Genomic DNA, 122,495 nt, shown 5'->3' on the forward strand with positions numbered 1-122,495 from the left:
ATTCCTGCTGATTTTGTTTGGGAGTACAACGTGGGAAGAGTGGGAATGATAACAGAGTTTGATGGGATGGAAATACTACTAAGGACAGAAAACAAAACTATTCGTGATGTTTCACATTCACTTATTGGAAACTGTATCTCATTAGCCATGAAAATAAATGACAGAAGAATCAGGCATTTGAATTTGATTAAGTAAAATGGTAAAGTTATATAACCCTGTCTATTGATGATGGTGAGGTGTGTGTGTGTGTGTGTGTGTGTGTGTGTGGTGTGTATTTTATGAAAACCATTTTCTGATATAATTTTAATGACAATCATTTTGGTTCTGAATGTAAAGCTCTTAATTGAGTAAGAAATGGTATCCATCTCAATTCTTGCTAAAATCAAGAAAGAAGCATTTGTCCATGCTTTAAAACTCCTTCTAATTTCCCTCATATAAAAACAATCAACAACCGCTATCATATCAATCATCGCTATCATTATTCTCTGGCAGAATTGCAAAGTAAACATAAAATTCTCTATCCAGATACTTTGGAAATGCAAAGTATTGTTCTTCCTGGCATAACCTCCTAAAATATGAATGGTGTTACTCTATCTGAAAGATTGCTTTCCTAATTTTAGACACTAGTTACCACTGCTATTTTCCCCTTAGGACTATCAATTTCTTTCTTTCTTTTCTATTTAGACTTGGAAAAGTAGAGGACAGTAATGGGAAATCACACACAAGTGACAGTGTTTATCCTGGCAGGTTTGACTGATGATCCACAATTGAAAGTTGTGCTATTTGTCTTCCTGCTTCTCACCTACCTGCTAAGTGTCACTGGCAATCTGCTCATCATCACACTCACCCTGGTGGATATCACCCTCAAGACCCCCATGTATTTTTTCCTTCGGAATTTTTCCTTCCTAGAAATTTCCTATACTACCACATGCATTCCCAAATTGTTGGTTGCTATGGCAACTGGAAACAAAACCATTTCCTTTAATTGTTGTGTTACTCAAGTGTTTTTTGCCTTCCTTCTTGGTGCATCTGAATTTTACTTGCTGGCAGCCATGTCCTATGACCGCTATGTTGCCATCTGTAAGCCCCTGCACTACACAACCATCATGAGCAGTAAGATCTGCATGCAACTTGTCTTCTGTTGTTGGCTTGCTGGGTTTTTTGTCATCTTTCCACCTCTCCTCTTAGGCATAAACCTTGACTTCTGTGCCTCCAACGTTGTTGATCATTTCTACTGTGATACAACTCCCCTGCTGCAGATCTCCTGCTCAGACACACAGCTCTTAGAGACCATGGGATTCATTTCTGCATCAGTGACACTTGTGGTCACGTTGGTAATGGTGATAATATCATACAGCTTTATTGCATTAACAATTCTAAACATCCCTTCAACTAATCAAAAGAAAAAGGCTTTTTCAACATGTTCCTCTCACATGATTGTGATATCTCTTTCTTACGGCAGCTGTATCTTCATGTACGTTAAGCCGTCAGTCAAACAAAGAATATCTTTTTCCAAGGGAATTGCAGTGCTCAATACCTCCATTGCCCCACTTTTAAATCCTTTCATTTACACTTTACGGAACCAGCAAGTGAAAAAAGCCTTCATGAACATGATACAAAGGGTTGTTTCTTTCTCAAGCAAATGAATATCCTGTTGCATACTGTATAATGCAAATGAACAAAGGAACCCCAATAATATCAATGAATCTAATTATAGCTTCCAATACATAGTTTCTTTCAATATTTTTTGCTTTCATGTCTTTGATATTCATCTTTATACCTTCTCAAGCTATATTTACAAAAAAAAAATCTTTGTTCCAAAGAAGATAATTTTATTGATAACCTTTAACAGATATTTTTTCTCATCTCACTTCCATTTCCTATAAATATCTGAAAGAAATGGAGTTGAGATTTTCAATCGGTCTCTGTTGTCTTTGAATGCTAGTCAAGGATCAAAATATCTTTTTATTTATATTATATTTGATGTAACATACAACGTAAAGTATTACACCTTTATTTATTTTAGTTGAACGTACTTACAACTAATATTCATTTATAGTTTTTGTAATACTACCAAATTATTGCTGCATACTCTAACAAAATGAGAGGAAAATTGTGGCAGAGATTAAAGATTAGTGTTGATGCTCAAATTAGAAAATGTTGTCTATTTAAAAATTGTTCATGTGTCTAAGTAGATCCCTTAGAATTTAGTTTTTTAGTTTCCATTAGAAAATTGTTAGCGTTTATAAGTGTATCAATTATAGGTGACAAAATGTGCTATTTCACTGCTATATTTTAAAAATTAATTATGAAATTCAAACTTATTTGGTGTTTCTATGCTCAAAAAATCTCTTAACAACATGGGATACTCTGGAGCTAATTGGAAACTATAAGGGTAATTCGGAAAAACAATGGTAACTCAGTGTATTTATTCTTTTCAGATTTTTATAGACATAGATATAAACATAGATAGTTATCCCAGTAAAATCAAAATAGAATTAAAGTAAAACTTTACTTACAGATTTTTGAACTGTAGGTCATAATTTAGAATTTCAGGGTTTCAAAACTTTTCTGTGTCATGGAAAAAATGTAAAACATTAAATATAATAAAAACATTTTCACAGTTACATATCACGTTTCATGTTTTCTAATAGAAATATATGTGCATTAGGCCTTTTTTTCATTTCTTTTTATCTTAACTATGGGTCTTGATTTGAATATTTTGAAAAATACTCTCTAAATACTTCTGAACAGTTCATTAATGAACTGGATCTTAAAAGATATTTGAGTCATGAATTATTTCAGGAATAATAGTTAATGAAACCATTGATTACATTTTTTCCATGATCATTTATGTATATACTTTTTTTAAGTTTATTTCTTTATTATGAGAGAGCACAAGTGAGCAGGAGAGGGGCAGAGAGACAGGAAGAGAGAGACTCCCAAGCAGACTCCATGCGGTCAGTGCAGAGCCAGACATGGGGCTCAAACTCTCAAACTGCAAGATCATGACTTGAGCTGAAATCAAGAGTTGGAGGCTTAACTGACAGAGACTCCCAGGCGTCCCTATACCTAAACTGTTTATATTTTGAGAAAGCCGATTTAATGATCCAGGAGCATTATCTAATTTTAGAAATTAAAAAAGCACAGAAAAATAATAAAAGATACATATGACATATTGAGACAATCTAATAGAGTGAAGCCTAAGATTCTCAATGGTGTTTGTTGTTGTTGTTGTTTTAATTCTTTCATGTATCAATCCAAATGAGTTTGTGTTAGACACACTGTCCAAGCTAAGGCATTAATTTATCATTGTGATTCTAAAATGCTTTATTTATATATTTTAATGTCTGTCAACTGCTAGTTATTTACCATAGAGGATATTAACATTATTTTTTTAATTATTTTTTTTATTTTAAAAATTTTTTTTCAGTATATGAAATTTATTATCAAATTGGTTTCCATACAACACCCAGTGCTCACCCCAAAAGGTGCCCTCCTCAATACCCATCACCCACCCTCCCCTCCCTCCCACCCCCATCAACCCTCAGTTCTCAGTTTTTAAGGGTCTCTTATGCTTTGGCTCTCTCCCACTCTAACCTCTCTCTCTTTTTTTTTTTCCTTCCCCTCCCCCATGGGTTTCTGTAAAGTTTCTCAGGATCCACATAAGAGTGAAAACATACGATATCTGTCTTTCTCTGTATGGCTTATTTCACTTAGCATCACACTCTCCAGTTCCATCCACGTTGCTACAAAGGGCCATATTTCATTCTTTCTCATTGCCCTGTAGTACTCCATTGTGTATATAAACCACAATTTCTTTATCCATTCATCAGTTGATGGACATTTAGGCTCTTTCCATAATTTGGCTATTGTTGAGAGTGCTGCTATAAACATTGGGGTACAAGTACCCCTGTGCATCAGCACTACTGTAGCCCTTGGGTAAATTCCTAGCAGTGCTATTGCTGGGTCATAGGGTAGGTCTATTTTTAATTTTTTGAGGAACCTCCACACTGTTTTCCAGAGTGGCTGCACCAATTTGCATTCCCACCGACAGTGCAAGAGGGTTCCCGTTTCTCCACATCCTCTCCAGTATCTATAGTCTCCTGATTTGTTCATTTTGGCCACTCTGACTGGCGTGAGGTGATATCTGAGTGTGGTTTTGAGTTGTATTTCCCTGATAAGGAGCGATGTTCAGCATCTTTTCATGTGCCTGTTGGCCATCGGATGTCTTCTTTAGAGAAGTGTCTACTCATGTTTTCTGCCCATTTCTTCAATGGGTTGTTTTTCAGGTGTGGAGTTTGGTGAGCTCTTTATAGATTTTGGATACTAGCCCTTTGTCTCATATGTCATTTGCAAATATCTTTTCCCATTCCGTTGGTTGTCTTTTAGTTTTGTTGGTTGTTTCCTTTCCTGTGCAGAAGCTTTTTATCTTCATAAGGTCCCAGTAATTCATTTTTGCTTTTAATTCCCTTGCCTTTGGGGATGTGTCAAGTAAGAGATTGCTACGGCTGAGGTCAGAGAGTTCTTTTCCTGCTTCTCCTCTAGGGTTTTGATGGTTTCCTGTCTCACATTCAGGTCCTTTATCCATTGTGAGTTTATTTTTGTGAATGGTGTGAGAAAGTGGTCTAGTTTCAACCTTCTGCATGTTGCTGTACAGCCCTCCCAGCACCACTTGTTAAAGAGACTGTCTTTTTTCCATTGGATGGTCTTTCCTGCTTTGTCGAGGATTAGTTGGCCATACTTTTGTGGGTCTAGTTCTGGGGTTTCTATGCTATTCCATTGGTCTATGTGTCTGTTTTTGTGCCAATACCATGCTGCTGTCTCGATGATTACAGCTTTGTAGTAGAGGCTAAAGTCTGGGATTGTGATGCCTCCTGCTTTGGTCTTCTTCAAAATTCCTTTGGCTATTCGGGGCCTTTTGTGGTTCCATATGAATTTTAGGATTGCTTGTTCTAGTTTCGAGAAGAATGCTGGTGCAATTTTGATTGGGATTGCATTGAATGTGTAGATAGCTTTGGGTAGTATTGACATTCTGACAATATTTATTCTTCCAATCCATGAGCAGGGAATGTCTTTCCATTTCTTTGTATCTTCTTCAATTACCTTCATAAGCTTTCTATAGTTTTCAGCATACAGATCTTGTACATCTTTGGTTAGATTTATTCCTAGGTATTTTATGCTTCTTGGTGCAATTGTGAATGGGATCAGTTTCTTTATTTGTCTTTCTGTTGCTTCATTGTTAGTGTATAAGAATGCAACTGATTTCTGTACATTGATTTTGTATCCTGCAACTTTGCTGAATTCCTGTATCAGTTCTAGCAGACTTTTGGTGGAGTCTATCGGATTTTCCATGTATAATATCATGTCATCTGCAAAAAGTGAAAGCTTGACTTCATCTTTGCCAATTTTGATGCCTTTGATTTCCTTTTGTTGTCTGATTGCTGATGCTAGAACTTCCAACACTATGTTAAACAACAGCGGTGAGAGTGGGCATCCCAGTTGTGTTCCTGATCTCAGGGAAAAAGCTCTCAGTTTTTCCCCATTGAGGATGATGTTAGCTGTGGGCTTTTCATAAATGGCTTTTATGATCTTTAAGTATGTTCCTTCTATCCCGACTTTCTTGAGGGTTTTTATTAAGAAAGGGTGCTGAATTTTGTCAAAGGCCTTTTCTGCATCGATTGACAGGATCATATGGTTCTTCTCTTTTCTTTTATTAATGTGATGTATCACATTGATTGATTTGCAAATGTTGAACGAGCCCTGCAGCCCAAGAATGAATCCCACTTGATCATGGTGAATAATTCTTTTTATATGTCGTTGAATTCGATTTGCTAGTATCTTATTGAGAATTTTTGCATCCATATTCATCAGGGATATTGGCCTGTAATTCTCTTTTTTTACTGGGTCTCTGTCTAGCTTAGGAATCAAAGTAATACTGGCTTCCTAGAATGAGTCTGGAAGTTTTCCTTCCCTTTCTATTTCTTGGAATAGCTTGAGAAGGATAGGTATTATCTCTGCTTTAAACGTCTGGTAGAACTCCCCTGGGAAGCCATCTGGTCCTGGACTCTTACTTGTTGGGAGATTTTTGATAACCAATTCAATTTCTGCGCTGGTTATGGGTCTGTTCAAGCTTTCTGTTTCCTCCTGATTGAGTTTTGGAAGAGTGTGGGTGTTCAGGAATTTGTCCATATCTTCCAGGTTGTCCAATTTGTTGGCATATAATTTTTCATAGTATTCCCTGATAATTGCTTGTATCTCTGAGGGATTGGTTATAATAATTCCATTTTCATTCATGATTTTATCTATTTGGGTCATCTCCCTTTTCTTTTTGAGAAGTCTGGCTAGAGGTTTATCAATTTTGTTTATTTTTTCAAAAAACCAACTCTTGGTTTCATTGATCTGCTCTACAGTTTTTTCAGATTCTATATTGTTTATTTCTGCTCTAATCTTTATTATTTCTCTTCTTCTGCTGGGTTTGGCCGTCTTTGCTGTTCTGCTTCTAGTTCCTTTAGGTGTGCTGTTAGATTTTGTATCTGGGATTTTTCTTGTTTCTTGAGATAGGCCTGACTTACAATGTATTTTCCTCTCAGGACTGCCTTTGCTGCATCCCAGGCGTTTGGATGGTTGTATTTTCATTTTCGTTTGTTTCCATATATTTTTTTATTTCTTCTCTAATTGCCTGGTTGACCCACTCATTCGTTAGTAGGGTGTTCTTTAACCTCCATGCTTTTGGAGGTTTTCCAGACTTTTTCCTGTGGTTGATTTCAAGCTTCATAGCATTGTGGTCTGAAAGTATGCATGGTATGATTTCAATTCTTGTATACTTATGAAGGGCTGTTTTGTGACCCAGTATATGATCTATCTTGGAGAATGTTCCATGTGCACTTGAGGAGAAAGTATATTCTGTTGTTTTGGGATGCAGAGTTCTAAATATATCTGTCAAGTCCATCTGATCCAATGTATCATTCAGGGCCCTTGTTTCTTTATTGACCGTGTGTCTAGATGATCTATCCATTTCTGTAAGTGGAGTGTTAAAGTCCCCTGCAATTACCACATTCTTATCAATAAGGTTGCTTATGTTTATGAGTAATTGTTTTATATATTTGGGGGCTCCGGTATTCGGCGCATAGACATTTATAATTGTTAGCTCTTCCTGGTGGATAGACCCTGTAATTATTATATAATGCCCTTCTTCATCTCTTGTTACAGCCTTTAATTTAAAGTCTAGTTTGTCTGATATAAGTATGGCTACTCCAGCTTTCTTTTGGCTTCCAGTAGCATGATAAATAGTTCTCCATCGCCTCACTCTCAATCTAAAGGTGTCCTCAGGTTTAAAATGAGTCTCTTGTAGACAGCAAATAGATGGGTCTTGTTTTTTATCCATTCTTATACCCTATGTCTTTTGGTTGGTGCATTTAGTCCATTTACATTCAGTGTTATTATAGAAAGATATGGGTTTAGAGTCATTGTGATGTCTGTATGTTTTATGCTTGTAGCGATGTCTTGGTACTTTGTCTCACAGGATCCCGCTTAGGATCTCTTGTAGGGCTGGTTTAGTGGTGATGAATTCCTTCAGTTTTTGTTTGTTTGGGAAGACCTTTATCCCTCCTTCTATTCTAAATGACAGACTTGCTGGATAAAGGATTCTTGGCTGCATATTTTTTCTGTTCATCACATTGAAGATCTCCTGCCATGCCTTTCTGGCCTGCCAAGTTTCAAAAGAGAGATCAGTCAGGAGTCTTATAGGTCTCCCTTTATATGTTAGGGCATGTTTATCCCTTGCTGCTTTCAGAATTTTCTCTTTATCCTTGTATTTTGCCAGTTTCACTATGATATGTCATGCAAAAGATCAATTCAAGTTATGTCTGAAGGGAGTTCTCTGTGCCTCTTGGATTTCAATGCCTTTTTCCTTCCCCAGTTCAGGGAAGTTCTCAGCTATGATTTCTTCAAGTACACCTTCAGCACCTTTCCCTCTCTCTTCCTCCTCTGGGATACCAATTATGCGTATATTATTTCTTTTTAGTGTATCACTTAGTTCTCTAATTTTCCCCTCATACTCCTGGATTTTTTTATCTTTCTTTTTCTCAGCTTCCTCTTTTTCCATAATTTTATCTTCTAGGTCACCTATTCTCTCCTCTGCCACTTCAATCCGAGCCGTGGTCATTTCCATTTTATTTTGCATGTGGTTTAAAGCGTTTTTCAACTCCTCCTGACTGTTCCTTAGTCCCTTGATCTCTGTAGCAAGAGATTCTCTGCTGTCCTCTATACTGTTTTCAAGCCCAGTGATTAATTTTATGACTATTATTCTAAATTCACTTTCTGTTATATTATTTAAATCCTTTTTGATCAGTTCATTAGCTGTTGTTATTTTCTGGAGATTCTTTTGAGGGTCATTCTTCCATTTGGTCATTTTGGATAGTCTCTGGGGTGGTGGGGACCTGCAGGGCACTTCCCCTGTGCTGTGGTGTATAACTGGAGTTGGTGGGCAGGGCCGCAGTCAGACCTGATGTCTGCCCCCAGCCCACCGCTGGGGCCATAGTCAGACTGGTGTGTGCCTTCTCTTCCCCTCCCCTAGTGGCGGGATTCACTGTGGGGTGGCGTGGCCCGTCTGGGTTACTTGCACACTGCCAGGCTCGGTGCTGGGAATCTGGCGTATTAGCTGGGGTGGGTAGGCAAGGTGCACGGGGGCAGGAGGGGCAGGCTTAGCTCGCTTCTCCTTAGGTGATCCACTTCAGGAGGGACACTGTGGCAGCGGGAGGGAGTCAGGCCCACTGCCGCGGGAGTGGTTCCGCAGAAGCACAGCGTTGGGTGTTTGCAGGGAGCAAGCAAGTTCCCTGGCAGGAACTGGTTCCCTTTGGGACTTTGGCTGGGGGATGGGCAAGGGAGATGGCGCTGGCGAGCGCCTTTGTTCCCTGCCAAACTGCGCTCTGTTGTCCCGGGGCTCAGCAACTCTCCCTCCCTTTGTCCTCCAGCCTTCCAGCTTTCTGAGCAGAGCTGTTAACTTATGACCTCCCAGATGCTAAGTCCCACTTGCTGTCGGAACACACTCCCGTCTGGCCCCTCCGCTTTTCAAGCCAGATTCGGGGTCCTGCTTAGCCAGAGGGCCCCTCCATCCCGGCTCCCTCCTGCCAGTCCGTGTAGTGCACACCGCCTCACTACCCTTCCTACCCTTTTCCGTGGGCCTCTCGTCTGCACTTGGCTCCAGAGACTCCATTCTGCTAGTCTTCTGGTGGTTTTCTGGGTTATTTAGGCAGGTGTAGGTAGAATCTAAGTGATCAGCAGGACGCACGGTGAGCCCAGCATCCTCCTATGCCGCCATCTTCCCAATTTCCCTCGGATATTAACATTATTATTAACATTATGCACAGTAGAAGCAATGGTCAGTGAGGCTAAAATTAGTTTGAGGGATACACAGCTAAAGAGATTAGTGAAAATTTAAACTCAGGAAGACTTAGTTTTCATTGGTCCAATTGAAGATCTTGAGATCTTCTAAACATGTATCTTTAGCCTAATCTCTGTACAGTCCTGAGTTGTGGTAGAGGACATTTCTTTACATTGTGAACACTCTGAAAACAAAGTAAGGGTATTACCAGTATTACTTTTGCTTGCAATCATCCTCACCTAAATTACTAAGGTTGTACCATTCCCTTTAAACATCCAATTTGAATAACACCTTTAAGAACATTTTGTCTTTTCAGATTATAGTTAATCACTTAGTTCTTTTTGCAACCCACCCTTAATAGTCTTTCGAGTATCTCAATGACATCTTTCCTACAAGATTACTGTAATTTGCCAGTTGATCTGCCCATAAATTTAGCAGTTTCAATTTTTCCAAAATAAATTATAATAAATATGGACTTCTCTATTTGATTATGGTCACAGTTTTGCTTGTGTTCATTTATCAAATTAGTCTTCCAGAATTTAAATAAAATACCCATGATTGAAAGACTCATATTTGTTATTCAAAAGAATCTATGGAAACTCCCACACTTTGTCTCAAGAAACGTCTCAATGTTTCTTGGTCAATTAAAAAATAATATAAAATCCTTTCTCTTCTAAAAAGGTTTTGTCATTGCCACTGTATGAATACAACATCCATATTTTGTTAGGTTAAACATTATTTAAGGTTAAGCCAATTTGGCATTAAACTATGACTAGACCTCTAAAAAGTACAGGTATGTCTCCCATAATAAGTTCTTTGCAGAAATTTGTTCTTGTCTAAATTATCTCAAATGTAATTTCCTAATTGTAGACTCTATTTCTCATTTTTAGTGCTCTTTTATCCAATATGACATAGTAATTTCAGGGGGATTGTCTAACAAATCTCTATTTTTAGTTAGTTGGTTATACTTTGAAATTTTTGGTAACAAATGCCCTCTTATTTATTAGGATTTAAAATTATTCATGATATTATTTACTAAACGCTGAATTAGTTTTTATATTGTGTTCAAATCCTTTGAAATATTCTATTCGTAGTAAATGTCTCCTTGCCTGTTCTGTAATCTGAATTTTAAAAAGCATCAACTTTAGCCTACATTTGGCTATTATTATCATCACTACTTTTTTACTTCACATTCTCTCCTCAACCCCCTTTCATTAGTTTAAAGCCTAACAACTCAGTAACCTGTGTCTTTCAAACTCTTAGTTTTCCAAAGACGTGAGTCTTCTTTTTACTGTTATCTTGCTCAATCTCAATAATATTTAGCACAATTGATCACTGTGAGCAATGTGAAACATGTGCTCAGAGTAACCTACTTCAGCAACCGAAGGCTGTCCCTGGGGTGCAGAGTGTTGGGGGAGCCCCATTTGAAAATATGATGGTGGACTTCATTGAGCTTCGCTGGGTCCAAGGCTATAAATATCTGTCGGTCCTTGTGTGCACTTTCTCAGACTGGGTGCAAGCCTTCCCTGCTCACACAGAAAAGGCACATGAAGTGGTCCATCTTCTTCTAAAAGAAATCATTCCTTGATTTGGGATCCCTATCACTATGGGATCAGATAACAGGCCAGCATTGTGGCTGAGGTGTTGCAGCTGGTGGTTAAGGGTTAAAGATCACCTGGAAGTTACACAGGCATACTGACCCCAGAGCTCCAGGAAGGTGGAAGGAATGAACTGAACCCTGAAGCTGCAATTGAGTAAACTTTCAGGAAACCCACCTACACTGGCACCAGGTGTTTCCAATCACTTTGTTGAAATTCAGATGTAGCCCCACAAAGCAGATGGGGTTCTCCCCTTATGAAATCTTTTATGGGAGCCCTCCCATCATTATCAAGGGCATAAATGGAGGGATCTAAATGAGATAGACCATCTAACGCTAAGGCAACAGATATGGGCCCTTGGCTCTACCCTAACTACCTTACACTGCTGGGTTAGGGAGCAATTACCTGTGAGTCTGACCACAGATTCTCACCCCTTTATATGAGGAGATGCTGTATGAGTGAAGCAGTGGAATGTCCAACTCCAAAAAACCCCTGTGGAGAAACCCATTCACTGTTATTTAGTCCACCCCTATTCCAGTAAAGATGGTAGGTCCCTGGATCCACCACGGCAGAGTGCAGCCAGCATCTTGAAACTGGTAGAGCATTCCTAATCCACCAACGCCATGCAAGCTGACCATACAAAGGAAGCAATCTGCAACTCCATAGGCTCTGGAAGACCGAAGCCCTGCTTTAGTCACTCCAGAAGCTGGCTAATCTATGCAAGGCAGAAGCTTGATGGGCCAGTGGAACAAATGGACTGTCCTTATTTTCTATATCTGTTTCCTTACTGTGATGCACTGTCACCCCTTGTTTCTCTCTATTAGTGTGATTCTTGCTCTACTTTTTGTGATAGGATTGGCAGAGGCCGCCTGGCCGGCTGGGAGTGTGGCAAGAGGTTTCTGTTAGCATTCACCTTCCTTTTGTGGATAGGATGCTTTGTAGGTATTGGTTGCTTCTAATCTGGACCCCTTCTGTAGACCTAGATTCCTCATCATGTGACCCATGTATTCACAGAACCAGGTCAGGCCAAGGAGTCTATATTTAAAATATAGTTTTAAAAAACCTACTTTTAACTGTGTCTCCTGTGAATTCAATACAGATTTCCATAATCTGTGTTTGCCCTTCCGCAGTCATTTTAATTAATTTATTTCCCATTTTTAATTTATTTTCCCATATTTAATAATTTACTTAATTAAATTAAATATTAAACATATTTACATATTTACATAAATATTAAACATATTTAATTAAATTTAATAATTTAATTATTTTAATTTCCCATATTTAATTTACTAATTTTTTTTAGTATAGCTGACACTGTCATGTCTCAAATACCAAATATATAGATAAGGACTTAAAGACAGGAAAAAAAGATAATTTTAGTTGGTACACACCTACGCATCTTCAGTTTCTTTTCTGATAGCTGTCTTTACCCAAATAGTCTTGTGATATGATCTAGTAGATCTTAAATTCATATTTCATAACACCCAAGAATTCTCCACTTCCTCTGTATTAATGGAATACTTATCTATGTCTATAGTCAGGCTCCCTTGCAACTTGTTGGGACCATATAACTAAATTTTGAGCAAAAGTTGTAAATGGAGATGTGTGCAATTTCCTTTGATTGTTCTTTGATGGAAGGGGTTTGCCCTCCTCTTCCTCTACTACCTTTTCTGAACAAATCTCTGTATATATCTTCTTTAAGAAAGGTGTTTGAGTTTTTAAATGCTTTTGGCAGAATTAGAAATGAAAAAGATGTAAAGAATTAGTATGTCTAAAATTTAAGAGAATATATTTCCTGTTGGTTATGTTTTGACCTCTTTTATTCTATTTTTATCGTTAATGTCTTATTTTTTCTAACCTTTTAATTTTTGGTATAGGGAAAATGGTGAAAGAAGACAAATGGAATATAAAAATGTAGTATTAAAAATCATTTACTTTTGGGGTGCCTGGGTGGCTCAGTCGGTTAAGCAGCCGACTTCGGCTCAGGTCATGATCTCGCGGTCTGTGAGTTCGAGCCCCGCGTCGGGCTCTGTGCTGACAGCTCAGAGCCTGGAGCCTGTTTCAGATTCTGTGTCTCCCTCTCTCTGACCCTCCCCCGTTCATACTCTGTCTCTCTCTGTCCCAAAAATAAATAAACGTTGAAAAAAAAATCATTTACTTTTAAAGGTTATCTTATATTCACAATATCTAACATGAATAAATAATACATTCATAGGCTTGACTTTTAATGGTTTTGTAATGTAAACTTTTTTAATTTTTATACAATGTGTGTAGGAGATAGTTGGTGTCTGTAACTCTGAAGTTGGACGAACCATGAGATCATGACCTGAGCCGAAGTTGGCCGCTTAACGGATTGACCATCCAGGTGCCCCTAAAACATATGTTATTACTAAAAAGGCATATGCATAAATAAAAACATATAAGGACAAATAAAAGTTGCTCCCAGTTATATGTAGAAATATTTATAGGAAAATTCTAAGAAAAAATGAGATTTATTGTCGAAATCATGTTAATAAGATAGACATATATAAATGAAAAGATTGCTTACCTGGACATTTCTTTTACATTCACATAATTGTGAAGCAGTCTATTATATATTATTCTTCATTTACACAAATTATTCCAATGGCAACAACTGTAGGAATGTATCCAAACCCCCTATATCAGAATGTTACCTCATCAAACCATTCCTCATCCAAATTCAGAGTTATACACACCAACTACAAACTTTGGAAATAATCACATAAATTTCATTTTGGCAAACAGGAACTATACAAGTTCATAAAGAGAGAATATCTCTCAGGTATGGTCATCTCTAAGCTGATCTGTTATATAACTTTATCGTTTCATGCAGGAAAAAAAAAAAACCTGCTCGTAGATCAGATTCTGAAAAAACTGTCTTTCTTTGATGTCGGCATTTTTAAAAACTCACCTTGTAATAACATTACAGTTTAGTAAGCTTAGTTTAACCATTTTTATTTGTGTAGTTTTGATAAGACACATAAAATTAGGGAAATAGCAATCAATAATGGAGACAGAGTTCATTTGGAATGGATTGACAGATGAAACTTCACTGCAAATTGTTATTTTTCCCTTTTGATTTCTAAGGTACAATGTTGAACATGATGTATAATGTATAATCCCTAGTTAAATATTTTAATGTATTTCTTCAGCCAAAATTTCTCCCTTTTTGGAAATCTCATTCACACTGATTTATATTTCTAAATTCCTGATAATTCCCGTGATTGAAGACTAAACATTTTCCTAGAGTGTTGGTACAACTCGATTATTTTTTTCTTCATCTTTTTGGAAGCTTCAGAATCGTATGTTCATATGTCCTATCACTAATTTGCTGTAGTCTGCAGCCCACTGCATCACCTGGTGATTATGCCCAGCAAAATGTGCTACCAACTTGTATCAACTTGTACTTAGTTCATGGGACCTGGATTAATCTCTTAGTATACTTGAGACACAGATTGAAGTTCATTTGATAGTATTTGGTTATCCAATTGTTTCAGCAGTAATTGCTGAATACTATCCTGTATCCACTGAATTACTAAAGAAGAATTATCTGAGACAGAAAACAGAAAACAATAGCAAAAACCAATGAAGACAAAAGTCAAATCTTTAGAAGATAAATATAATTGATATATCTCTAGTTAGATCAGGGAAAAATAGAAGGTACAAATTACTGATTTTAACATAAGATGACTTCAGTACTGATCCTATGGACTTTGAAAGAATAATGAACAAGTTTATGGCAAAAGTAGATCATTTATATGAAATGGATAAAATCCTTGTAAAACATAAACTTCCAAAGCACCCAGAAAAAATTTATAAATGGAGTACTATATAACTATTAAAGTAAATGATTTGTAGTTAGAAATGTTCCCAAAGGCAAAAACAGCCTAGGTTTAGATGGCTTCACTTTTGAATTCTACCAAAAATTTATAAAAATATCAACTATACACACAGTCTTCAAAAAATTGAAGAGGAGGGAATACTCAATTCATTCTTAAGCCATCATTACTATGACACAAAAACAAAGGCAAGGAATTAAAAGAAAAATAAATTCAAAAAATATTGCTTATGATTAGAGATACAGAAATTTGAAAATAACATATAAATATTCAATCCAATAACATACGAAAAATGATAGTATAACATGACCAAGTAGGGTTATTTTTTAAATGCATTGTTCATTTAACATTAAAAAACATACCAATATAATCTTTAACATATATATACCTAACAATGAAGCACCAAACAGTGCAAAGAAAAAATAATAGAATTGTGAAGAGAAATAGATGAACCCACTATCATAGTTAGAAACTTCAGCAACTCTATCCAAAATGGACAGATCCACCAAGCATAAAATCAGTAAGGACATAGTTAAACTCAACAACACCATCAATCAGCTGTACATAATTGACATCCATAGACTATTTTAACCAACAATAGCTAAATACCTTTTCTTCTCAAATTCACCAAGACAGATCACATTCTGGGCCATAAACTACACTTTAAAAATTTTGAAGACTACAAATGATACAATAACTGCTCTCAAACCACAATGGCATTAAATTAGAAATTTATAAAAAGGATGACTGAGAAATCCTAAGTTATGTGAAGATTAAATAACACTTCTAAATAATACATGGATCAAAGAAGAAATCTCAAGAGAAATTTAAAATTTTTTAACTAAATGAAAGTGAAATAGCACCTTGTTAAAGTTTGTGGGATACGGTGAAAGCAGTGCTTAGAGGGAAATTTATAGCATTAAGTGAATCTATGAGGAAAGAAGAAAAATCTATAATCAGTTATCTAAGTTTCCATAATATGACATGGACATTAAAAGGATAATAAGGAAACACTATGAACAATTCTATGATCATAAATTTGATAACCTAAATGAAAGTGACCATTCCTTGAAAGAAAGGATTTGCCAAAATTCATACAAGAGTAATCTGAAAAGGCTTATACCTATTAAAAACTCACTTAATAATTAATTATCTTCTAAAACAGAAAGCATCAGGCATTCCATGTTCATAGTTCATCAGACAAAATACTGTTAAGGTATCACCCAAAACAATTTACAGACTTAAATCAATCTCTATCAAATTCAGTAGCATTATTTTTTTTTCAAAAATGGAAAACTTGATTCTCAAATTGAAACAGAATTACAAGGAAACTTGAATACCTGAAACCATCCTGAAAAAGAAGAAAAAAGTGGGGACACTCACACTTCCCAACATCAAAGCATACCACAAAGCTACAGTAATCAAAAAAGTGTGATATTGACATAAGGACAGATATATAGAAACATGGAATAAAATGAGCCCAGAAATAAGTCTATGCACCTATCACTAATTTTTCACTAGGCTAACCAAGATCATTCAATGGAGAAAGAATAGCCTTTTCAACAAAGAGTGCTGGGATAACTAGATAATCACAGGTAGAAGAATAAAATTAAACCCCTGACCCACATACTACAAAATTATCTCCAAGTATATCTATTATCTAGATGTAAAAGCAAAACTATCCAACTCTTTTAAAAAGAGTGTATGTATCTTCATGACCTTGGATTTGGATTTGGAAATGAATTTTTAGATATGGTATAAGCAACAAAAGGATTAAATTTGGCTTCATCAAAATTAAATACTTTTTGTTCAGCTAAGGATATTACCAAGAAAGTGAAAATAAAACTTACAAAAAGGGAGAAAATTGTATATCTTATAAGGTTCTAAAATATATGAATCCAGAATATATGAAAAACTATTTCAAATCAGAAACATAAAGAACTAACCCAATCAGAAATGTGCAAGGATTTGAATACAAATTCTTTGAAATGGCCAATGAACACATACAATGATGCTCAACATCATTAGTCATTATGGAAATGCAAATAAAAACCATGAGATACCACTTCAAACCCACTAGAATGTCTATAGTTTTTTTTTTTTTAATGTGGATGTGGAGTAATTGGAACCCTTTTGCACTGTTAGTGGGAATTTAAAATTGTGTAGTTTGGCACAGTGTGTGGGCTAGAGATGTTTAGGTCAAGTTTGTGTTATTTCCATAGGTAGAGTCCACTGAAATCTGACTTCTAGAATAGCAAAGTCTATTACAAAGAGTAATAAACAGAAATATAGGGGTTTTTTTTGTGTTTCTCTTTGTGTTTATTTTTATGTGACTCTATTAATGCTATGGGTTATCCTTTAGGAAAGCCTAGATTGAAAGAAAAAAAATTCAGAGACTTTCATAGAATTAGTGAAATTTTGAGTAGAAATTATATGAATGAAATTTTAGAGGCTGTTAACTGCTGACTTATGATACTGAAGGAAGTTGGATGTCAGTAGCAATGTGTTTATGAGGATATTAAGATAGTAGGTATCTCTATAGTCTTTCCTCTTTAATTCTCCTTTTCCCCCCTCCTCTCTTCCTGCTCCTTCTTCTTCATAAAAGTCAGCTGTGAGAAACCACACAATGGTGACAGCCTTTATTCTTCTTGGACTGACCAATGATCCACAATTACAGGTGGCCATGTTTCTTTTCTCTCTCTTCTGAATAAGCCAACGAAGCTATGTTCCCATTTCAAGAAGGGAGCAAGAAAGTTAATCATTATCTGAGTTTTGTCCTAGGCCCAAACACCTGTTAACACCTAACAAGAGCCAAATTCAAACATGTTCCAGGACATTAGCTTCAAACAAACCTCAGTTGACACTGGCATCAATACCCCTAACTTTGGTAATTTATGGAATAACATTTATTGTTCACCTGGCATTTGCTTTTCTCTAGATTCCTGAATGAACGCATACTCTAGACCTTCTTCTAATATAAACCCCTAGCGCCCCCCCCTCAAAAAAAATAACAAATTGACTCATTCTCCTTTCCTTTCCAAGTCTCCCAGACACTCCATCTGCTATTCTTTGTGTGTCATTCACGCTATCCAATAAACTCTGTTGCTACTTTCCCTGGCTTTCATTTGATTTCTACCCTGAGGGAAGCCAAGGACCCTCTTGGCTGGTCCTGTAGGACCCTCCTCTGGAGTCTGCCTGCATCGATATGATCATTTCTTACAACAGTTGTGCAGAACAGCTATTTTATACTCGCTTGGGTTCAATACAACTTTTTCTCCTGTTTCCTTAGGCAAATGTTTGTCTTTGGACTAGTACTTCATGTACTCTGGGCAGACTTCCTTAAAGATCTCTGTAGTTAAACTATTTCAATAATGTGACCCTTATTAGTGAATGAAAGAATTCAGATAAGGTTACTCTTTTAATGATCTAAACAATAACCTTGTTTTCTGAGGGGTTGAAATTCCTAATTATAAAGCTTTCAGAAGAAATGGAAAATAGAATGATAAGAGTAGATCATTAGAAAAATATTTTTAATAGTCTTAGGAGATTCTTAGAATCATTACATGAAAGTAATAGTAATCATACTTTTAGTAGTAAATAAAAAAATAGTTTGCAAATGTGTAAGTCAAATGAGAATTTCCTGTTGCCTGTGAATTGCTAGTAAAGGACCAAAACCAAAGTTTTCTTGTATATCAGATTCTAAAAACAGCCACCAACAATTAGGGTCAGATGCATTTACACAGGGTTTATAAACAGATGGAAGTATTAACCTAATTACCATGAAACAAAAGGAATGAGATAGATGAAAGATATGGTTCTATCACCTCCCTAAATCAACAGTAAGGGACGGAACACCTACACAAAGGAAATGTATCCTTCCTGACTGGAAGTTTGCTGAATTTTTTAATATTAAGAGATACACTATTGTGGCCAAAGCGAAAGAATCTGTGCATTATTTCCTCAGGTCAGAATTCACTAACATAGTTTTGCTAGGTAGAAAAGAAACTGGAATTGACAGAAATATTTTGGCAAATAAACCTTATATCAGGTAACAACACTCTGTTATTATCAAACACACTGAATTTATTTCATAACAATTTTAGAAAACAGATGGATAACATAGCATATATTGGTTGTATTCCAGACATAGGGATGGTAGGGACAGGAATGATAACCTTAAATTATAAGACTACCAAAGTGATTCTTACACAAAACCTTTCAAAATTACTGATCTACCAGGTTTAAGTCCAAAATATAATTTTAGCATACAGGTCCCTCCAACTTCTCTAGACTTGTTACCTCTACCTTTATAACAGTATATTAAGCACTTGTTGGACCACATTCTTGAATTGTCCAAAATAAGCAATATCTTTTACTGAGTGCTAAATAGTTCTAATAGCATATATTTAATGAACTATGAGCTGTGGATTAAATTTCTCCTATTTTATATATGGAAATTATTAGGCACAAAATTTTTATGTATTCTTTGCAGTATTCTACATTGTGTATGTAAGGAAACATTTACTGAACCCAGGCTGAATATCTCACAAATCCTGTTTGAAATATTAGATATACCAATTCTCCAAATGCATGTAGTTATCTAATACCTCCATATTATCTGCATATATTTGTTATCTGCATATATTTGTACCTCATTCATCTTTCTCTATGTGTATTTTTAGTCTCAACATAATTATTACTTTCTCCTAAAAGGCCTCCCAGATCTCCAAAATTACTTAGAAGCCATACAATATGCTGTAAAGTATTTTAATATTCCTTTATTACAACACTAATTATACACTGTATAGCAATATTGGAGTTTTGTGTTTGTCTCCGTTAAGCAATGCAAGCTTCTTAAAGGTAAGGACTGAGCCCCTTGCAATGCCTGAAATAAGGGAGATACACAATATGTATTTAACTACCAAATGACATATAACAAGTTATACTTATAAAAGACATACTTTATTTAAAGTATGGTTTCTAGAGGCTAATATATAACAAATAAATGTTACTTAAAGCTTGTATTACAGACTTGAGGGAATAAGTTATTGTAGCAGGTGCTTTCATTAGGAAGAATAAAATGTATTGGTGGCACTGAGCTGCAAGATTCTTCAAGAGACTGTCCTATATGAGTGGTGCCTGGGTGTCTCAGTTGGTTATGTGTCAAATTCTTGATTTCTGCTCAGGTCATTAATCTCATGATTTGTGAGTTCAAGCCCTGTGAGGGCTCTGCACTAACAGTGCAGAGCCTTCTTGGGATTTTTCTCTCTCCCTCTCTCTCTGCCCTTCCCCTTCTTGCTCTCTCTCAAAAAATAAATAAACTTAAAAAAAAATTAAAGGCGAAACAAAGAGAATGTCCTATATAATAAGTAATGAGGTAGAAAAACATGTCACAAGAAGTGAATGAAACATTTTTTTGTTTTTATAAGATTATGATTTGTAGCATTTATTACAATTGTTTTTATGAAAAGCACATCTTTTGTAACATATCCCAGAAGACTTCTTTTACCTGCTGTTTCCTTAGGGTATAAATAAAGGGATTTAGTAAAGGGGCAACTGAGGTATACAGCAAAGCTACAGCTTTGGATAAAGTCACTCTTTCTTTGGCAAATGGTTTAATATACATAAAGATGCAACTCCCATAAGTCATGGAGACAACAATCATATGGGAAGTATAGGTGGAAAAAGCTTTGGTCCTTTGCTGTGCTGAAGGGAATTTAATAATGGTCTTAATAATGCAAGTGTAAGACAGAATCACCAACACCAATGTGATCATAAGTGTCACAACAGCAAAGATAAAAGACACCAATTCTAGGACATGTGTATCTGTGCAGGATATCTGCAGGATAGGAGGAGTTTCACACATAAAGTGATCAATTATTTTGGAAGCACAAAAATCCAGCTTGAGTCCCATGACCATTGGTGGAAAGATGATTAGGAATCCAGTTACCCAAGAGGAGAGTACAAGTTGATAGCACACTTTGCTGTTCATAATGATTGGGTAATGCAAGGGATTACAGATGGCAACATAGCGGTCATAGGACATAGCAGCCAAGGTAAAACTCCATAACCCCCAGTAAAAGAATAAAAAATAATTGAGCTGCACAATTGTTATATGAGATGGTTTTTTCTCTAGCCACAATGGTTATCAAGTATCTGGGAATACATACTGTTGTGAATATGATTTCCAAAAATGAGAAATTATGGAGAAAAAAATGCATTGGTGGCTTGAGGCGAGGATCTAGCAGGGTAAGGAGGATAATGATTAAGTTCCCCAACAAGCTCAATATGTAATTAAGAAATAGAAACATGAAAACCACAATTTGCAATTGTGGGTCATCTGTCAATCCTTGGAGAATGAAATCTATTTCCATCGATTGTTTTTTCATTTCTCTTTTATGAGACCTATCAAATGTACATAAGAAGACAAATCAACCTATATATATATATATATATATATATATATATATATATATATATATATATATAAAACATAAATATATATAAATTAGCCTAAGTGTATATAAATTAACTTAAATATATATAAGTTAACATAAATATATAAACTAAATATATATACTAAATCTATAGTGTAACTAAATATATATAAATTAACTAAATATTTATGTTTACCTAAAGCAGAAAAAAGTATATATTCTTTACCAATTTGCAAACGATTCCTCCAGTCTGAAATTGGAGATGCCACATAATTACATGCTACAGTCAATTCTAAATTCTTTCCCATCCATTAGTTCTCATTATATTTCTCACAACTTTTCTCTGGAACTTGGATATTTTCTTTGGTTAATACACATTTTTACCCATTCCCCCTGAGTGGACTCAACTCTGCATGCATAATTTAAATAAAAGAATATGAATTATTTTAAATGTATTTTTCTATCATTTTTATTCCACCTGTACAAATGCACTAGGCTGTTTTGTGTGTTAGAATGTGTATCATGGTGATTTTCAAAAGAAGGATTTAGAATTATATTACAATTCCTGTGGTAGCCAATGACTAAGCAGCACTGATTTACATTAATTAAAGTGAAATTTTTGTGCACTGAAAGTATATAATAATTATTATAAATTTTCTTGACTGGCTCTGCTATATTAAAATGTACAGTTGTTTTTTCAGGATATATAATAAAGAAAACAATGCAGCACATGACAAAAACAGACAACATATTTTAATAAGAAATATTGTGTCTTTTTTTCAATTTTTTTGAAGTGTATTCCTACATGTGTCTACATAATCTGGGTTGCGGTTTCTTTGTAAAATTGTTGAATAATCCAGAAATTATTATAGGGAAGTAAAATGTGCCACCTCAAAATTGTCTCTTTGGCTCGATGATTGATTTAAGCAGATTATTTTTAAGAAATGGAAGACTCACAATGTTTTTCTTTTTACCTCCTCTTCAAATGCCTAAAAGAATTTAGACAGAAGACCTGCTCCAAAAAGGGAACCATCACCATAGATAACTACAGTGTAATATGAGTTAGATGTGGTAGAGAGGGAGGAAGTTAGCAAAGTCTGTTTGATAAAATTCTTCTGTACGTCCCATTGTTTCTGTATGGGCCAGCAAACATTTTTTTACCAAATACTTACTCTTTTTCATTTTCCTTTGAATTGTCTTCCTTCTCTTCAAAGTCCCAGCCCCTGGTATACCCTTCTTCTTAGCTCAGAATGGCACATAAGCCTCAATTGCCTGACTGCTGATAATTCTCATATCCTTATGGAGCCACCCATAAATATGTAATTAATTTGATTTTCTCCTGTTAATCTGTCACATGTCAATTTCATTCTTAAATAAGCCAAAAGAATCTTGACTAGTAGAGTAAAATCCCCCTTTCCAACATGATATTACTACCTGTCCTTTCTATGTATAGCAATTCTACTTATTTCCATGTTATATTATCCCCTTTTATATTAAACATGCCAGTATATTTCATTATATGTATTACTTGCAGACCTTTAAAAGAAATGGTTTACTAAAGCATTTTTTACTAAAGCATGTTATTTTTATTCTTTTTTATTTGTCTTATTAATACTGCTATTTGTTTAATTAATTTTTCTTGTTTGGGGAAAAAATAAAACTAAGATGTTCCATGATTAATGTGATTTTCTAAAGCAGATATTAGGGAATAGCTTCAATATTTTTAACAGCAATTAAAGACTTGCAGTCTTTAGCTACTAAGTGATCACAAACTTTTATTGTAAAAAAATATACTTATCTCCTTGTTATAACTCCCATCTTTGCTCTATTTCTGACTTGAAAAGGTATGCTCACAGAGTTATTCATACAATTTCTATTACTGTATGGGTCTAACAGAATGTTCTAGAACTATATTATTTCAAATTTTAAAAAAGAATTGCTCAGTATTTTTTCCACATCACTTTACCCAGGGCAATAATTAATAAAGAGAAACAGAGAAAATGAAGGTTAGTTGCAACTATATATAAATAAAATAGATTACAACATTTGTTAATACACAACCATAAAATGACACTACTATTAAAAAAATTTGTAACTGTAGTAGTCATAAATGTAGTAGTCAAATTCAACTTCTTGAATTGGACTTGTGCATTTGACTTCATTTCTGATTTTGAAGTTAAGTTAAAATTGTAGTTGTCTTACCTCCTTGAATTTATTGTGTCTATTGTTCCTTTATGTATGCATGGCAGAAATGTATTTTAACATAATTAATTATGATTTTATTCTTTTTTATTTTTTAATGTTTATTTTTCAGAGAGAGAGAGAGCACAAGCAGAGGAGGGGCAGAGAGGGAAACACAGAATCTAAAGCAGACTCTAGGCTGTGAGCTGTCAGCACAGAGCCCTACCTGGGGCTTAAACCCACAAACCATGAGATCATGACCTGAGCCGAAGTTGGACACTTAACTGACTAAGCCACCCAGGTGCCCTATGACTTTACTCTTTTATGATCATAATTTATTATCTAATCTGGACAAATACTATTATCTATTTAGTATCATTGATTTTTGTGGGAGCGACCATGTACATATGACACTTCTGTAAAGAATTCCCACGTTCCCTCAAATTCATACTTACTTTGAAGGTCAGAACTCAGGTATTAACAGTTTTAATGGACATCCATCTTCTATTCCAGACAAGTTGCATTTTGCAAAATTTTGTTGTTATGACCGCTGTCATTCAAAACCTCAAAATAGGTACTTATACTTTAAAATAAAATAAAATATGGCAACTGAAACAACTCATGGCATCATTTAATGAAAGATAAGCAACTGTTCCAAGAAAGACTCCATATTGCTATCTGTACACTTATGATGCTGCAGTTTTATCGTTTTCTACTTACTACAGACTCAAGTGTTATATTGAAACAAAACAAAGTTGGGGGGAAACCTCTTCTTTGGGGATCAAGGTTCCAAAAGTACTAACTATTGTCAATAAAAGACACCATTGTATTCTACTTCAGATAAAAGCTGAAGTGAAAGTATCCCAGAGGAGTATCATAAGTGATTTAGAAAAATAAGTGAAAAATTTAACAGGATCATTAGCAGTTCACTGTCCTAGGGCAACCCTGAAAAATCCCAAGCTGTTTTATACAAGCCCAAGACATTGTCTTGTTTCGAATTAGCAACAGAAGCAATTTTAGACTTTATTGTAAATGATTTTATACTCTGGAACCTAGTGGTCTATTTATGAATAATAATTAAGCAAAATATATTCTCAGATTAATAAATTGAGAATTCAGTGGGATTTTTGGTGAAATTCTTTTGATCTTTCAAGTGAACTGAATTTTATCTATTAAATATATTGTATGTTAATGCTCAAACCTGGAGATTCCAATGTCTATCAACTAGTAAATGTTTTAACAAATTGTGGTATATACATACAATGGAATAAACTAGTTGTATGTAAAACAAAACAAAACAAAACACGATTGAATCTTAGAAATATTATGCTAAGTGAAAGAAGCCAAATATAATATTTAGATACTCTATGATTCTAGTTCTATAATTCTGGAAATATCTGACTTACAGAGACAGAAATCTGATCAGTGGGTTTAAGGGCTAATGGTGAGAAGTGACTGACTGCAAAATGTCAAGAGAAAACAATTTAGGATACTGGAAATATTTTATATCTTAATTGTAGTGGTAGCTGCATTGCTATATATGTTTGTCAAATTTATCAAACTATATACACCCCCAAAAAGTGACCATTTTTGTAGTTAAATTCTATTTCAGTAATCTATCAAATATATTTGGATGTAGCTTACCTTTTTTGTTGTTGTTGTTACATTACTAATAAGATTACTTAGGTCTGTACTATCCAATACAATACCCACTAGCTACATGGGGATATACACATTTAAATTTAAATTAATAAATATTAAATTAAAAATTAAATATTCAGTTCCTCAGCTACACTAGCCACATTTCAAGTGCTTGATAGCTATAGGTGATTAGTGACTATCATCTTGGACAGCACTGACTTAAATAATTTTTAGCTTTTGTCTTTTCTAAAGCATATATTTTATTATATAAATTTTCTATAAATTTTGATATGCTACATTTTATTATCATATAGTTTAAAATTTTTTCTAATTCCTTTCTGATTCCTTTTTTGACCAATTGGCTATATAAAAGTATATTGCTTAATTTCCAAGTATTTGGTCACTTTCTATTTGTCTGTTATTAATTTCTTGCTCATTTCCATAATAATTAGAAAGGATACTTTCAAGAATTTATCCTGTGAAAATTTCAGAAACTTTCTTTATGCTAAACTCATAGTCAACTTTGTAAATATTTCAATATTTTTGAGAATATTAAGTATTTTGAACTTGGATGCAGTCACCATTCTATATTTATGAGGGAGTAAAAAAGAACAGAGCTCAAGATTTTTGGTATTTTTGCAAAGACCAATCATTTTATAGCAATTTAGTTATTGTAATTTTCATCTCCATCATTTCTTTTTGCTTTCTTTTAGGTTTTCTATCTCAGTTTTGATATTTCCATCTTGTTCATACTTTGCTTTCTTGACTTCGCATCTTCCTTTAATTCTTTTAACACCTTTAGACAGTTGTTCTAAACTCTGTCTAGTGGATCCACCATTAAGTCTTTTTCAGGGAAAAATTCTGTTGATTTCTTTTGAATGCGCCATATTTTCTTGTTTCTTTTTATGACTTGTGATTTGTTGTTGTTGAACACTAGATACTTGAATCCAATAATGTGATAACTCTGGAATTCAGATTCTTCTCCTTCCCCAAGGCTGCTATTTTTTGTTATTGTTTCTGTTTTCATTTATTTTTTGATGGTTGTAGACCAGTGCAGACTCTGCCAACACTGCATCTCTGGTCCTGTGCGCTTCGCAGAGCCTCAGTCCCAGTGGTGCTGCTGAGCCCCTCCCGTGGAAGACCTGCACACACCTCATTAAAACTACACAACCCACCCCACCAGCCTGGTCCTAGTGGCAGTGACTTGTCTCTTGTCACTGGCACACAAACTTTGCAGGCACTGTGTGCCCCACTCCCTCCAAGATGTTCTTGGAGGCACAAACCAGGCACAAGCCTGACGGTGTGCAAACAGCCGCAACAGGGCCAGGACCACTTCAAAGTGCCCTGGGGCTAGAGGAAGTTTACCACACAGCAGTCCACTGTGGTCCCAGCAGTGGACTGGGGGAGGACATTTGGTCTGATTGCAGGCTCCACCCACCAAGGATAGCTTCTCAGGAGACCACACAGGAAAATCACCCTGTACTTGGGTGCCGCTGCATCTCTGGCAAATACCTGGTCTGACCAAATGCAGCCCAAAGCAGACACAGATTGATCCACTAACACCCCAGGGACACAAGGCTACCCACAACAGGCAAAGAGAGCCACTGCAGAAGATTGGAATGAAGGAAAAAGTGGCCAAGACTCAACAGCAGGGCACACGCAACACAATACACATAGGAGACACCCATGAAGCACCAGGTTCTAGTGAGCAGAGGGCATGCCACTGCAGGATACTACAGGACCTCTTCTTCAAAAAGCAATTACTTTCAAGAGCAGGAGACGCAGCTGACTTTCCTGACACAGAGAATTAGAAAAAATGAGACAGAGGAATATATCTCAAATGTAATAATAGGACAAAACCACAGAAAGAGACCTAAGTGAAATAGAGATAAGTAATATGCCTGATAGAGAAGTTAATGATCGTAAAGATACTCACTGGTCTTGAGAAAAGGGTGGAGGATCTCAGCGAGACCCTTAACAAAAAGATAAAAAGGAAACCATCAGAGATGAAGAACACAATAAATGACACTTTAAAAACCCTAAATGGAACAAATAGCAGACTAGAGAAAGTAGAACAACAAATCAGCAACCTTAAGGACAGAATAATGGGAAGTAATCAAGCTGAGAAGATGAGAGAAAAGAAATTATGCAACATGACAACAGATTTAGGGAATTCAGTGACTACATCAAGTTTAATAACATTCACATTATTGGGATCTCAGAAGGAAAAGAGAGAGAAAAGGAGGCAGAAAATTTATTTCAAGAAATAATAGTTGAAAACTTCCTGAATCTGGGGGAGGAAACAAAAATCCAGTTCCAGGAAGCAGAGATTCCCCAACAAAGTCAACCAAAGGAAGTTCACACCAAGACACATACTAATTAAAATGGCAAAATGTAGTGATAAAGAGAGAATTTTACAAGCAGAAAAGAAGATAGTTACATAGAAGGCAACACTTATAAGTCTATCAGCTGATGTTTCAGCAGAAAATTTGCAGGCCAGAAGTGAATGGCATGATATATTCAAAGTACTAAAAGGAAAAAAACCTTGCAGCCAAGAATACTGTATCCATCAAGGCTATCATTCAGAACAGAGGAGAGATAGAGTTCCCCCAGTAACAAACAAAAGTTAAAGGAGTTCATGACAACAAAACCAGCCCTAAAAACAGTCAAGAGATTCACAAGTAAAAGGGTATAAAGTATGACACCATATACCTAAAACATGGGGGGTTGAGGAGTAGAGAATGGGTTCAAACTTAAGCGACCATCAACTTAATATACACTGCTATATGCAGGAGATGTTATATACAAACCTAATGGTAACTACAAATCAAAAGCAGTAATAGATATACAAAAAATAAAGAGAAAGGAATACAAGTACATCACTAAAGAAAGCCAGAAAACTGAGAGAAGAGAGTAAGAGAATAAAGAAACAGAGAAGAGCTACAAAAAAAAACACAAACAGGTATCAAAATGGCAATAAATGCACACCTATTAATAATTACTTTGAATGTAAATGGACTAAATACTCTAATAAAAAAACACAGGGTGATGGAAACGTTAAAAACAAGGCCCATCTATATGCTGCCCACAAGAGACTCATTTCAGGCCTGAAGACACCTGCAGATTGAAAGTAAGGGGATGGAGAAACTTTGATCATGCAAATGGCTGTGAAAAAACTGCAGTAGCAATACTTATATCAGACAAAACAGACTTCAAAACAAAGACGTAATGAGACAAAGGATACTATGTAATCATAAGGAGAACAATCCAGCAAGAAGATATAACAATGTAATTATTTAAGCACCAAACATGAAAGCACCCAAATACATAAAGCAGCTAATAACACACATAAAAGAACTAATTGATACAATACAATAATACAATAATAGTAAAGGACTTTAACACCCTATTTACCTCAATGGCTAGATCATCCAAATAGAGAATCAATAAGGAAACTGGCTTTGATGACACATTGGATGAGATGGATTTTACAGATATATCAGAACATACAGATATATCTGTCCTACAACAGCAGAATACACATTCTTTTCAAGTGCACACTGAACATTCTCTAGAATAGATCATATGTTTGGCCACAAAACAAGTCTCAACAAATTCAAAAAGATCGGAGTCATGCCATGCATCTTTTCTGACCACAATGCTGTGAAAGTAGAAATCAACCACAAGAAAAAACCTGGAAAGAACATAAATGCATGAAGGTTAAATAGCATGATACTAAACTATAAATGAGTCAACCAAGATGCCACACAGGAAATCAAAAAATATATGGAAACAAATGAAAATGAAAACACAGTGGTTCAAACCTTTGAGATGCAGCAAAAGTGGTTCCAAAAGGGAAGTTTATAGCAATACAGGTCTATCTCAAGAAGCAAGAAAAAATCTCAAACAACAAATATTATATCAAAATAGGAATAAATAAGACATAAACCCAGTGGAAGAAAGAAAATAATACAGATTAGAGCAGAAATAAACAAAATAGAAACTAAAAAAATAGAGACTGGGTCTTTGAAAAGATCAATAAAATGGATAAACCTTCAGTTAGACTCAAAAAAAGAGGACTCAAATAAACAAAATCACAAAAGCAAGAGGAGAAAGAGCAACTGACACTACAGAAATACAAAGAATTATAAAAGAATATTATGAAAAATTATGTCAAAATATTGGACAACCTAGAATAAATGTATAAATTCTTAGAAACATATAAGCCACCAAAACTGAAACCAGAGGAAAATTTGAACTGATAAATTACCAGCAATGAAATTGAATTGATAATCAAAAAAACAAAAACAAAAACAAAAACAAAAAAAACAACAAACAAAAGTCAAGGACCAGATGGCTTCACAGGTGAATTCTACCAAACATTTAAAGAAGAGTTAATATGTATTCTCAAAATTTTCCAAGAAACAGAAGAGGAAAAAAAGCTTCCATATTCGTTCTATGAGGTCAGCATTACTCTGATACCAATACCAGATAAAGACATTAAAAAAAGAAAACTAGGCCAATATCTCTGATGAACATAGATGCAAAAATCCTTAACAAAATATTAGCAAACCAAACCCAAAAATACATTTAAATAATTATTCACCATGATCAAGTGGGATTTTTTCCCCTGAGATACAAGGGTAGTGCAAAGCAATCAATATGTTATATCACATTAACAAAAGAAAGGATAAAAATCATATAATCATTTTAATAAATGTAGAAAAAGCATCTATTTGACAAAGTATAATATTCATTCATGATAAAAACCCTCAACAAGGTAGGTGTGAAAGGAACATACCTCGATAAAATAAAGGTCATACATGAAAAACTCACAGCTAACATCATAGTCAATGGAGATAAACTGAGAGCTTTTCCCCTAAGGTCAGGAATAAGACAAGGATGTCCATTCTCACCACTTTTATTCAACATAGTACTAGCAGTCCTAGCCATAGCTATCAGACAAGAAAAAGGAATAAAAAGAATCTAAATTGGTAAAGAAGAAGCAAAACTCACTACTTGCAATGATGGCATACTATATAGAGAAAACCCTGAAGACTCCACCAAAAACCTACTAGAACTGATAAATGAATTCAGTAAGAAAACAGGATATAAAATCAATGCACAGAAATCTGTTGCATTTCTATACACCAATAATGAAGCAGTAGAAAGAGAAATTAAGAAAACAAACCCATTTAGGGGCACCTGGGTGGCTCAGTCAGTTGAGCATTGGACTTCAGCTCCGGTCATGATCTCACAGTTCATGGGTTTGAGCCCTGCATCAGGCTCTGTGCTGACAGCTTGCTCAGAGCCTGGAGCTTGCTTCAGATTCTGTGTCTCCTTCTCTCTCTGCCCCTCCCCCGCTCACACTTTGTCTCACTCTGTTACTCAAAAATAAATGTAAAAAAAGCATTAAAAGAAAAGAAAAGAAACTCATTTACAATTACACCAAAAATAAATAAATAAATAAAATACCTAGGAAAAAACTTAACCAAAGAGGTAAAAGACCTGTACTCTGAAAACTATAAAACAATGGTGAAAGAAATTGAAGATGACACAAATTCAAAGATATACCATGCTCATTGCCTGAAAGAACAAATATTGTTAAGATGTCTATAGTACCCAAAGCAATCTACACATTTAATGCAATACCTATCAAAATACCAACAGCATTTTTCACAAAACTAAAACAAGCAATCCTAAAATTTGTAAGGAACCACAAAAATAAAAAAACCCAAATAGCCAAAGAATCTTGAAAAAGAACAAAATCAGAGATATTACAATTCCAGACTTCAAGTTACATTAAAAAGCTAGCTACTAATCAAAACCATAGGGTACTGGAAGAAAAGTAGACACCTAGATCAATGGAACAGAATAAAGAGCCCAGAAATAAACACATGATTCAATAACTCTTTGACAAAAAGAAGCAAAAATATGCACTGGGAAAAAATGGGAAAAACTTCACCAATGGTGCTGGGAAAACTGGAAAGCTACATGCAAACCACTTTCTTACACCAAACACAAAGGTAAACTCAAAATAGATTAAAGACCTAAATGTAAGACATAAAACCATAAAGTTCCTAAAAGAGAGAACAGGTAATAACTTCTCTGGCATTGGTTGTAGCAACATTTTTCTAGATATGTCTCATGACATAAGAAAACAAAAGGAAAAATCATGTTAGGATGGCTAAAAACAAAAACTAAAGAAACAATAAGTACTGCTGCTGATGTGGAGAAAAAGGGACCTTCATGCGCTATTGGTGGAAATGCAAACTGGTGCAGCCACTGTCGAAGACAGTATATATGGAGGTTTCTTAAAAAATTCAAAGTTGTGGGGTGCTTGAGTGGCTCAGTCAGTTGACTCTTGATTTCGGCTTAGGTCATGATCCCAGGGTTGTAGGATTGAGCCCCACACACTCTGTACAGATACAAAGCCTGCTTGATATTCTCTCTCTCTCTCTCTCTCTCTCTCTCTTTCCTTCTGCCCGCCCCCATCTCTAAAAAAAATATATATATATTATATATATATTATATATATATATTATATATAAAAAATATATATATAAAATATATATATATATAACTACCATAAGATCCATTAGTTCCACTACTGGACATTGACCCAAAGAATATGAAAATACCAATTTGAAAAGATACATGCACCCCTATGTTTCTGAAGCATTATTTACAATAGCCAAAACGTAGGAGCAGCCCAAGTGTCCATGGATAGATGAATAAAGAAGGTGTATGTGTGTATATATATAAATATACATGTAATGAAATATTAGTTGGCCATAAAAGAGAATAAAGTCTTGCCATTTTCGTCAACATGGATGAGTCTAGAGAGTATAATGCTAAGCAAAATAAGTCAGTCAGAGAAAGACAAATACCATTTGATCTCACTCATGTGGAATTTAAGCAATAAAACCAATGAAGAAAGAAAGAAAAAAAAGACAAACCAAAAACAGACTCTTAACTATAGATAACAAAGTGATGGTTACCAGAGGGGAGGTGGGTGAGGGGATGAATGAAATAGATGAAGGGATCAAGAGTACATTTATCATGGTGAGCACTGAGTAATACATACAATTGTTGAATCAGGATATTGTACACCTGAAACAAATACAACATTGTATGTTAACTACACTGGATTAAAAATTTTTACGTGTGCTTATAGTCAATTTAAAGAAAAAACAAAGAAAAAGGAAAAAAAGAATTTGCAACCAACATTCTTGAAAGTGAAGGAAAGACAGGGACGCCTGGGTGGCTCAGTTGGTTAAGCATCTGACTTTGGCTCAGGTCATGATCTCTCAGTCTGTGGGTTTGAGCCCGGCGACCAGCTCTATACTGACAGCTCAGAGCCTGGAGCGTGCTTCGGATTCTGCGTCTCCCTCTCTTTCTTCCCCTTCCTTGCTTGCACTCTATCTCTCTCAAAAATAAATAAACATTGAAAAAAAAAACTTAAAAAAAAAGAAAATGAAAGAAAGACTAGGGAACTATTCCAAATTAAAGGAGACTAAAACATGGTAATTAAAGTAACATGTAATTCTAAATTGAATTTTTTTTGTATAAAGAAAATTTTTAGACAATTGGTGAAACTTAAATAGGATTGGAGAAGAACATGTTAATAATGTAGCAATGTTAATGTCCTGATAGCAATGGTTATATTGTACTTATCTAGTAGAACATATTCTTTTTTGTCATAAACACATACTACTCTACTGAGAGCAATGGAGGATCAAATGGTGCAGGAATAAAAGATCTTCATTGTGTATTTGTTCTTTTTATTTACGTTTATATTGTTTCAAAATTTAAAAATAAGGAAACATGTAGGTACTGCCGTACACCTTCAATTTGGGACATGTGTCATAAATTAATGAAATCCTAACATTGACTAGGAAGCAAGAGAGAGGTTTCTTTTTGGGGTAAACCCTCTTACATGTAGAATTGGTCATATTGTCCCAGGGAAGTGGAATATGTGAAATGCTTGTTGGCATCAACTTTAGAGTTTAAATTAGTTCTAGCTACCTTTTGGGGGGAATATCTGTTCTGTTTTACAGTCAAAGAAATTAAGTTTTTTAAATTTATTTATTTTTGACAGAGAGAGAGAGAGAGAGAGAGAGAGAGAGAGAGAGAGAGAGAGAGAAAGTGGGGGAGCAGCAGAGAGAGAGGGACAGAGAGGATCCCAAGGAGGCTCCACACTGTCATGAACTGTGAGATCATGACCTGAGCTGAAATCAAGAGTGGGATGCTTAACCAACTGAGTCATCCAGGTGTCCCAAAGAAATTCAGTTCTATGGTTAAAGCAATTCAAAGTTTTTATTTCCTTCCTTCTTTCTTTTGGTTGTTATTGTTTTTATTTTATATTTTACATACATGCCCCCTGACACTAGTCTTAGGGGGCATTATTTTTTTTTTGTAATTTTAATTAATCCCTGTGTGTCTCTTATGAGCAAAATGATAAAACTGTGGCTCTAATTGTTAGCACACAATTTGAAGCAAGAATTCTTTGTTACAAAATTCAGGTTCCTTTCATATGGGAAACTTCCTAAAACATCTTTCTATTTAGAGCATTGCATTTTCACTTAGAATTTTTATGGAGATATTCTCCTTCATTTTAATATATAAGAAAAGAAGACAGAAAATGAATCTTATCTGGCCTGAAAGAGGATTTTAACTGAATTATTTGTAATGTCTGGGTCATTTTAATGAGCGTGAGTGAAAGTGAAAGATATTAAAAGATGCAGATAATTTCCAGAATACATATCTGTTTTAGAATTCTTCTCCAGAAAACCTTTGGAATTAAATTTCCTCTTAAAATATTGAATTTTTTTATAATATTGTAAGAGAGAAAATACTCATCATTTATTTTTTACTCCTGTTTTTACCATATTCCCACAGGGAGAAAAGTATATCAATGTATCCAAGATATGGTAAGTCATTTATAATTAGCAATAAATATCTAGATCATATATAAAAAGCAATTCTGCAAGTACAAGTCAGATAAAATCCATTGACTTTAGAACTGTCATAGATTTTTCTATTTTCATGCAGATGCAATAGTCAAAATTTCCTGATTAAATGCAACTAATATGAGAAGACTGCTGTGTTTGAAACCAAAGAAAAATAATAAAGTGAAATGAGATGAAGGAACAATGGGGATGTACTACATCGGGACAAAATAATTAATGAATATTAATTATTAGAATATTTCAATCATATAAAAATATGTAATTGTCATTATTTCTATATTTCACATATTTTTTAAGTGTTCTAGTGAGCTAAGGACTTTTGAATAAACGCTGTAAGTTGACATTGGTACAATTTTCTAGATGTTATAAGTATTTTTTCAATAATTTATAAGATATACAAAGAAAATACATTTAAAGTCATACTTATGTTTATTTAGAACATTTAAACAGAATTCAGCTCATCTGGAGATGATCAGCTCAAATTTAAATTATCTTTCAATTGCAAATAGGGAAAAAGAAAAAATTCAATACTGTTATAACTGTGGCTCAAATGGAACAATCAGAGGCTGCATAGGTTGATCTATGCTATAATTTTAAGTATCATCTGTCTTGTTAAATTGGATCAACCTTTTAAACTTGTTTACATTTCTGACTATGTTTATCTTTCTGTTTGTAGTTTTTTAAAAAAAATTTCTTCTTTCCACTTTTGGGGCTGTTTTCCTATGTCTATTTCATAGGACTCAAATCTGAAATGAGGAATCAGTCAAGAGAGATGGAGTTCATTCTCCTAGGACTGACCGATGACCCACAACTGCAAATTGTGATTTTTGTATTTCTCTTTCTAAATTATGTGTTGAGTGTAATGGGGAACTTATCCATCATCCTTCTTACCTTGCTAGATCCCCGCCTCAAGACTCCCATGTATTTTTTCCTCCGAAATTTCTCCTTCTTGGAAGCTTCATTGACAACAGTCTGTATTCCCAGATTCCTGATAAGCATTGTGACTAAAAACAAAACAATATCCTATGATAGTTGTGCATCTCAGTTATTCTTTTTCCTCTTATTAGAAATTACAGAATTTTACCTACTGGCTGCCATGTCTTTTGACCGTTATGTAGCAATCTGCAAACCCCTACATTATCCAGTGATTATGAACAACAAAGTGTGTTACCAACTTCTATTCAGTTCATGGACATCAGGCTTTCTATTTACATTTCCACCATTGGCCTTGGGACTGACACTGGAATTCTGTGCTTCCAGAGTAATTGATCATTTCATGTGTGACATTTCCCCTGTGCTGCAGCTTTCTTGCACTGACACTCATTTCCTGGAATTATTTTCATTTGTCTTAGCTATTTTAACACTCCTAGTCACATTGCTGTTAGTGACTCTTTCTTACACATATATTATCAAGACCATTCTAAAAATCCCCTCTGCTCAGAAAAGAACAAAGGCTTTTTCTACTTGTTCTTCTCATATAATTGTGGTCTCCCTTACTTATGGTAGCTGTATCTTTAATTACATAAAACCAACAGCAAAGGAAAGGGTAACTTTATCCAAAGGTGTAACTGTTATCTATACCTCAGTTGCCCCTTTATTAAACCCTTTCATTTACACTCTAAGAAACCAGCAAGTGAAACAAGCCTTCAAAGATATACTCCAAAAGACTTTCTCTTTTTTCAAAAAATGAAAAGAAACTTTAATTTTTAAATCTTGGAGAAAAAAGTAAATAGAAATGTTTACTCATTTCATAAGTTAACTTAATCTGCCCTTCAATTAGTTAACCTGATAATATTTTAGACAGAGCTTTCAGCACAATACATCTATCCTTTCCTGTTTCTCTTTATGATTAGCATTCCTTTCTGTGCCTCAGCAGGAGTCCTCTCTTTAGTTAACAACACAAATGTCAAATTTCATTTACTTTACAAAACATGGTACTGACCTTCTCAAAAAAAAAACGTATTAGATATTCATCATAAGAATGTTATCAGTTATACAGACATCAATATAACAACATGTGCTACCACTGGGGCTCTAGGAAATTCTTCAAATGTCATTCCAATATTTTCAACAAGGCAAGAAAAAAAGGCAGGCTTCAAATCATAAAAGGCTCATACGTCCTAAAATGCACCAGGACTTTATCTGGTAGGTCTAGAGACCTAAAAATCTGGAGTGAATAAGAATCACACACCTGGTTAGCTTTTTTTAAACAAAGTCAATGTTCTTATCCCTAAAATGTCTTTTCAATTTGTCTGGATTGCTGTATAGAAACATGGACTGTAGCTGATTCTGATGCATGTGGCTCCAATGAGAGTTTTATTTCTTGGTTTTTTTTTAATGTTTATTTATTTTTGAGAGAGAGAGAGAGAGAGCAGAGGAGGGGCAGAAAGAGAGGGAGACAGGAGCCAAAGTGGCTCCATGCTGACAGCAGAGAGCTGGGGCATCCACAAACCCTAAGATCATGACCTGAGCTGGAGCCAGATGCTTAACTGACTGAGCCACCCAGGCACCCCGAGAGTTTTCTTTTTTAATATAAGAACCTATGCCAGTAGATTTTTATTTTTAAAGACTGCTATGTTAAACATATTGAGGATGGGTTTTTGGATGTTGGAGTCAGGAAGACAAGTTAGAGGGCTAATATTTTAAACGAAATGAGTTTTCTGAGAGTTGAAATCCAATAGAGTCATTGAATCTGAAGCTCCAGGTGATGGTTCCAGGGATATTTAGGAAAACAAACTGAGCCAAACTGTTGAACATTTGGATATATGGCATAAATGAAAACAGACTTTTTGTGTCTTCCTTGGACTTTCCTTCTGCCCACACCTGCATGTACTCACTCATATATTTAATTCTTTTAAAGAAGGGAGCATTACTGATACCCTGTCAGATTTTTTTAAAATGACCTTCAAAGAAATCCCTGAAATATATAGAGTCCCATATTGAATATAATTTTCCATCAGAGAAACATGAGTGAAAAAACCACTAAGGTATTTAATGCTGTAACTACTATGCATGTGGCCCTGAAAAGAAAAAAATTAAGTTCAGGTTTGTGTTCTGATTTATTTTACTATTTTAAGCCTGCACTGTTAATCATCTTCTTTTCTATGGCAATTAGAAGGAAATAAGCTCAAGTTATTATATTCTAGGCCCCCAAAGCTTTCTAATAAGCTCTTTAAAAACTACTAGGCTCTTATTAGATATGGTTTGTGAGTATTTTTTCAGTCATTGGGTTGTTGTTTCACTTTCTTGATAGTGTACTTTGGCCACAAAAGTTTTAATTTTGATGAAGTCAAATGTATTTATTTATTTATTTTATTTTGTTACTGGTGCTTTTGGTGTCATATTTGAAAAATCATTGCTTAATCCAAAGTTGCAAAGATGTATATTTATCATTTATTTTAAGAAATTTATAGTTTTAGATCTTATATGTAGGTCTTTGATTTCTATTGAGTTAATTTTTGTGTATGGTTTGAGGTACAGATTAAAGTCACATTTTGCATAAAAATGTTCAGTTATCATTAACATGATTTGTTGAAAAGGATATTATTTCCCCATTAATAATCTTGGCACCCTTGTGAAAAATCAATTAACCATCCATGTATGGGTCTAGTGTAGGATTCTCAGTTCTCTTCCTTTGAGCTATGTTTAATTGCTATTTCAGTATCTCACTGTCTTGATCAAGGTAGTTTTATATTCAGTTTTGAAATCAGAAAGTATTACTTTCAGTTTTGTTCCTCATTTTCAATACTGTTTTGATTTTTCAGGGTCCTTTGAAATTCCAGATGAATTTCAGGATTAGCTTGGCCGTTTATGCAAAAAGAGCAGTTGAAATTTTAATGAGGATTGCACTGATTCCATCGAGTAGATAAGTTTGGGCAATATTGCCATCTTAATTAACAATGTCAAATCTACTATCCAGTAACATGGGATGCCTTTATTTATTTAGGACTTCTAAAATTTTTTTGTTTTGTTATTTCTTTTGTACAAGTGTTGCACTCCTTGGTTAAATTCATATAAACTAACTTCTACAAGGGAACAATAAAAAAAAAAAAACTCAACAAAATATAGACAAAGGCCCTGAGTAGACATTTCTTCAAAGAAGATAGACAAATGGGACAAAATGACATGAAAAGATGCTCCAGAACAGTAGTCACTAGGAAAATGCAAGTCAAAACCACAATGACATACCATTTTGCAGTCACTGGGGCAGTTATAATACGTATGTGTGCTGTGTATATATATGTTGGTTATATACATCACAAAAAATAACAAGTGCTATTATACAGAATAACAAGTGATGATGTACAGAAATTGGAACGCTCATACATTGCTGGCGGGAATGTAAAATGTGCAGCCACTCAGAAAAGTCTGGCAGCTCATCAAAAAGTTACATATAGAGTTACCATATAACTCAGAAATTCTACTTCTAGGAATTGAAAACACACGCTCACACAAAAACTCTTACACACATTTCCATAGTAGCATCATGCATAAGGGCCAAAAAGTAGAAACAACCTAAGTAACCTTGAAATGATGAATGGACAAAAAAAAAAAAAAAGGTGGTACAAGAATATCTCATTTTATTGAGATATTGCTTTGCTTTATTGCACTTTGCATATATTGCATTCCTTACAAATTGAAATTTGTGGCAATCCTGCACCAAGCAAATGTAGTCACCATTTTTCCAACAGCATTGCTCATCTCCGTATCACATTGTGGTAATTCTCACAAGAGTTCAAGCTTTCTCATTATCATTATATTTGTTATGGTAATCTGTGACCTTTGATGTAGTAACATACAATAGTAATTGTAATTGTTTTAGAACACCATAAACAATGTCCATATAAGGCAGCAAATGTGATCAGTAAATGTCATGTGTGTTCTGACTGTTCCACTCACCAGCTGTTCCCCTTTCTCTCTCTCTCCTCTGGCCTCTCTATTCCTTGACACACACCAATATTAAAATGAGGCTAAATAATGACCCTACAGTGGTCTCTAAGTGTTCAAGTGAAAGGAAAAATCATTTGTCTCTCACTTTAAATCAAAGCTGGAAATGACTAAGCTTAATGAGGAAGACATGTCAACAGCCAGGACAGGCCAAAAGCTAGTTCTCTTGTGCTAATTATTAAGTTGTGAATTCAAAGAAAAAGTTCTTGAAGAAATTAAAAGTGCTACTCCAGCGAACACATGAGTGATAAGAAAGTGAGTCTTTTTTCTTTAAATTTTTTAACATTTATTTATTTTTGAGAGGCAGAGCGAGACAGAGCACGAGTGGGGGAGGGGCACGGGGGGAGACACAGAACCCAAAGCAGGCTCCAGGCTCTGAGCCGTCAGCACAGAGCCCGACAGGGAGCTTGAACTCACAGACCACGAGATCATGACCTGAGCTGATGAGCCACCTGAACTGACTGAGCCACCCAGGCACTCCAAAAGTGAAACAGTTTTATTGATGACATGGAGAAAGTTGTAATGGTCTGGATAGAAGATCAAACCAGCCACCACATTCCCATAAGCCAAAGCCTAATCCAGAGCAATTTCTTCAATTCTATGCAGATTGAGAGAGGTGAGGAAGCTACAGAAAAAAAAAAAGTCTGAAGCTAGCAGAGATTGGTTCATGAGATTTCATTTTTGTATTTTTGCTGTTTTTGTATTTTTTTATGCCAGTTAGTTAATATACAGTGTAATGCTTTCAGGAGTAGAACCCAAGTATTCATCACTTACATATAACACCCAGTGCTCATTCCAAGTGTCCTCCTTAATGCCCATCACCCACTAGCCCATCCCCCTACCCAATACCCCTCTAGTAACCCCGTTTGTTCTCTGTGTTTAAGAGTCTCTTATGGTTTGCCACCATCTCTGATTTAATCTTATTTTTCCTTCTCTTCCTCTATGTTCATCCATTGTGTTTCTTAAATTCCACATATGATTGAAGTCATATATTTGTGTTTCTCTGCCTGACTTATTTCACTGAGCATAATATGCTCTAGTTCCAATCACATTGTTGCTAACAGCAAGATTTCACTGTTTTTGATCACTGAGTAGTATCTATTTTGTGTGTGTGTGTGTGTGTGTGTGTGTATTTATGTATATGTATGTATGCATGTATACACACACACACACACACACACACACACACACACACCAATTGCACTACTAGGTATTTATCCAAAAAGGCTCATGAGATTTAAGGAAAGAAGCCATCTCCATAACATAAAATTACAAAATGAAGCAGGAAGTATCATGTAGTAGCTGCAGCAAGTTATCCAGAAGAGCTAGCTAATTAATGAAGGTAGCCTAAACACCAATTTTTTAAATGTAGATGAAAAAGACTTATAGTGGGAAAAGATGCCATATAGAACTTCTATAGCAAAGAAGAGTAGCCAATGCCTTGCTTCAAAGCTCCAAAGGATAGGCTGACTCTCTTGTTAGGGCTAATGCAGCTAGTAACTCTAAACTGAAACCAATGCTCATTGACTATTCTGAAAATCCTAGGGCTCTTAAGAATTATGCTAAACCGGGGTGCTTGGGTGGCTCAGTTAGTTAAGCATCCAACTTCAGCTGAGGTCATGATCTCACAGTCTGTGAGTTTGAGCCTCCCATTGGGCTCTATGCTGACAGCTCAGAGCCTGGAGCCTGCTTTGGATTCTATGTCTCCTTCTCGCTCTCTCTGCCCCTCCCCCACTCTGTCTCTGTCTCTCTCTCTGTCAAAAATAAACAAACAAAAAAAGAATTACGCTCTGTGCTCTGTAAATTGAATAACAAAGCCTAGATGACAGCACATCTGTTTAAAACATGGTTTACTAAATATTTTAAGCTCACTGTGGAGACTTTTCAGTAAAAGATTCCTTTTGAAATACTGCTTTTCACTGACAATGCGCCTGACCACTCAAGAGCTCTCATGGAGTCGTAATAAGATTGATGTTGTTTTCATGGCTGCTAACACAACTATTCTGCAGCCCATGGACCAAGAAATAATTTTGATTTTCAAGTCTTATAATCTAAGAAATACATTTCCCAAGGCTAGATTTGCCATAGATACTAATTCCTCTGATGGATCTGGGCAAAGTAAATCGAAAATTTTCTGGAAAGGATTTACCACTCTGATGCCATTAAGAACATTTGTGATTCATAGGAAGAGGCCAAAAAGTGCCAACATGAACAAGAGTTTGGAAGAAGTTGATTGCAGTATACAGTATTTATAAACATTATCAGTGTTCTGTGTAGAAATAATCAAACCCTGGACATTGGTCAAAATCACTATATTATGCAAATGATAGTGACCCTTGGAAGAAATTCAAGGTATAATTTTTTTATTTCTGTGTTTGGGGATCTTTCTATATTTTAAACCATTTGTAAATTAAAAATTCCTGATCCATTCTGGTTGTGTCAATGTAATCAAATTTATTAAGTATATCTTACATAAAAGCATATGCAATCATTTTTATCCCATAGATTTGGGCAAATATGGACAAAACATACAGAATATCTTCATTATACTAAATAATTCTCTTTGCCTCTTCAAAACCATTCCCTCTACTCTCCATGCCTGCCATTGAATTCAGGTGTCCACTGATGCCCTATGGTCACATACATTACTTTTGTTTTTTTCTGGAATTTCTTTTTTTTTCTTTTTTCTTTTTGGAATTTCTTATAAAAGAAATCACAAATTGTGAACTTTAAAGTTTAGTTTCTCTTGTTCAGTCATATTTTTTACGTTTACCCATTTTATTGCATGCATCCTTACTTTTTTCCTTTTTGCTAATGCAATTTAGCCAAATCTAATTTAGCATATTTGATTTAGAAAATTTAGATCTCTGGTGATCTTTTGTGATAGCCAGATTTCCCTCCCAATTCCCACACATTGGTGCCCATATTCTCTGAGGAATCTTTCCACAAGACTGAGTCATTTGCTTTGTAACAAATCAAGCACACACCATATACTGAAACATCAATCCCTAAAAGCCTGTATCCTCCCATAATGTCCTTCTGATAAGCGTCTGCCAAAGGGAAACTAATTGGAAGGAGTTATTCCCCCTATGCCTTGGTGAATCTACTACTCAATTCCCATTCTCCATGGCAGTTGGAGTTACAGAATTACAGGAATTATCTTTAGAGGAACATAAGAAGGACACATGTAGAGGAATACCATCACCATTTGTGGCTTTTTTGGCATCTCATCCCAACTCCTAATTAACATCTTCTATTCTCCTTCTAATGTAGCATGATGCAAAATTCTACCTACTTTTCTCCTTTGTGCTAGCAGCTCAGTTGATCTTTAGGAGGTGATACTCAAAAAGAGATGCTGAAGAATAATAGTACACTGTCTTACCTCCTGTCTTTGCTAACCTCTCATGAGTCAGCATATTTATTTGTTTTAGAGTTATACTGTCAGATATATATGAAATCACAAAATATTGTAATTATAGGAAATCACAAATTTGTAAATTCTTACAGCATGGGTCCTATTATTAGTCAGGGTTCATTTGAAGGTAGGATTTCTGTAACTACTCTGGAAATAAAGGAGATAATGGAGGAATTGTAGCTTTTAAAAATAATGAAATAGGGGTGCCTGCATGGCTCAGTCAGTTAGGCATCCAACTCTTTATCTCCGCTCAAGTCATTATTTCACTGTTCATGAGATCAAGCCCCACATCAGGCTCTATGCTCATAGTGTGGAGCCTTGTTGGTATTCTCTCTTCCCTTCTCTCTCTCAAAAATAAATAAAAATAAACTTTAAAAATAAAATAAATAAAACTGATGACAGAGATAGAGAAGGAAACATTTGAACACCAGATAGAATGTTGAGGAAAATAACCCCAAGTATCTCATGTTGAAGCCTTATAGAAAATGGGTCAAGAAAGCTTAATGGGAAATCATAGTGACTCTCAGTTATTTCTGAGAGAGCATCTACCAATAATCTTAACAATAAAGTGGGTAGGTAGTTCTCAAATACTTCCTGAAAATCCACTATGGAACTAGCCTCCACTCACCAGCCTGACTACAAACTGAACAATATCCTCTGCTTCCCTTCCAACTTCCAGATTTTGTACCAAGTCCTCTCATGGACAAAATATAAATTAGAACCATTCAGAGAAGGGAACTCTCAGAAATAGCATCCCAGTTTTTCCACTCCACTGAGAGAACAACTAAGAAAGTATTTGTAAGGTCAAGCTGGCAACAGACAATGCAGATACTTTAAAAATAACGAAAGACCTAGTCTCAGAAATTGCAAATTATTGCATGGCTTTGTCCATAGTGTGATATCAGTATTGGGAGCAAATTAGAAGAGATGAGACTCGTATTTCCCTGATGAGGAGTGGCATTGAGCATCTTTTCATGTGCCTGTTGGCCATCTGGATGTATTCTTTAGAGAAGTGTCTATTCATGTTTTCTGACCATTTCTTCACTGGATTATTTGTTTTTCAGGTGTGGAGTTTGGTGAGCTCTTTATAGATTTTGGATACTAGCCCTTTGTCCAATATGTCATTTGCAAATATCTTTTCCCATTCCGTTGGTTGCCTTTTAGTTTTGTTGGTTGTTTCCTTTGCTGTGTAGAAGCTTTTTATCTTCATAAGGTCCCAGTAGTTCATTTTTGCTTTTAATTCCCTTGCCTTTGGGGATGTGTCAAGTAAGAAACTGCTGCGGCTGAGGTCAGAGAGGTCTTTTCCTGCTTTCTCCTCTAGGGTTTTGATGGTTTCCTGTCTCACATTCAGGTCCTTCATCCATTTTGAGTTTATTTTTGTGAATGGTGTGAGAAAGTGGTCTAGTTTCAACCTTCTGCATGTTGCTGTCCAGTTCTCCCAGCACCATTTGTTAAAGAGACACACTCAGATATCACCTCACGCCAGTCAGAGTGGCCAAAATGAACGAATCAGGAGACTATAGATGCTGGAGAGGATGTGGAGAAACGGGAACCCTCTTGCACTGTTGGTGGGAATGCAAACTGGTGCAGCCTCTCTGGAAAACAGTGTGGAGGTTCCTCAAAAAATTAAAAATAGACCTACCCTATGACCCAGCAATAGCACTGCTAGGAATTTACACAAGGGATACAGGAGTACTGATGCATAAGGGGCACTTGTACCCCAATGTTTATAGCAGCACTCTCAACAATAGCCAAATTATGGAAAGAGCCTAAATGTCCATCAACTGATGAATGGATAAAGAAATTGTGGTTAATATACACAATGGAGTACTACGTGGCAATGAGAAAGAACGAAATATGGCCCTTTGTAGCAATGTGGATGGAACTGGAGAGTGTTATGCTAAGTGAAATAAGTCATACAGAGCAAGACAGATACCATATGTTTTCACTCTTATGTGGATTCTGAGAAACTTAACAGAAACCCATGGGGGAAGGGAAGAAGAAAAAAAAAAGAGGTTAGAGTGGGAGAGAGCCAAAGTATAAGAGACTCTTAAAAACTGAGAACAAACTGAGGTTGATGGGGGGGTGGGGGGGTGGGAGGGTGGGTGATGGGTATTGAGGAGGGCATCTTTTGGGATGAGCACTGGGTGTTATGTGGAAACTAATTTGACAATAAATTTCACATATTAAAAGAAGAAGAGATGAGACTCATTCTGCATCTTTTTGTTCAATTTATAGGACATTATTTCAAGATCCTGACACTATGAATATTTAATCCATGTAACCCACTCATATAAATTCCAATATCTTTTGCAACCTGGTTGAAAATTATATTTCTAATGTAATGGAGGGAAAAAATGAGGAAAAAAGAGTGATAAAAGCAGGGTAATGAATTATGTCACCACTAAAGTAGATTAATTTCCCATGAGGGTAGCACAAGTCTAAATATTAAGCTCTAGAATATCCCAGGGAGAGTAAGACCTCTGCAACAAGGTATTCTAAAATAAATTCTTTTTACTCAGTAAATCCTAGATCTTGAAAGGAGAAGTGTTTGTTCATTTATTCCTTAATAAATCAATTAACTTTTTTGATTGTTTATTTATTTTTAAATCTTTATTTAAATTCTAGTTAGTTAACATATAGTGTAATATTAGTTTCAGGTATACAACTCAGTGACCCAACACTTCCATACAACACCCAGTGCTATCACAAATGCCCTCCTTAATCCCCATTAACTATTTCACCCATCCTCCACCACCTCCCATCGGGTAACAGTTTGTTCTCTATAGTTAAGAGTCTATTTCTTAGTTTGCCTCCCTCTTTCTTTTTTTTTCCCTTTACTCATTTGTTTTGTTTCTGAAATTCCACATATGAGTGAAATCATACAGTATTTGTCTTTCTCTGACTGACTTATTTTGCTTAGCTTAATATTTCTTACCTCCATCCACATCATTGCAAATAGCAAGATTTCATTATTTTTCATGGCTAAGTAATATTCCATTATATATGCATATATATGTATACATATATTGGGGTGCATGTATCCCTTTGAATTTTTGTATCTTTCAGGTAAATATCTAGTAATGCAATTGCAGGATCATAGGGTAGTTCTATTTTTAACTTTTTGAGGAAACTCCATATTGTTTTCCACAGTGGCTGTACCATTTCGCATTGCCACCAACAGTGCAAAAGGGATCCCCTTTCTCCACATCCTTATGAAACTTGTTATTTCTTATATTGTCGATTTTAACCATTCTGACAGGTGTGAGGTGATACCTTATTGTAGTTTTGATTTGTATTTTCTTGAGGATCATTGATGCTAAGCATCTTTTCATGTGTCTATTTCATATCTGGATGTCTTCTTTGTAAAAAAATGTGTATTCATGTCTTCTGCCCATTTTTTAACTGGATTGTTTTTGGAGTGTTGAGTTTTATAATTTCTTTAAAATTTTTGGATACTAACCCTTTAGCAGATGTATCATTTGCAAATATCTTCTCCCATTCCATAGGTCGCCTTTTAGTTTTGTTGACTGCTTCCTTTGCTGTGTAGAAACTTTTTATTTTGGTGTAGTCTCAATAGTTTATTTTTGCTTTTGTTTCTCTTGCCTCAGGAGACATATCTAGAAAATAATTTCTACAGCTGATGTGAAAGGTTACTACCTGGACTCTCTTCAAGGATTTTTATGGTTTCAGCTCTCACATTTAATCAATTTTGAATTTATTTTTGTGTATGGTGTAAGAAACAAGTCCAGTTTCATTCTTTTGCATGTTGCTGTGCAACACCATTTTTTAAAGAGACTGTCTTTTTCCCATTGGATATTATTTCCTGTTTTGTTGTAAGTTAATTGACCATATAGTTGTAGGTTCATTTCTAGGTTTTCCATTCTGTTCTATGGATCTATGTGTCTCTTTTTGTGCTAATACCATACTGTTTTGATCACTACAGCTTTGTAATGTAACTTGAAGTCTGGAATTGTGATGCCTGCTTTGCTTTACTTTTTCAAGGTTGCTGTGTCTATTTGGGGTCTTTTTTGTTTCCATACAAATTTTTATGATTGTTCTAACTCTGTGAAAATTGCTGTTGGTATTTTAATAGGGATTGCATTTGTGTGGTATAGACATTTTAACAATATTTGTTTTTACAATCCAGGAACATGGAATGTTTTTCCATTTGCTTGTGTCATCTTCGATTTCTTTCATCAGTATAGTTTTATAGTTTTATAGTTTTCAGTATAGTTCTTTCACCATTTTGGTTAGGTTATTCCTATGTATCTTATTGTTTTGGTATAATTGTAAATGGGATTGTTGTTTTAATTTTTCTTTCTGCTGCTTCATCATTGGTGTATAGAAATGCAACAGATTTCTGTAGATTGATTTTGTATCTTGTGAGTTTACTGAATTCATTTTTCTGGTTTTGTTTTTTAAATTTATTTTTTCATTTTGAGAGAGAGAAGGGGGGGGAGGGAGGGAGGGAGAGAACAAGCTGGGGAGGAGCAGAGAGAAAGGGAGAGAAGGAATCCCAAGCAGGCTGGGCACTGTCTGCACAGATCCCAATGTGGGGCTGGATCTCACAAACCATGAGATGATGCATGACCTGAGCCAAAATCAAGAGTCAGATGTTTAACCAACTGAGAGCCACACAGGTGACTCTGGGTTTCCTATATATATAGTATCATGTCACCTCCAAATAGTGAAATTTTTACTTCCTCCTTGCACATTTCAAGGACTTCCAGTACTATGTTAAATACCAGTGGTGAAAATGTACATCCCGGTCTTGTTCCTGACTATAGAGGAAAAGCTCTCCATTTTTCTCCATTGAGGATGATATTAGCTGTGGGTTTTTCATATATGGGTTTTATTTTGCTGAGGTGTGTTCCCTCTAAACCTACTTTGTTGGATTCATACTTTAAATAACCACATGTGTAGCACACTGTGAAACTTATTCTAGGAAGGATGACACCTTGTTAACAATCAAAATATAATTACTACTACAAAGAGGTAGCACAGGGAATTACCAAAGTTTGAGAAAATCAAAGAATCAAGAAGACTACTATAAAGGGTAAAATTAAACTAGCATTAACAAAACAAAGGAATTAACAAACAGACAAAAAGCAGAAATAGACCATAAATAGACAGAACAAAATGATGGTTGCCAGAGGGGAGCAAGGGTACAAAATGGCTAAATAGGAGTGAGAGGTACAGGCTTCCATTATGGAATGAATGAGTCATAGGAATAAAACATGCTGCATGAGGAATACAGCCAATGTTATTGTAATAGCATTGTATGGTAACAGCATTGTATAGCTACACTTGTGGTAAAAGTAGCATAATGTATAAACTTGTAGAATCACTACTTTTCCACCTGAAGCTAATGTAATAATGTAACTAATGTACTAATATAACTAATAGTTTTGTGTCAACTATACTCAAATATAAGTAAATAAAGAGGTAAATTAACATTTATGAATGATTAGAAGTGAATTTAGATGCCAAAGAAACCAGTTCCAGTAGGGAAAATAACATATGTGAGGGTGAATGACTTTCATTCATTATTTCACTTAATTTTTTACAATATCCTATGAGTTAAGACTACTAGTCCTCCCATTTTATGAATAAAGAAATTGATATAAAGGATTAATACATTTTGTAAGTTAAATAAATTTTGCAATTTTACTAACATATTGGGTCACTTTAACCTCAAAATCTAGGAACTGTGATCTGATATATATGATACTATATCATTATGTGAATTATGGCTCCTTTTTTATCTCTCTTTTATAAAATGTATAAATGATTTTTAATACCTGTGATGGTTAGGATGAAATGAGAAGGACACATTCTTGTCTGTAGGAGTGAAATTTTGAAGTATCTATCAAGATTTGGTACTCATATATATTTTCAGGTAGCACTTGTATATATGCAAATGAGCATAAAAATGGACTTAGCATTGTAGCAAATGATGTAAAATCGATGGCAAGTTAATCCCCTGAATTTTAACAATGTAATTATTAAATTATTAGAAGTCTCTTTTGGTATTCCATGAACTCGTTATAAAAGGATGAGTCCCATGTAGAAAATTTATAAGGAATGATACCCATTGTATATTGTTAACTGAAAAAGAAAAAAAGAAAAATTGCAAAAATATTTTCTGTAGTAAAACTGCATTACTATATTTAAAAAATTGCCTCTGGGTGTGTGAATATGACTGTGTTTGTGAGTGAATATACAGAAAAAATCTCTGAAAGGATATACTATAAATATTTAATACTGGTTGATTTGAAGATGTGAGGGCAAATGGAGGATGAGTTAGAAAACATAAGGGCCATGCCATCTGACATCATATACCATTGATTTGATAATTGATTCTCTGACATTATTTCTCAAGGCATTAAGTCTATATAACTCTTAAAATTAAAAAATGAAAAAATGAGTTTAAAATACCTTTCTGATTTTTAAAAATATTACGGGGGCGCCTAGGCGGCTCAGTCGGTGAAGCATCTGACTTCAGCTCAGATCTGATCTCATCCTTCATGAGTTTGAGCTCCGCATCGGGCACTGTGCTGACAGTTCAGAACCTGCAGCCTGATTCGGATTCTGTGTCTCAGTCTCTCTCTGACCCTCTCCCACTCACACTCTCTCTCTCTCTCTCTCTCTCTCAAAAATAAAGAAACATAAAAAAAATTTTAATATTACAATTCTTTCTTGAGTAATTCATTCTTCTTTGTTCTGGTAGAGATGTATAAATGAATAAAACCTGAGTGCCACCCTCAATGAAGGGTTTACTGTGGTGGAGTTCAGCTCTATATTTAATGAACCACGAAGCAATTGAGAATAAATTATCTCCTGAGTATAGATTGAATGCCATGTGCATACTAGAAAAATTAAATACAGCCAAGGGGAAACCAGGTTGATTGTACACACTGGTAGGTACATTTTTGCTTTTAGTCTCACTGTGTTGCTTAGCTTTCTGGAAAGATGGATGTTATGACATCACTATACCACGTAAGACCATCTTGCCTGCATTCTGATTTTCTCTATTCTGGTCTCTCATACATTTATAAGAGTGACTAGAGAAAGTAAATTTGTTTTATCTTCGGATAGTATTAATCTTCATCATATCCAGTGAGCTTTGAAATGTTTTACCTTACAGTCAGGAAGCAGTATTCCCTGGAAATTTACTTAAAGCACTCTCAGGGTTACAATAGTAATTTCTTGAAATTTAGGTCACAACAATGTTTATGCTTATATGGAAAGATAAAAGAGATAAAGAAAAATTCCTTTCCTTTTAGCAGAGGCTATATAGCAATCAAGCCTGCATTTTCTCTGTGTGAAAATGCAATAGACAGAGCAAGGGTAAATGAAGGACAAAAAGTCTCCTGAAGTAGATTATGAATGCATTGCCTCCCATATTTTAAGCAAATTAAGAAAATCTGGGATTATATTTTTGTCTGGGATCATTAGACATATCAGAAATAAAGTATGTTTTGTATTTGTGAATACATGTATTTTTATCTTTCTCCCATTAATAAGGTTATTTATTGGAATACATTGCAGGGATCTCCAAATTACTACTTTAACATATTTACTATTTTTAATTTTATATTTTAATATTTCAGTTTGTTCAAAAACTATTAACAGTCTCTGTCTTTTGATATGCCAATTTTGCTGAAATGTGTCAAAAATGTGTCTTTTTAAAAAAATTGTTAATGTTTATTTATTTTTGAGAAACAGAGAGACAATGTGAATGGGGAAGGGCAGGCAGAGAGAGGGAGACACAGAATCTGAAGCAGGTTCCAGGCTCTGAGCTGTCAGCACAGGGCCCGATGTAGGGCTCGAACCCATGAACTATGAGATCATGACCTGAGCTGAAGTTGGAAGCTCAACCTGAGCCACCTAGGTGCCCCAAAAATGTGTCTTTTTCTAAAGGAAGACAATGCTGATTGTCAAGGAAATAACATAAAAGAAGGAAAATAAGGCACAATACAATCTTTGACATTTACCACCTACTGACTTCTCCAATTAATGCTATAAAAAGAAGTACAGACATAAAAAGGAGCTCTTTGAAATGTGACAATGCATAATAAGTGAATTTCATTCTAGTGTATAAAATGTGACATGTGAGAATTAATTACTGATACTAACTTGATTCACATTACATTGCCAGTGATTTTCATTTTTTAAAAAAGTACAATAAATAGCACAAATAAAAGCTGGTTGCTAAGATAAAGAGAGAACAACATAGACAGAAGTCATATAGACTACATTTTAGCAATTTGTGGTTTCTATAAAGTAAATCTTATAGAGAATTTTTTACTTAGTCTTCTAGAAAGAAGGCAATGAGATATTTTGTGATTAAAAAAAAAAACTCCTTTATGAGTCCCTTCTTGTACTCAAACAAGTTTAAGAGTGAAAAGACAAAGTGAATATAGTTACAAAACAAAGTCAATTTTTAATTTAAATGAGGAACATAAAAATGATATAAAGGGACTATATTACTGATATAGCTCTATCTATGTAAGTATGGATATCACTGGCTTCAAGTTTTTTTTCCCCATAAATTAAGAACTTTACTCTTATTACAGCTAAGACAATTCTAGTCCTATATTTTTATGATTAGAAATACATTTATCTAATGAGCATATTAAAAAGAATGTATATTAAGAATAAAAATAATGACAATTATTATTAATTAAGCTCAGGTTGTGTTTGAGTCATCAGTTTCCAACAAAGCTTTACAACAAACTAAAGTTTATACATGGCATAAATTAAAACTCAAAATTAGATATTTCAGTCCTAAAAGCATGCAGTCCTGGAAACCTGAAAACAATATCTCAATATCTAAATTACAGATATAATTACTAAATATTGTTGTAGAAATATATAAATAAGAGATGTATTGCACATATAGAAAATTTGGTTACAAGTACAGATGCTATATAAAGTCACTCGTGAGTGGACTTTTAATATAGACCTAAGAATACATTTTTCCTTTTCAACAGAGGATGTGCAAAATATTTCTACTTAATGGGATTGAGTGGATATTGCAAAAAGGCAAACAGGAAAAAAGTTCCATTGGCTTCATTTCATTGGAACTAATAGTGCAAACATTTGATCTTCAATTCCTTTACCATTCACAAACTCTGTTTTGTTTTTCACAGATTTTGCTTAAAGATGATAAAAATCAGTATGCGAAACCATACAATGATTAGAATTTGTTCTCTTGGGCATCTCAGATGACCCAAAGCTTTAGGCTATAATCTTTATCATTCTGCTTAAGGCTTATATATTAAGTGTCACTGGAAACCCAACCATCATCATCCTCACCTTGACAGACTGTCCTATGTATTTTCTTCCTGTGGAATTTCTCCTTAGAAATTACATTCACCAGTGTGTCTATCCCCAGATTTTGGGGGACAATCATTACTAAAGTCAAGACCATTTCCTATAACGATTGTTTAGCTCAGCTATTTTTCTTCATCTTCCTGGGTGTGTCTGAGTTTTTTCTTCTCACTGCCATGTCTTTTGATCGCTACGTTGCCATCTGCAGGCCTCTTCACTACACCACCATCATGAACAAGAAAATCTGCACCCTGCTGGTCTTTGGGTCATGGCTGGGGGGATTCCTTACCATTTTCCCACCACTCATGCTCATCCTCCAGCTAGATTTCTGTGCTGCCAATGTAATCGATCATTTCTCCTGTGACTATTTCCCCATTTTACAACTCTCGTGCTCAGATACATGGCTTTTAGAGATGATTGGCTTTTACTTTGCTTTTGTTACTCTGCTCTTCACGTTGGCATTCGTGATTCTTTCCTACATGTGCATTCTTAGCACCATTCTGAGAATCCCGTCTGCTGCTCAGAGGAAAAAGGCTTTCTCCACATGTTCATCTCACTTGATTGTCATTTCCATCTCTTATGGGAGCTGTATATTCATGTATGTCAAGCCTTCAGCAAAAGAAAGAGCATCACTGACCAAAGGGGTAGCTATTCTCAACACCTCAATTGCCCCCATGTTGAACCCTTTTATTTATACCCTGAGGAACCAGCAAGTAAAACAAGCTTTCAAAACTTTGCTTCATAAAGTAGTGTTTTCTAGAAACAAATGAAAGTATGTATTAAGAAGAAAGGATGCTATTGGGAAGATCCACTAAAGGAAAAACAAAATTTTGACTTCTACAATATGCTCCCATATCCAGCTCACAGATATTTGCAAGGTGCCAGAGTCCAACTCCAGCTTAAGGAACCTTATTTTCTTTCCCCAATGGTTCTTTTCCCAGGGGGCCTGTCAAGGGCAAGTTCCCAACAGACAACTCCCCAGGTACTTTGATTAAGGCCAAATTACATAAAAGCAGGAGTACAAGAAGTTTCACTGTTGATGGGCAGCCCTGCAGTCCCGATCCGTCCACCGCCTGGGCCCTGCCATCAGGCTGGTTGGATAGCTCAGCTTCCGGCAGCAAGACTGTGCTCATTTGCTTAAGCTTTCTTGTACACTGAAAGTAACTATGTTGTGTCTATCTTTCAAACTGTCTGTAGGTTCAATTTCCTCACTGATTTACAATTCTGAATATACCCAGTAGCTATAAAGTATAAATCATTTTCCTGATTGTTCCAAATAATAAAAAGGTTTTAAAAAGACTTGAGGAAACACTCTTTTAATTGATTTATCCTTAAATTTTATTTTCTGTTACTAATATCACATTTTCCTTCTTTTTTTTTTACATTTCCTTTTTAAAGCTATAAATAATATGAAACAAATTCGCTAACAATTATATTTTTTGCACAATATCTATAGTATCTGTCTAGTTCTTCTCACTCAGCTAATAGAGTTGAATGTCTATTTTACTGCTTATAAATTATTTAAAAGTCATATATCTTTTGCTTTCTAGTTATGCTCAGGGCATGTGTTATTTTTTTATATACTCCCCCTTGTTTATTTCTATTATATTTTATAATATGTAAAGACAAATATTTAGGCAGTCACTATTATATTTATGCCACATGAAAGTTTGATAGGAATTTATGAATAATACTATCTCTTCTTTAGAGAGAGGTTATTCTGTGCCATATGCTCAACTAGGTCTTTAATCTGCACAGCTATATGGCATCATAGACTAATTATATCTTTCTTACAAGTGGGCAAACTGATGTTCAGAAGGGCTGAGTAATTTGCCTTAGGTCTTGAGGCATAACAGCCAGTGTGATAACCTGACTTGAAAAACAAAACAAAGGCAAAAACTTGTGTTTATTTCACACACATTTAAGAATCTGTGGGAACTTGCAAATATCTATAGCTTTTACCTAGGACATGCACAATTTTATTGGTGTTTTACACTCACATTATACTACTTGGGCATGATTATATTATTATAGTCTAGTAGGAAAGTAGTAATTCCTAATATTATACTTGGCACATAAATTGGAACTGTAATCGTTCAAAACCAGAAACTCTTCAACTGCCATTACTGGTGAGAAACAGAGGGAGAAGGAAAAAAATCATGAAGTATTAGCCATATTATAATACCAAAAATTCTTACTGAAAGGCAGATTAAGTTATTGAAATGCAGATTAAAATATGGAGTAAAGAAAAGATTTAGTACTAGGCAGTAGATTATCAGCTTTTTAAAGATGGCACAGGTTAGAGATGCATTCAGTACAGCTATGTGTTATGAGCTAGGTTGTTAATCTCTGAAAAATACTGTGAGGGGACATGAACTTTCCCCTTAGTGTGGTTGTTTGCTTGCTTTTTTTTTTCCTGTCTCATCAGACACAGTCCCACAGCTTCCTTTTCTAATTTTAATACTAATGTGTATTATGCTTTATATTCCTTAGTGTTTTGTGTGTACTTCTGTTCTGGCAATTTGGATTCACTGAATTATCCCCCTTGAGGCAGCAGTGAAGACAATACATAAAACACGAAGTAGCTTATACTATACAGAATCTGTGTAGCAGCCATAGTGGATGGTTTTAAAACATCTTCCAATTTTTTTCCCCTTTTATACATGCATTCCTTTCTCATTCAAAGAAATATATTCCCTCTAGATAAAATGAAAACTTAAGACCAAAATATTAACATAGAAAGCAAAGGGGTTCACGGAGAGGACGTATGTCCAGGAACACTGGTTTCCTTGGATTACAACAATAGCAATTGCTAGTATTTTTTGTATCCAGCCATTCTGCGTGTTAGTGAGCCTGTATGAAAATGAGAGGTAAGTCAGACATATAGAAGGCAATGGAAGTCTCCCAAACCGTATCATTGATTCATCAATTATCAGTTCAACTTTTAATTAGATCAAATAGGGTATATTGGAGTTTTATTTTGTAACTGGATATATTTTTTAAAATGTAAAGATATGTTAGTATATTTTGCTCTGTTATATCAATTCATTCATTCTCTATTAAATAAAAAGCAGAAAATTACCATCTCTGTGCTTGTGTTTCTAATTGAATACAAGTTATATCATACTTTCTTTAAGAGAACAGACTTTAATTTAGAGAATCTGTGATTATATTTATCACTTGTCAGCTGTATAAATATATCTCATGTACAAAACCACACTGACCCTGGTGCTTCGTTTGGGAATAAAGATAAAAGTTCCAAAGATGTGTCATAAAGGCTAAATGAGATAGAATATAAAAGTCCTTAGAATTTCATTGGAATCAATAATGGCTTTGCTCAATCACAGATAGTATTAATAATGTTCCCAGACTTGGAAATCAATTTCAACTAAAAGAAAATAAAGTAAATACACCAGCTCTTCTTAAAGCATAGTAAGTGCCACATAGTTTATAGAGCACTTGCATTTATATTATTTCAGTTAGTTCCCAAAACACCCTTCAAATTTCAACTCCATGAGAAACAGAACTGATGCTTAGGGAAACTGAGTAAAGTCCAAACTCACACATCCATTAAGCAGCCCATTCGTATTTTTAACTCACGTTTCTCTGACTGCAGAGCCCACATACGCTCTGTGACAGTAATTTACCCTAGAGTGTCATGAATAAGCAATTAATAGTGTTTTGATACCATAATCATTATCAGTTTATGCACTTTCCCTCTTTTCTTTGCTTATTGACGTCTAAATAAAGAACTGAAAGCTTGAGGTTAGGAACCGGTATTTGCCACCAACTCCTACAGGTACAATCCTTCCAGTGGCTCACTAGGTTCTCCGCGGGAGACTTTGCTTTATTCAGTCCCAAAGAAGTTCTTAGAGAACACCTGTGTCATGGCCCAAAGCCCAAGACTGAACATTGCAAGTAAATTTAGAGTAATTATGAAGCAGAACTAGATGTTACCCATGACACTGAATTAAACAATTTTCTTTTCCTCTAATGTATGAGCCTAATCTCTGAACAACTCTTTACTCATGAGGTAAAAAAAAAGAAAAAAAAAAGAGTGATTTGATCATAAAGCACATTGCTTGGAAGCTATGATTTGTGAAGTTTTGCTAATGACCTCTAACGAAGTTTAACTTAGTAAACAGAAAAAGTTGAAACAATTAGATTCTCAAAGTTATTGCATTACTAAGGGATATGTCCATCCAGGGCAACTGAGACATTAACAACAACAACAACAACAACAAAATTCACCACAAATAAAATGGAATCAGTCTAAGACTCCTAGTTTCTCAAAAAAACATCCTTTTTGTCCGTAATGTATCCTTTAAAACAAATTCCCTTTCTCATCTTGGACATCAAAGAAGTTATCAGTATCTAGTTTATCTAAAGGCCCATTGTCTTTTTTTTTAATTTATTTATTTAAATTCAAGTTAGTCACAATACTAACAGGTCATTGTTAATACTAAATTGGTGGTTAACAACTTTGAAAGGGCTTATGCAGGGGTGCTTTCAGAATGAAACCTTGAAGGTACTTTGTGGCCATCTTATTCAACAAAAATGAAGTATTATTGTTAATTTTCATTTTGAATATGTCAAAGAGCCAGTCTCAGGGGTCCTTGAAGGGATTCTTGATTTTTACTAAACAGGTGGAAGATAATATAGAGGTTAACCTAAACCGTGTTCTTCCAGGGGGAAATATGGATCTGCCTTCAGAAACAATAAAGAGGAGTTAAATGCTTAGAGATATCCTTTATCCACTGCATGAATACATCCTTGGGATGGCCTCAGGCTTGAGGAATCATATGCACCTTGTTAAACACTGAAGTTTATTTCTCCCAAAAGGCTGCTGAATGAATGAAGGCATAACATGTATCAGGCTTAGTTGATGTTGGTAAATGAATATAATTCATTGAATTTTCATTAACATCTTTACATAAATAGTATAGCATATCTCCCCCAAGTCTGTGATAGTGGATCATCTCTTCTTACAGTTCTTTTTAAAAAAAAAATTTTTTATGTTTATTTTTGAGAGAGACTGAGACAGAGTGCGAGCAGGGAAGGGGCAGAGAGAGAGGGACACAGAATACAAAGCAGGCTCCAGGCTCTAAGCTGTCAGCATAGAGCCCAAAGCAGGGCTCAAAACCACCAACCGTGAGATCATGATCTGAACCAAAGTGGGACGATCAGATGACTGAGCCACCCAAATGCCCCTCTTTTGCAGTTCAAGTGTGTTCTCTGGTCCTACAAAATTGGCCTGTCAGTATTCACTTTCAGATGTTCACATGAAGTCTTCCTTATCTATTAATACCTTCCTTCACAGCTCTTTGTGCATTCCTACAAAGGGTTTAATCAGTAGCCAGAATGTGTAAGTCTGTCATGGTATTATTTTTCAAAAATGTTTTAAAATTGATAGGAATGTAAGAGGAAAAAAGAAAAAACAAACAAAAAAAAACCTTGAAATTGTGGTAAAAATACAGTGCACTGACACATTATGACCTATGGAAGAGTAATATACACTATTTTTATTCCTAGATCTGCAATGCCAGTAAAATAGTACAGAAATTTCAATTTTCAGAATGATATTTTCTATTGGATAAGAATGCCTTTTGGGACTTCCAGCTGTTAGGAAAAACTAGCACTTTCAATGAAAAGGAAACCCTGATCAAAGACAAGTGATGTTATTGAGCAGAAATGATCTTAATTAAAAGAACGAACGTTAAAGAAGTTTAATGAAAGTAATTTTATGTATTTAAAGATTATTTATTTTGAGAGAGAGAGAGAGAGAGAGAGAGAGAGAGAGTAAGTTGAGGAGGGGCAGAGAGAGGAACAGAGACAATCCCAAGCAGGCTCTGGTCTGGCAGCATGGGGCTTTGACCCCAAACCATGATCTCATGACCTGAGCCAAAACCAAGAGTTGGACACTCCACCAACAGAGCAACCCAGGCGCCCCTAAGGAAAGTAATTTTAAAATAATATTTTATGATATTTTCAAAATTATATATCCAAAAATATTGGGCTCCTTTACATGTCCTTTGTTATAAATTTACTCAGTACAGGGAATTTAGGTCCAATAGGTAAATACACTCTGAAAAGTAGATAAAGTAGGCAACTACACCTTGTAAAAGAAAGACACAACCTACATAATGCAGGTAGGAATTGGGCATACAATGGAGAATCTCACCTGTTGGTGTGATTCAACAACAAACTCAACATCACTTAATTAATGAATTAAACAAGTGTTTATTTTAAGCCTACTGTGACTCTTCTGGGCATTAGATTGTGTTACATGGTTTTGAAGGCAACACTGCATCCTAACTTTCAGACACGCACAATGTGGTGAGGAGTTCACAGGAGATGTCAGCACAGATGTTTGGTGGGCTGGGAAGAATAAGTCTAAGATTCTTAGGGGACTGACTCGTACTAAGGGTATTACACCTAGTGTTGTGAAGTTGGGAAGAAGGTGACTTGAGGTGTCATTGAAATCTGCTACCCACAAGGCTAGTTACATATACATATTTTATTTAAGGCAAGTTTCACAATCATTCTCAGAAAGATTACTGTTACTAAGGAGGGGCAGAGAAACTAAGCGGCCATTGGCAGCCATTCGTAGCAGTGTTGAAGTGCAGCAAATTTCTACATGTGGTGACTGTATCTTAGCTGATTGAGAGAAGTGAATTGTTGGAGGGCAGAGAGTGTGATGGAGTGCAGGAAGCAGATACACCATGGTGGCAAGAGGTCACCATGGTCATAAAGTGGAAAAACAAAGCTAAGATTTTCACAGGTACGATACATCCAGGTGATTCCACCTCATTTTTGTTGTTGTTATTGTTCCTATGTGATTCTCTCCATGTTCATTATTCATTACTATTTATTTTAGGTAAATCTTTTAAAAAAGGACACCATCTAATCCCAGAGGTTTTCAGCTCAGGGGTTAGAGAACATTTTCTCCACTGAGCAATCTTATTATGGCTTTTTTAAAATACTAAGCATTTTTCTAAACACTTCATATATATTAACTCATTTAATACTCATGATGACTTTGTAAGATAGGCCTGTATACAGAGAAATAAACTGTATTTATACAAGTAACACAGAGAGAACACATGGCTTCATACCTAATAAGTGGGTTGGAATCAAACCTAGATAGCGTCACTCTTCCTTACGGAAATAACTATGATAATATCATTTAAATTTTGTTTTAAAAAAAGAAATTAAAACTCACTATTTTGAAACCATATGCAAATAAAGAAATTAAACTATTTACCCCATTTTCTTGCAGAGCACTTATGTAACTCTTTAACTGAGGGAAATTCTTCAACAACAACAATAATATTTTAAATAGAAGGAAAAATCATTTGTATAGGAACATGGGTCATAATAATTACACATAGGCTGAAAAATTATAAAATATTGCCAGGGATTCAGATGTGATCAAGCTCAGTTCTAAGCTCTTCCAGCTTAAATTATTTTCTGCCTCTTTCTTGCCTGTAACTCTAACACCTAAGGTTGCTGGTAGTGATGACTGTAATATATCTGACTTTGTGAGGTACTAGGAAGAATTATAAAAGCTGAGCGTTAGCAAAAGTTGATCAATGGTGAAGGACAAAACACACTCTATATTAAAAAAATACAGTATCTTTCCATTTTTTAGGATTCTCAGTGTAATTAAGGTTTAAGTTACAGAGAAAAAGAAACTGGTGTACAATTGGAACAAAAGCACAAAGGTAGTTCTCACTGGAAAGAAACGTCATGGGCATGTCTCTGAAAGTTAAAAGGTAATATTTGGAGTCAGAAAAGCCTGGGAAAAAACCCTGCTCTAGCACTTCAAGTTTTGTGATATTGAATGTTTTCAAACCTGCCAAAACAAGAGTTTTCTCCTATAAAACAGAAGAAATGAACAGGCCATTGCTATTATCAATTCACTTAAAATTTCCCCTGCAGAGGAAATGACATACTATTTAAGCAAAATTCTGGCTTCACACTTGGACCTTTGTTAACCACTCTTCGAGTTTGTTCCTTGGGCTTTCTTCTGGAGGTTTGGAGCAAACAATAAGTAAGCAACTGAGGAATGAGAAACCACACAGAAATAACAGAGTTGATCCCCCTGGGATTGTCAGATGACCCACAGCTTCAGATGGTGATCTTTGTCTCTCTGCTCATCACCTACATGCTCAGCATCACTGGCAACCTGACCATTATCACCCTTACCCTGCTGGATTCCCACCTCCAGACCCCCATGTATTTCTTCCTCAGAAACTTCTCCTTATTAGAGGTTTCATTCACAACTGTCAGCATACCCAAGTTCCTGGGCACCATGATGACTGGAGATAAAACCATTTCCTTTAATGACTGCATTGCTCAGCTATTTTTTTTTCATTCTCTTGGGAGTCACTGAATTTTACCTTCTGGCCGCCATGTCCTATGACCGTTACATTGCCATCTGCAAACCTCTGCATTACATGACCATCCTGAATCACAGTCTGCATACTCCTTGTCTTCTCTTCGTGGCTAACGTCATTCTTAATCATATTCCCCGCACTCATGTTGCTCCTAAACCTTAATTACTGTAGGTCTAATGTTATTGACCATTTTACCTGTGATTATTTTCCCCTGCTGCAACTTTCCTGTTCAGACACAAAATTCTTAGAGGCGCTGGGGTTTTCCTGCGCTGTGTTCACTTTAATGTTCACTTTGGCCTTGATATTTCTGTCTTACACATATATCATCAGAACAATTTTAAGAATTCCTTCTACTAGTCAGAGGAAAAAGGCCTTTTCCACATGTTCATCCCATATGATTGTCATCTCCATCTCCTATGGCAGCTGCATTTTCATGTACATTAATCCATCAGCAAAAGACACAGTGTCTCTGAGCAAGGGAGTTGCTGTGCTAAACACCTCAGTGGCCCCCATGCTGAACCCCTTTATTTACAGCCTCAGGAATCAGCAAGTCAGGCAAGCCTTCCTGGACAAGGCAAGGAAGATAGTATTTTTCTCAAGCAAATGAAATGCTGTGGTGTCATAAATTAGACACACACTTGCACAGCAATTTAAAATATACAAACATGAAATTCAAGGAACTTCTTCAAATCACAGTGGCCTTCCTGTCATCCTTATACTTTTGTTCTCTGTTTTTAACAGCTTACAAGCACTATAATATATTTCCCATTCAATTGCAGTAATTTCATACGTCTTTCTAAAGGTTCCATTTTCTGAACACTTTGTTAGTTGCAACTTCTCGAGCAATAATTGTTTTATAAGATAAAGTTGTACTTTAAGTTTTGTTTAGGAAAACCATTATCACCAGGGATGGAGGGGACACTGTGTAAATATTGTTATGATATTTTACTTACTCTATACAGAAAACACAATTTTATTATTTCATTGATATTTGACAGAATTTTCCTTAAACATCTTGCCATTTCTCTAGGGAAAAAATTATTCAACTGCCGTATGATTTATGGAACATGTGAATGCTTTCATTTAAAAACCAAGAAATACTGCTCACTTAATGGAGTATGTGCATGTAATTTACCTATTGGCTAAAAGAAGTGTAGATCTTTAACAATATAAATACATCTTCATATTTCCAAATCCTGTACTCAGTAGATATAGGTAGATATACAGGTAAATATATATATGCATATACATGTGTACACATATTGTGTGACAATAGTGAAGCAATATCTGTTTTAGATATGTAAGATAAGTCACTTTCTCTAATTCCATGGAGGGTAAGCTCCATTTTCTGACTATGCTGAAATACATATGTATAGCTTCTTCTCTAGTTTTGGACAAGTTTCCAACAGGACATGTATCTAAATTATTTAATGCCTAAACAAAATCATTTAGGTTTCATAGAAAATAAAAGCTTCATAAGAAGAAAATTTATCTATTTCATATAAAATAAAATATCACCTGATAATATTCTTCCACTCACTCTATGTAAGGCATTAAGTGCCTAAAGTATTTTGGAAAGATGTGTATGTATGTGTGTGTGTGTGTGTGTGTGTGTGTGTGTGTACATTAAATAAGAATTGTGGAAACTTAAAATGTAATCTAAATTATATGAACTACTTTTTAGTAATAGAAAATATACTACAATCCTAATTAGTAGCCCAACATGCCTAATGATCACTATGCAATTTATTCAGTTGAGGAATACATCACAGGAGTTGTTGAGAAACAAACAAAATAAATTATAGAAAAATGAAGGAGACTCAAAATGTAAGGGAAAACCTATGCATGGTTTCTCAATTTCATCTTCTCTGAAGTATAATTTGTATGCTAAATAAGGCAAATAGTTGGCAAACTGAGGGTTTCTATAACCTCTCAACATATACTTCCCCATTGATAAGGCGGTGTCGGATAAATCTGGCATATATAATGTACTTAGGGATGGAAATGAACCTGTCAGGCATATAGTATAAACAGCTAACAATAAATAGCAGTGATTGTTATTGTTAATATTGGTCTTTATATCTAACCTCTATAGTTTGGAATCAGTACAAATTATATTTATTAAGTGGTGAGAATATTTAACACAAGATCTACCCTCTTATTTCTTAAAAGCACAATATAGTATTAACTGTAAGCAAATGTACTACAGCAAACAATGTTCTTCAACAATATTCATCTTCAACATTCTCAGAACTTATTCCTCTAACAGAACTTAACTTTTTCTTCTTAATGTGTATTTTTGAGTGAGTGAGTGAGAGAGAAAGAGAGAGAGAGACAGAGCATGAGTGGGGGAGGGGCAGAGAGAGAGGGAGACAAAGAATCCAAAGCAGGCTTCAGGCTCTGAGCTGTCAGCACAGAGCCTGACACAGGGCTTGAACTCATGGACCAAGATATCATGATGTGAGCCAAAGTCAGACACTTAACCAACTGAGCCACCCAGGAGCCCCACAGAATGGAACTTTATAGCAGCTACCATCAATTCCCCATTGGCCACTCCAACCTGTCCCAAGGCAGCCACCATCTATCCTCCATTTCTATGAGTTTGACCAATTTTAACACTTCATAAAAGTGGATTTATCCTTTTTTTGTTCTTCTGTCATGTGACTGACTTATTTCATCTAACCTAATGTTCTCCAGATCCATTAGCACTGTCACATATTGCTAAAAAAAGAGGAAAGAAAAGAGAAGGAAATGAACGAGCACAAAATGATCAGTTTGTCCTGCTGGGCCTTTATGATGATCCTGATCTTCTGATTGTGATTTTCATCTTTTTATTCATCACATACATATATGTGTCACTGGAAACCTGACTAATCATCACTCTAACCTGGTGATGATCTATGGATCTACACATGCCTATGTATTTCTTACCTGGAACTTCTCTTTCTTAGAACTCTCCTTCACAACTATATATATTCCTAGATTTCTGAGGGCAATTATTACCAAAGACAAAAACATTTCTCATAATAATTGTATAGCCCAAGAATTTTTCTTTCTTTTCATGGAGGTGGCTGAACTTCCCATCCTAATTGCCATGTCCCTTGACCACTATGTTGCCATTTGCAAACCCCTTCATTACACAACCATCAAAGACAGGAATCTCTGCAACCTGTTTACGCTCTGTGCATGACTGGGCATGTTTCTGGTCATTTATGCTACCCCTTATACTTCTGCTCCAGCCGGATAACTGTGCTTCTAATATCACTGACCACTTTGCATGTGACTATCTTTCCCTTGTACAACCATATTCTCAGATGCAAGGTTCCTAGAAGTAATTGGCCTTTACTTTGTTTGGATTACTTCGCTATTCACTTTGGCATTTGTGATTTTGTCCTACATGTATATCACATCTGTCAGTCAGACAAGAAAAAGTTTTTCTCCTCTTGTATTTCTCACATGATTGTTACCTCCATTTCCAAATATGCTAATTATTCTGCAGGAAAAAAGGCCATCATTGACAAAAGTAGTAGCTATCCTCAGTAACTCCTTTGTCCCCATGTTGAAACACTTCACGTACCCCTTAAGGAACCAGAAAGTACACAAACCTTCCAAGATATGGTCCTTAAATTACTGTTTCACACAAATACATCAAAATTTTGATTAAGATGAATTAATATTATCATGAATATTTAATAAGAAAAAATGAAATTTTAACCTTCTAATCTCCACTATCTTGCTATATACAGCTATAGGAAATCTTGAGTTCATTAGCTAAACATTCCAAGTTCCCATGTAAGTGATTTATGATTGTGAACATAAAACCAGTGGTTATGGAACACAAATCATTTTTCTTACTATTCTAAGTAATACAAATATTCAACTAAAAATACCAATTCCAAAAGATATATGCAGCCCTGCAGTTTTTGGAGCATTATTCACAAAAACCAAGATATGGAAGCAACCCAAAGTGTACACTCATAGATGAATGGATAAAGAAGACATTATACATGCACGCAGACACACACACACACACACATATACAATGAAACATTATTCAGCTATAAAAGAAGATGAGATCTTGCTATTTAAAACAACATCGATGGACATAAAGGAGATTATGCTACATAAAATATGCCAGACAGACAAAGACAAATACCACCTGATTTCACTTATATATAGAATCTAGAAAAAAAAAATTAACAAACAACCAAAGCTGAAACAAACTCGTTATTACAGACAACTAACTGATTTTTCAAGATGGGAGGGGTTGGGGTGATGGGCAAAACAGGCAAGAGGAGTGGGAGGTATAGGCTTCTAGTTAGGGAATAAATAGGTCATGAGAATAAAAGGTACAGAATAAGGAATACAGTCAATGCTTTTATAAATGTGTGGTATTGTGACAGGTGGTAGCTACTCTTACGGTGAACACAGCACAGTGTATGCACTTGCTGAACTGCAGTATTATAACCTGAAACTCGTGTAACTTTGTGTGTCATCAATACTCAAGTAAAAACAAAGAAATAAATATAAATAAAGAATCATTGATGAATGAGTAGAAGTGAACTGAAGTGCCAACGTTTTCCTCATTTCCAACAGGGTAAAGATCATATGTGACTGTGAATGCCCTGAAGGAGAAGAAAAAGTAAGATTATTACAACAAATACACAAAACCGCAGGTATTCTGGAGTGGAAAAAGTGAGGATGGATGGTAAGAAGTGAGTCTGAAATGGCAGAAAGGGGTCAAATATTACTGTGCCTTAGCCCTGTTAAATTTAGACATATATATATTGAGGGTACTAAGAAACCTTTTTTTCCCTGAAAAATGAGAAGTATGAGACCACATGAAAGGACACAGAAGGCATCATGTAAAGTGAAATGACTCAGACCAAGAAAGAAAAATGCCATATGATTCTCCTCATAAGTGGCTTGTTTAAAAAAAAAAAAAAAAAAAAAAAAAAGTAAACAAACCAAAAGCACAATCACATCTGTAAATACAGAGAAAAAACTAACAGTTGCCAGAGGGGGGGGCGGGGTAGGAAAATGGGGGAAGGGGAGAGGGAGATACAGACTTTTTTATGGAATGAATAAATCATGGGAGTAAAAGACACCAAAAGGATTACAGTCAATGATATTGTAATAGCAAGTAATGGGAGCTGGTAGCTATACTTGTGTGAACACAATGTAATGTATAAACTTGCCAAACACTAAGTTGTACACCTGAAACTAATGTAACAGTGTGTGTGCACTATAATCAAATTAAAAAAAAAAACTCTTAATAATAACTTGAAAAAGAGAGCATAAGTAAGTTTGTTGAGCACAGAACAGGCATTTTCAAGGCATAATGAGATCCACAGTTGGGTCACAAGGAGTACAGATGTAGTAAGTTGGTTGGGGCTGACAGGTGACAAGATGAAGGATTTCTGGGAAGATTTTTATATCTGGCAGAGGATTTCATCCAAATGTTTTTGGGAGAGGGTGGGCAAAAACCTAACACTCAAGTCAGAATGTTTTTATGTTTTATGATTTTTTATAACAAATTTGGTAACCATTGAGGACATTTTCATTTTAAAGTTAATAATAAAAATGCACAACAAAAATAAATGAAATAAGTTGTTCATGTATTCATTCTAATTTATACAAGTGGGGATGTATCAATTAATAAAGCTGGTGCCACCTTCAATGAAGAGTCCACTACCATGTGGCTCAGCTCTGTATTTAAAGAGTCCCAAAGGAACTGAGAATAAATTACCGCCCAAACGTAGACTAAGTGTCATGGGCATATTAGGAGAAGTAAGTACAGCCAAAGGGAAACCAGGGTGATTGTATATGCTAGCAGGTACACTTTTGCTTTTACCTCACTGTATCACTTAGCTTTCTGGAAAGACGTGTGTCATGGCATCACTACACATCTGAGTTTATCTGTCCTTGCACCTTTCCTTTCTTGACCGAGGTCTCTTGGGGGATTTATACAGTGACCAGGGAAGGTAAAATTGTTTTATCTTTGGATAGTGGTCAATCTTCCTCTTATCCAGGGAGCTTTGAAATGTTTTAACTTCCAGTCATAAAGCAGTATTCCCTGGAAATCATTTAAAGAACTCTCAGAACTTAAGAACTTAAGAACTTCATTAAGTTCAGGTCAGAACAATGTTTGTGGTTATATGGAAAGATAAAAGTGATAGAGAGAAATTCCTTCACTTAGAGCAGAGGCTATAGAAAGCTTGCGTGCACTCAAGCCTGCCTTTTTCTCAGTATGAGAGGCTTTTACATAACAGAGGCAAGGGAGAACTGATGACAAAGTATCCTGAAGTAGTTTATGAATGCATTCTCTCTCACATATTAAGTAAATAAGAAAATCTGGGGTTGTATTTATGACTGGAATCATTAGACATATCAAAACGTAAGTATGTTCCAGATTTGTCAATAAATGTGTTTATCTTTCTCCCATTCCAAAGGTTACTTTGTTGGAATAAAGCAGGGTGATCCCCAATTTATCACATAGGCATATTTACTAAAACAAATTTTATATGTTAGCATTCCAGTCATGTTTCAAAATACAATAATAGTCTCTACCTTTTGATCTGCCAATTTTGCCGGTATGTTACAACAAATATGTGTCTGTTTCCTAAAGGAAGAGAATGCTGATTGTCAGGAATAAAGTAAATAAAATAAAAAGACACAATACAAGCCTGACAGTCTCTCCTACAGACTTACCCAGTTCACCCCATAGGGAAAAAAAAATACAGCAAATATTATTGAGGACTTAGACCATAGATAAAATCTGATTGATTTTTAAGAATAAAAAGAGAAAAAGACAGGTAAAAGTCATATAGTTTACATTTCAGAAATTTGTGGTTTCTATAAAGTAAATTTTACAAAGAATTTTATTCATTCTACATATTTAGTCTCCTAGAAAGAAGACAATGAAAGGTTTTGTTAGCAAAAACACTTCCTTATCAGTTCCTGCTTGCCCTAAGACAAATTTGAGAGTTTTAAAAGATAAATAGTGGAAAAAGAAAAAAACATAAAACAGTTGTTAATTTAAATAAGGAACATAAAAATGACATAAGTGAAACAGTATGCTGTCAAAATATATTACTGATATAGCTCTACCTATGTGAGCATTAACTAATATCTCCGGCTTTAGTTTTCTTTCTCATAAATAGAGAACTTTACTCTTATCTATCACTAAGGAAATTCTAATATTTCCTGATAGACAACACATTTATTTCCTCTGCTCATATTTAAAAGAATATATATTAAGAATAACATTAATCATAGCTACTATTAAGTTCAGGAATTGTGATTTGGTCATCAGCTTCTACCCAATTTTATAAGACAATGAGGTTTGTAAATGGCATCAAAATTAAAACTCAAAATTGGACATTTTGGTCCTAAGAACACAGTCTTAGAAACTGGAAAACAATGTCTCAATATCTAAATTAGAAACAGAGTAAGTATTGTTGCAGAAACATATTTCCTTTGACTCAGGAGACATATCTAGTAAAATGTTGCTAAAGCTAATGTCAGAGACATTGCTGCCTGTGCCCTCCTCTAGAATTTTTATGGTTTCAGGTCTCCCATTTAAGTCTTTAATCCATTTGGAGTTTGTGTATGGTCTAAGAAAGGGGTGTATTTTCATTCTTTTGCATGTCCTGACCAGTTTTCCCAATACCATTTGTTGAAGAGACATTCTTTTTCCCATTAGATATTCTTTCCTGCTTTGTCAAGCCAAGAAACACACTCTGAACCATAGAGAACAAGATTACGGTTACCAGAGAGGAGGTTTGCAGAGGGATGGGTAAAATAGGTGATGGGGTTTAAGGAGTTCATTTGTCAGGATGAGCATTGGGTGATGTATGGAACTCTGGAATCACTATATTGTACACCTGAAATGAACATAACAGTGTATGTTAACTATACTGGAATTAAAATAAAATAAAAATGAATAGCTAAATATTAAAAGATGTAGTGCGCTATTAGAAATTTGGTTACAAATTTGCTCACAGGTATAGATGTGGTATACAGACACTCATGAGGGGACTTTTAACATAGATCTGTGAATAAATTTTTCCTTTTCAACAGGATGTGCAAAATGCTTCTGCTGTAATGGGACTGAGTGGATACTGTAAAAATGCAAACAGGAAAAAAGTTCCATTGGCTGCATTTCTTGGGGCTAATAATACAAACATTTAAATCTTCAATTCCTTTACTATGCACATTTTCTTTCCGTTTTGTTTTGCAACAGATTTTGCTTAAAGAAAATAAAAAGTCAGTATGAGAAACCATACAGTGATTACAGAATTTGTTCTCTTAGGCATCTCAGATGACCCAAAGCTTCAGATTATAATTTTTATCTTTCTGTTTATGGCTTATGTATTAAGTGTCACCGGAAACCTAACCATCATCATCCTCACCTTAACAGACTTTCATCTCAAGACTCCTATGTATTACTTCCTGAGGAATTTCTCCTTCTTAGAAATTATATTCACCAGTGTGTCTATTCCCAGATTTTTGGGGACAATCATTACTAAAGTCAAGACCATTTCCTATAACGATTGTTTAGCTCAGCTATTTTTCTTCATCTTCCTGGGTGTGTCTGAGTTTTTTCTTCTCACTGCCATGTCTTTTGATCGCTACGTTGCCATCTGCAGGCCTCTTCACTACACCACCATCATGAACAAGAAAATCTGCACCCTACTGGTCTTTGGGTCATGGCTGGGGGGATTCCTTACCATTTTCCCACCACTCATGCTCATCCTCCAGCTAGATTTCTGTGCTGCCAATGTAATCGATCATTTCTCCTGTGACTATTTCCCCATTTTACAACTCTCGTGCTCAGATACATGGCTTTTAGAGATGATTGGCTTTTACTTTGCTTTTGTTACTCTGCTCTTCACGTTGGCATTCGTGATTCTTTCCTACATGTGCATTCTTAGCACCATTCTGAGAATCCCATCTGCTACTCAGAGGAAAAAGGCTTTCTCCACATGTTCCTCTCACTTGATTGTCATTTCCATCTCTTATGGGAGCTGTATATTCATGTATGTCAAGCCTTCAGCAAAAGAAAGAGCATCACTGACCAAAGGGGTAGCTATTCTCAACACCTCAATTGCCCCCATGTTGAACCCTTTTATTTATACCCTGAGGAACCAGCAAGTAAAACAAGCTTTCAAAACTTTGCTTCATAAAGTAGTGTTTTCTAGAAACAAATGAAAGTATGTATTAAGAAGAAAGGATGTTACTGGGAAGATCCACCAAAGGAAAAACAAAATTTTGACTTCTACAATATGCTTCCATATCCATCTCACAGATACTTGCAAGGCTGTGCTCATTTGCTTAAGCTTTCTTGTACACTGAAAGTAACTATGTTGTGTCTTTCTTTCAAAGTGTGTATACGTTCCATTTCCTCATTGATTTACAATTCTGAATAGAAAGGCAGTGGATATAAAACATACCATTTTGCTGATTGCTCCAAATAGTAAAAATATTGTATACTATAATGGCTAATGGAGTAAAACGTTTTAAAAACATACTCTTTATATTTTATTTTCTTTTTTTTTTAACGTTTTTTTATTTATTTTTGGGACAGAGAGAGACAGAGCATGAACAGAGGAGGGGCAGAGAGAGAGGGAGACACAGAATTGGAAACAGGCTCCAGGCTCTGAGCTATCAGCCCAGAGCCTGACGCGGGGCTCGAACTCACGGACCGCGAGATCATGACCTGGCTGAAGTCGGATGCTTAACCGACTGCGCCACCCAGGCGCCCCTATATTTTATTTTCTTGTACTAATATCTAAGTTTCTTTCTTAAAGTTATAAAATATATGAAATACAATATCTATAACAACCGTATTTTTTGCATACTATCTGCAGTATCTAATTCTTTCCACTCTGATATAGGCTTGAGTGTTTATTTTGCTGTATATAAACTATTTGAAAGTCATATGTCTTTTATTTTCTACTTATGCTTAAGGCATACATTGTCTTATTTTATATGCTCTCCTTGTTTATCTGTATTATATTGAAACATATGAGATTGATAAATATTAGGCAGTCACCAAGACATGGCACCTGGAAGTTTGATAGGAAATTCACAAATAATAGTATCTCTTCTGTAGAGAATATTTACTCTATGCCATTTGCTCAACTAGATATATCCTAAATCATATCATATTTAGCTGTCACAGCTATATGGCAAATTTTAGTGATTATCTATTTTTCACACGTGTAAATTCTAAGCTTGAGGAACTTGCCCAAGGTGTTGAGCTATCACAGTCAATGTGATAACCTGATTTGAAAAATGAAACAAAATGACAAAAACTTGTGTTTGCTCTATTGTGTACATTTTTCAAATCTAGAGACCTGCATATTTTGCATAGCTTTTACTAAGGACCTGCACAATTTTATTGGTGTTTCGCACTCACATTATCTCATTTGGCCATGATCATATGATTATAGTCTGGTCAGGGAAGGTACTCATCCCTAATATTGTCGTTGGCATATACTTTGGAACACTGATCAATCAAAAGAAGAAACGCTTCAACTGCCATTGCTGGTGCCACCAGAGTGACAAGGACAAAATATAAAGTACTAGCAGTATTATAGTCCCAAAATTCTCTGTGGAAGGCACATTAAAGTTAATGGAGCCAATGAATGACTTAATACAATGTGGTAGATTCTCAGTTTTTAAAAATGGCATGGAGGAGAGATGCATTTGGTAGAGAGCTGATGTAAGAATTAAGATACTTTATAGTAATCTCTGTCTGGAAAATAATCTGTTGGTCTCCGTTTCTCATGAGAAACAAATCACACTACAAGGTTGTTATTTTTTTCTGTCTCATCGGACACTGTCCCCCAAGCTTCCTTTTCAAATTTCTGTACAAATGTGTTATGTTTTATATTCCTTAGTGTTTTGTGTCTAGTCCTGTCCTGGCAATTTGATTCACTGAATTATTCCCCTTGAGCCCGTGGCAGAGAATAGATAAAACATTAAGTAGCTTATGCTACATAAAATCCATGTAGGAACTGTACCAGACAGTTTTAAAACACCTTCTGAAATTTTTCTCTTTCATATATTTGCTCCTTTCTCACCCTCTGTACTCAAAGAAATCTATTCCCTCTAGATAAAATGGAAAATTTAAGTAAAAAACATTAACAGTAGAGAGCAAATGTGTTCAGTGAGAGGAACTGTGTTCAGGACACTGATTTCCCTGGATTACAACAATGGAAACCACTAATATTTTTTATATTTCAGCCATTCTGCATATCAGTGAGACTGTATGAAATCAAGGTAAGTAGGACATAGGGGAGGGAATGGTAGTTTCTCAAACCTTATCATTGATTCATTACTTATCAGCTCAAAGTTTAAGCAGATTCAATAGGGTATATTGGAGTAGTATTTTGCAACTGGATAGATTTATAAATTAAAGAGATCTTAGCATATTTTATTATATAAATTTATTCCTTTTCTTAAATAAAAAGCAAGAAATTACCACTCTATGCCTGTGTTTCTAATTTAATATAGACTATGTAGTGCTATCTTTAAGAGAACAGACTTTAATTTTAGGTATTCTCTGATTAAACACTTGTTAACTATACGAATATATCTAAGGTACAAAAACACACTGACCCTAATGCTTCATTGGGAATAAAGATAAAATTTCCATAGGTGTGTCCTAATGGCTATATAAGATAGAATATAAATGTCCTTAGAATTTCATTGGAATAATGGTTTTGGTCAATTACAGTTAACTATGAATATTCTGCCCAAAGTTGGAAATCAATTACAACCAAAAGAAAATAAATACACCAGTTCTTCTTAAAGCATAGAAGTGCCACATGGTTTATAGAGCACTTGCATATATATTATTAAATTCATTCTGAAGATGCCCTTGAAATTTTAACTCCATGATAAACAGAAAAAACTGATGCTTAGGGAATTTAAGAAACTGCCAAAGTCACACTTCCATTTGTATCTTCAAATCACATTCTCTCATTGCAGAACCCATATACTTTCTGTGATAGTAATTTACCCCAGACTGTCATGAATAAGACTAAGACATTAAGTGGTTTTTTTTTAATGTTTATTTATTTTTGAAAGAAAGAGAGAGAGAGTGAGTGGGGAAGGGCAGAGAGAGAGACACACACACAGAATCTGAAGTGGGCTCCAGGCTCTGAGCTGTCAGCACAGAGCCCAATACAGGGCTCCAACCCACAAACCACGAGATCATAACCTGAGCCAAAGTTGGATGCTTAACCAGCTGAGCCACCCAGGCACTCCAAAAATTAATAGTGTTTTGATATCATAATCTTATTATCACTTTATGTACTCTTCCTCTTTGCTTATTTTTGCCTAAATAAAGAACTGGAAGTTTGAGGTTAGGAGTTGGTATTTGCCAATAATTCCTACAGGTACAATCCTTCCATTGGTTTCTCCAGGGGAGTCTTAGCTTTATTCAGACCAAAAGAAGTTCTCAGTGAACACTTGTGCCATGGCCCAAAGCCCAGCAAGATTGAACATTGAAAGTAAATTTAGAGTAATTATGAAGCCAACCTAGATGTTACCCACAACACTGAATTAAACAATTTTCCTTTCCTCTAACGTATCAGCCAAAATGCTGAAGAACTCTTTACTCATAAAGTAAAAAAAAAAAAAAAAAAAAAAAAAAAAAAAAAAAAAGAGCGATGTGATCATAAAGCACAATGCTTGGAAGCCATGATTCATGAAGTTTCTCTAATGATCTCTAATAAGGTTTAACTGAAGAGTGAATTTAGTAAACATAGAAAAAGTTGAAACAATTAGCCTCTCAAAGTTATTGTATTACTAAGGGATATGTCTACCCAGTGCAACTAGGACATTATTAACAACAACAAAATGCACCGCAAATAAAATGGAATCAGTCTAAGGCTCTTAATCTCTTAAAGGAACATCCTTTTGGTTCTTCACATATCCTTTAATACAGAGTCCCTTTCTCATCTTGGGCATCAAAGAAGTTATCAGTTTCTACTTTATCTAATGGGTTATTGTTAATACTAAATTGATGGTAAAAAATTTGAAAGGGCATTAACTAGGGGTGCTTTCAGAATGAAACCTTGAAGGTACTTTGTGGCCATCTTATTCAACAAATATGAAGTATTATTGTTAACTTTCATTTTGAATATGTCAAAGAGCCTGTCTCAGGGGTCCTTGAAGGGATTCTTGATTTTGACTAAAAGGGTAGAAGATAATATAGAGGTTAAACTAAACCGTGTTCTTCCGGGGGGAAATATGGATCTGCCTTCAGAAACAATAAAGAGGAAGTTCCTCAAAAAATTAAAAATAGATCTACCCTATGACCCAGCAATAGCACTGCTAGGAATTTACCCAAGGGATACAGGAGTACTGATGCATAGGGGCACTTGTACCCCAATGTTTATAGCAGCACTCTCAACAATAGCCAAATTATGGAAAGAGCCGAAATGTCCATCAACTGATGGATACAGAAATTGTGGTTTATATACACAATGGAGTACTACGCGGCAATGAGAAAGAATGAAATATGGCCCTTTGTAGTAACGTGGATGGAACTGGAGAGTGTGATGCTAAGTGAAATAAGCCATACAGAGAAAGACAGATACCATATGTTTTCACTCTTATGTGGATCCTGAGAAACTTAACAGAAACCCATGGGGAAGGAAAAAGAAAAAAAGAGGTTAGAGTGGGAGAGAGCCAAAGCATAAGAGACTCTTAAAAACTGAGAACAAACTGAGGGTTGATGGGGGAGTGGGAGGGGGGGGTGGGTGATGGGTATTGAGGAGGGCATCTTTTGGGATGAGCACTGGGTGTTGTATGGAAACCAATTTGACAATAAATTTCATATATTGGGGAAAAAAAGAAACAATAAAGAGGAGTTAAATGCTTAGAGATATCCTTTATCCTCTGCATGAATACATCCTTGGGATGGTCTCAGACTTGAGGAATCATATGCACCTTGTTAAACACTGAAGTTTATTTCTCCCAAAAGGCTGCTGAATGAATGAAGGCATAACATGCATCAGGCTTAGTTGTTGCTGGTAAATGAATACAATTCATTGAATTTTCATTAACATCTTTACAAAAATAGTATAGTATACCTTCCCCAAGACTGTGATATTGATCATCTCCCCCTACAGTTTCTTTAAGCATGTTCTCTGACCCTACAAAACTGGGGTATCAGTACTCATTTTCAGTCATGTTCACATGAACCCTTCCTTACCTATTGTAACTTCCTTCATAGCTTTTCATACATTCCCTCAAAGGTTTCATCAGTAGCTAGAGTATGAAAGTCAATCATGGTATTATTTTTCAGAAAAGTCTTAAAATTGAAAGGAAACATGGGAGAAAAAAACTATGCAAAAATTTTAAATAAGGGTAAAAATACAGTGCACTGATACATTATTAACTATGGAATAGCAATAATAGATTTTTTTAAGCTGGCTCTCCAATGCCAGCTAAATAGAACAGAAATTTCAATCTTGAGATTGAAACCAAATATTGTCTATTTGATGAGAATGCATTTGGGGATTTCTAGGTGTTATGAAAAACTCGCGCTTTCAAAAAAGCAACCCCTGATGAAGGAAGACTGATGTTACTGAACAGGAATAAAGTTAATTGAAGGAATGAATTCTAAAGAAATTTAATGAAAGTAACTTTAAAATAATGTTTTATGAAGTTTTCTTTTTTAAATTGCATATTCAGGGGCACCTGAGTGGGTTATGCATCCAATTTTTGGTTTTGGTTCAGGTCATGATCTACGGCTTCGTGGGTCTGAGCCCCATATAGACCTCCTCGCTGGCAGTGTGGAGTCTGCTGGGGATTCTCTCTCACTCTCTCTCTGCCCCTTCCACTTGTGCTGTCTCTCTCTCACACAAAATAAATAAATAAACACTAAAAACTTTTAAAAAACTAAATTGTATATCCAAAAATTGGGGTTTCTTTTACATATCTTTGTTATATATTTACTTGATTTAGGGAATTTAGGCCTAGTAGATACATACATCTTGAAAAGTAGATAAACTAAAAAAAAAAAAAAAAAAAAATAGCTTTTGCAAAACTAAGACCCAGCCTGTGTGATCTGCAGCCTGGAATTTGAAATACAATAGAGAACTTCACCTCATGGGTGTGTTTGATTCAACAACAAACTCAACATCACTTAATTAATGAATGAGACATGTGTTTATTTTAAGCCTTCTATGACTCTTCTAGGCACTGGATTGGGTTGCAATGGCTTTGAGGGTAAGAATCTGTGCTAACTTTCAGACAGGCACAATGTAGTGGAGGAGCTCACGGGAGTTTTCAGCACAGATGTTTAGTGTGCTGAGAAAAATAAATCAAAGACTCTTAAACTTTCCCCTGTAGGTGAAATGACATACTATTTCAGCAAAACTCTGGCTCCACACTTAAACTTCTGTTAATCTGCATTCAAAATTTGTTCCTTGGGCTTTCTCCTAGAGATCTGGCTGGAGGACAAAATAAGCAACTGAGAAATGAGAAACCACACAGAAATAACAGAGTTTATCCTCCTGGGATTGTCAGATGACCCACAGCTTCAGGTGGTGATCTTTGTCTCTCTGCTCATCACCTACATGCTCAGCATCACTGGCAACCTGACCATTATCACCCTTACCCTGCTGGATTCCCACCTCCAGACCCCCATGTATTTCTTCCTCAGAAACTTCTCCTTATTAGAGGTTTCATTCACAACTGTCAGCATACCCAAGTTCCTGGGCACCATGATGACTGGAGATAAAACCATTTCCTTTAATGACTGCATTGCTCAGCTATTTTTTTTCATTCTCTTGGGAGTCACTGAATTTTACCTTCTGGCCGCCATGTCCTATGACCGTTACATTGCCATCTGCAAACCTCTGCATTACATGACCATCATGAATCACAGAGTCTGCATACTCCTTGTCTTCTCTTCGTGGCTAACGTCATTCTTAATCATATTCCCCGCACTCATGTTGCTCCTAAACCTTAATTACTGTAGGTCTAATGTTATTGACCATTTTACCTGTGATTATTTTCCCCTGCTGCAACTTTCCTGTTCAGACACAAAATTCTTAGAGGCGCTGGGGTTTTCCTGCGCTGTGTTCACTTTAATGTTCACTTTGGCCTTGATATTTCTGTCTTACACATATATCATCAGAACAATTTTAAGAATTCCTTCTACTAGTCAGAGGAAAAAGGCCTTTTCCACATGTTCATCCCATATGATTGTCATCTCCATCTCCTATGGCAGCTGCATTTTCATGTACATTAATCCATCAGCAAAAGACACAGTGTCTCTGAGCAAGGGAGTTGCTGTGCTAAACACCTCAGTGGCCCCCATGCTGAACCCCTTTATTTACAGCCTAAGGAATCAGCAAGTCAGGCGAGCCTTCATGGACAGGGCAAGGAAGATTGTATTTTTCTCCAGATAACGAAAGGCTGTGGTGTCATGAATTAGCCACATACCACATGGCAATTTAAAATATACAAACATGAAATTCAAGGAATTCTTCAGGTCACAATGGCCTTCCTGTTTCCTTATTCATTCTTTGTTTGTTTCTAACAATTTAGAAGCACCTTTAATATATTTCCCATTCAATTATAATAACTTCATATGTCTTTCTAGTTCCCAGTCTTCTGAACACATTGTTAGTTGCAACTTCTTGAGCAACTATTGTTTTATACAGTATCATAGTTTGAGTTTTGTTTAGGAAAACCATTATCACCAGGAATGGAGAGGCTCTGTAAATATTGATATATTTTACTTAATCTATACAGAAAATATAATTATATGATTTTCATGGACAGGAATTACCTCACCATCTTGTCATTTTTCTAGGAAAAAAAATTCTTCAAATGCCATATGATTTACAGAAAAAAATGTGAAAGTTTTCATTTAAAAAACACATTTAAAAAACAAGAAACATTGCACACTTAATAGGTATGTCCATACAAATTATCTATTGGTTAAAAAAAAGCAATCTCTAATAATATATACTTTTGTATTCATGTTGCCAAATAGATCTCCATATTTACAAATTCCATAATTACTCAGTAGATATAGGTATACAGGTAGATACATATATACAAACATGTATGCATACATATATACTATAGAATATATATAGCATAGTATACTATATATACTATATATAGTAAGCATACATTTGCACATACTGTAGAAAATTATGAAGTAATAGCTGTTTTAGATATGTAGGATCAGTTTATTTTCTCTAATTTCATAGAATGTAAGCTCCACTTTTCTAACTATGCTGAAATATTAATTATACTTCTTTCTCTACTTTTGGACACGTTTGAAACAAGACATGTGTCTGAATTGTTTAATGCCTAGACAAAATCTTTTAGGTTTTATAGAAACTTTGTAAAAGCTTTATAGCAGAGCAAAATTTTATATTTATATAAATTTATATTTATATTATATAAATTTATAGCAGAGCAAAAAAAAATCTATAAAACTAGAATTTCACCTGTTAAAATACTCTTCCACTCATTCTACTTAAGGTATTAAATGACTAAAGTATTTTAGAAAGATGTAGAGATGTGTGTGTGAGAGAGAAAGAGAGCGAGAGAGACAGAGAGAGAGTAAAATAAGAATTATGGGTACAAAAAAAGTATTCTAAATTATATAAATTACTTTTTAGTAATAGAAAATATAATATAATCCTAATTAGTGGTGCAACATTCCTAAGGATCTCTATGCAATTTATTCAATTGACAAATACAGGAGTTGTTAGAGAACAAAAAACAAAATAAATAATAGAAGACTGAAGGAGATTCAAAATGTAGGAGAAAACTTTTAAATGGTTTCTCAATTTCATCTTCTCTGAAGTATAATTTGTGTGTTAAATAAGACAAATAGCTGGCAAACAGGGTTCTATAACCTCTTAACATATACTTCCCCACTGATAAGGCCAGTGTCCAATAAATCTGGTATGTATGATGCACTATAGGGATGGAAATGAACCTGTCATAGAGAATAATTAGCTATCAGGAAAAAGTAGGGATTGTTATTAATATTGGTCTCTATATCTAACTGCTACAGTTGAAAATCAGTACAAATTATATTTATAAAGTGATGAGAACATTTAATATGAGATCTACCCACTTATATTTTAAGGCCACAATACAGTATTGTTAACTGTAGGTAAAAATGTACCATAGCAAACAATATTCTTCAATAATATTCATCTTCAACATTTTCAGAACTTGCTCCTTTTACAGAACTGAACTTTGTAGTGTCATAGACTTTGGGTCTGGAGTTCTCTCTTGTCTAGCAAGAGAGCGGGACACAGGATTGAAAATGTGAGAGAAGCTAATGTCCGGGAAGAGACAAGAGCCCTGAGTAAGGGTCCTTGCTCCATTTTTATTAGGATCAGAAGGCTTACAAGAGTGAATGATGTGCATAGAGAGACAATGAAACCATGAACATTAAGTCATGGGCATGGGGAAAAGGGGGTTTTGGGGATATGTGGTGTTAGGGATTTGGGTCAATACAAAACAAGATTCTGGTGCTGGGTGGAAGGTTGTTTACAGCAAACATGAGGACCCACCTCTGTTTACCTAAACTGGCCTAGGGGACAAGAAAGACAGAGCATGCTACCTCAGGTTCAACAAGGCGCTTTCTTTTGCTAATTAGCTCCACTCTGGGCAACTCTGCACTGCTGTGGTCTATAGCCCTATTTGCCTGTTTACCTAATTTGGTCCTTCCTTCCTGTGAAACCATCTTTCTGCTATTGTCCCATATCTTTGTCCTAAACTGGGGGCCTTTGCCCCATTTACCTAATCTTATTTACCTAATCTTGTTTACCCAAACTTGGGTGTGTTCATCCTATGGCTTTCTAATTCTTTATGCCTTGCTAACCCATCAGTGCAGGCTCAGAGAATTCCTAAGCTTATTCCCCACATATAGCAACTATCATCAATTCCCCATTGCCCACCCCAACCTGTCCCAAGGCAGCCACCATCTATTCTCCATTTCTATGAGTCAGACTAATTTTAATACCTCATAAAAGTGGATTTATCCAGTTTTTGTTCTTTTGTGACTGACTTATTTCATCTAATGTCTTCCAGATTCATCAATGTTGTCACATATCTTTAAATGAAATAAAAATGAAAGAGAAAGAAATACCTATATATTTCTTAGCTGGAACCTCTCTTAGAAATCTCATTTACACTGTATGTATTCCTAGATATCTGGAGACAATTATCACCAGGGATAATATCATTTCCTATAACAGCTGTGCAGCCCAACTGTTTTTCTTTGTGTTCATGGGAGTGGCTGAATTTCAATTTGAATTTCCATGTCCTTTGGCTACTATGCTGTCATTTGCAAGCCCCTTCATTATACAACCATTATGAGCAGGAAACTCTGTACCCTGTTTATGCTATGTGCATGGCCAGGTATGTTTTTGACCATTTTCCCACCCCTTATACTTCTCCTCCAGCTGGATAACTGTGTTTCCATTGTCACTGATCATTTTACATGTGGCTATCTTTCCCTTTTACAACTGTCTTATTTAGATACATAGCTCCTAGCAGTAATTGGTTTCCACTTTGCTTTCATTACTTTACTATTCACTTTGGCATTTGTGATTTTGTCCTACATATATATCATATCTGCTAGTCAGAGAAAAAAGTTTTTTTCTGCTTGTTCTACTTACATGAATGCCTTTTCTGTTTTCATATATGCTAATTCATCTGCAAAATAAAAAGTATCATTGACAAAGGCAGTAGCTATTCTTAAGCAGGCTGAACCCCTTTACACCCTAAGGGGCCAGAAAATATACAAACCTTCAAATATTTGGTCCTTAAGGTATGTTTCATACAAGCAAATCCAAATTTGGGGTAGTATGAATGAATGTTATCATAAAGATTTGATAAAGGAAAATGAAATTTTAAACTAATTTGTACTATCTTCCTATATCTATGTCACAGCTACAGGAAATGCTGAGCTCATTTGTTAAGCATTGGTCATAACATAGATGCGGATGGGTTGTGTCTTCCTTTAAAACTATCTGTAAGGGTGCCTGGGTAGCTCAGTTCGTTAAGCATCCAACTTCGGCTCAGGTCATGACCTCACAGCTTGTGAGTTCAAGTCTCACACTGGGCTTGTGCTGACAGCTCGGAACATGGAGCCCACTTTGGATTCTGTGTCTCCCACTCTCTCTCTTCCCCTCCCCCACTCATGCTCTATTTCTCTGTCTCTCAAAAAACAAATAAACATTAAAAAAAATTTTAACTATCTGTAGGTTCCATGTCAGTGATTTATGATTGTGATTTATGATTGTGAATATAAAACCAGTAGTTATGAAACATAACTCATTTTAATGACTATTCTTATTAATCAAAATGTTTTATCAAAAACACTAATTCCAAAAAAAAAATACGAAATCCCTGTGGTTTTTGCCACATTATTCACAATAGCCAAGATATGGAGGCAACGCAAGTGTGCATTGATAGATGGAAGGATAAAGAAGATGTGATATATCCACAATGGAATATTGCTCAGCCATACAAAAGGATGTTTTGCAACAACATGGATGGACGTAGAGGGTATTTTGCTAAATGTAAAAAATCAGACCGAGAAAGGCAAATACCATTTGATTTCACTTGTATGTGGAATCTCGAAAACAAAACAAAGCAATGAACAAACAAATAAAGCAGAAACAGATCCATAAATAGAGAACAAACTGATGGTTGTCAGAAGGAGAGGATTGAGCGATAGGTAAAATGTGCGAAGGAGAGTGGGATGTACAGACTGTCAATTGTGGAATAAGTCACAGAAACAGAAGTTACGGCGTAAGGAGTATAGTCAACACTATTTTAATAGCTCTGTAGGTGGCAGCTACACTGTGGTGAGCACATCATAATGTATAGACTGATTGAAATGTTATGTTGTACAACTGAAACTAATATAACATTGTGTGTTAGCCACATTTCAATAAAAAATGTTTTCTACTTTAATGACTTGAAGTAACAACTGATTTTAAATATCTCTTTCTCTTGATATAAAAATATCTTTCCTTTTAAAAGTTACATGAATCATGAAATAAATATCTACAGCACCATTGTTTTTTCATACTACCTGTAGTGTCTGTCCAATTCTTCCCATTCAGTTAATAAAACTGGGTGTATATTTTACTACTTTCAAATTATCTGAAGGCCCTGTGTACCCTGTTTTCTGTATATGCTGAAGTCATGTGTTCTTTTATGAACTCTTCTTATTTTCTGCATTATTGCTTCTAAAAAAAATGTAACACAAATATTTAGGCAGCCACTGCCTCTTATGCTACATAAAAGTTTGATAGGAATTTCATAAACAATACCTCTTCCATACAGAGCATACATTCTGTGTCATATATAAGCCAGGTATGTTCTACACCATATCATAATTAATCTTCAGAGCTATATAACAAATTAGGCATAGTTATCCCTCTTTACCAATGTGTAAATTGATGCTTCTAAGTTTTGAGTGACTTGCCTAAGATCTTGAGCTATAACAGCCAATATAATAGCCTAATTTGAAAATAAAAACAACAAAACAAAGAAAAACTTGTGTTTGCTCTCTTTTACACATCTTTGAAACTCTTCAAGGAACTGCAAATTTGGCATCGATTTTACCACAAGCACAATTTTACTGGTGCTTTTAACACACCTCCTTTGTGCATAATTATATTACTATTATAGAGTTCTATTTATATTATTATAGTCTAGTCAGGGAAGGTACTAACTCTTAATACTCGGCATATAAATGAGAACTTCAATCAATCAAAACAGGAAACTTCAACCGCCATTACTGGTGAGCAATACAGTGAGCAGGAAAAAGAGTCTTATGTATTATGTATAAGGGGTATTATGATACCAAAAATTCTTCCAGGAGGCAGATTAAAAATAATGGAGTCAAAGAATGGACTTAGCACAATGTGGTAGATTACCAGTTTAAAAATAAATGGCACGGTGTAGAGATGCATTCAGTAGAGATCTACATTAGAATTTAAGACATTTGGTTGCTAATCTGTGTGAAAAACAATGTCAAGGAAAGCAAACAATCACACTAAGTGTGATTGTTTGCTTGTTTTGGGATTTTTCTTTTCATTTCTCATGGACACTATCCCACAGGATTTCTTTTCATGTCAGTATTTTATATGTTAGTAGTTTATGTACACTCCTGTTCTGACAATTTTGATTCACTGAATTACTCCCCTTGAGTCAGTGGCAGAGAGAATAGATACAATAGTAAGTAGTTGTACCAGTTAAATCTGTGTAGAAACCATGTCAAAGAGTTAAAACACACTCTGATATTTTTTTCTCATTTGTATATTTGGTCCTTTCTTACTGTCTACACATAAATAAGTATATTCCTCCCGGGAAAAAATGGCAACGATAAAACAAAATGTTGATAACAGAAAATATACTTGTTCAATGGCAAAGGGAAGTCTATCAGAAATGCTGGTTTTCCTAGAGGACAATGATCAGATTTGTTTATCTTTTACCATTCTAGCCATTCTGACTGTTTGTGAACCTTTAGGAAAAGCACAGTTGTCAGGCATATTAGAAGGCAGTGAAAGTCTCTCAGACCTAATCATTGGTTCATTACTTAGGTCAATCTGTAATCAAATTAAATGGAATGTAGTGGGGTTATACTTTGCAATTTGTATATACCAAAAAGTATAAAAAACAAGATAGCATATATTTTCTTTTTTCTTTTCAACGTCTACTTATTTTTGGGACAGAGAGAGACAGGCAAGTCAATATTAATTGTGATAAAAGGAATGGAATAAAATGTGTATCTTAGTAGCATAAGCCATTAACACTTAACTGGAATAAATGTAATTAAGTGCATTTTTAGTTGGTGAGATAACCACATGAAGCCAAATTATTCCAAGAGATTTTTAAATGCTGTAATTGGACCATATATCCAAGTGGGATTTAATCCAGGGACAAAAAGAATAGCTTAAAATATCTGAAGTTGTTCTTAGGTAGGAATAATATTGTGGATGGTAGGCTATCACTGTTATTCTAATAATGCTGTATGTGCAATGTGAGGAAAAGCAAATGAAGATTAACATGATATTACAATTTTATCTAATGCTATTCATAGCCAGGGCTCTAATCATGAGATAAAGGAAATATAAAGTTATAAAAGATAAAAGGGGGTTCTTAAAAATATTGTAGTCCTAAGTTTGAATGATACACTTGTATTGCACTAATAAATGTGCCTGTGTGGCTCAGTTAAGTGTCCAACTTCAGCTCAGATCATGGTCTTGCAGTTCATGAGTTTGAGTCCCATGTGCTGATAGCTCAGAGTCTGGAGCCTGCTTCAGATTCTGTGTCTCTTTTTCTCTGTCCCTCCCCAACTTGTGCTCTCTGTCCCTCTCTCTCAAAAATGGACAAATAAACATTTTTTTCAACGTTTTTATTTATTTTTGGGACAGAGAGAGACAGAGCATGAACGGGGGAGGGGCAGAGAGAGAGGGAGACACAGAATCGGAAACAGGCTCCAGGCTCCTAGCCATCAGCCCAGAGCCTGACGCGGGGCTCGAACTCCCAGACCGCGAGATCGTGACCTGGCTGAAATCGGACGCTTAACCGACTGCGCCACCCAGGCGCCCCAATAAACATTTTAAAAAATTAAAGAAAATAAAAATAAACTGCACTCATAGACCTTTTATTTGAAAAAAAAAAAAAAGTGTTTGCTGGTCCTGTCCACTGAAAATACCTAGAAAGGATGATTGAACTCATAGTAATTATCACAGCTAGTGTCCAGATTCTTAACTAGATTTACCATTTCCTAATCAATGGAAGAGGGACTCTTTAGAGAAATGACTCAGTCCAGTTCTCATACAGAAAAGTATAGCATGAGCCTGGGAACACTTGTCATCCAAGATGGGAAGCAAGCAATCAAAGAGGAAAAGTGTACTGCCCAAAAGGAAGAGTTTTCTCACTGGCTGAAAAAGATACTAGAGAACCAACTCTGACTATGCAATAGAAATAAAATAGGCATTCATCTGGGCTTTTCAGTATAAACTGTACCAATGAATGAGCAAAGAAAATGACAGATTAAGAACAGAACCATCTTGCAGTACATAATGAATTAATGGGCCCAAACATTGATCAACAATGGCTGCTAAGAATAAAAAAATAATAGCAAGACAATTGAACAAGTATTTCCTGTTAAAGTTTAAATACCATCTCTAGATTACTCTTGCAAATAAAGAACCCAAACCTAAACCTGGATTAAGCCTCTAAATCTAATTAGCAACTAGAGGAAGTCATGAAGATGAGCTTGCAATCAAGTGAAGCATGACTGCACATTGCCCTCCATGAATAATAATAGATTTTCTTGTTGCCTATTAGCTGGGCTTTTAGGATAAAAACATAATATCATTTCATTATTGCAACAAAATTGATCTATAAGATATTATATACTTGAAAGTTGCTGAGTAAACCTTAAATGTTCTCATCACAAAAAAGAAATGGTAAATATATAAGTGATAGACCTGTTAGGTAACTCCACCATAGTAATCATTTCACAATATACAACCGTATAAAGTCAACACATAGTACACTTTAAACTTACACAGTGTTATGTGTCAACTGTGCCTTAATAAAGCTGAAAAAAATAAATGAAATGAACAAGGGTATCACTCTATATGATACAGAGACACATCTGCCAAGAAGGCTTCTTTACTAAGTGCTCCATTACTAGGTTAAATACACACTCATAAATTTGAGTTATGCCTACCTTTTTCTTCCATTTTTTTTTCCACACTCTAACTCCACTCTTTCAGTAACTAATTCCCAAATAAACATGCATTCCAGCTGTGATTTACTTCTGCAACGGTAACTCTACCATTATCTGATTATACAAACTATCGTATTTTTTATGTTAAATATATGGCTTGTTATTTTAGACATATGACACTTATTTAATTTTAACTAGTTATTATATAATATGTATTATATGTTTATACAATTATAGAAATATGCCTTATTAACTGCTTACATGTAATAAAGGTTTATTACCAAATATTAGAGAAACATAAAAACAACAATAAAGAAAATAATCAACAATAATTCACTACCCAGAATTTCAAATAAACAAAACATTACTACTTGGTGATATTTCTCATTAGAATATTAAATGTATGATAAGTAATAAACATAAAGGCTAAGATGAAAAATAAGATGGGTAAATTGGTATTATAAGTAAATATTGCTATATGTACTCAGGATTAAATTAATTAACCTATGTAATTAACATTAAAATGTGAACATAATCTGTGCATTGTAATAGTTATTATTTAATTTAGAATTATGAAATGGCCTGAGTTCTCAGTGCCTCACCACTAACAAAGCCTAAGGATAAACAATAACGAAAAGGGTATATGTTAAAAACTTTGTATTTCCAGAAGCTTAAATATAAATTAGATTCTCAATTTTATTTTTGTAAGAAAGTCAGTTTCACAACTGTTTTTATTACTCACAAAATATTAGGTAATTGTGATTAATGGAAGTAATTATTTTATAGAAGACAACATTTCAGGTTCTCTGTGGGATACGAAGGTGAACATAACCATTCTCAAGGGAGATTCACCATAGAGAAGAGCTAAAAGGCTACTGAGAAATGCAAGGCTTCCAGAAATCCCTCATGGTCTCCCATATAGCACAGATCTGACGTGGACTTGGCCTTGTTCTCAGGAGATCAATGAACAAAACCCTCTTTTGAGGTCAAAAACAAGTAGACTTGGAAAATTTGAGCTATAAGTGAAACTAGAGGGAAGTCAATCTTAAGAATCTGTCCTCAGCATCACCATATATGATGCTATATCCCACTCAGTTCTCTAATTATTGCTTTCTTAAGTTTTTATATCAACATTGCTGAAGAGGATTGTCATATTATTTCTACATTGTTTTAAGGTTTCTGACATTCCATTTTTATATCCTGAAGTATTTCCTTTGAGCCATCATAAAATGGAGACAAAGCAAATCAAATTTGATTTTAGTGAACTTTGCTACAGTCTGACAGAGAAGCAGTGAGGTGCATTCTACTCTTCACAGCACAAATTTGTTTAAAATTTAAAGGAGGTAACTGTCATAATTTGGGGAAACAAAATCTACAGCATAGCATATCCAGCACAGCTGAGAATTAACTGAATAGTTTAGTATGAATAAAAGACATTTTCCTATATTTTTCTGAGATATACTTATAGATCAATGGTCTCATGTAAAAGATAAGTGTGGCGCAGAATTACAAAAGAATCAAACATTTTTTCATAAAGCTAATATCTAAGAAAAAGGATGTTCAAATGGAAAATGCACTGGGTAACAATCTCAGAGACAGAGCTTTAAGATCTGAAGCAATTAGTTACTTTCCCGATTTGTGCTTCCGTGTAAAATAAAAACTAGATAAATACTGTATGTCCCTTTAAGCTCAAAAAAAAAAGTTCAATATGTACATTATTGGCATATAGCAGAAGATGTCAAACATTGATGATTTTGATGAAATTACAAGGCTAACCAATAAGTAAGTGAATATGTTCCCTATTTGTTATATAAAATAATAGGCTATTTACTCTCATATAGAAAACATACATAATATACTACTATATAATATGTATACAACATTCCCTATTATGTTGATAGCTATCTCCCAAAATATTAACATCTAAAAATTAATAATTAAATAACTTATGCTAAGAAAGTCACTAATTCATTTCTTATATCATAAAAAGTATAATGGTTGTTATTTTAGTCTTCTAAATTTCACTTTTACCTTGTGATGGAATTAAGGGCATTCATTTCCGTTTTTAAGGGATGGTATATCTAATAAATACATAACAGAAAAGAAAGAAAATTCATATTTAAAATTTTTAACAAAAATGTAATGATTTGCATAAATTGGACAAAGCAAGGAGCACTGATATCATTTATCATCTCTCAATGATGTGAGTTATTGTATGAAGATTTCCAAACTTCCCCTGCTCCATTTCAAATAAGAACTCTAGTAAATAAAGCAGAACTCACAAATGTGTATGAAAACAAAATGCAAACAAGAGAGTTCAATAGAAAATAATATCATACATGGATTATAGAATATATTTTAGAATTATATCAATAATGGTGATATTGATCATCATGAATTATACTTTTCATCTCCTCCCTTTAATACTCTTGCCACCTAAATATCTTTAAGAGAAGAAAAAGGAGAAACAGAGAGGAGAAATGAACCACACAGTAATCACAGAGTTTGTCCTACTTGGCCTTTCTGATGATCCTGACCTTCAGATTGTGATTTTCCTCTTCTTATTTATCACATACATATTAAGTGTCACTGGAAACCTGACTATCATCACTCTAACCTTGGTGGACCCTCATCTACAGACACCAATGTATTTCTTCCCCCGAAACTTCTCTTTCTTAGAAATCTCATTTACAACTGTCTGTATTCCTAGATTTCTAGGAGCAATTATCACCAGGGATAAGACTATTTCCTATAACAATTGTGCAGCCCAACTCTTTTTCCTTATTTTCATGGAGGTGACAGAATTTTACATTCTCACTGCCATGTTCTATGACTACTACGTTGCTATCTGCAAGCCTCTGCATTACGCCGCCATCATGAACAGGAAACTCTGCACCTGGCTTGTGCTCTGTACGTGGCTAGAGGGTTCCTGACCATTTTCCCACCCCTCATGCTTCTGCTCCAGCTGGATTACTGTGCTTCCAATGTCATTGATCACTTTGCATGTGACTATTTTCCCCTTTTACGACTGTCTTGTTCAGATACATGGTTTCTAGAAGTCATCGGTTTTTACTTTGCGTTGGTTGCTTTGCTATTCACTCTGGCATTGGTGATTTTATCTTACATGTATATTATCAGAACTATTTTGAGAATCCCATCTGCCAGTCAGAGAAAAAAGGCTTTCTCCACATGTTCCTCTCATATGATTGTCATCTCCATCTCTTATGGAAGCTGTATATTCATGTACGCTAATCCCTCTGCAAAAGAAAGGGCATCATTGACCAAGGGAGTAGCTATTCTCAATACCTCTGTTGCCCCCATGCTGCACCCCTTCATTTATACTCTGAGAAACCAGCAAGTGAAGCAAGCCTTCAAAGATTTGGTCCATACAGTAGTATTTTCTTCAAATAAATATTTATTTGGCAAAAAAAGGACACTCTACAGTGTAACTAGGTAAAATCTTGAATACTATTTAAAGATATCAGGTCCTTGATAGATATTTGTTCAACAAAAGAAATAGTGCTTGAGTCAACAGACTTTTTTTTTGTCGTTTCTAAAATGAGACTGAAAGAAATCCGAATTGTAAAATCGTGTCTGATCTTGTTTATGCTTCTATTAATTACTGGATTAAACACTGCACATCTTTCAAATGGAAAGAGACCTTCTGGATAGTAGATCCTTCTCAAGAATTAAGAACTCTTAATAGTAAGAATTAATTACTATTATGGGAGAGTAACTTCAAGTGATTTTTTGAAAAGGTTGAAGAGTTCAATGAATATTTAAATCCATACTTTTTTCATGCCTTTCAATGGGAACCCAGTGAGCACTGAACTATATCCCACTCTTTTTATTGCTCTATAATTTTTATTGTTCTATATTATTTTTTCTGAATAATTATTAAATTATTAATTATTAAAAATAAATTATTATTTCTGAATAAATTTGATACTCACTTGGAGAGCCACTTTTATGAAGACATTTTAGTATATGATAAAAATGTAATGTTTTCATGTAACATTAAGTTGTCTCAGCATTTCACCCAGCAAGAAAAGTAGTGGGAGCATATTTTTTCAGAGAAATTCTGATCTAGGAAATTCAGGAAACCTCTCCAAAAGCTTTGTACATTGTACATTTTCTTATTTATATAGTATGCAAAATATTCCATATGTTTCTGGCTTATTTCTTATGCCCGTCCTATGTCTTTGGGCATTATCTCAAAAGTTTCCTATTCTAATAGTGGTACAAATGTTGATAACATTTGTATAATCCTTAGTGTATTTTCTCTAGGCCTTTGTTGGCACATGTGATTCCCTGGAGTATTTGCTGGGAGACATGGACATACGTGATAAAACATGTGCCTTATGCAGATGAAAATCCATATAGAATCCTTGTCCAGAAAGGCCCAAAGTAACTCCAAACCTAGCTTCTCTTCACTAATTTTGCCCCCATGGCTACAATGGGAAATGTGTAAAAGATTATTAGCTATAAAGTAATTCCAATATATTGAGAAAGATTGATTTTAAAACTACTGAATCTCTTGACCTAAAACTGAAATAGTTGTTAATACGCTTTCTTAAAAAAATCATTTCGGCCAGTTGATGTGGTGCATTTGTATGACAAAGGTAAGATTGTAAAGTGAGGACAATGAAAAATTTCCTTTGGTTCACACCGATTCATTAATACTTAAGTTTTCATCAAAAGCCATAGAATAATTTGGGGCTGTTATGTCGTCTGTATTTATCAAGGATAATGAACAATGAGGATGTTACATTTCTTGTTTGTCATAATAATATATTCTTTTATTAATTTTCTGAAAATTATTCTCTGAATTTGATTTTCCTTATTGAATACAGGTTTAATAAGTAGTACATGCTCCAGTTTCAGGCACAAAGAGTTAGGAATTCCAATTCTACCATGAACAAGTGTCTGATCTTGTTTATGTTACTTAAGCTGTTTCATTGTCAGATTCTTCAAAGGAACATAAGATTATCATATTGAGTAAATGAGATAAGAGCCTAAAACTTTTCATTGTCTCTTAAATGAGGGCGCTCTAACATGGTTTTTGGTATTTTACAATGGGGCAATATTCCCCAAATATGTTACTGATTTTATTTTGGGGAAAATAAAGATAATAGTAACCACTGTCTGGGAGTACATTTTATTAAAATTTTGTATATTTTGTATAATTTTACTTTTCATTTAAATTGGGCTTCACAATTATTCTGTGAGGTACTATTGGCATTTATTAAAATTAAGGAAACCACAACTCATGTTAAGTAACTTGTTCAAAGTCACAATACTATAATGTGACTGAGTTGCATTATTGATCCATTTCTCTTTGAATGCAAAGCCCACAAGTTGCCCCAGTAATACCGTTCATTATAAATAAATATTAAGTTCCGATGCCATACATTTTTTAAGAATTCATTTCCTTTTTTAAGTTAAAAATTATCCTCAATATATATATAAATAGCTAACAAACTAAGACATTCAGGTTATAAGTAGAACATCTCTATAAAAACTTAAGGATTTTTCCTTCATTATTCTATTCATACTGGTTGGTGCTTTGATCTTACTTGGGATTCAAACTTTCCCTTTCTATAGAATTAGGAGAAAAGAAAGCTCTTTTTTTTTTTTTTTCCAGAGGACTCAGGGAAACAGGATTCTGAATTAATTTGAGGAATATTCTGAGGCATTACTAAAGTCATAATCTGAAAAACATTAAATAGGTTCTTCTTATGAGATTTTTTGCGTTCAGTAACGATGAAGCTTTTGCATGACATTAGATGTCAACAAACACAGGAATGGAAAAAATCATTCCAGGAAAAAAAAATAGTGGTTGTTACAAAACCCAACTGTTACTCAAGATACCACATTAAACCAATATTTTGTTCTCTTCTCTGACAAATTGGCCCAACATGTACACCTAACACCAACAGTGTCAAGTGAGAGAAAGATAGAGAGAGAGTTAGAAAACTGTACTAACCTTGTGGATGCAAATTGCCTTGAATATATGTCACAACTTTAAGGAGTTTTAACTTAAGAGGAGAGAATTCAGCACAGATAGTGCATAATGATAAAGTTAGTTTCCAATTATATTGTGGAATTTAATCTTCTAAATATTACAAAAATAAAGAAAAACAATCTCTTAATCTTTCAAAGGCCTTTAAAAATCGCCGTTTCTTTAAATTGGACAATTTGAGGAATACTATTGTGGGTTTTTTTTATCCCAAATTTATATAGAATGGTAGTGTCCTTAAAGTAATTTCCAGCTATTTATTTAACACAATAACAAGTAGCTGTTTATAGAATAGGTTAATTTCTACTTTCAATGAATGACACACTTGATTCAACAATGACATTATCTATGACAGAGCCAAATTCATCCATTGAAAAGAAAGGAACAAAGGGGAATACAAAGCTTCGGACAAAAGTTACGTGTAGCTGGGTAAAAGAAACATGGATGAGTAGTTAGGAAGGAAAGCTTGAAATGATGTCTTGGAACCTTGGGTTTATTTTTCATAACTCTACCAAACATATCACAGAAATAATTTATAGACCAAAGACTGTACACACAGCTGTTAATTACAGAGGATTATTCATTGAGAACAATGACTTTTATGATTGAAATATCCATCATACACTTGAATCACCATTCATTTGTTTACAAAATATGTCATTGTGATGTTTGCTTCTCTTGTAAGTGCTCTTTAGCCTGTTTTCTTCAGTCCCTGAGAAATAGCAAAAGAAATGTTCATTTCCTGTGAATCTCACATGCTTTCCTAGTAACATTACCACTATCCATCTCAGTTGGAATTTGCCTTAAATTATCAATGGCAATATTTTTTGCTAAACAGTAAAGTGAGTGGAAAGAGAACTCAGGTACATAAGAAAAAACAAGGAAGAAATTTCACAGTATTATGATGCATTATATACCAAAAATCAACAATCCTATATCTTGAAACTAAATATTCTATTGTAAAACTTCTCTCAGGACACTGAATTGAATACTTTACTATTTAATGACAATGAACACAATGTGGGATATGATAATAGACTGGTTTGATTTACTGAAGAAAATTTAGCTTCACTTTAAAATGCATTGTTATTATTACTATTATTATGATTAATTATTTAGGAAAAGAAAATAAGGAGGTTTTATGTGCTGTTTCATAGATTACTCCAAGGCATTGACAAAATAAAGCTTCTATAACTCATGTAGATAAAAGGAAATGCTCATGTAGATAAATGCTCATGTAGATAAAAGGAAAAATAGAAACAGTATAATATGGAATAGAAAGCAGAATTCATATATAGAGAGATAATACTAACAACATTTAAATAGAAGAAACTCTGAAGGAAGAAATTTCTGTAAAAGATAATTTTAGTATTCATACAGTTCGGTTTCTTTAGTCTGTGACTATGTGGATCCAACCTACTAAATTTCTATCCTGCCTTCTCTCCACTCTGTACTCTCTAAAATCTGAGGATATCATGTCAAAGAATTCATTACCTCTGGCTTCAGATGAGGAGTTGGAGGCTGCAAAAGAATGTGAACCGGAGTGAAAACTTAGGAATTTTGTCACATTGTTAAAAATTGAACTTCAATGACTTTCAAATTTTGGTGCATTCACATTTGAGTGACCTTTCTCCCAACACATCATCTTTTCTACGTTATACTAGTAAGTAATAATACGGGGAATTAGGTGACAGAAATGAGGAAATGAGTCACTTTTATTGGGGTTGGAAAAAGGACAAGGAGTTTCCCGATGGGAAGAAAACCCTTCAGGGAAGTGTTTTTAAAAAGTCAACGGGTAGCACTTCTATTCCAGTTATCAAACATTCAGGAAAACCTAGGTTAAAATCCCTGTTTTCTCATTCAGGTATATGATTTTGACAAGATTTTTAAAAATCTTTTTAGATTCAGTTTCCAATCTGTGAAATAAGGACTTTAAGAAAAATCATTCTATGTAAAACACAGAGTTTGGTATGTAGTAAAACCTTACTTTAAAACATTTTATCTATTTTTATTAAGTTGTCTTAAAGACCTCTATATTAAATTAAATTTGTTTCTTGGCAGAGACAAATTTCAGCACTATCTATCTGTGTAACCGTCTTTTCTTTAATCCTTCTATTTGTGTTTTCTACTCTAGATTATACAAGAGAAGAAAAATATGAGAAACCACACAGAAATAACAGAGTTTATCCTCCTGGGATTGTCAGATGACCCACAGCTTCAGGTGGTGATCTTTGTCTCTCTGCTCATCACCTACATGCTCAGCATCACTGGCAACCTGACCATTATCACCCTTACCCTGCTGGATTCCCACCTCCAGACCCCCATGTACTTCTTCCTCAGAAACTTCTCCTTATTAGAGGTTTCATTCACAACTGTCAGCATACCCAAGTTCCTGGGCACCATGATGACTGGAGATAAAACCATTTCCTTTAATGATTGTATGATTCAGTTATTTTTTTTCATTCTCTTGGGAGTCACTGAATTTTACCTTTTGGCCGCCATGTCCTATGACCGTTACATTGCCATCTGCAAACCTCTGCATTACATGACCATCATGAATCACAGAGTCTGCATACTCCTTGTCTTTGCTTCATGGCTGGCTTCATTCTTAATCATATTCCCATCACTTATGCTGTTCATACAACTTGATTACTGTAAGTCCAATGTTATAGACCATTTTACCTGTGATTATTTTCCCTTACTACACCTTTCTTGTTCAGACACAAAATTCCTAGAGATAGTGGGTTTTTCCTGCGCTGTGTTTACTCTAATGTTCACTTTGGCGTTAATAGTTCTGTCCTACATATATATCATCAGAACAATTTTGAGGATTCCTTCTGCTAGTCAGAGGACAAAGGCCTTTTCCACCTGTTCTTCCCACATGATCGTCATCTCCATCTCCTATGGCAGCTGCATTTTCATGTACATTAATCCATCAGCAAAAGACAGAGTGTCTCTGAGCAAGGGAGTTGCTGTGCTAAACACCTCAGTGGCCCCCATGCTGAACCCCTTTATTTACAGCCTAAGGAATCAACAAGTCAAGCAAGCCTTCATGGACAGGGCAAAAAAGATTGTATCTTTCTCAAAAAAAATGAAGAAATAAAAGTGTTATTATAATTAAAGGCACATGATGAGCAATTAAACAAAAGTAGGGCCCTTCCAAAGTTTATTAATATCTACACAGCCTCACTGGAGTTATTTTTTCTTAATTAAACTTTTATTACCAGCAGTTTACTGAGGAGACATATATATATACATGTTTTTTTCTATTTAAATTCCAATCCATCTTTCATGCATTTCCCTTCCTTTGAGCTAGTCTTCCCACTCTGTAACCATGAGACTGGCCTCATTTCTTATAAATATTTTTAAATACCAATTCTTTCAAAATCATACTTAGAAAATCAAAGAAATGCAAAGAGAGACCCAAGATCAATGAGTTAAAATTGTTTTATGATTTTACCAGGAAACACTCTTTCAAAGAATTCAGAAAATATTGTCATGTTTAACATTCTTTTTAATTTACTATATAAGTATCATAAATATAACTTAGTCTTATTAGAATGTTATAGAGACTATCCTCTCCATTTTATAGCACAGTTAGTAACTATGCGAAAAAAGTGCAATTAAAAAAATAACAATTATTTTTTTGAGAACTCTAAAAGTATTTCTCAAGTACTGAGTTTAACTTTTCTGTGCCATAATTAATTGAAAACACAATTATAAATATACACTTACTTAGGAAAAACTTGAAGCAGCCCCTATTTTTGGAACTCCATAATTACCATATACACCATATCAGCTCTTTTAAAAGCCTAAAGAAATAAATATTCCTAGATACAGATCGAGTACATATACTGTGTTTCAGTAGTGTATTTAAATGCTTGATGTTAAACAGCTCTTTTTGAAAATCAGTTAAGTTATAAGTTTCTTATACCTTTTGTGGCTGTTTTGATATGAAAGCTTACACATACAATTCATTTAAGTGCAAAAGATGCAAAACCTTATTTGTTTCATAATATACTTTGTTAATAGAAAAATCATTTTAAGGGTGCCTGGGTGGCTCAGTCAGTTGAACATGCAACTCTTGATTTAGGTTGTGGGATTGAGCCCCACATCGGGCTCCGCTCTGAGCGTGGAGCCTGCTTGAGATTCTCTCTCTCTCTCTCTCTCTCTCTCTCTCTCTCTCTCTCTCTGTCTCTCTCTCATGCACACACACATGCTCACACCAAAAAAAAAAAAAGTAATTTTAACAAAAATAAGTTACATACCCACTCTCACTGCTTTTATTCATTACTCTACTAGAGGTTCTATCCAGGGCATTAGCACAAGAATACTAAATACATTTAAAACTACTGGAAAAGAAGAAACAAATAAATCTTTCTTTGCAACGAACATTATTTTCCTCCTATGGCCTTACTGCATTTACACTAAATGTTTCTTAACCCTGACATACTCCCCTCCCAGATATCTGCATGGGATAAGCCAGACATCCACATGTCCCCTCAATAAGGCCCACCCCAATGATACTACTTGAAATTTAGTGGCTCCCCACTTCCAAGATTTTTAAATTTCCTCTTCCTTTACAAAACATTAATTTACAAAAGACCATATAATGTACTAATCAATCATGTCCATTGTTTATTGTCTGTCTTATACCCCTCACCTCATGAAAGCAGGGATCTCTGTCCACTTTGTAGACACAATGATGTGTTCCAGCAGTGCTGTGCTGGGACCTGCCTATACACTTCCCAACAGCCAACTGTGCTTGTGTCTCCTCAATTCTGCATTCAGAAAGGCCACATCACCTGCCAGGGTGCAAGACTTTACATCTTAAAAATTGATAAACTCTACCGATGGGCTCCTCACCTCTACTCACTGAGAGGCAGTTGTTAAACATTTACTGGAAGTCACTATTCCTCCTCATTTAGAACATGTGTCTGCCATGTAGTGGGTATTCAATAAATATTTTCTGAATAATGAATAAGTTTAAATAATGTAGACTGGCTCCAGTGTCCTAGCAATCAGAGCCCTGACTAAATATTTTGTCCTACAGAACCACATACTATTTATATAATAATGCACATGACATTTAGCTTTTAAAAAAATGTTCAAATAAAATGTGTGTTTCATAACTAGACAACTTTGAATGACAAAGAAATAATTAACTGAATATTTCTAATGCATTTGGTGCTCATTTTTTCTTTTATTTTACATTAGGACACTTGACAACTATGTAAAAATCTATTTCCTTGATTTTTCATGAAATCAGTTACAACATTTCTAGTTAAGGTTTTCCTAATGAGCTTTCTAATGGTAGCAATGGATGCTCTAATGGATGCAAACCCTTGTTTTTCTCATAGAAAAATTCTTACAACTATTTGGGCTACACTTAATAATACATGAGATCCAACATCATCTGTCAATTGATAAACTTCTGAGATTATAGATTTAATTTGTAGAATAATAGCTCAATTAAATGGTGGTGCTCAGTAAGTAGGAGGCCAATCAGACATCCTGAGAGGTGGGAGGGGACTTACCTATAAAGGATGATAATGTATCACTGAAATTAATTAGTAATATGCACTGGAATTATTTAGTAATATGATGTCAGTTAAGGTTTTCAGAGAAAGTCTTTAATAATTTTTTTATTTATTTTAGAGATAGAGCATGAGCGGGGGAGAAGGGTAGAAGGAGAGAATCCCAAGCAGGCTCTATGCTCATCACGGAGCCTGGCCTTAGATCTCTTTACCCTGAGATCATGGATCCAGACGAAATCAAGAGTCTCAACTGACTGATTGTTTTACTGGTTCATAAATATTCTCACAATGAAAAGATGTCATATGCACAAATATAAACAAGGATTTAATGGAAGTAAATAACATAATGAAAGAAAGTAGTCAAAAGGCAATAAAAGCCACATTAGCAGGAGCTTTGGGAAGGGTTTCCCTAAATTCAAAGGGCCAATACAGGGATAAACCTTCTCATGTCTTTAATTGGTTGTCCATTTCAGAAGGCAATCAAGTCACACTAGAAATCCATAGCAGCATTTTCTACCATTTCATTCTGCTAAAGAATTCTTCTCGGGGTTGCCAGAATTCAAAAGATATAAGGACACCAATTCTACTGAGGAAAAGTCCAGAGTTTCTGGGAGAAAATGTGAATTCCTTGTATAATCAGAAGGGTGAATTCCAAGTCCAGCTCCCACACACTCATTATCACTCTGTTTATGTATTTGCCTATTTACCTCATAAATTTGCTTTTATACTTCTTAATCAATGTTTATAAAAATGATTCACCTGTATCTTTAATGATTCTTCTCCTTGGCACTCAGTTTACTTAATGAATTCCCCTGGGCCAACAAAAAGACATAGTTAAATAGGTCCAGTTCCATTTGTATGGCATACATTGAAAGGAACATTCCTTATTTTCTATTTTTCAAAGAAGCATTTGCAGCAAAATATAGCAGTCCCTGAACCTAGGGAAAATACTACTTAGATTTTATAGATGTATAATCAGAATTACAAATTATTGATTTCAAATGTTTACATGAATAGAAAGAAAAATGATTTGATAAATCAGTGTGTTGTACTATATGAAAAGAGGCAAATGGGAGAGTACTTTACTAGCCAATCCAGGTGTAACTGAATTAGTACATGGAGCTTGATAAGAGATGAAAAGCCAGAATGCGTTGTACTACAATAAAATGTTTTCAGAAATTCATAGTATCAGTAATGAAGGATATCATGAGTCACATATAATTAATCTACCAACAAAGAGAATTATGATCCTTAAGAACTTGAAAAAGCTAAAACAACAAACTTCTTTTGAGAGCACAATAGAAACCAAGTCTTTTGCTAACTCAATTTAGCAGTTCTGAAATTATGTAAGTATTTAAGCAAATCAGATGACACAATTTGAGATTAAATCATCCAGAAGAACCAGAGTAAGTAAATTTTTCATTCAATATATATGTCTTCATTTTATACCAATATCTTCAAAAAATGTTATTTGTATATGTTTGGGGATTTATAAACTTTTCATTATGAAAAATTAAATAACTGTTTACTACCAAGAGACTATTAATACAATGTTAAAGGAGGAACACAGAAATAAATCTTGGATTGTCCATTTCTTTCTAACTTGAAATCATATTCTGTTATAAAAGTAGGGTTTTTAAAAAAATTCCCAGGGCACATGGGTGGCTCAGTCAGTTAAGCAGCCATCTTGGGCTCAGGTCATGATCTCACAGTCCATGAGTTGGATAGAGTCCTGCGTCAGACTCTGTGCTGACAGCTCAGAGCCTGGAGCCTGCCTCAGATTCTGTGTCTCCCTCTCTCTCTGCCCCTTCCCTCCCCCTCTGCTCATACTCTGTCTCTCAAAAATAAACATTAAAAAATGATAATAAATTTTTTTAAAATTCCCTACTGGAAAGGGTGTCTGTTATTTTGATTATCTACATGTTTATCTTCCATGACAATATTGTAAAAAAAAAAAAAAAATGTTAGGCATTATATGAATTAAACTATTTCCAGGATATTATTTATTTTAGTAATAGAAGGAATAGAAGGGTACCTTCTAGGCTGTTTGGCCTTTTATCAGAAAAGGAAACAAATGATAAGAGAGAGATAACATCAATCAAACCCTTAAGAAAGTAATTTATGAGATGAGGCGCCTGAGTGGCTCGGTCAGTTAAGTCTCCCACTTTGACTCAGGTCATAATCTCACAGCTTCTGCGTCCTAGCCCCATGTTGGGCTCTGTGCTGACAGCTCAGAGCCTGGAGCCTGCTTCAGATTCTCTGTCTCCCTCTCTCTCTGCCCATCCCCACTTGGCCGTTCTGTCTGTCTGTCTCTCTCTCTTAAAAGAAAAAAATTTTTAAAAATTTTATTAAAAAAGTGATTTATGAGAGAATGTGAACAAAACATTCCCATGGATAAACATGTATGTTCTAAGTGAGATGATTACTATAGTGACAAGTTGTTTAATCTTGTGAAAGTTCCCTCAACTATGTAGTTTCAAAATATAAAATGTGAGGGCAGCCTAAATCACTCCTATAAGATTTCAAACCCTATATTTAGATTATCCATAATCCAGACTAGTTTTTATAATATTGAGGTAAAGGAAAAATCATTAGAATATTTTTATGTTTTTATAAAAAAGAGAATAGTTACAAGCTTAATCTTGAAACATTAGAAGAAATAGCTTCTGCTTAAATGTTACCAAAAGACATTTTTTATAATCCATGGCCTGTGATTGTATATACTCAATAATAAAAGATCAATCTTTAACTTCAGATCATGTTATTACTTGAATGTAAGGTCCAGTAGAAATTGGACACAGTTGCTGAAGGGGAACATGTGTTTTTGGCTTTCATAGATTATTCACCATCATGGACATTTTAAGATTTTATATTCTATCCTCAATCTTCTTTTAACTCTTTTATTTTCTATAGGGGAACATACAGTCACTGTTCGAAAGTGGGGAAAAATGATCAGCGATGAAAAATCACACAGTACCCAAAGAATTCATTCTTCTAGGGATATCTGATGACCCAGAGCTCCAGACTGTGATTTTTCTCTTTTTAATTACCACATATATATTAAGTGTCACTGGAAATCTGACCATCATCACTCTCACTTTGGTGGATTCCCATCTACAGACCCCTATGTATTTCTTCCTCAGGAACTTCTCTGTATTAGAAATATCCTTTACAACTGTCTGTATTCCTAGGTTTCTGGGCACAATTATCACCAGAGACAAATCTATTTCATACAATAATTGCACTGCTCAGTTGTTTTTCCTCATCTTCATGGGTATAACTGAGTTTTATCTTCTCACTGCCATGTCCTATGATCGCTATGTAGCCATCTGTAAACCCCTACATTATGCAACCATCATGAACAAAAGAGTCTGCATTTTACTTGTCTTTTGTGCTTGGCTGGCAGGATTCTTAAATATCTTCCCACCAGTTATTCTTTTTCTCCAGTTAGATTACTGTGGCTCCAATGTCATCGATCACTTTGTTTGTGACTATTTTCCCCTCTTGCAGTTATCTTGCTCAGACACATGGCTCCTAGAAGTGATTGGCTTTTACTCTGCAATAGTCATACTGCTTTTCACTTTGGCATTAATAATTCTATCCTACATGTTCATCATGAGAACAATTCTGAAACTGCCTTCCGCCAGTCAGAGAAAAAAGGCATTTTCTACGTGTTCCTCTCACATGATTGTCATTTCCATCTCTTATGGAAGCTGCATATTCATGTATGCCAACCCTTCTGCAAAACAGAAGGCATCATTGACCAAAGGAGTAGCTATTCTGAATACCTCTGTGGCTCCTATGATGAATCCATTTATATATACCCTGAGGAACCAGCAAGTAAAGCAAGCCTTTAAGGATACTGTCCAAAAGGTTTTGTTTTTCTCCAGTAATTGAAGGCATTAGTAGCATTACAAGAATGAAGTGCTTGGAAATGCTTTCTACTATTCACACTTTCTCAAAACTCCCTTTCCTTTACTCGAGTTATGTGTTTTCCCCTTTTTGTCCATCCCCCTATTACAATTTCCCAATCATGGAACTCAATAAATTTGATAATGTGAATATCGTGTCAGAATTTTCTGTACATTCAAAAGTTTTATTCAAATGTATTTGAATGAAGTAATAAAATTGGGTTGATGATTATGATTTTGAATGGGAGTGGTTTGATTTTGAAGAGACATGGGCTTTAGGTTGATGGTAAGTGTGTAAGAGTACATGCAGATTTCTGAACTTTTCATTCTTACTAATAGAAATGAATGTCATTAGAAAATTTTGATTCTATTTGTCACTTCCATGAAATCAATTAAACATAATCATCAGGGGATTGGGAATAAAATATTTATTTAAAGGTTTTAAAAGATTAGAAACTCATACATGTTAAAAATCTTTAACTACTAATAATTAAGATGCTAATGAGGAAGGGGAGAAGCAAGAGAGACAGGGGTAGAAGATAACATAAAATTTTCCAGCAATTCCTACACTCCAGATCTATTGTTTTCTTTGTATTGAAACATCTAATCCTGACAACAACTTTATGAGGTACTTTTAATTACTATTCTTTTCGGGGATGTCTGGGTGGCTCAGCCAGTTAAGCATCCACCTTTGGCTCAGGTCATGATCTCGCAGTTCATAAGTTCTCCAGTAATTGAAGGCATTAATAGCATTAGAAAATGAAGCCCGGTGTCGGGCTCTGTGCTGACAGCTTGGAGTCTACAGCCTGCTTCAGATTCTGTGTCTCCCTCTCTGTCTGCCCCGTCCCCGCTCAACCTCTGTCTCTCTCTCTAAAAATAAACATTAAAAAAAATTTTAATTACTATTCGTTTTTAGTCAGAGGTATTTTTCGTTAGGTAGATCACATACCTCCAGAAATTAAAAAATACTTTCCTCATGTAAATATATTTTAAACTATGTTAAACATTTAATCTACCTCTCTAAGACTTTAACAATCCCCTCAATTGGGTATGTTTTTCTCCTCCTTTTAAAGAAAGAAACATAGGGGCGCCTGGGTGGCGCAGTCGGTTAAGCGTCCGACTTCAGCCAGGTCACGATCTCGCGGTCCGGGAGTTCGAGCCCCGCGTCGGGCTCTGGGCTGATGGCTCAGAGCCTGGAGCCTGTTTCCGATTCTGTGTCTCCCTCTCTCTCTGCCCCTCCCCCGTTCGTGCTCTGTCTCTCTCTGTCCCAAAAATAAATAAACGTTGAAAAAAAATTAAAAAAAAAATAAAGAATGAAACATAGAAATTCATGGTAAATAAATAATATATATGGCCAATACACATTAGAGCGAGGATTCAGATCAAAGCTATGCCCCCCAATTAAGCCATTGTACCAATTCCTGGGGGAAGAGAGATAGTTTACAATATAAACATTACAAGAAAACTTACAATTTAAGAATAGGATGCTATTCCTTTCACAAAGTACTTGCTTTCACAAGAGTACCAAATAAGTCCACCAAAATGCCACACTTGGCTTATGGGGATTTCTCTCCAAAATAACATCGCTCAGAAATTAACAATTCAGAAGACAAGCACCTCTTGGAATTAAAGTTAGATCCCTACACCTAAAACCAGAAAATTGCTTTAACCCAAGAAACTCACACTCCCAAACTTTTCCATTGGTAATCTCAGATATAACATATAACTGTATGATAATGAATGTAGTATCTCATTGGCAAGGCTCTTGTCATTTTTGTTTGAGCACTGAGTTATCCTCATCAACAACCACAGACATAATCATAAATTATGTGACTGACGATTTATTATCTCATTCATAGATATTATTTAGTCATTCTCCATTATTCTGAATTGAGTCAGAGTAAACCTTTGTATTCTTAAATATCAGAACTTTGCAGTGTTCATCATGCCTTACATCTCTCTCTGAGGGTAGATCTCCAGTGCTAAAATTCTCATGTTCACATTGCCTTTTTATCGCCATCTATAAAATTGGACGTATATTGCAATAATTTACAATCATATGGAATCACATGAGCCTCCCTGTACAGTATGGTTATCAATATGGTTAGAAGTTTTCACAATATACTAGAATTTCATTTTTCTTGACTATATTAACAGACTATGAGCATTTTTCTAGCAAAAGGAATACTTGTTCATTATTGCCTACCAAAGGGCTTATTGTAGTGTAGTCATTTACTCAAATATTTGTTATAATTTAACAAATCAACCAATGGATGAAAGTGTCAAAACGCCTACTTCCTATCTAAACTATTGATATCTCCTGCCTTGAAATTCTCATTCTTCTGCTCTGATATCTTATTTGAATAAGCTTCTCTGTCTGGGTTTTCTAGGACTCCTTGTTTTCCAGACCCATAGAAATCGCTATAACCTTTTAAATAATATCAGCACCCATTAAATGCCTTCCTCAACACACAGGACCTATCTTTTCTTTATAGGACTACCTCCTAGGATCTCCACTGTGGACATATTTAGGGCAAAATCCTATCTTTTATTCATTAAGATACAAGATGGAACCCTATGACTCCCATGGGTATCACATTTTTAACTTGAGATGTTTTCATATAGTTGAAATATAACAATGGTACTCAACAACATCATTTACTTAGTATATATCAGTGGCTCCTTGAGGCAGATTTTTAAGGTCATCGTAGCAGTTCACCTACTCTATCATTCATTGTATATAGTCCCCAGAAATACAATTCCACTTGTGCGGCCTTGGAAATATTAGCTAAACTCTCATGAGTCAGTTTCCTAATATAAAAATTAGGGAGAATAATAGGAATTTCATCATGTGGTAGCTGTAAATATTTACTTAGACAAGGTTTACAAAAGAATTACAAACATGCCTGTTACCTTCCAAGTGTCTAATTGTTAAAACTGTTACTGTTATCTTCAATAATGTCAATTTAATTAAATGTCCTATAGCACATGCAATTTTATCCAAAGTAATTTGGCTTTATGCATCACAACAGTGTCTGCAGGATAAGTGTCCTTCTACAGTGCATTGTGTGGTACTCCCTCATCTGTAACTTAGGGATTACAATAATGTTTACTTGATTTATTGCTGTAATAATTTAGACTTCTTATTTGAATATCCCCACTGTGAAACATTTTAATGAACTTACATGTTTTGATTTTCCACATTCTGTCAAACATATCTATGTCTATGCAAGGACTGCAAAAATTATATTTTCATTTGTCTTCGAAGCTAGGATTTTAAATGTAATTTTAGTTCTGCCAATCAGGAATATTCATAAAAGATACAAATTTTAAATTTATTGTAGTTAAGCATCTACACTGCTGATACAGATCATAGCAGAGTCAAATGACCCAATTTTGTAGCAATAGTTCTAGATTACAGAGGAGCAGACCCTGTGAAGACTCAATATTGTGAAAAAGTTTTGAGGTTTCCAGGCTAAAATCTGCCTACAGGTCTCTTCAATAATTCCTTAAGCCATATACTACTCTATTGTAAACAGATTCATTTTTAACGAGTTACAATAAATTCTGCGGTCTGCAACTAACTGCACTGGATGTATAGAGCGCAAGCATATCCAGGTAACATACCCTCAAAGCAGTAAGAATCTGAAATCAATTTATTAATCTGGTTGGGTCTGAAATCAGCAATGATTCTATCAAACAATGAAACACTGGTAGTCCACATTGACACATTAACAAGAGCTCACCTAGAAGTAAATGCCTACTAAAAGCAAGGATGAATAAAATTGGTAGGAGGATTGATGCAGGAGCTGGCTGCTTCCAAATTCATCAGACAGCTTAAAGAAAGGAAATGCAATGTTAATGTTTCAAGTATCTCATAACTGTAGAGATGACACAGCTAATATTAAATCCTACAGATTCCCTTAATTATCAAGTTGATTTAATTCACAGCCTCTCCACATGTCTTATGTGTATGCTAGGGCACTGATTGGGAAAAATCAATCAATTGGGAGCTGATCACTGGAATGAAGGCATCTCTGAGGATTCAGATAACTCTCCATTCCTGAATGTGAAAGTACCACCAAGACTCCCTTGTCAACAGAAGGAACCACCTTCCTCGACTTCACGAAGGTGACCATGCATCACTTAGAACCTCTATGATTACCTCACCGGAAGGAGTTAGCTTCAAATTTTTTCTATGTGTACATTCACCACTCCTAGACCATTTTCTGGCCTATAATATGTATCAGAATCTAGTATTACCCAGGAGATGGTAAGCAGGTACAAACCCAAAAGGAAAAGGCATATTACATATTGAAAATTTTTACCTGTTTTGGACAGCTTATTTTAAGATAAACTTGGGAACTTATGTTTGGATGGATTTTCTTGGCACATATCCAAGAAAGAAGAGACATAAGACTGCATTGTGCTGAACTTTGAAATGAGTGCATCCATCAGAAATTCTGGGTTTGCTACGCCACCTTAGATAGATAGGAAAGTTCCACTAGATTCTCATGTGACTACTGAATTCATGGTTCAAAGTTAACCTGTAACAAAAAACTGAAATGCCATACATTCCTTAATATGAAGTTTACAATCAATAGACTGATGATGCAGATAGTTTGGAAAGCATTCATCATGCTCAAGCTACTCATTAGCCTCTAAACTCTATTCCCTAAGACACCAAGAGTTGAAACAAATACAATGACCTTTTCCTTTTTTAAAAACAAGGAACAGGGGCGCCTGGGTGGTGCAGTCGGTCAAGCGTCCGATTCCAACCAGGTCACGATCTCGCGGTCCGTGAGTTTGAGCCCCGCGTCAGGCTCTGGGCTGATGGCTCAGAGACTGGAGCCTGTTTCCGATTCTGTGTCTCCCTCTCTCTCTGCCCCTCTCCCGTTCATGCTGTGTCTCTCTCTGTCCCAAAAATAAATAAACGTTGAAAAAAAAAAATTTTTTTAAACAAGGAACAGAGGAAGAGGGGTTAATGATTAAAGTGGGAGATGTTGTTATTAAAGCATCCCTTAAATATCGCCACTAATGTCTCCTTTCAGTCTTCAAATGATGAGAGCAAGTTATTACACAATATTGAAGCATGTGTAGAGTGGCAAAGAAAATGACCATCCACCAAAATTTGCTTTGTTTTAGGAGATTCAACATAGAAGTCTAGGACAGAATTAAAATGGCCAGCCCACTGAGGTGATTCTTACTCATTAACAACAGCAGCAGCAACCACAATAATCATAATGTTTTATTATGGAAGCCTGACTTGAATCATCATGAGGAATCACAAACTTTCATCCAAGGCAGATTCAAATCAGTTTCTAGAAAAACGCCATCCTCTGTGAAGCAGAAAGTATTCTGTTACACTTTAAGAGTGACTCTACATTCCAATTGGTTAACATATAGTCTAATATTACCATCAGGAGTAGAATTTAGTGATTCATCACATGTTAACGAACTGGAATTTAAAAACTTAAAACTACAAAAAAAAAAAAAGAATATATGCATCTTTAGAAACAGAAATTAGACAGTGATCACCTATGGCTGACTGGACTGAGAAGAATGGAGATGACTGATAATGGGTATGGAGTTTCTTTATAGGTATACAAATTCTCTAAAATTGATTGTGGTAATCGTTCTACAACTCTCTGAATGTACTAACAAATACTTCAAATGAGTGAATTGTAGGGGCACCCGGGTTCCTCAGTCGGTTGAGCATCCGACTTCGGCTCAGGTCATGATCTCGCGGCTCGTGAATTCGAGCCCCGCATCAGGCCTGGAGCCTGCTTCGAATTCTGTGTCTCCCTCTCTCTCTGCTCCTCCCCCTCTCATGCCCTGTCTCTCTTTCTCTCTCCTTCAAAAATACATAAAAAAAACATTTAAAAATTTTTTAAATGAGTGAGTTGTATGATGCATGATTTATTTTTAAAAATTAACAAGTACATCACAAGAAAAACAAACAAACAAAAAGAATGACCCTACAGGTTTATGACATGCATACAGTGAATTTCATGGTTAATTTAAAGTGGCTAGTTACTAGAGGAAGAAAAACTGAGCCTGCTTCACAGATAGTTCTACCTCATATAATATAATTGCTACAGATAATCTGCTGGGTCAATGAATCCCATTTAGGAATGGCCCTAAACCACAGTTAGGTACAATGTTTTTCCAGTGGGAAAATTCAAGGGGTATATCTTGTCCTTGTTTCTAAGAAGTTTACAGCTAGTTAGATGTAAGATGTTACACTGTTTCATGAACATTAGTCAATGATGTGTTGGACAGCAAGGGGCTTAGAAATATCAGAGTATCAATAACAAAGAGAATTAGGAAAGTGGTACTTGAATGAGCCTCTCATAGTGGAACCAGAATATGGTTTGTGGCCCATGTGACTTTCCAACAAATACTCATCTGAAAAGAGATTTATAGTAATCAAGAGGATAAGATGCCCCATTTTATGAAAGCTATGCAGTTTTCCTTAACCATTTACTTCAATATTTGATTAGTAGGCTCATGGATCAGAATATTTAGGGGAGGCTGGGTGGCTCAGTCTGTTAAGCATCTGACTTCAGCTCAGATCATGATCTCGTGGTTGGTAGGTTCAAGCCACGTGTAGGGCTCTGCCCAGAGCCTGCCTTAGATTCTGTGTCTCCCTCTCTCTCTGCCCCTCCCCAACTCGGCTTGCTCTCTGTTGCTCTCTCTCTCTCTCTCTCTCTCTGTCTCTCAAAAATAAACAAACATTAAAAAAATGTTTTTATTGTATTTTTACTGTATTTATTTTTGACAGAGAGAGCAAGCAGGGGAGGGGCAAAAACAGAAGACGACACAGAATCTGAAGCAAACTCCAGGCTCTGAGCTGTCAGCATAGAGCTCAACACAGGCCTCAAACTCATGAACTGCGGGATCATGACCTGAACAGAAGTTGGACACTTAACCCACCAGGCACCTCACATTAAAAAAATTATTTAAGATTATTTAGGTGTTTGTGTCCCAAGTGACTTATTAACAAATACTCATCTGAAACGAGGATAACATGACCCATTTTGTGAAAGCTATTCAGTTTTCTGAAACCATTTACTTCAACATTTGATTAGCAGGCTCATGGAAAATATGGCTGTGGGGCAGTGATTACATTTATGTGTACGTTACCTGGATGTCAAACCTGTTAGTACTTGACACCAATGTTGAGCTTTTGATATTGCTCAAATGCTAGAGGCAATAATCAACTACCTTACAGAAAACTAGTAAGTTTAGACTCCTTTCTTCATGGAGGGGACTACAATGTGCCCTTCAGAAGAGATATTTATTCTAAATATACATTTGTTTTTGCTTTGCACAGGATTCCTTCCAGCAATACAATCTGTAGGTACCTATTTGTTTTATCGAGTCATGATGACCTAAAAAAAATTTATTCTGAAAATGGAACTCATTTGACAGTAAAAGAAGTGAGACAACACATTGATTTGTCTTACTATGTACTATGTCATCCAGAAATAACAAACATAAAAGTAGCTATGATGATAAATTTGGGGAAATATAAGAAATATGAGTACTAATTTAATAATTGGGGCTTGTAGGAAAAGTCTACATGCCAAATATCCCCAGGGATCTTATTACAATCACTTATTAGAATCACTGTTTAACTGCTATATGAGAATGGAACATACATGAGAGACAGATCAAGTATACCTTTATGCAAGAATATTTTGTTTCCTCAAAAATGAGGTTTAGGTCATCATGCCAATAACTAAGTAAGGTGCTGACAGGAAAAAAATATATATATATATATGTATGTATGTTATATATATATATATATATATATATATATGTACACACATATATACATATATATACATGTATATATATACATATGTATACATACATATTCATATATATATGTATATATGAATATGTAATAAAAGGATATGCATCAAGAATATATAAAAAAGAAGTCTCTAGATGCAACAATAAAACAAAGCTTAAACAATGGATAAATATCTAAATATAAGTGTTTTCAAAGATAATATACAAATGTCAAGTTAGCACAAAGATACTCAACACTTTGGTCATTAGGAAAATAAAAATTAAAACCCTAATGGGGTATTGCCATTTATCTATTACAATGAGTATTTTAGTCATTTAGCAAACTGTCTTTTTTTCAAAGACAATATCAAATGCTTGAGGCAAAACTACAGAACTTTCCAAACTGTGGATGGATTACAAAATGGTGCAGTCACTTTAGAAAGCAGTATAAGTTGCTGATAACATCCAACATACAATTAACAAAAAGCCCAGCAATCCCACTTCTAGTTATTTTACTCAAGTGTTTTGAAGTAATTTCACACAAAGCATCATTATTCATAGTCACCATAAATTGGAGACCACCCACATGTTCTTCAGTATGTAAATACATACACTAACTGTGATGTAGCCATCTAAGAGAATACTCCTTGGACTAGAAAGGAACCACATCCTGATTGAGCAATAAATATGGATGAAACATAACTTCAGTTTATGTGAAATAATCCTGATCCAGAGACTACATATTAGATAGTTCTATTTGTATGACATTCTGGAATGGCAAATCCGTGAGGACAGAAAGCAAATCCGTTGTTGTCAGGGTTGAGAGAGACAAAGGGTTGACTACAAAGGTGCATCATGAGGGGATTCGTGAGATAATGCACCAATCCCATGTGGTTCTATGGGGTGGACACATGACCCTATGCAATTTTAAACACCCATAGAACCTAAAACAGCCCTAAGTGTGTGCGTTTCCTAAATGCAAATTACAAATAATCATCTAGGATGTTGGTGGGACTCAAGAGGAGCACACACTGTGATATAACTCTCACAATCTTACAAAGAATAAACTCTAGACTAGAGGACTGAGTTGGAAGTATCAGGAACTTATGTTCATTTTATATAAATTTGTTCCTCATTACTCACAGAGTCCTTATTTACACATTTGTTTACTCTCTAGCATGTATTTATAAACCCTAAATCAATTCAAGGGACACTTTTTTGAACTAGTCCAGGACATGGGCAGAGCAACAAAGGTTTTGAGTTACCCATCACACCTGTTGCCAGCTAAGTTTAAACAAGGTGATGCTCTGCCTTCTTGTTTCAGTTCTTGTACCTTAGGCAGAGTCCTTTTCATGGCCAATATGATGCCATACTTTTCACAGCTTTCTGTTTTAATGATGGTTATTTCACTGCTTCTAATGGCCCCAAAGCACAGTACTATACCACTCAGTGTTGAGAGCAAGAAGGGTGTGATGTGACTTACAGAGAAAATACCTATTGGGTGAGTTTGGGCCAGGCGTGAGTTCTACGGTGTTTGGCTTGATGTTAATGAATCAACAACATACTACATTCAGAAAAAGAAAGAGGAAATTTCTTTCTCTGTATGTGAGGCCTCTCCTAAAAGTTCTAAAGTAAAAGCTTTACTGTGTTATGAAGCCATAAAGAAGATGGAAAGCAGATAAATTTGTAGATTCATAACATGAAAACAGATTTTTTTTTGGCGATAATGACAGGGGTGCCTAGGTGGCTCAGTCAGTTGAGCATCTGACTCTTGATTTCAGCTCAGGTCACGGATCTCGCAATTCGTGGGACTGAGCTCCGTGTCTGGCTCTATGCTAACAGCATGGAGCCTGCCTGGACTCTCTCTGCCACCTTCTCTTTCAAAAGAAATAAATAAACTTTTAAAAAGTCATAATGACAGCATTATTGTCAACTGGAATAAGCCAAAGATATTTATGGTCCTGTTACCCATGGTTAGGAAATGGGAAAATTCTCAAAGAGTGACAAAGTGTGAAAAAATATTAAACTTACAAGTGAGGCAAGTTAGCAGATCAAGAGGCTGTGAAAGTATTTATTAAATATATCCAAGATGTTATTGAGGGTTGGATTATGTAAAAGAGCAAGGTTTTAGTGCTGATGAGACTCGTCTGTTTTATAAGGACGTTGGAAAACTAAGCCATATAGCACAAACTACATATGTAATAACAAATAGTTTTTGTTGGTGGAGATGTCGTGACAGAGGCTTGAAGGAATTTAACTTCCTATTTCCCCTAGGAACAAAAATTCAATATTGCTAATTCATTGTTGTGGCAAATTTATGGACCATAAGCACCTGGAATAATGAGAATCCACACTCTCTACAAATGTACTTGTGTAGACACAGATATATGGATATAAACCTATGTAGATGTGCATACATAGATTAGTTCATACAAAGGTCTCCCATAACTGTCTACTGACAGACACTAGGAAAACCTCAAAAATTTTTTTTACAGATGGAATCAGGTTGAATGGACCCAGGAGCCAATTGAAAGGGTATCCAATAGCCAAAACTGGAAACTATGAAAAACAAAAGAAAGAATGTAGTATTGAATTACAACCTAAAGAATAAAAATCATATTCATTACTGCATACTGAAATAAATAAATGTATAATTAAATGGAAGTGGAAAGGGTTAATTTTTTCTTACACAAGAATGACAATTAGTAAACAGAAAAAAATAAAACAACATACAAAACCACTGTCTTAAAATTGTTAGATGAGGTAGTTAATTAGGTTCTAACAGGATGCCTGGAAACCAGCAAAGAGGAAGACATGGACAACTCTGAAGAAGTCAGAGGCCCGTCTTGGCAGCACTCCAATACAAAATCACAAGGAACCAGATCAAACCAGACAGGCCCAAGATGGTTGACATACCAGGCCAAAGTTTACAGTATTCCTTCATTATACCACATTGCCATACTAAAATCTTCTACCTAACGGTGCCATGAACAAATGAGGAAGAAAAAGCACATACAACCAACATTCCTGAAGAGACCACCCTGCCTCCAAGAAATCCTTGCCTCAAGTAATGAATATCCCAACCCCTTGTTAACAACTGTCAATAAAAGATAGAGACCCAAACCCAGGGATGTAGCTCTCCTTTGACCTCTCCTGCTTTCACATCTCAAGAGTGTACTATTTAAAAATTTTTTTTAATCTTTATTTATTTTTGAGAGAGAGAGACAGCATGTGAGCAGGGGAAGAGCAGAGAGAGAGGGGAGATACAGAATCCAAAGCAGGCTCCAGGCTCTGCGCTGTCAGCACAGAGCCCAATGCGGGGTTCGAACTCATGAACCGTGAGATCATGACCTGAGCCAAAGTCGAAGGCTTAACTGACTGAGCCACCTAGGTGCTCTGTCAAGAGTGTACTCTCACTTTAATAAACTTTCCTGCTTGTACTGCTAATGAGCTATGTTGTGTCTGTCCTTGAATTTTCTTTTTTTTTTAATTTTTTTAATGTTTATTCATTTTTGAGAGAGCGCGTGCACGTGCGCATGCACGCGAGCATGAGTTGGGGAGTGGGGGAGGGGCAGAGACAGAGAGGGAGACACCGAATGGGAAGCAGGCTCCAGGTTCTGAGCTATCAGCACCAAACCCGTTGGGGGGCTCGAACCCACAGACTGTGAGATCATGACCTGAGCCGAAGTTGGCCGCTTAACCAACTGAGCCATGCAGGCGCCCCTGTCCTTGAATTCTTTCTCATGATGAGACCAAGAGCTTCTGGTGGCATCTTTTGGATGGACTGGGTAAAGGCCTTAGGACCCAAGGTGTCCTCATTTCTCACCAGGAACAAAATCACAATAATAGTTCTGAAGCAAGATCACTGTCAAATGTTAAAATTAGGAAAATATTTTATAAGACATTTGATCTGATTGAGGAAAAGCCCTTAAGATGTGCTACAAAGCATGGCTTTGTTTATGACAGAAGATAAAATGAACTTTTTATGAACATTTTATGAGAGCCACACAAGCAGAAAGGAGTGTATTAATCATATGCCATATATAAATTTTGCTTGTTTTTTTTTTCAGTTTTCATTTGTTCCTTTATAATTTTACATATATTTATTATTTTCCATTTGTATTTCTTTTGTGTAAAGGAGTGTATTAATCATATGCCATATATAAATTTTGCTTGTTTTTTTTTTCAGTTTTCATTTGTTCCTTTATAATTTTACATATATTTATTATTTTCCATTTGTATTTCTTTTGTAAAATGAAGGCAAACACTAAATATTCCCTTTTTTTCTTTTTTTTTTTTTGGTCTGCATACTGGATAACCAACTGATGAATAGTAACTTTCAATCACTAGGGGAAAATACGGTCTCAGGTGTGAATTTCAAAGTCAACTAAAGCTAAAATACAAACATGCGGGTCCTATCACGAGTAAAGTGATATCACATACCAAAAGTTTAACAGTCTTCAATCTTTAATGGATTTATTTTTAACGAATAAAACATTAAGTTACTTGTTTATTTGGTTATTCTTAATTAACAGATTTATTATGTATATTCCATCAATCTTTATGCACGTTGCAATCTGTTACTATTGAAAAAGATCATTGTAGAGAGCAAATGGGGTCACTCATGTCAAGCAGTGACCCATGTCAAGCAATGACAAAGCATCCGAGGACACTGTAGCCGATACCAGACATCACTGACACCAGCACCGACTGACAACACCCAGAAACGAAAGCCAGCAGAACCAGAAGAGGCCTACAAAACCCCAAGACTGATTAAAGTCCTTTAAAAGGGCAAGACTTTTGCAGGGAACTGTCAGACTCTCCAGACGCTGACCCTCTTATGTCTGACCACACTGAAAATGCAACCGCCGTCAGAGTTTCTGCCAACTGAAACCTGAACATAATAGATATGCTCCACTGCTTGAATTGTGCCTAGAGCTGACCTGGCCCAGACCAAGGCCTCATCTCAACTGCACGTTCATGGACTGACTTTGCATTTTGGTTCCTCTATTTATTACCCCTTGTTGTATATACTGTTTGTTTTATGACTTTGTATTGTGCTTTGCTTTGGGTGACTTGTATGAAGCCAAGTTAAATGTGTACTGAAATGTCATTGAGTTTGGAATCCGAAACCTGCTTTAACCTTGCTGTATGATTGAATAAAGCTGGTATTATGGAAAACACAATCACGTAAACACCTTTATAGTGTGCTGGCATCATTGACATGAAAACAGATTCTGCTAAAAGTTTTGAAAGCACATAAATTGTTATGCTAACTGGAGATGTATTATTGTTTAAAAGTGTATTTCTTCTGGGAAAAAAGTGTATTTCTTTTGGAAACTGTACTTTGCATAGTGCCCTTCAGAAATCCATGCACACCTGGAACCTATACATAGGGCGTTATTTGGAAACAGGGTCTTTGCAGAGATAACTGACAGAGAGCAGACTATACCACCCCAAAACATGTCTCTCTTGTGTAGGATTATTTTGAGCTTTTTCTTTTTTAAGAAATAGCAAAAGTAAAGCTCTGAAAACTGAGAAGTCAATTTTTCTAAGACATCTACATTTATAAGGGAAATCTCTATTTGTAAGGGTGTCTCTGTACCTTTCTGTATCAGAAAGTGGGGGATGATCAAATCTCTGGAAATTCTTATCAAACGAGAAGGTGGCAATTCAAATCTACATAACAACCATACCCTCTATTATCCTGCTTTGCCTAGTCCCTCTCCACTCCAGAACATCATCTTCTGTCTTTAACTGAAGAAGTTAGTTAAAGTGGTGTCATTGGGCCATTCTAAAGAGTCATTTAGTTTTCCTGAATCTCTCCCATGTATTCAGGTGGTATACATGTTATTAAATTTGTTTGTTTTTCTTCTGTTAACCTGTCTTTTATTACAACATGGTCTCAGCCAAGAATCTAGAAGAGTAGAGGGAAAAGTATCTTTCCACCCCTACATAATCAAGTTAAGATGAGGTCATATACATTAAAGCAATTTTCCATGGATCTTAATGTAATAACAGTTTCCCAATAATATATAATTTGAAATAATATTTTGGCCTACATGTAAACATCATATAAATATTGCGACAATGTTTGTAATCAAACGAGCATATTTATGGCACATCCTTCAAGTTCTTGACTTTTATCATTAATAGATTACTATACTTTGAGCTTAAAATAGCCGGTCTCTTTGAACAGTGTCTTCCTACAGTGTGTGCATTCAGTACTACTTAGTCACATACCTTAAAAAACCTCACGTTTCCCAAAGAAACAGTAAAAATATTGTAAAATTTTTCTTCAGAATCTCTAGCAATAAGATTATAAATAACCCTAATTTCCATTTAATTTTAACTATTTATATGACTTATGGAACTCCAGAACTAAGTAGCAAAGGAGGACTTCAACTACTTCTACTTTAACTTCAAACTTTCTAACTGATGAAATTCTTCTTTCCAGCTTATCTCTTAACTCACACAAAGGCCCTGTGGGCGAAGCAGTCTTGAGGGGAACCAAAACTAACCCCTCAAGCAATAAGAACTGCCCTGAGCCAGCACTACTCTGCATGAATGGCCCCAAGACAATGATTGATTTCAATTGACTGCTTACCTGCACTTGCCCACATTTCCCTGGCATAAATCTAGAAGTATTTTTGGCACTTTGGAGACAGACTAGTGGATGCTAGTCCACTATCTTCCTGATGTTGGGCTCGGTGAAATAAATTTATTTCTTGTTTCACCACTACTCACTTGTTTGCTTTTGGATTTTGTCAGTGGTGAGTGGTCAAACTTGGTCTGTTTGGGAGCCCTGGAGCCAGTTGCCCATGTACCCTTGCACTCTGGCTGCACTAGAAACTAAAGAGAAGTCTCAAAGAACCAATATAAATGGAATATTATAGATGTCTTTTCAGATCAATGCAATGAACAACAAGATGATGTGTAGGGTGAAGTCTATTGCTTATACTTGACGTGAGAAAAAAAATCTAAGATTTCTGAGATAATATAGAATTCCCACCCATGCTGTAAGAAGTGAAAATTATGCACACATACAGAGACTTTGTCTCTGTATTTTCAAAACCTAAGCTTGAGACCAACACATAATAAACATCTATAAAGTTATTACTGAATGAATAAATGATAATGATTCTAATCATGGTCAGGTTTTCTATGTCATCATTCGGTCGAAAGATGTAAAACCTTAAAGACAAGCCTGACATCTCTTACAGTGTAGAATAATAAAGACTTCAGCTCCAGTCTAAAACATTGCAATTCTTTTTTTTTCAATATATGAAGTTTATTGTCAAATTGGTTTCCATACAACACCCAGTGCTCATCCCAAAAGGTGCCCTCCTCAATATCCATCACCCACCCTCCTTTCCCTCCCACCCCCCATCAACCCTCAGTTTGTTCTCAGTTTTTAAGAGTCTCTTATGCTTTGGCTCTCTCCCACTCTAACCGCCTTTTTTTTTTCCTTCCCCTCCCCCATGGGTTTCTGTTAAGTTTCTCAGGATCCACATAAGAGTGAAACCATATGGTATCTGTCTTTCTCTGTATGGCTTATTTCACTTAGCATCACACTCTCCAGTTCCATCCATGTTGCTACAAAGGGCCATATTTCATTCTTTCTCATTGCCACGTAGTACTCCATTGTGTATATAAACCACAATTTCTTTATCCATTCATCAGTTGATGGACATTTAGGCTCTTTCCATAATTTGGCTATTGTTGAGAGTGCTGCTATAAACATTGGGGTACAAGTGCCCCTGTGCATCAGTACTCCTGTATCCCTTGGGTAAATTCCTAGCAGTGCTATGGCTGGGTCATAGGGTAGGTCTATTTTTAATTATCTGAGGAACCTCCACACTGTTTTCCAGAGTGGCTGCACCAATTTGCATTCCCAGTAACAGTGCAAGAGGGTTCCAGTTTCTCCACATCCTCGCCAGCATCTATAGTCTCCTGATTTGTTCATTTTGGCCACTCTGACTGGCGTGAGGTGATATCTGAGTGTGGTTTTGATTTGCATTTCCCTGATGAGGGGCGACGTTCAGCATCTTTTCATATGCCTGTTGGCCATCCGGATGTTCTCTTTAGAGAGGTGTCTACTCATGTTTTCTGCCCATTTCTTCACTGGGTTATTTGTTTTTCGGATGTGGAGTTTGGTGAGCTCTTTACAGATTGTGGATACAAGCCTTTTGTCCAATATGTCATTTGCAAATATCTTTTCCCATTCCTAAAACATTGCAATTCTTAATAGTTTCGTCAGATTAGAGAAAAAAGTCACCCGTTCACAATTTAATCTGTTGCCATTATGAAACTGCTACTCTCTGTTACTTGATTATGTTTCTTCTCCTTGTGCAGTTATGGATTATTATAAACATTTCAGGCTATTATCACTGAAATATTCTATTCTAAATTTTATACTATTTGAACTATTGTTTAATGCTGGTGTCTTGAGGACACCAAACTCCATGGTACTTTTCATTTATTCATTCAACGAATCCCCCAACTCCATTGTGAAGACAGCAGATAAAATTATGACTAGCCTGAATAACATTCCCAAGATCATATCATATTGTCCACCAGTTTGTAAAGACATTACATGAGCCTTCATTTTAACATAACATTTCATTTCAAATGTTAAGATAATATTTCTTTTTTTTTTTATTTTTTTTTTCAATGTTTTTATTTATTTTTGGGACAGAGAGAGACCGAGCATGAATGGGGGAGGGGCAGAGAGAGAGGGAGACATAGAATCTGAAACAGGCTCCAGGCTCTGAGCTGTCTGCACAGAGCCTGATGCGGGGCTCGAACTCACGGACCGCGAGATCGTGACCTGGCTGAAGTCGGGCGCTTAACCGACTGCGCCACCCAGGCACCCCAAGATAATATTTCTTTAGGTAGCAATACACAAGTTATCTTGGGGCTTCAGATCCTTAGAGAAATGTGAGTTGATATATAGAAATTAGTTGATGTATGTCCTTTTTGTAAAAATTGTACAGTGGATCCCAGAATTATTCTTTATTATCAGTATTTTGTGTATTTGCTTACAAATAGAAGATGACATACAGGAAACAGTTTGCAAAGACCTTTGAAAAATACCAAAATACTTACATTTAAACAAATTAAAGAAGCTATTAGAAATGGCATTGTCTAGGGGCACCTGGGTGGCTCAGTTGGTTAAGCAACTGACTTTGGCTCAGGTCATGATCTCATGGTTCGTGGGTTCCAGCCCTGCGATGGGCTCTGTGCTGACAGCTCAAAGCCTGGAGCCTGCTTTGGAGTCTGTGTCTCCCTCTCTCTCTGCCCCTCCCCCACTTGTGCTCTGTCTCTCTCTCTCTCAAAAATAAATAAAATGCAAAAAAAAAAAAAAAATTTAAAGAAATGGCATTGTCCAAACCAGGCATATTTACCATACTTATCATAAACGTAAGTATGTCTTTAATATTTTCTCTCAGGAATACAATTTTACTTTAATAAGATAAATTTATGCTTTGTACAAGTAATGTCAATTATGCATAATGCTATATATGAATAAAATTAAACCACACAAATTAATAGGCAATATAAAATTGAAGAACATTTTTTAAAAAGTTATTTATTTATTTTGAGAGAGAGACAGGCAAACAGACCATGAGCAGGGGAGGGGCCTGACTCGGGGCTCCATCCCAGGAACTGTGAGATCATGATCTGAGCTGAACAAAGAGTCAGACACTCACCCAACTGAGCCACCTCCGTGCCCCTAAAAGGAAAACATTTTTAAAATGCTACAATTTGAGAGTTTTGTGTGACATTATATTGTGTTCATTATAACATAAATATTTTGTGACTGACAGGACTACATGATGTTTTGTGTTCTTATATAGAAATCTTTTAATAACTATTTTCATATAGTCTATATCAGACACCAAGTAATCATTTTTGTACAAGATTCAAAATAATTTATTTCATGTGTTAACACTAAACAGATATATTTTATGTTTTACTTTTGCACAATGTGAATTTTATATAGTGAAGGTTAGCATCTATTACACAAAGGCAGAAGCCAAAAACATATGTATCTGTGACCACAACGAGGATAGATGATGGAAAGTAGAAATAATTCCCTCCCAGCAATTTTGTAGGTAAAGCACTATAGTAATATCATTAACATATTAAATTAATTGGTAATCGTGAGTAAATATCGATCCTCTTAACAGCTCTGAAACCTCTGATGGATATAGAAAACAAAGGAGACATTACAGACTTAACCAAACTGTCTGGGCAGTTAAGCCTTTCTTTTTTTTTTTTTTTTTTTTTTTTTTTGAATGTTTGTTTATTTTTGAGAGAGAGACAGAGTGTGAGTGGGGGAGGGGCAGAGAGAGAGGGAGACACAGAATCTGAAGCAGGCTCCAGGCTCCAAGTTGTCAGCACAGAGCCCGATGCGGGGCTCGAACTCACAAACTGTGAGATCACGACCTGAGCCGAAGTCGGACACACAACCAACTGAGCCACCCAGGCACCCCCAGTTAAACTTTTCTTAAGATGATCTTAGAGGATAGCATCAGTCCCAGAATGGAAAGACCCCTTCCCTGAGGAGAAGCACAGGTCCCATCACACCAGGTCCCTGAAGTTTGGAGTTTTAAAAGGCAGCAGGCCCAGCTAGTGTAGAGCTCAAGGTGTACCGCATTGCTCCAGGCAGGCAAGTGACCCAGATACAGTGTGAATTCAGCGATCTAAAAAATGCCTGGGACGCCACAGAGGAAACAATTCACTCCTCTGAAACTGCAAGCAGTTTCACTGCTTAATAATTCACTCCCTGAGAGCAGCAAGCATGGACTCCCTTCACTAGGAACAAAGGAGCAGGCTGGTGCCAGTTCCCTCCCCCACCCCTCAGCAAAACCCAACTTCAGTAAACAGCACAGCACCAATACTGGCAACTCAACCTGCTTACACCAAGTCCCAAGTCACTGTGATCCACCAGGACCGCTTTTCTAGGCCCAGTCTGCCTTAGGACGAGCACAGCAGGCCCCTCCACAAGAAAACCAGCACAGGGGCGCCTGGGTGGCTCAGTCGGTTAAGCGTCTAACTTCGGCTCAGGTCATGATCTCACGGTTTGTGAGTTTGAGCCCCGCGTCGGGCTCTGTGCTGACAGCTCGGAGCCTGGAGCCTGCTTCGGATCCTGTGTCTCCCTCTCTCTCTGCCCCTCCCCAACTCATGCTCTGTCTCTCTCTGTCTCAGAAATAAATAAACATTAAAAAAAAAAAAAAAGAAAACCAGCACAAACCACCACATCGCCACATCTACTGACCACAGAGTTGTGCAAAGTTTCAGCTTTAGTGGAAATACTGTGAGGTCTCTTTTAGCAAGCAGATCAGAGCACACCTACTTAAAACTCACCACACTCTGGCCAAGGTCCAAATACTTCCCACTGCACGCAAGGAGAAACTCTGCAGAGAACTGACCTGAGGGATAGAGGAGCCATAACACAACAGCAGAGTGCACGAAGCATACACCAGAGACACTTCCTGAAGGATCAGGCCTGGGCAATATATGACATCTTCTTCATAAAACCATTCCTCTCAGGAGAAGGAAACATAAAAAGGCTTTTCTAACTCATAGAAGAAGACATGTGCCTAAAGAAAATGCCAAGACTGACGAATTCCTCCAAAAAGAAAGAACAACAAAAGGTCATGGCCACGGATGAAATTGAAACAGATATAAGTAATATATCACATCCAGAATTTACAACAACAAGGATAAGGGTACTCGCTGTCCTTCAGAAAAGCATAGAAGACACCAGGGAATCCCTTACCACAGAGATAAAAAAAAGCTAAAGACTAATTAGGCCAAAATGAAAAATGCAATAACTGAGATTCAAAACCAGCTGAATGTGATGGAGAAGTAGAGAAATGAATAAGTGATATAGAAGATAGAATTATGGAAAATAATGAGCTTCACAAAAGGGGGAAACAAAAATTTGGATAACTAAAGTAGACTTAGGGAGCTCAGTGATACCATCAAGGGTAATAACATTCATATTATAGCAGTCCCAGAAGAATAAGAGAGGGAAAAGGGGGCAGAACATTTACTAGAGGAAATTATAGCTGAAACCTTCCCTCATCTGGGGAGGGTAACAAATATCCAAATCCAGGAGGCATGGAGAATTCCCATCAAAATCAACAAAATCAGGCCAACACCAAGACATACTGTAAATTTGCAAAATATAGAGATAAAGAAAAAGTCTTAAAAACAGTAAGACAGAAGTCCCTATCTTATAAGGGAAGACCCATAAGGTTAGCAGTAGACCTCTCCACAGAAACATGGCAGGCTGGAAGGGAGTGGCATGATATATTCAAAGTGCTGAATGGGAAAAAAAAAATCTACAGCCAAGAATACTCTATCCAGCAAGACCATTATTCAGAATAGAAGGAGAGATAGTTTCCCAGACAAAAATAAATAAATAAATAAATAACACTAAAGGAGTTCATGACCACTACACCAGTTCTGCAAGAAATACTAAAGGGGACACTGAGAGGAAAAGAAAGACCAAAAGCAACAAGGACTATAAAGGAACAAAGAAAACCTCCAGAAACAATGACAAAACAAATAACAAAATGGCACTAAATTCGTATCTATCAATAATCCCTCTGAATGTGGGAGCCCTGGGTGGCTCAGTTGGTTAAGTGTCTGCCTTCCTACGAGGTCTTGATCTCAACAGTTTCTGAGTTCGAGCCCCACATTGGGCTCTCTGCTGTGCACAGTCCGCTTCGGCTTCAGATCCTCTACCCACCTCTCTACCTCTCCCCTGCTCTCTTTCTCTCTCTCAAAAAAAAAAAAAAAAAGATCACTCTGAATGCAAATGGACTAACTGCTCCAATCAAAAGACTTAGGGTCAGAGTAGATTAAAAAACAAGACCCATCTATATGCTGCCTACAAGAGATTCATTTTAGATCTAAGGACACCTGCAGATTGAAAGGGAGGGGACAGAGAAACATTTATCATGCAAACAGATATAAAAAGGAAACCAGGGTAGTCATATGTATATCACATAAACTAGATTATAAACCAAAGACTAACAAGAGATGACGCAGGGCACTATAATAAAGGGGTCTATCTAACAAGAAGATCTAATGATTTTAAATATTTATGCTCCCAAATTGGAACACCCGAATATATAAACCAATTCATAACAAACATAAAGGAACTAATTGATAATAATACAATAATAGTAGAGGACTTTAATACCCCAATTACATCAATGGGCAGATCATCTAGATAGAAAATCAACAGGGAAAGAATGGCTTTGAACGACACACCAGACCAGATGGACTGAACACATATATTCAGAACATTTCATTCTAAAGCAGCAGAATATACATTCTCTTCAAGTGCACATGGGACATTGTCCAGAATAGATCACATACTGGGTCGCAAATCAGGTCTCAATTAGTACAAAAAGATATATATATATATATAATATATATATATATTATATAGTTATTATATATATATATTATATATATAATACCATGCATATTTTCAGACCACAATGCTGTGAAACTTGAAGTCAACCACAAGAAAGAAATTGGAAAGACCACAAATACATGGAGGTTAAAGAACATTCTACTAAAGAATAAAGGGGTCGGGGTGCCTGGCTGGCTCAGTCACTTGAATATCTGACTCTTTTGAGAGACAGAGACAGAGTGTGAGCAGGGGAGGGGCAGAGAGAGAGAGAAAGACACAGAATCTGAAGAGGCTCCAGGCTGAGCTTTCAGCACAGAGCCCGACACAGTGTTCAAACTCATAAGCCATGAGATCATGACCTGAGCTGAAGTCGGATGCTTAACCGGCTGAGCCACCCAGGAGCCCTATATCTGACTCTTAATATTGGCTCAGGTCATGATTTCATAGTTCATTAGATCAAGCCTCCATGCTGACAGAGCAGAGCTTCATTGGGATTCTCTCTCCCTCTTTCTCTGCTTCTCTGTCTCCCTCAAAATTAATAAATAATCTTTAAAAGAATGAATGGGCCAGCCAAGAAATTAGAGAAGAAATGTTAAAAATAAATGGAAACAAATGAAAATGAAAACATGACAGGCCAAAACCTTTGAGATGCAGCAAAAGTGGTCCTAAGAGGGAAGTATATGGCAATACAGGTCTTCCTCAAGAAGGAGAAAAATCTCAAACAAGCAACCTAACCTTACACCTATGAGAGATAGAAAATAAACAACCAATGAAGCCTGAAGCCAGCAGCTGAAAGGAAATAATAAATATTAAACCAGAAAAAAAGATATAGAAAAAA

General features: G+C 35.5%; 7 protein-coding genes, 1 long non-coding RNA gene and 5 pseudogenes across 8 annotated transcripts in view; 12 read left to right on the top strand and 1 right to left on the bottom strand.

Moving 5' to 3' along the window:
• Positions 1-1,646, top strand: part of LOC101085987 (olfactory receptor 6C74-like) — a 1,655-nt gene extending 9 nt beyond the window's left edge. The window contains exon 1 of the mRNA XM_003988841.3: positions 1-1,646. This exon is cut by the window's left edge and continues 9 nt beyond it. Coding sequence (XP_003988890.1) covers positions 708-1,646 — 939 coding nt within the window. The 5' untranslated portion in view covers positions 1-707.
• Positions 1,647-20,156: 18,510 nt separating this feature from the next.
• Positions 20,157-21,235, bottom strand: LOC101101234 (olfactory receptor 6C6). Its single transcript, XM_023257761.2, is given in 2 exon segments — positions 20,157-20,902; positions 20,904-21,235. Coding segments are annotated over 2 exon segments (927 nt in total). The 3' UTR covers positions 20,157-20,307.
• Positions 21,236-34,003: 12,768 nt separating this feature from the next.
• Positions 34,004-34,418, top strand: LOC123386831. Its single transcript, XR_006601274.1, has 2 exons — positions 34,004-34,038; positions 34,160-34,418. It is a non-coding gene; the product is annotated as an uncharacterized LOC123386831 (long non-coding RNA).
• Positions 34,419-34,766: 348 nt separating this feature from the next.
• Positions 34,767-36,053, top strand: LOC101101485 (olfactory receptor 6C6-like). Its single transcript, XM_011284062.3, has one exon. The coding sequence runs from the start codon at positions 34,829-34,831 to the stop codon at positions 35,765-35,767; it is 939 nt and encodes a 312-aa protein (XP_011282364.1). The 5' UTR covers positions 34,767-34,828; the 3' UTR covers positions 35,768-36,053.
• A 15,298-nt stretch (positions 36,054-51,351) lies between these two features.
• LOC105260755 lies at positions 51,352-53,121 on the top strand (annotated as a pseudogene).
• Positions 53,122-59,547: 6,426 nt separating this feature from the next.
• On the top strand, positions 59,548-60,784 carry LOC101086239 (annotated as a pseudogene).
• A 2,305-nt stretch (positions 60,785-63,089) lies between these two features.
• LOC111561456 lies at positions 63,090-63,841 on the top strand (annotated as a pseudogene).
• Positions 63,842-68,445: 4,604 nt separating this feature from the next.
• On the top strand, positions 68,446-69,773 carry LOC105260754 (olfactory receptor 6C3-like). The gene has a single exon (XM_023257123.2). It carries the CDS (start codon positions 68,452-68,454, stop codon positions 69,388-69,390), a length of 939 nt encoding a protein of 312 aa, XP_023112891.1. The 5' UTR covers positions 68,446-68,451; the 3' UTR covers positions 69,391-69,773.
• A 5,907-nt stretch (positions 69,774-75,680) lies between these two features.
• On the top strand, positions 75,681-76,742 carry LOC111561371 (olfactory receptor 6C1). The gene has a single exon (XM_023257125.2). The coding sequence runs from the start codon at positions 75,681-75,683 to the stop codon at positions 76,614-76,616; it is 936 nt and encodes a 311-aa protein (XP_023112893.1). The 3' UTR covers positions 76,617-76,742.
• A 2,084-nt stretch (positions 76,743-78,826) lies between these two features.
• Positions 78,827-80,298, top strand: LOC111561457 (annotated as a pseudogene).
• Positions 80,299-87,373: 7,075 nt separating this feature from the next.
• On the top strand, positions 87,374-88,406 carry LOC111561458 (annotated as a pseudogene).
• Positions 88,407-93,036: 4,630 nt separating this feature from the next.
• On the top strand, positions 93,037-94,803 carry LOC111561369 (olfactory receptor 6C1-like). Its single transcript, XM_023257121.2, has one exon. The coding sequence runs from the start codon at positions 93,124-93,126 to the stop codon at positions 94,069-94,071; it is 948 nt and encodes a 315-aa protein (XP_023112889.1). The 5' UTR covers positions 93,037-93,123; the 3' UTR covers positions 94,072-94,803.
• On the top strand, positions 93,101-100,651 carry LOC105260753 (olfactory receptor 6C3-like). The gene is made up of 2 exons (XM_023257122.2): positions 93,101-93,189; positions 99,419-100,651. Exon 2 carries the CDS (start codon positions 99,464-99,466, stop codon positions 100,400-100,402), a length of 939 nt encoding a protein of 312 aa, XP_023112890.1. The 5' UTR covers positions 93,101-93,189; positions 99,419-99,463; the 3' UTR covers positions 100,403-100,651.
• Positions 100,652-122,495: the final 21,844 nt, after the last annotated feature.

The sequence above is a fragment of the Felis catus genome, chromosome B4, assembly GCF_018350175.1.
Source record: "Felis catus isolate Fca126 chromosome B4, F.catus_Fca126_mat1.0, whole genome shotgun sequence".
NCBI lineage: Eukaryota > Metazoa > Chordata > Mammalia > Carnivora > Felidae > Felis > Felis catus.

Coding starts and splice junctions, on each gene's coding strand:
- LOC111561369 (XM_023257121.2), top strand. CDS start 93,124: ATGAGAAACCACACAGAAATAACAGAGTTTATCCTCCTGGGATTGTCA.
- LOC105260753 (XM_023257122.2), top strand. CDS start 99,464: ATGAAAAATCACACAGTACCCAAAGAATTCATTCTTCTAGGGATATCT.
- LOC101101485 (XM_011284062.3), top strand. CDS start 34,829: ATGAGGAATCAGTCAAGAGAGATGGAGTTCATTCTCCTAGGACTGACC.
- LOC111561371 (XM_023257125.2), top strand. CDS start 75,681: ATGAGAAACCACACAGAAATAACAGAGTTTATCCTCCTGGGATTGTCA.
- LOC105260754 (XM_023257123.2), top strand. CDS start 68,452: ATGAGAAACCATACAGTGATTACAGAATTTGTTCTCTTAGGCATCTCA.